Source organism: Onychomys torridus, chromosome 7, assembly GCF_903995425.1.
Source record: "Onychomys torridus chromosome 7, mOncTor1.1, whole genome shotgun sequence".
Taxonomy (NCBI): domain Eukaryota; kingdom Metazoa; phylum Chordata; class Mammalia; order Rodentia; family Cricetidae; genus Onychomys; species Onychomys torridus.
The window spans coordinates 80,342,711-80,486,889 of record NC_050449.1 but is presented as its reverse complement, the minus strand read 5'-3'; the positions used below and the strand labels follow the sequence as shown (position 1 = coordinate 80,486,889).

Genomic DNA, 144,179 nt, shown 5'->3' with positions numbered 1-144,179 from the left:
AATAGCCAACTGGCCACTGTATCCCCATATCTGCACTGTCCCAATTAGTACTTTGAAATAATAAGAGCGACTTGAATGGGAGAAGAATGAGTGAGACCGTCATTGCACAGGAACAGAAATGAAATCCCCAATGCTGAATCACAAAAGCTTTAGTAGAGATTCCTCACTCTCTGCATGATTTGGTAAACGTTTTTCCAGTTCTGACCATCTTTTAAGCTGCACTGGGACAAGGATGATATCTGAAACAGTCCCAACTGTCCTCCAAGACCCACCAGCACACAGTAGGTACTTGCAAAATACTAGTGATGGAAGAATAGATAGGTGAATAGACACAGCAGACGTGGCCTCCCTCCCATGATATTTTTGGTGAGAAACATGAGATAGACCAATATTTTCTGTGAATGTTGGCCACACTTCACTTTCCTCCTTGCTAATACGGCTTTCCAGTGTAAAATTTTGCAAGGGTTGAAACAGAAGTCTAAAGCCTTTTCCCTACAAACTGAATCCCTCTGTTACTGTATTGCCATTCCAGGCAGAATTTCGTTTGAAATGAAGAAAGGCTGAATAGATTAGGGAGGAGCAGGAAATCCCTTTGAAGAAGAAGAGCCTGAGGAACAAAAAGGCCACAAGTCACAAGGATTGACACTGGTTAAAAAACAAAAATGATCAATATCTCCATTTTCCTTCCTGCTCCAGTAGCTTTAGTGTTTCTTTTCATTCCAAAAGCTTCTTTTGCTAAAAGGAAAAGAAATACTTTAAAACATACAAATTTATCTCAAACCATGTTAGAAGTTTAAGGTATCAAAAGCATGAATATTTTTGTAAAAGTATTTTCATAGGTCTAGACTTGCTCACAGCATAGTGTACACATATATATGCTAATATGAAAATATTATTAATAATATATTGTTAGTTATAATATATTTAATTTTATATAATATAAATTATATGCTATTGCTAATAATATATTCATTGTTGATACATAGATAGCTATTATTTTATTTTATATAGCTCAAGTCACTTTGAAGTAGAATCCTGCATGCATTGAATATTTTGAATACGTAATCAGAATAAATGGAAGAAAGAATTCCCCAGACATATTAAACAATGTGACACATTAAAAATCTCCTTCTTTTGTATGCTTGTATGCATCTCTTGCATAAAACATCCTTTAACATATGCAGAAGTCTATCAGAGACAAGTGTGAACTAGGGTATCAGAGGAGGAAAAAGGATGTTTCACTGATGAGCACACGGAAGGAATTGATGGGCTATACTGAATGGTGTTGTTGGTTGTTTTTTGCTCTTTTGGGGAACCCACCTCTCAGCTCCCAAATAAATCACACATGGAGGCTTATTCTTAATTATAAATGTCTGGCCTTAGCTTGGCTTCTTTCTTGCCAGCTTTCCTTAACTTAAATTATCCCATCTACCTTTTGCCTCTGGGCTTTTCCCATTCTCTTATTTCTGTAAATCTTACTTTTACTCCATGGCTAGCTGTGTATCTAGATGGCTGGCCCCTGGAGTCCTCCTCCTCCTCTGGCTACTTCTTTTTTTCTCCCAGATTTCTCCTTCTATATATTTTCTCTGCCTGTCAGCCCCACCTATCCTTTCTCCTGCCTTGCTATTGGCCATTCATTTATTAGACCATCAGGTGTTTTAGACAGGCACAGTAACACAACTTCACATAGTTAAACAAATTCAAGATAAACAAAAAAACACAACTTAAAATAATATTCTACAACAGAATGGAGCTATGTGGGTCTGCTGGGTAGGTAGAGGATATTTTATACTTGGAATCTTAGACATTTTAGGAGGTGCTTAAGGGCTAACTAGGAGCCAAGGGTGAGATCAGCAGGTATATTCTGGGTTTCTATGCCTGTTTCTCTTTAAAGTTTCTTTATTTGTATGCATTAATTCTACATGTTGATGGGGTACAGTGTAGGGTTTTTGTGCATATATAAAGAAGTCTTCCTGTCCCAACAAAAGCACACTTATTTTCAAGTGTTTGATAATTCAGGGCTCCATGAAATGGGTCATTTGAAAAATTAATCAGCTGCTTAACAAAACTATAGTACATCTTCTTCCAGTTAAAATTGAGTTTCACAGGTTACACAAAATATTTTACAATGGATGAAAGAAATTTCAGAGTAGTTTTGAGAGTGATTGCTAACTGACAGTGTTGAGGGGTTCCTTAAGCTAAGATGCTCAAATTCAATTATCCATCTACATCTACACACTGAACATCTCCAACTACTCCTTACATCCAGCAACTCAGTGGATGTAAAACTTGCTGGATTATGTGCTCAGTGGCTATACTATCCATACATCCATCCATCTATCTACCCATTTATCCAAACTATAAATCTTCAAGTTTTCATCAACTTCTCTCTATACCATAGCCTACAGGTCACCACGACCTATACAGTTTCTTCTGGACAAGCTCATTAATTGACTTTTCCCTCTCTTTCTCAATACTCCATTCTTTTAAAACCTTGATACTTCTTGCTGGACCATCAAGGTTATCTCCAACATGGGTTCTTGTCATCATTCCCATCTACCTAACCAAGCTCAATTCAAGTACAAGAATTCTTAAGCACAAATATATTTTAAAGACTTCTATGTGGAGAATATTACCAAGGCATATGAGGCCTTTTACATTCTACCCTTGGCCCTTTTAACTCCAATATGAACATCTATTGATCCATATAATATTTTTAATTGAAAGAAATATTGTCAAAGGAGTAGGAAAATAATTTGTGACAAGATATACTTTAAGTAGCTCACAGAAATTTTGTTAAGGTTGAGAAACCAAACTGAAAAAATAGGTGTGGGGGAGGAGGACGGGAAGGGGTGTTATCCAGGAAGAAAAAAAAAAACAGCATCAAGGAAAACTAGTCAAAAACAGAGTGTGCAGCAAAGCTGGGTGAAGACACTATCTCTACCACCCTAGAACAATGATCCTGAGCTGCAGAGACAGCCTGTTGCCTAGTGTCATCCACCCTGCCATTATTGTCACCAGAAAGTGGTGCAAACCCTGTGGTGCCATGAAGATGATTCATCTTTCTGTTCAGTGTGATTTCCTTCTTTTTTGCCCCATTAATCTAGCAGAGCTAGCTATAGGTCCACACCTTGCCTAGGGAGGAGACTCAGGGTGTAGAAACAAGAAGGAGGCATTCCATCTTCATAAGAAGCTGGTTGTAGAAAGCAGACTCAGACGCTCAATGGTAACGCCATCACTGCCTCTACTACTCAAGCTAGGCAACTCCCCCCACCACCAAAAAAAAAAGACATGCTCATTTTGCCCTCTTTAAATGGAAAGACAGGTTCTATTTGATAGTAAGTGATGCCCACCCATCTGTGACCTAATGCCATCTTCTCTGTGGAAACACACTGATTGGTACTTCTGAGCAGAGCTGGCACCTCTTTTGGTTTTGGGTCATGGCACTCAAATGCAGCACTATTTGCATCATTTGTCACATGTCATTCCAAGTGTTTCACTTATCTTCAGCGAGTCCCTCTTCTAGGGATTATATGCTTCATCTCTGTACCATCAAAGATCAGCACAGTGCTTGGAGCTAAATATGCCCTCCATTATCTTTGGTGAGTAATTTGGGTGGCTGTCCTTAGGAAAATACATTGTACTCTGTGGTCCAGAGCTCTAAAATCACTGATCTTGATGTTCAGTAGCCAAGGAACCTCTTCTTTTACCCAGTGACAGAGACTAATGGTTCACAAGGCAACTGCAAAATGGAGGTGCTCTTGGTGTGGAATTGACCCTCAGCCTCTTAAACAGCAGTCCTCTACTCCATTCTCAGTCCTGCATCCATTACAGTATGTTGTTATAAGATATTTGATTACACTGTGTAAAGATATGTCACTGTGATTGGTTTAAACAAATCTAAATGGCCAATAGCTAGGCAGGAGGTACAGAAAGGACTTCTGGACAGAGAGAGCTCTGGGAGGAAGAAAGGCAGAGTTGCTAGCCAGACTTGGAGGAAGCAGGATGGGCAAAATGGAGATAAGGTAATAAGTGATGGAAGAGTGTAGATTTAAAAATTTGAGTTAATTTAAGTTATAAGAGCTAGTCAGAAACAAACCTATGGACTATAGAGATGGCTCAGAGGTTAAGAGCACTTGTAGCTCTTACATAGGTCCTGAGCTCAATTCCTAGAAACCACATGGTGGCTCACAACCACCTAGAATGAGATCTGGTGTCCTCTTCTGGTGTGCAGGCATACATGTAGGAAAAACACTGTATTCATAATAAACAAACTTCAAAAAAAAAAGAAGCCTAAGCTAAGGCTGAGCTTTCATACTTAATAAGCCTCTGCGATGTTTTGTGAGCTGGTGGCCCAAAGGAAAATCCGTTTACAAGTGGCATCCAATGTGGGGTTTCAAGTACCCAAAAGTAGGGCCTGAGAAAGCTAAGAAAAGCTTTGGACAAGGAGCCAGACGTGGCTTCCTAGTCCTGCAGTTGGGCCAGTGCTCAGCAGCCAGAGGCACCTCTACTGGCTGCTGCCTATGGGCTGGAGCTAGCTGCCAGAGCCATGTGCTAAGCTGAGCCATGTTGGTGGATAACATAGCAGTTTAAGATTTATCTCACACAATCAGAGAAAGCTGCAGATGCCCAGTCAAGATAGATCCAGATGGGAAAAACCACTAAACGGGTTACAGTGTGTTTAAAAAATGTGCATAAGCTTAAAAAAAAAGAAATTGGATATTGATAGTGATAGTAAAAGTAAACAGTTTACAAATGAGCTAAAGTCTTTAAAGAGAGAATAAAATAATATAAAAAGGATAAGCCATATAAAGATGGAAAATATACATAGTCTGTGTAAGTGAACTTTTTTGTCTTGCCAGCCAGTTCCCAAATAACCACATAAGGACATAACAATAATTATAACTGGTTGGCCGATAACTTAGGCTTGTTTTTAGCTAGCTCTTATAACTTAAATTAACCCATTTCTATTAATCTCTGTGCTGCCCCAAGGCTCATTTACCTCATGTACATACTTTCCATCCTGCTCACTCTGCATCTTATGGCATCTCCTCCTACTCTGTCCTCCTTCTTCCCAGCATTCTCTCTTCCCTGAAAATCTTTTATTAACAATGAGAGCAACACATCTTCACAGTGTACAAAAAGATTATTCCACAGCATTTCCCCCTTTTTATCTATTAAAAAGGAAGGTTTTAACTTTAACATAGTAAAACTATATATAACAAAAACAGTGATCAAGTAAGAATTACAGTTACAATATCCAGTCCATTTGTTTGGGTTTTTTTTTTTTTTAATTAGAGGAAATACTCTATTATCTATCTTATCTTTGTAAGTCTAAAGTTTTAAATCTAATTTATCTTTTATCAAAACTAAGAAAAACTGTAAGTTTAACTATTTAGTCTTTAACTCCATCAAAGACCCCATAAGGGTGTAAAGTTATCTAATGACAGGGATATCCAGCTGCCTGGTCAGTCACCCAAAGTTCTTCTATAACGTTGGAGGATCCATCTTCAGCCTAGAGACCTAGAATATCTGACAGACTTTTCTGTGAAGCAGAAATTTGGAAGGGCTGCCCCATCTTGTCTTGGCAAAGTTCAACAGTCGCTTTCTTTTGTGTCCTGCTGGTCCATTTTGAACAGTATGATGTCAGCAATTGAGGCAAGGGCAGTTTCTTTGCTGAAATTGCTAGATTTTGACACAAAGAAAGCAAACTCCATATGGAAGTTCTTTGATGTCCACCATCTTCTTTTTAAGTAAAGAGGTGCTATCAGGAGCAGACATGTCTCATTGTCATGAAAAGTCTTAGGTTATATATTAAATGCCATATTGTGTAGGTCTTTGAAGTGTTTGAAGACTATATACCTATGAAAATGTAGCTGTTTAACCTTGAAAACAAACCTAAGAAGACTACAAGTTTGATTATTATAGATGATTAACTATTAGCCTGTATTTTTAATTATACATTACATTTTTAAATGAGTTACATAAGCACAAAACCCCACACAAGAGTAGAAACATAATGCAGAAAAAATAACTGTAAATTTGTATCAATAAACCAAAATCCATGCCAATGTAAAATATTTTGAGATTCATAGTTGTTTTTTGGATTAAAGTAGATTCAATAATTGACCCTTTTTCCGATCATTTCTATATCATATCCCCCTTTTCCTTTAGAAGTTTCCTTTGAATTTAACTCTTTTGTTTAGCTTTTTTTTTTCTGACTATAACCAATAACAACTTGTAACCAACCCCCCTAAACAATGACAAATATCCATAATATATTGAATAACCAAAACCCAACCATACCCCATCCCTTGGGAATTTAGGTGTCATTTTTCTAGACCACTTCCTGTTGTCTATGGGTGCTGGTATCTTAATGGTTCAGTCTTGGCTGGAGTACTTTGTGAGGCTAGACCATCTCAGCCAGCCCCTTTGAAGCTGTTCTGGATGCAGCATTCTGAGGAGACTGTAACAGAGCCATTTTGAGATGCTGGATCACCTGGGCCATTCATTTTCATGGTTGTCTGCTCCCCTTGTTCTGAAAATACACAAACTTTGAAAGGTAACATACATGTCTGCATTATATAGACTGCATCTTGTACACAAGATGATTTTTTATTCTATGTTTGAACAGGTAAAATACACATTATGGGTTTTATAGTTTTTCTATGTTTATTTTTTTAATGTCTTTAGCCAGGGTCTTTTAAAAATATTTTTATTTTATACTTAATTTAATTTTACATATCAGCCACAGATTCCCCTGTCCTCTCTCCTCCCACTCCCCCAGTCTTCCCCCCAATCCACCCCCATTCCCACCTCCTCCAGGGAAAGGTCTCCCCTGGGGAGTCGACCCAGCCCAGTAGATTCAGTTGAGGCAGGTCCAGTACCCTCCTCCCTATACCAAGGCTGAGCAAAGTGTCTCAGCATAGGCCTTAGGTTCCAAAAGGCCAGCTAATGCACCAAGTACAGGTCCTGGTTCCACTGCCTGGAGGCCTCCTAAACAGTTCGAAGAGGGATTATATGAGCAAGAGATATTGAGATCATGATTGGAAAAAGCACAGGGACAAATAGCCAAACTAGTACAAACACATGAACTGTGAACCAATAGCTGAAGAGCCCCCATGGAACTGGACCAGGCCCTCTGCATAAGTGAGACAGTTGATTAGCTTGAACTGTGTAGTCAGGGTCTTCCCCAATCAAAACTGATCATCATCTTTAACTTTAAACAAATCCATAACCTTTTGTTTTCTGTGGGAAACCTCTTCCCCAAAGCAACATATCTTTTGATTTCCCTTTTGAAGTCAAGACAATATACGTATTTTATGTATCTGTGTGTGTGTTGATTTAATTTAGCAGCCTTCATAATCCACTGTGTCTTAACAGCTGTTGCTCATTCATCAGCAATCAAAAAATTCAAAGGTAATACATACAGAATCCAGTCTCTGGGTATTTCTCATCTTTATGTGGCTTATTATGTTTTTTTATTATTTTAGTCTTTTTTAAGGACTTTATTATTTTTAAACTATTTATGGCTGTCTATACTCTTTCTCTTTTCTCTTCCAGGCCATTGTATATTTTTTAACACCCTGTTACCTGTTTAGAAGATTTTCCCATCTGAATCTGTCTTTACTGCATGTCTGTAATCTTTTCTGTCTTCTTGAGCAAATCCTAGATCCTCCATGTGGATTAGTTCATGGCATACTGGTAGGGCTCATTCTGGTGGCTCAAGCCTGCAAGCACAGCTGGGAGACATATTTCTGTACTTCTGTCCACATGAGAGACTGTGGAACTAGGAAACTGTGTTTGGCTCTGTTTTTGTGTGTCTCAAACCTTTTCTTAGGCTTTTTTAGGTTTTATGTGGATATACATGGCCTCACGCCACATTGGAATGTCATTTGTAAGCAGACATTTTGGTCTCACCAGCCAGTTCCCAAATAACCACACAGAGACTTAATGTTAATTATAAATGCTCAGCTGATAACTTAGGCTTGTTTTTTCAACTAGCTCTTACAATTTAAATTAACCCATTTCTATTCATCTATGTGCTGCCCTAAGACTCATTTACCTCATCTACATACTTCCTATCATGCTCACTCTAAACCTCATGGTATTCCTCCAATTCTGCCCTCCTTCCCAGCATTCTCTCTACCCTGAAATTCATGCCTAGCTATTGGGTATTGAAGCAATCTTGTGAAATATTTTTCACCATTTCACAGATGATACTTAAAGCAATTTCCAAACTACTCAAATCCTGTTAGATACTATTCATGCATAGTAACATTTATATTGTTCTTCTGTCTGCTGTCTTTACCCATAATTCACAGGAAATTAAAGTTTCAAACTCTTTAAAACAACATTTCACTATACCAGTATAACAACATGAGCATGTAATTGTTTTCAGGATATATATGCCTTTCAAGATTCTGAAGATAATAAACTATATGGTAAATACTGAAAATTTTATCAATAACAGAGACCCAATCCCCTAGTCTCATCCCTATCTCTGTAACAGAATACCACTGCAGTCTTCCCTTATCCCTCCCTTCCCTTCCTGTGGATCCCACAGACCATCCTCTTCTACCTCCCTCCCAGTCCCCAGTTCCAGCAGGCACCCCTGGCTAACCAAAGGGCAACAAGTAGACTGAAGACAGACCCACACCTCTCCTGCTGCTCCTGATCTAAATCCCCAAGCCTCATTGTCATTTCTGTGGCTGGAAACCTGTTGTGGTCTCCCTTTCCTCTTTGATCCCATCCCTAATGAATCACAAAGGTATTCTCCAACTCATCCCAGTAACCCATATTCCAACATCAGTAGTCATTCCCTATGAACACACCAGCTGAACAGGCCAGAAAAACAGACAACACACAGCCATCACACTCTCCAAAAATCCAGAGATGAAACAGAAACCCAGGAACAAAACACCCACCCAACAAAGACAAATCCAGAAATCAGCTCATAGAACTTTAATCATCCAAATCCAGTTGCCAAGATGCCAGCATAAGAACACAATCAACCTCAGCCAGGGTAATATGTCTCCACTAGAACCCAATTATCCTACCACAGCAAGCACTTAGCCATCAGGACAATGCAAATCAAAACTACTTTGGGATTCCATCTGAAACCTGTCAGAATGGCTAAGGTCAATAACACAAATGACAGCTCATGCTGGAGGGGATATTGAGCAATGGGAACATTCCCCCATTGCTAATAGAAGTGCAAACTTGTACGGCTACTATGAAGATCAATACAGCAGTTCCCAGAAAGTTGGGAGTCAATCTACCCAAAACCTAGCTGTACCACTCGTGGGCATATACCCAAAGGATGCTCCATCCTACTACAAGGACACTTGCTCAACTGTGTTCATTGGGGGCTTTATTCATAACAGCTAGGAACTGGAAACAACCTAGATGTCTCTCAATAGAAGAATGGATTTTTGAAATGTGGTACATTTACACAATGGAGCATTGCTCAGCTGTTAAAAAAAATGACATCATGAAATTTGCAGGCAAATGGATGGAACTTGAAAAAAATCATCCTGAGTGAGGAAAGCCAGACCCAGAAAGATACACATGGCATGTATTCACTTATAAGGGGATATTACTTGCTAAGTAAGTGATAACCAAGCTACAATGTGTAGACCCAGAGAGTTTAGTTAAAGAGGAAGGGTCTAGAGAGGATGCAGGGATCTCCCTGAGAGAGGGAAATAAATTGATTTTATGGACAGACTGGGGGTGGGGTCAGGACATGGGGGAATCAGGTGAGAAGGGGAGATGAGGTGAAGGGAGAGAGTGCAGGGAAAGACAACTGGAATGGGGGGATGTGGGCATGGCATGGAAACCTAGTGCAGTGGAAGCTTCCTGGAATCTATAAAGGTGAGTCTAATGAGGACTCTTAGTAGTTCCGGATACCGAGTCTCAGCTGGACATCTCTTGTAGCCAGGCAAGGCTTCCTGTGGTGAGACTAAGATGCATTCAATTGAGTTGTTGGCTCAGAGAATCCTGCTGAAGAGGAAGTATAAAGATTATAAGAGTCAGAGAGAATGGAGGAAAACAGGAGAACAAGGTCCTCTGAATAAACTAAGCAAGGTGCATATGAACTCACAGACTGAAGCAGGAGGCACAGGGCCTACATGGGTCTGCACCAGGTCCTCTGTGTGTATATTATAGCTGTTATAGCTGTTAGATTAGTATTTTTATAGGATTCCTGACTTGTGAGAATGAGTGGGTCTCTGATGCTTTTGCCTTCTCTTGGGACTCTTTTCCTCCTGTTGGGTTGCTGTATCCAACTTTGATATGATAGTTTTTGCTTCATCTTATTATAATTTATTTTATCAGGTTTGGTTGTTATCTCTAAGAAGTCTGTTCTTTTCTAATGGGAGACAGAAAGGGAGTGGATCTAGAGAAGTAGAGGAGGAGAAACTATAATCAGGATATATTGTATGAGGAAAAATCTATTATTAATAAAAGGAAAAATTTTACAATAATAGATGAAATGCTAAATATATATTATGTTACTAATATCAACCAAGAGGTACAAGACCATATGTTCATTGGCCTTAGAGGCTAATTTTCTTGCCTTTAGAGTGTTTGGGTTTTGTATTTTGGAGACATAGTATTTCTGCATATCCCAGGCTGGGTTGGAACTTGCTGTGTGTTGTGGAATATTTTGATCACACTCTGACACTCCTGAGACTGACAATAAAGTTTACCTTGAATCAAGGACAGAGCTAGCTTCTAGCTGACCAGAATTAGCCAAGAGGTTTTAGAAGACTGAGGACATGTAGAGAAACACAGGAAGTAGTAAGCAGGGACTTATAAAGATTCAAGAGCCATTTTTGGATTGAGAAAAGAAAGAGGGGGTCACTGGTTGCTTCTCCACAGCTTTTCTAATCAATCAGGTCTTTATCCTGATATCTGACCCCTGAGTTTTATTTAATAATAGAACAATATAAGTATTTGCTTCAGCTGTGTGGCTTAGAGGGGTCTCAAACTCATCATCCCAAGTGCTGGCAGAGTTGCTCCACTGTGCCCGGATCCAATCATTGTTCTTAGGAGTAAGACTTCAGTGGTATGATTCTTCAACTAACAGGATTGTGAAGGTCGGTATCTCTTAGAAAGTTCTAGGCATCTAATAAATGGTGAACGTGGCACTTACTCTCCCTATAGGTTCCAAACTTGCTAAAATAAAATTGAACTGAAACAGCCGACATTGGGACAGAAATGATGTAACGGTTGAAATTGGAAAACTGTGTGAACAATAATTATGCCTAAATTCAGAGGAATGTGATTGTTCTATTGTGCAGCCCATGTTATCTCTCTTTTACACACACACACACACACACACACACACACACACACACACACACACACACTTTACTACTTGTACAAATTACAGCTTTCATCAGTGTGCCCGGAAAGCACTGGCAGCAAGGTCTAAAATTTATTACAGTATTTTTGAAGATGGTGTTCTGAGCACCTTTATATTGCACACGTTCTGAATCAGTTCTGTCCAACTGTGTCCTGCTGATGGAAGTACAGATAGTATTTCTATGAAACTATTAAAGTATGTTGTTTACTTTAGTGCATGGGGACCCCTTGAATTAGACCCAACACACTAAAATTAAAATTCTCAAGTTTCCACTTTATGACCTAGATAAAGAAACACTGGGAAGAATTTTGTTACAATCCTCAACTGATATCTTTACCATTCTCATCTTTGTATTTATTTCATTATAGTCTGTTATTACTTTAAATTCTTTCCACAACACGAAATCTTTATTACTAACATAACTTACTCTATCTTCATGTATCCTAAACTAGCTTTATAAATTACTTATAATTCCTTATTCTGACGTTTCAAAATGTAAAACTCTCACATTTATGATATATCCAAGGAGTAGGCATAAATCTGAGCAGCCCTATTGGTAATATCTCAGAAAATGTTGTCCTTCTCTTATGAATATGAGAGTAATTAAGTGGCTGAATAAATGGCTCAGCAGTTAAAACCATGTACTGCTCCTACAGAGGACCTGAGTTCTGTTCCTAGAATCCATCATCAAGTGCCTCCAGAGGATCCAATATCCTCTTCTGCCCTGTGTGGGCACCTGTACACATCAACACACAATCACACACATATACATAATTTTAAAATGAAACAAATATGTTTTAAATAAGTGTATTTAAGAGGAAATAAAATTAGAAAGTTTAATTTTTATCTATTTTCTTTAATTTTATCTCTAATAATCTATGCTTCCAAATTTCAATCTCAACTAAGAATAATACATTGTTAACTAATGGTTATCTATACACTGGTGATTTGTATTCTAGTCTAAGTATCTTCATTGTTCAAGCTTCATAAAAGGTTCCTTGTTCAATAGAGATAGCTAAAAAAAAATGATAAAATACAATCAATTAAATATGGTTTCCCAGCTCAGAGAGCCTTGATATACATCCCATGCATTTTTCCATGACATTCTACACACATACTTAACAAATTTTGAATTATAATTCTAAATTTAATATTTGAAATTCTGCCTCATTCTAATATTTCATTTCATAAAGCCTGGGGAACTTTTTGAAAGAGAAAAATAGCCTTTCTTCTCTTGAAAAGTTGCCATCACTAAATAACGTAAGATGAACACCAAATACTATATGTCAGTGTTATTATCCAGGCTTTAAAAGGCTGTTGATTTGAGCCAATACTATTTAGTCCTCTAACATTCAAGAAGCTACTGTTCCTGGTAGCCTGCTCTTAATTGGCTTGTGTTCCATTTCCTGAGAGCTCCTGCCAACTTGCCCCCTACCCGCATCATGTACCAGGCTGTGGCCTCTGCAGCAGGCAGTGCTGGGATCTCTCAGACCCTCCTGCATAATCTTCAGTGACAGTCCACATCAACTGGTGGCTTGTCTGTCACTACTGGTACCAAAACAAACCCACTAGATGTTTAGGTTCAAAAAAAAGCAGATTCATGATGGTGACATGTCCAAGCTCTATAAAATTACGTCTGTGTCTTATAGTTAAACCACAGCTGGCACCCTCTCCTACATGGCTTTCCCTCTGAATCCATCACAGAGTTACACAAAGAAGTGAGTTTCAAACCAGGGTTGAAGTTTGTAATGTTAATTAATGATTGTGTTTCTTTTTTCTCTTTTTGCAGTAGTTTTGTTACAGATTTTTTTAAATAGAAAATTCTGTTTAAGGATAAATAAAATAAAAAAGGTCGAGATTCTGAAATGACTTCTAAATATCAAAATCTCAGTGTTTTCTATTTTTTAAAGAAAAAAAAAGAGTCAAGTATTGACATCTCTCTTGCTTGAGTGGAGGGAAAGAGTGGAGCATAAACCTTGCATCTTTACCTAAAGTTTCCATAACTCAGATTCACAGCATACTGGTGGTATTATTAAGGACTTTAAAGGATGCTGATCTGAGCCAGAATTATACAATGTTTTTCTGACATCCAGATACTATGTTCCTGGTAGACTGGCCCTCATTTGTTTCTGTTCCACTTCCTATGAGCTCTTGCCAACTTGCCCCTTACTCTGCCAAGCTGTCTCCCACCCTGCCAGCCTGCCCTCACCCTGCCACCCCGCCCCTGACCTGTGGAATCCACCAGGTTGAAGCCCTACAGCAGACAGGAATGGGGGCTCTCTGGCCTTCCCACTTAATCCCCCATGTGCAAAACAGCTTTTCAGAACAGGTGCTTTGCCAAATTGTGCTTCCTGTAATGAGAGGGAAGAAATGAAGCTGATGAAGAAATCTGCCTTCCTTCAAGCTACATTCACTTATAAGAAAACCACAACACAACGAACCTTCTTCAAAGACACAAGGACCGTAGCTTGAAGGCCATCAGCTACAGTCATCCTTACTTGACCCCAAGGAACTCTCTTCAAGAATAGTAGAAAATTAGTAAGTTGTTTTTATTGTTTTTTAACTTATAACACATTCTTCAGAATTGAGGCCCAAAATGAAAGAACGTTACCATCGCTATAATATTGCTCAGAGTAAAAGAATCAACTTTATTCCTATACTAATTTGATCCTGGAAATCAAGAGACGTTGTGGATAGAGAGAGCTGAGCAACTGCTGAGCAGGTAAAATAGATTCTATGATTCCTTCATCTCTCATTGTTCTACCTTAGAGACAGTCATCACTGCTAGCATTGGAATTAGGGAGAGTGATACTAGATCGAAGCATCATCGGAGAGCTCAGACTCTCAAAGATTAAGGTCTCCATCTATACACAATGATGGTTGGCAAGTAGTAAAGGACAGAGGGAGAAAGGAAAGAATTCATCCGTAACAAGACATTTGATCAAGATGTAAGAATATTTTTAAAGTATCCATTTATAGCCTAATCTGTCAAATAATAAAAATTAGACCAACAGACAATAAAGTCAACAGTTCAATAAAATTCTTATACAAAACACTGGTGAGATACGAAAATTAATAGCACAATGCCACCCTGAAAGAGTTTATGATCTGATAAGAAAAAGAAATGGAGAAGAACAGAAGCTAAATAGATATGTAAATAAATTGGGGGGGGAGATAAATAATTTTTCTACCTGAGGTAGAAGCAATAAATTGTTGTCTCCAACTTTAAGTGTCAGAAGGTTCCTGAAGAGTGGTGTGAGTACAGAATGACTCCAAACTGAATAGTTCTCCTCATTATTTAATCTATGTAGATGCTCATGTATTATGAGTAAATTGTGGGTGCCATTCCTTGTGACCCGAGGCTCACCAGTTTAGCTAGCCTGACTGGCCATTGAGCCCTGGAGATCCTTTTGTCTCCACCTCCCCAGCACTGGGATTATAAGCACATGCTACTGCGCCTGGGTTTTTACATGAGTGCCAGGGTTTTGAACTCAGGTCCTTGTGCTTACACAGCAACTACCTTAGGGACTGGGCTATCTCCATGGGCCTCTGAGCTACTCTCCACCCTACTCGGAAACTTTCCCAGTGTCTGGATTCCTCTAACAGTCAGTGGTGTCGCACGGCCATTGCTGCTGTCATCATTCATGACTGTTGGATACGGAATATTGTGAGTGACGGATTATTCATTCATGACTTCTCTTCCTTTGTCACCCTGAGAACCATTCTGTTGCTCATTAAAACCTTCTGCTGCGGGCAAGGGAAGGATAGAGATGAAATTCACTTTGGAAATTGTTAGAAGCACTGATGAAAGGTTTGCTGGGATTGTGGAAACAAGTCTCTTTATATTTCCTTATTCTTTTAAATAAACCTTGTTTTCATCAGTGAGATTTATATGGTGGCTAGAGAACATATGTGTGCTTTGCCTTTCTGCTTAAAGCAGTTCCTCAAAAACTTCATGGAAAAAAATCAAATTTTCTCCCAATCCATATGAAATACTTATTTTTACTTTTTCTGTTAAAATTGACTGCATAACTACAAAAAATATCTGAGCAAAATGTTTTCAACCCACTGATAAGTCAATATTTGTGTAGGTAGAATCTGCTTTCATGTCTAAATAACATGCTTTTAATGTCAAAATTGATAGACTCTATACACACTAAAAATATCAAGCAAGTATGAGCCACACAGGTCTAAAACTATTTTATTAATAGTTTTAGAATTAAAGAATTAAGAACAGTTGTTACTATCAAGAAAAGGCCATGAATTAAAATGATGAGGTCTCCAGCCAGGATTTTTGATTCTAGATCTTGCCAGGAGTTTACTGTACCCATCTGAGGCAAAGAGAGTGACTCCAGATATGAGCAGGCTGTCCCTAGGAACAAGATGAAGGCTTCCCAGACCTGAGAATTGTGATCTTAGATAGCAAGCCCAGCAAGATAGAGATGGCTGGAGGAAGAGGATGGAACTCAGGGCCAGGAGATAACCACATGATGTTTGTGATGGCTAAGTTTTGATTGTTTAAGTAAATAGTCCATAAAAAAGAATTTCATCTGTTTAGTCAACAAGCTTGTTCCTGAGTTGTTATTAAGGCTTTTTGAAACACACTAAATTTCCTGGGATTCCAAGATACAAACATTAAAAAATCTTTTATAGCCCTTGTTAAAAGAAAATAGTAATAGTGGTAGTTATCAAATCATTGATTCTACATACACTAGGGGTGTGATTTTAAAAGAGTAACTTTATGTACAACATGTTATTAGGTACATGGTTTTGTTTGAAATTTCTATGTGTTTTACAGCATTTAGAGCTTGCAACAGTGTAGTGTAGAGGGTATTCTTTCCTGTTGAATCCATGAGGAGTTTGGAATAGCCTCAAATTTCAGTCTAAATATCTTATCTGGGTCAAACATAATTTCTTTCAACCAGACTTCAGTCCTTCAGGGCCACTGGTGGCTCATTAGGATGGGCTAAGCAGAACCAATGTTGTTGAGAAATGCAAGCAGATCACAGGTAGTAAAAACAATCTTACAACTCCAGACAAAGGATCTGGTTGCCCAATACCCACTCATAGGCCAAGCCACTCATTAGAGTTTGGTTTTTGTTGTTGTTGTTGTTGTTAGATTTATTTATTATTTTATGTGTATGAGTATTTTACCTGAGTGCATGTATATGTACTATATGTGTGTATGGTATCCAAGGAGGCCAAAAGAGGGCATCAGTTCTGTAGAACTAGAGCTATAGATAGGTAGTTATAAACTACCATATGGGTGCTAGGAACTAGACCAGATCCTCTGGAAGAACAAGTGCTCCTAATCATTAAGCCATCTCTCCAGGTCCTGTTTGGTCGGGTTTTTTTTGGTTTTTTTTAATGAATTAAATACATATCAGCTAGTGTTTGCCATATTGACTATTTTTGAGTTTACAGTTTAATAGCAAGTACATTCACACAGCTATGCAATTGGTGTTCAGAAACCATTTGATGTTGCAAAGCTGAGAGTCTACATTCTTTAACACCTCTATACTGTCCCCATTCCAGTTCCCAGCAATCACCACTCTGTTCTGTGTCTACTACATATCCTTCATGAAAGTGGAATCACACAGTAGGCTGTTTGTGACCTGCTCCATGTACCACAGTATCTTTGAATACAGTATCTTTTGAGGCACCAATAGACTATACCAATAATCATCTCATAAGGTTTTAAATTATAACTTATCTAATAACTTATCTAAAGCAAATTTAAAAAGCCTCAAACCAATATATGTTGCCCATAACTCAAACAAAATACTTATCAATAAAGGATCTTTGGGGCTGGAAGATGGCTCAGTGTTTAAGAGCACTGACTGCTCCTACAGAGGACCCGGGGTTCAATTCCCAGCACCCACATGGCAGCTCACAACTGTCTGTAACTCCAGATCTAGGGGATCCAACACCCTCACATAGACAAACCACCAATGCACATAAAATAAAAATAAATTATTAAAAAATGAAGGGTCTTTAAATTATAATTTATTGTAAATAAGATAATACATTTTACAACATCAGTTTTTCCAATGAAAAGTCTGAGGCACATTTTACCACTCCTCATGAAATACACTAAGAAATGTAGTCAAAGATACTCCCAAGCATAACTTTACTTGCTTGCTTATTTTCAAGAATATTTTTTGCCTATTATAGAATTATAATACCAACTGAAATTATAAATTTATGTTTCCAATCCAAGTGGTTACTGATAGTTTTTATTTTAAATGTTGTTCTTAAAAGTAAAATTGAGTACACTTGTCAAAAAAAAAAACAGCTGATGTTCTTATAACCCACCAGATAACCCCATTTCCTTAAAAAAGTTGTCTTTATTTACAAATGGTATTGTGTTATATGTTTTCTTTTCAAGTGTTCTAAAAAAAAATTACAGTTTTAGCTTTAGTTATTTCCCACAAAACTCCAACTTTCAACTCTGCCTTGTTCTTTCATGACCTCTGATGGTAAAAATGGAAAGTGACATTATAAATACTACCAACAAAAATACCCCGAATGCCATTCACCTCAGTAGAGTAAAACTGTATACCCTTTTTCATGTGCACATATCTTGACAAGGTGATATCCCTACTGATGTGGAAGTAACATTGGACAATTTCAAACTACTTTAAAGTATGGAAGAAGTCCTCCTATTTGAATCCTGTAGGTAACAGAAAGGACATTTTAGTAATACAGCAGCTTACAACCCACTATGACTACAAGCTATAAAGTATAAATTAAAATATAGATACATAGGATAAATAATCACTGCCTATATCTATGTGTGCATAAATAACAATAATGAAGCATGATTATACACTAAGAATTGAATTATTTGTTCAACTTAATAAGATTACTGTCAAAGCCTTGGTTTCTCTCCCCCGAAAAAAAGCTTCTCCTTAATCAATTTACCTGGGACTATAATCCCAGAGAATATAATCCCAGGAATAATGAAAAATCAGGAGTTAAATCAGAAAGGAAGAAAATACTAAGATAAGAAGCATGTTCCAATTACACTGAAGGGCACCTGGCCAAAGTTTGTGAGAACCAATTGTGGAAGTGATTGTTGCATGTGGCTGAGGGGACTTGTGATGGACAGAGTGACACTGGGGCAATAGGCCCTCTGCACGTCTCCAATCCACCTTCTCTGCTCCTCAAGTCCCATCTATCATAGAGACTCCTGTAAGGGGTTGGCCAGCCACAATCTCTGCAAGAGGTTTTGTGACATTAGCTAGCAGCCCTGCTGCTCTTGATGGTTCTAAGGCATTGTTGACACCATCATCTCTCTCTTCCACTTACTATCAGAATGTCTCTCCCCTTTGGCCAGCACTCTGCTGATCTTCCATTGCCTGACAGAGAGACCCAAACAACCCTTCTTGTCAGGTTATGGTTGCTGCAACTGCAACGGAGTCATCACCTGCCACAAAACAACTTCCCTTGCAGGATGACAGGGCATTGGGGGACCTACATTCACCCCTTCCCAAGACAATGGTTGTACAGATAATAGGATCCAAAGAGCTGTTCCAGTGAAAAAGTACACTTGTAAATTGTATACATCCCAGTTATTCACTTAAGGTCACAGGGTGAACCAAAGACCCATTGTGACCTTCATGAGACATATTTGAACTTGGGCTTGAACTTGAATCTTACATAACCTCCATATGGTTCTCACTCACATCAAAAGCCATGGTGATTTTTCTTGTCCTTGTCTTCAGTGTCAGCTCAGACTCCTTATCAGAGAGCCCTTCAAAGATCTAACTTCCTTTCTTCAGTGTGATATCATCTTGGTAAATGGCCATAGTGTGGCCTCCTTGTGGAAAGAAAGAGAGATCTTCTGATATTGGTCCTCACTCATAACCACTCATCTTTCTTTAACTGATGTGGTCTGAGTCTATAATATCAAACAGATCTATAAACTAGGCACCAGCCTGGATTTTTCATTGTGATAATGTTAATCTAGCCCCCCCCCCACCGTGCCTCTCTCTGATGTAAAATTTTAAATGTAGAAAGTTAAAGGAAATACAGTACTGCCAAACTAATTTTCTGGTTTACTTTTAATCACAAAATGAATTTACATCAAAGAAGGAGCTATATATTAGACATTTGAAATTTATCTTTAGTCTTCTATTGCTATATGAAACTTTATAGAAATTGGTAAATCCTTACACATAATCATCAAAGGCTAGTTTTGGTTGCACCAAAGAAACACATCCTTTCATGTGTGTGCTGGTTAGTTATTGTCAACTTGACATGAACCTAGACACACCTGGGAAGAGAGAATCTCAACTGAGGAATTGACTCCATCAGGTTTGCCTATGGCCATACCTGTGAAGCATTTTCTTAATTGCAGCAACCTCCTGTGGAAAGTGTTATCTCTAGGTAGGTTGGCCAGGACTATGCAAGAAAGGTAGCTGTGTGAGCCAGAGGAAGAAGCCCCTAAGGAATGTTTCTCCGTGGCCTCTGCTTTCGTTTCTGCCTCCAGGTTCCTGCTTAAGCTCTTGTGCTAACTTCCCTCAGTGATGGACTGTGACATGGAAATGTCAGTTATATAGAATTTAGTTTCCCCAACTTGCTTTAGCTCATGGCATTTATCACAGTAACAGAAATCAATCTAGAAAAACGTACTCATTAGCCAATCTCATATCCTCTTTCATGGAGTGCCTATTCCTGCTTTTACTCCATCTTTATATTTTTATTTTTACTATTGAGCCTGGAGAGTTCTCTATATATTCTAATATTCAAATATTTTCTCTGAGTCTTTAGCTTATCTTTTCATCCTCTTATAAGGGCTTTCATAAAATAACACTTTTTTTTAACTTGATGAAGCCCAATTTATCAACTTTGTAATTTTCCATTTATATAATGAATATAAAACCACATTAATTATCTTATTTAGAACTGTAGTCAAATTGTTATGGTTACTGGCACCCCCAGTGGCCATTTACAGAATTATTGGAGAATTATTTTTAAAAGTTTCATAACTGAATCATCATCCATGTTGTCACAATATAATTGTAAACTGGCAGCCCTGCATGCCCTAGGGAAAGAGCATCTGCCTGTATTTCAAAAACATTTAAATAATTACAAAGATGGCTGTACAATTTCTCAAAATTTTATTATGGATAATTATTTTTATTTTTCTTAGGGAAAATTATAGCATCAGCAAAACTTTGAACACTAGATTTCATATGTAAAAGAATTAAGAAAAATTTTAATTAGAACAAAAGCAATCAGGATATGGACAAATGAAGAAAAGTAAATAGTAACAATAAATAAATAAAACAGCACTATATGGTCTTTGAACTTAATTTTCTTGTGACCAGAATAACACAAAGCTTTCAGTGTCTTTCCTATTACCTTCCCAAGTAAAGGAAACCCACATCTTAAGAAGAGGTAAAGAAACAGTACTTTGTTAAATTTAACTATTGTATAACTAAATTTGCTACTCCTTAACTCAATCCCAGGATGCCCTTGGTCTGCATCCCTCTGATGTTTCAGGTCTCAATTGTAGCTGTGCTGTGGATGCTGACCACATTCTCACACTGTATAGTGTCGTTAGAAAATGAATTGAGGGCTATTTGTGAGGTATAGTTCTTATCCCTGAGAGACTCAACTTGGAGCTAAACAAACACATATATGTATCAAAGTTCACAGCAGTGCAGGAATCACTCACACAAAAAGCACATATGAAATCTGTGACAATTATAAAAACTATAAATGTAGAAATCTTTGATCTATCCAAAATGGTACTTCCAGGATTGCCTATCCACTTTTTTATTTCATAGAGATCTTAACTAAATGTATGCTTACCATGAGAGTTGGTATTATGCAGTATTTAAAATTAGGCACCTTTCAGTCAGTATGTCAGAGCTGAAATCTTGGATATGCTTCTTTTTAATTGTGTCAACTTCAGAAATGTATTATTTAAATTAGCTTCAATAAGGTGTAGTTAATACTACTTACTTTAAAATGTAGTCGGGAAAATTGAGTTACATGAAAATGTATGCAGCCATGCCTAGCACAAACTCTCAAAATATAACTAAAAAAAATAAATAAATAAAGTCTAACAATTAAACAGAACATCAAAAACTTAGTGAGTGATATACCATATAATTCAGTGTGACAAACATTTGAACCTTATAAAAGTGTTTTTGGGGTCAGAGCTTGGTTCAAAACAAGGCTATTCACTCTGTCAACACAATAATATTCATTATACATCCTTTACACCAAAGCTGTAATGATCACCTCTACAGAACTATTAGTAGACTATGAGTCTAACAAAAGGACTAACTGCCACAATTGAGCTTCAAATAATTGTGTCAGCCTTAGCAAGTGCAAGTGAGATGAGGCTATATGAATAGGTCACACCAAATGCATCATAGAAGGCCTTATAGATGTTCATAGAAGTTTAATGTAAGTTCAATGAGAAATCATTGAAGGATTCTGAATAATGAACTAACCTCATTCATGCTGTCAAACAATGAACTCTTAAATTATATAGACAATGGTCTAGAGGAGGGCAAGCGAGGAAGTAGGAGGCTAGGAAAGTAGTTCCGGAAATAATGTTGTGGGTCAAGACATCAGCACTTAAGTTTTAGAGAAGCAAATAGAAGGAAACATGTTTTGAAGGAATACTGACATTATCAATTGTGTATAGGGAAGAGAAAACTCCAAGAGTTCTGTCAAGTAATTACATGCTGCACCACACAGAAATAGAAGAAATAGGTATAGAAAGGGAATAAAAGCAAGGCTTCTGGGGCTGAGGGGACAGCTCAGTGTGTAAAGTGCTTGTGGTGCAAGCATGAGGACCAGAGTTCAGATCCCCAGCACCATGTAAAATGTGGAACATTTGTTTTAATGATGTAAAGAAGTGTTGCATTCTTTTATGTTACATTTGTTTAACTCTGTGAAGCTGTGTTACTGTGCCTGTCTAAAACACCTGGTGGTCTGATAAATAACTGATACTCAAACCACACAAAGATGCAACAAAGAAAGAGAATTACAGACCAATCTCCCTGATGAACATTGATGCAAAAATCCTCAATAATTACTGGCAAACTGAGTCCAAGAACAAATTTAAAAAAAAATCATCCATCATGATCAAGTAGGCTTCATCCCAGAGATGCAGGGATGGTTACACATATAAAAATCTCTCAATGTAATCCATTATATAAACAAACTGAAAGGAAAAAAAACACATGATCTCATTAGATGCTGAAAAAGCCTTTGACAAAGTCTAACACCCCTTCATGATAAAGGTCCTGGAAAGATCAGGAATACAAGGAACATACCTAAACATAATAAAGGCAATTTATAGCAAGCCAACAGCCAACATCAAATTATATGGAGGGAAATTCAAAGCAATTCCATTAAAATCAGGAACAAGACATATATAGTACTTGAAATTCTAGCTAGAGCAAGACAATAAAAGGAGATCAAGAGGATAAAATTGGAAGGGAAGAAGTCAAACTTTCATTATTTGCAGATGATATTGTGGTGATATTTTATGTGTGTGCCCCAATGAAGCTTATCTGAGGATCAGAGGGAAAAGACAGCCATTATAGTAAACATAGAAGTCAGGCAATGGTAGTACACACCTTTAATGCTAGCATTCGGGAGGCAGAGATCCATCCACATCTCTGTGAGTTCAAGGCCACACAGGGAACAGAGCCAGGCATGATGGCACACACCTTTAATTCCAATACTAGTTAACCATAAAGGTCTGGAGGTCTGTACAGACAGACAGGAAGTGACAGAGATGGGCAGAAAGAGGAAGTGATGTAGCTGGGCAGAGAGAGAAGTGAGATGGCAGGAACAGAAAGGCATATAGGTATGGGTATACAGGAAGTAGATCTCTTTGGAGGCTGAGGAGTCGGTAAGGTGAGGTTGGCTGTGGCTTGTCCTGTTCCTCTGATCTCTTGGTTTTCACCCCAATATCTAGCTCTGGTTTTTTTTTATTAATAAGATGATTAAGCAATTTATCTTACATGATATGATAGTCTACATAAGTGACCCCAAAACTCCTACAACTGGTAAACACCTTCAGTAATATGGCAGGATACAAGATTAACTTTTTAAAAAATCAGTAGCCCTCTTATACACAAATGGGAAATGGGCAGAGAAAGAAATTAGAGAAACATGACACTTTAAAATCGCCACAAATAATATAAAATACTTTGGTGTAACTAACCAAACAAGTGAAAGACTTGTATGACAAGAACTTTAAGTCCTTGAAGAAAAGAAATTGAAGAGGATATCAGAAAATGGAAGAATCTCCTATGCTCATGGATAGGTAGAACCAACATAATAAAAATGGCAATCTTATCAAAAGCAATCTACAGATTCAATGCAATCCCCATCAAAATCCCAACACAATTCTTCACAGACCTCAAAAGAAGAATACTCAACTTCATATGGAAAAACAGAAAAGCTAGGATATCTAAAACAACACTTTACAATAAAGCAACTTCTGGAGGCATCACCATCCCTTACTTCAAGCTCTACTATACAGCTATAGTAATAAAAAAAGCTTGGTATTGGCATTAAAAACTGACATGTGGACCAATGGAATTGAATGGAAGATCTTGACATTAATCCACACACCTATGAATACCTGATTTTTGGCAAAGAAGCCAAAAATGTACAGTGGAAAAAAGAAAGCATCTTCAACATATAGTGCTGGCATAACTGAATAATAACATGTAGAAGATTGCAAGTAGATTTATATCTTTCACCATGCACAAAACTCAAATCCAAGTGGATCAAAGACCTCAACATAAATCCAGCTACACTGAACCTGATAGAAGAGAAAGTGGGAAGTAGCCTTAAATGTACTAGCACAGAAGACCACTTCCTAAATATAACACCAGTAGCACAGACACTGAAAGTAACAATTAATAAATGGGACCTCCTAAAAATGAGAAGCTTTTGTAAGACAAATAAGACAAAATGACAGCCTACAGAATGGGAAAAGATCTTCACCAACCCCATATCTGACAGAGGGCTGATCTCCAAAATTTATGAAGAATTCAAGAAACTAGACAGCAAAATACTAAACAATCCAATTTAAAAAACAGCCTACAGATCTAAACAGAGAATTCTCAATAGAAGAATCTCAAATGGCCGAAAGACATTTAAGGAATTGCTCAACATCCTTAGACATCAGGGAAATGCAAATCAAAATGAATCTGAGATACCATCTTACACCTGTCAGGATGGCTAAGATCAAAAACACTGATGACAACTCATGTTAGAGAGGATGTGGAGCAAGGGGAACACTCCTCCACTGTTGGTGAAAGTGCAAACTTGTACAGCCACTTTAGAAATCAGAATTTTGGCACTTTCTCAGAAAATTGGCAATCAGTCTACCTCAAGACCCAATGATACCATTGTTGGGCATATACCCAAGGGATGCTCAATCATGCCACAAGGACACTTGCTCAACCATGTTCATAGCAGCATTATCCATAATAGCCAGAACCTGGAAGCAACCTAGATGCCTATCAACCAAAGAATGGATAAAAAAAAAAATGGGGCACATATACTCAATGGAATACTACTCAGCCTTAAAAAAAATGACATCATGAAATTTGTAGGCAAATGGATGGAACTAGAAACTATCATCCTGAGTGAGGTAACTCAGACTCAGAAAGATGAACATGGTATGTACTCACTCATAAGTGGATACTAGAGGTAAAGCAAAGGATAATCGGACTATAACCCACAGCTCCAGAGAGGAAAGGAAATGAGGAGGATACTAAGAGGCATGTATGGATCACCTTGGGAAGGGAAAACAAAGGAGATCCCAATGAAAAAACCGGGGAAGGGGAAGCAGCAATAGAGGGTAGGGGATGGGGGATGAGAACATGAGGGAATGGGATGGTCGAGCTGGGGGAGGGATGGAATGGGAGAGCAATGAAAGATATCTTGAAAGAGGGAGACATTGTGGGGTAAGGGAGAAACTTGGTGCTAAAGAAATACCCAGGAATCCATAAGGACAACCCCAGATTAGACTACTAGCAATAGTGGTGAGGATGCCTGAACTGGCCTACCCTGGTAATCAGACTTGTGAATACCCTAACTGCCATCATAGAGCCTTCATCCAATAACTGATGAAAGCAGATGCAGAGATCCACAACCAAACACCAGGCCGAGCTCCAAGAGTCCAATCGAAGAGAGTGAAGAGGGATTCTATGAGCAAGGGGAGGTCAAGATCATGATGGGGAAATCTACAGAGACAACTAAACCAAGCTCAAAGGAACTCATGAACTTTAGGCTGACGGCTATGGAACTTTCATGGGACCAGACTAGACCCTCTGCATTCAGGAGACAGTTGTGTAGCTGAGTCTGTTTGAGGGGCCCCTGGCAGTTTGATCAGGATCTATCCCTGGTATATGAGCTGGCTTTCTGGATCCCATTACCTATTGTTGGACAACTTGCCCACCCCTCATAAAGCAGGGGTGGGGGATAGAACTTGGTCCTGCCTCAAATGAATGTACCAGGCTTAGCTGTCCCCCCATGGGAGGACTTACCCTGTTAGAAGAAAAAATAGGGGAGGGGAAAGCAGGGGGAAGCGGGAAGAGGGATGAGAGGGGAATCTGTGGTTGGTATGTAAAATGAATAAAAAAAAATAAGCCTCCATGTGTGATTTATTTGGGAGCTGGGTGGCAGACCCCCAAAAGACCCAAAAGAGTAAAAAACAACCAACAACATTTTGTCATTTCAACATGGGTCCATAGAAAGCTGACCTACAAGGAAGGCACTCAATAAATAAACCCCTGTTCTCCAAATGCATGCACACACAGGTTCTCTCATGCACATGTGAACATGAGTACACACATACAAAAAAGGAAGGCTTCCATTACACTAGAGATGTTTGTAGGATATCATGTGAATATATATGAATTAGGTAAATTGTATATAGAACAATAGAGCTCAAAAGGAAATTAAGAACAAGATTTCAATATCAACTAAAGTTAAGTAGTAGAAAACTTTTTTCTTCAATCTAGCAACATTCTGTGATAAAATTAGGAATACCACCAAGAATTGTTTTAACAACTTGGTGTGGACGGAAGGTAAACAGGAAAATCTAACAAAGGAGGGACAAGGTGAAAATAATTCCCCAGAATAGAAAACACTCAACAACAGGTAAATATAGAATGAGGTGAGTATTTTGAAAGAGGCATTTAGAGAGAGGATCCCACAACATGTTTTAACTCTCACCAACAACTAGAGTGAGACATGAAAATAACTAATAAGTCTTAAGGTCAGTAACAATGGATGACGCTCCAAGTCATATGTCGGAAGATGGATAGTAGAGTCACTGGGACAGATAAGGCAGGTCAGGATGGTACAGACAAGACATGGCTTACAGATTTAGTGAGAAAGGAATGAAGAAATTACAGCCTCATGAACCCGATCCTGAGAGACAGACAAGGACATCTTCTCATAATGGTTGTGTGCTATCACAGGACGGATCGATAAAGGAAGAAACGAATGGGGTAGGCGAGTCATCTATGGATTTGCAATGGACTAAAGTTGCTCTTGTGACTCGGGGAGTGTCTTAGTTAGGCTTGTATTGCTATGAAGAGACACCATGGCCACAGCAACTCTAATAAAGGAAAACATTTCATTCAGAGGTTCAGGTCCATTATCATCATGGCAAGGAGCATGGTGGTGTGCAGGCAGACACAGTGCTGGAGAAGCAGCTGAGAATCACACATCTTGCAGGCATCAGGAAATGGACTGAGACACTGGGCAGTATCCTGTGCATAAGAAACCTCAAAGTCTGTCCCCGAAGTGACCCACTTTCTCCAAGGCCATACCCACTCCAACAAAGCCACACCTTCTAATAGTGTCACCTCCTGTGAGATTATGGGGCCAATTACATTCAAACTACCACATTGGGAGTTTCAGCGATCCAAACTGCAAAATGGTGAAGGCACAGGTGATAGAAGATGGTTTTCATATACAGCAGAAGCAGAATCTACTGGTACAAACAGTGAAATGACTAGTTGAATGCTCAGCTGATGGTAAGATTACTGTATGTTGAGCGAGACTGAAATTAGACCACAGATGGAGAAGTCCCCAAACCTTCTCCATTTGTCTTCATGAAGAATCACCATAGTTTGGTTTTGTTTTGTTTTGTTTTCACTGAGTTCTGGCAGTTGTCTGGGCCACTCCTCTGTTTTACAGTACCAATGTACACAGGGCAGGGACTGTGTTCACTCAATATGTGCTAAAAACAAAACCAAAAACTGAATTAAATTGACTTACAAATTGTAAGAATTTAATAATGCACAGAAAGCTTCCAGCAAGTGCTCAGTAAATGGTAGCTTAAAGCATTGTTAATATAATTCTTGCCTATGGTTATTGTACTTATTATATTTGGACAAAAAGGTGGAAATGTATGATATTTTGTTTGTGATCTGGCAAAAGAGCTTGCCTGGAGATCAGAGGGCAGAGCTTTATTTGTCGGAACACAAACAAAATATACAACACAGGTTTCTATTATATTTTTATCGAATGTTTCTGGCTTGTAAACACTCGGATGGCAATACGTATTGTTGAGTGAAAAGTTCAGAATTTTTTGAAATTTTTAAAAATACAAAGGAGGTACAGAATTGGGTCTACCAGAAGCAAGCCCCTCTACTGTTTGAAGATTTTACTTTGATTCCTGAATGGTGTCCTCTGAGATGCAGAACGTGTCTACGTGTATATGTATCTAGAGAGCGAAAGAAGGGAGATGGGGAGAGGGGATGGGAAAAAGAGAACGCAAAAACTCAAGCAAGTCACTGTAGAAGAGAACTTTGAAAAGTAGGTTACCAGAAAAACCAGAGCTGTGCAAGTGCATCCCTCTCACTGAGAATCTTGGTAGTGTGCATTTTCAAATGCTTGTCCACTAGGTGGCGGACTTCTCTTCTTCAAAAATTAGAATTATTTCTACCAGGTTTGTTTTTCTCTCACAGCACCCACATATGGACTTGTTACGTGAAGGAAATCCAACCTCATAAATAGTTTTGGAAACTTACAACGTAGAAAACAGCGTTCAAATGCACGGAGTGAGAACGACTGAAAAGAGGGAGGAGCAGCCCTCTGCGGAAGGAGAAGCACCGAGGATTAAACTACAACTCCCAGGAAGCCCTGCGCTGGCTCCGGATGGTGAGCTTGCGCCCGGTCCCCGCGTCAGGCTTGGTTGCACTCGGGTTTTTAGGGAGCGTAGGAAAAGCTGCTGCTGCACCGAGGTTCCTTACCGGCCTGCGGAGCCTGGTGGTTCCATTCTTCACTTGCAGAGTCACTGGAAAACTGACAGCTTGTCTGACGGCTCCCCATGTCACGTGACCCCACGTGACTCCCAGAGCCCGCCCGTTCGTGGAGGTCTGTTGCCCTGACAACAGCTGGCCTGCCGGGACTTTCCGGAAAGCGCGGGCTCCCGGTAGCAGGTAGGTCAGGCGCTGTCGCTGCATGCGACCCTGTTGATATTTCCAGGTTGTATCTCAGGCCGGGTCCTCAAACTTTTATTTGCGCGCTACTCCGCTCCTCTGACGGACTCCAGGTCGGATGCGTCTTTGCTTCGGGCCAGCTCCCAAAAATCTGCGCTTTCTGCAGCCTGGACACCACCAGACTGAGGGCCCTTTCGTGGGGTCCGCCTGTGACCAAGCTATTTGTGCAATGCCTTACCCAGACTCTTTGACCTCTCGGTCAAAAATGCAAATAAAGACATTATTATTTATTGTCCTGCAGGTAGGAGGGGATATTATACGCTCGAGTCCTTCCGCTCCTGTCCCTTAGAAAAAGCAAACAGGGTGTATGCTGCCCCAGGGAGTTAAATCCGAAAGCTACTGAAGATGGCCTCCACAGAGGGGAAAGAGTTGAGCTTTGAGCTACAACTAAGCTAGATCACACTCAAGATTCAAGATGTTCAGGGCATTCATTGTTTCTGTTAGCCTGCCTTTGCTTCAAGAGAAACAACGCACAAAGATTAGCGCATCTCATTAACTTTCAAAGGTATTTTGTACTTGTTTGGGGTGTTTTAAGACAGATGTTTAGCGCTGTTAGCTCAGGCTAACCTGGAACTCATGCTGTAGCCCAGGCTGGCCTCCATATAGATAGTCTTCTGTCTCCTTATTGTAGGGATTTCAGGTATGCACTACTAAATTCTTTATTGTATTGTCTTATAAATTCACTTTATATTTGGGGACATCCCTGCTTGTAGGAAGTGTGTTTTGCAAAACCATTAATTTGAAAATAACTGACTAAATCAGGCAGCACAAACTGTACTGTGCTTTACAAGAAAAAAGTGCTCTCTCCACTTCCTGCTTTTTTTTTTAAACGTTCTCTGTGGGGACTTGGCTTCTAAGAGGTATTAGCAGAGACAAATACATGTACAGTGGAAAATATCCTGAGGCCCACCTCTTAACAACTGGATGAAATGTAATTACAGACTTGAGTAGAAGATTAAACTTCACCAGCTACTTTCTCAAGTCGGTTTGCTCCAGTGAATTCAGACTCCACTAGCAGGTCATAATTGTGGTTTTACCCTGTCCTGAGGAGATTTTTCTGACTTTTAAGTAGTGTTGTTTTAATGGTGATTTCCTCAAGAGGTGTTTTGTTTCTTTTTTCTGTTTTTGTCGTTTAGTGTTTCCAGTGCCTTAAGTACTTTTAGGATGCTTTCTGTGTGAAGTGAAAATTACTCACTATGGCTCGCTATTCCAAAGAAGAACTTGATGAAGAATTTGAACAATTTATGAAGGAGGTAAGTTCAAGCTTTCTAAAGCTAGATTGTAAGTTTGTCTCATAAGACCCATCCTTGAGTGTTTTCATTTGAAAACATAACCACTGTGGAGGGCCCAGCTTGACCACACAGCTGCCATGACAGGCTTAGGGGCCCGGACACAGCTGCTGTGACTGGCTTACTGGTAGGCAACACCAGGATCCAGGAAAAGCCGTAAGCTTTACAACTCACCCATTTAAAATGTATATGACAGCCGTTTTAGAATTTCATAGCCTTCACCCAAGGAATGGGGAAGTATTTGTCATCCCAAATGTTCCAGCTGTTAGATAAGGTTAGATAAGAAGGCCAGATGTCCCTGAGCCTAGCATACACCTGTTTCTTCTTTTTGCTGAGATACCCCCAGACAGATATCAGCCAGTCAGGGTCCTGAACCCTGGAAATCCCCCCACCCTAATCTCTACCATGATAAAATCCTTATCCCACCTGGGCTTGGGGCTCTCTGCCCTCACCGTTGTGTGGTACAGACAGAGAGATGAAGCTTGGGCTCTTTGCTTTTACATACGGGATTCGGTCTCTGTAGTGGTCTTTTGGGGGTCCCTGCGAGATCTGGGCATAATACCACCCCACCAGCAAGCACATTCCTTCAACTCCCACCTACAGAAGATACCCAGCAGCCCTTGGTTCCTTCTCATTTCAAATGCTGGTACCTGTTAGCTCAATGCCATCATACCTAATCTACCCCTGCAGTTCCCAATGAATATAGCATTCCCTCCATAGTACGTGTGGTATACATACACACGCATGCATACACACACACACACACACACAAAACCATCGTTTTAAGAGGCATACTAACTCCCTTGATCATTTTGATAAATTGTTGAACAAACATTTTGCTCAAAGATACGATTCAATATCTGGTTTTAGGAGAGTAGTTAAACCCAGTTTTTTAAAGTTAGTTTTCCTCAGTTGTAATTCACAAACCATACAACTCACCCATTTAAAATGTGTGTGACAACCGTTTTAGAATTACATAGCCTTCACCATTGTAGTTGTAGAACGCATTCATCACTCCTGGGGAAAAAAAAAACCCTTATCCTTTAACTGTTATTCTCAACTCCTTGTCCTTCCCCCGGCTTAGGCGACCACTGATTGCTTTTTGTCCCCAAGTTTGGCTGTTACAGATATTCATAGAAATGGAATCATGCAATATGTGTGGTCTTTGGAGTCTGGCGTCCTTTACTTAATACAGTGTTTTCAAGGTTTATCTGTGTTACCGCATGTCTTGGTCTCATTTCCATTTAGTGAGTAGCTTGCCATTCTATGGCTGTACTGCATCTTGTTTATTAAGTTTTCAGTTGACAGACGTTTGAGATCCTTCTACTTGGGCTAGTTGTGAATAGTGCTGCTATGAATAATCATGCAGCTTTGAGTTGGATGGATGGATGTCATATGCTGTTATTCCTACTGACAGTGTACTCGTTTATGAAGGTTCCAGTTTCCATTGTCTTTCCTAATGTCGATACTATCCGTGGGCCAGCTTTTTGGTTCTGTGTGATGGTAATAACCTGAGAAGCCGTGTAGAAGATTTTGAAAGGCAGAACACCCACGGTGTACTGGGAGAGTAGGTACTCATCATCTGTCTTTCTGGTCTGTGCCACAGCTCTCAATGGGCATGCTTCTATCCCTGAATGTAGACAGAGAAACTGTGGGGCTGAGGGCAAGGAATGGAATGTGGGGTGGTAATGTTTAAAGACAAACTGGAGAGAGACAGAGATACCAGAAATTCAGATGGAAATCAAGTGAGATTTTTATGTTCCACCTTCTTTTTTCCTACCTGGAAGACAATGAATTCTTCTTAAGCATTTTAAAAATTGAAACTCCATCAAGCTGTTGAGATACCATTTTCTGTTTGGCAGATGAAAACATGTCATTTGGGAAGCTTGAATAGTCACCCTGGTATCATCCTACTTGGATGTCTGCATGCAGTAGTGGGACGCAGACAGTCCTCCGCGGAGTCCTTAGTTAACCTGGAGCAGTCATTTCCCTCTGGGTTTCAGTTTCTCATCAGTAATCTCTGCAAGATCGTTTAAAGATTAAGTGAGATAAACTGGGTGTGGATCCTGACACTGGGAAGGCATGTGATAAACATGATTTCTTCCTATGGAGTCAGGGGAGGCTGGAGAGGGGGTTGTGGAATGAGAATGGAGAAGGATGAAGAACATAGTCTGGGAGAAATCTTGTGTTGAAGGAGTGGGCTCAGGAGCCCCTAACTGCTAACTAGCGGTGTGTGAGGCCATAGAACTGAAGAGGAACCTAGTAGAAGGATGCTCTTCAATTCATAGGTACAGCATCCCAGAAGGTGTCAGTTCCTATAATGGGGTCATATTTTTGTTTTGGCAGGCATTTAAAAAGCCTTCTGGTCCCTGAGGGAAACCATTTTGGATGAAGCCACATTTTATGGGGCTGAGCAGTTAATTCAAGAATTGCTATGTAAAGGAAAAGCTAGGTTGAGTACAAGAGAGGTAGAGATGAAGAACTCATCCTGTATCCCCTACCCCAAAGTAAAGTAGACTCCAGTATTCCTCCCTTAATTCCACAGTTGTGTCAGGTACTGTTTGCTAGATACTGGAGACACGGTGCTGAGTGGGTTTATAATCTGAAGGAAGTGGGAGGAGAGGAAGCTGAGGAGGTGAAGATAGTGAGTCGACATACATTGCTAAGGAGCAAAGAAATGGAGAGGAGAGGTGACTCGCCCCTGCAGGTTCTCTTGAGAGCAGAGGGAAAGAATGGAATGTCTGAAGTGGGGAGGGGCCTCACAGAATGAGAGCTTAGAGGCAGGAGAAGGAGAAGGGTGATGTTTAGTTCTATTTTCTCAGAAGAGGGAGGCTACCTTATTGGCTAGAAGAGAGGGGTGTTGGGGTTAGAAAAAGGGATTCAGAATTGTTCTTTAAAAATAGCTAAGGAGTAGAAAGGGACAAATACATACATGTTGCTTGATATCTGGAACAAAATGTGTATTTCTGTGGTCACTACATCTTCACCCACTAAGACTCTAGAACTCTTAGAGTCATTGTAGTAGTTTGTTAAATTGCTGCTTGTTCTTAGACCCTAGAAAAGGTCTAGAATATTGGATTTTATCCTTTGTTTTCTAAGCAAATATGTCGATCATATTTTCTTACTTTGTTGTTATACCTGTCTTAGGGTTTCTATTGCTGTGAAGAGACACCATGACCATGGCAGCTCTTCTAAAGGAAAACCTTTCATTGGGGCTGGCTTGCAGTTCCGAGGTTCAGTCCATTATCATTGGGTCAGGAAGCATGGTGCCACTCAGGCAGACATGGTGCTGGAGAGGTAGCTGAGAGCAGGAAGAGAGAGGGACACAGGGCCTGGCTTGAGCATCTGAAACCTCAAAGCCCACCCCACTGACACTCTTCTTCAACAAGGCCACACCTAGTAGTGCCACTCCCTATAGGCCTGTGGGGGCCATTTTCTTTCAAACCACCATGGTACCTTACTTGTTTAATTCTAGATATGAAATCAGTAGTCGAAGACATATGTTCAATTTTGAAGTTTGGCCACTTATGTCTGGAGGTAGAATTTATACATTATTTCTTAGACTATGGTTCATGTGATAATTGAACTGTGAAAGAACTAAATGAAAAACATGCAGTTATAGCTGGGATTTTGTAATTTGAAATGTATTTTAAAATTTAACCATTTGTATCTAATTCAGCTTTCAGATGATTCTTTTGAAAATTCAAACCAAACACCTAGACAACCAAGAAAAGAAATGAAGGAGAAAGATACAGTGCCTTGGTGGATAACTGAAGATGATTTTGATGATGGTAAAGCCTAATTTTTCTTTGTTTTAAATTATATGACCACAAGAGGTCAGTCAAGACTTAGTTCTGCAGTTTCGGCATTCTTAAACTGTAAAGAAAAACTGAGGTTTGAGTTGATTTTTCATAGTATCCTACTTTGTTACACATTATGTAAATGAGAATGTCTTTGCATTAATTTGCATTGAGATCATTTAAATTAAGGAGATTAATCAAGTATATTTACATATTTATATATCTTGTCTATGATATAAATAGACGTTAGGTGGTTTAATACTCTGCCACTATATTCATGTAACCACGTAAACAAATAAGTAGAATTTGAAATCACAGTTTACTATTAAGTAATGAAAAGCAATAATTTACTGCCTCAACTGTAACACATGCATTTGCTTTCTCAGACATGTGTCTAGACTTTTCCCAGGATGTTCCTAGTCACATTGCATGAATGCAATGTGCCTTAAGTATTGCTTATATATGCAATAGGTGTACATCCTATGTAGTGCTGTCTTTGACTAGAAGCAAGTCACACTGTATGACATAGACTTGTGCTTATGCTGCTGCCACAGTTGTAAAGAATCATGTCTGCTACTATGTTCTCAGTACTCGTGAGTCAGGGTTAGGCACAATTATGTTGACTGGTAGTATTTCTGTTTCTCCTATCTAGGGGAAGATTTTACCTATGGCTTTTATTGTTGTCATTGTGGGTTTTGTTGTTGTTGTTGTTGTTGTTTCCATTTTCCCCCTACAAGATTGAGCCTGAATTCTCTCAAATGACAGTTGAGGTTCTACATCATCTGATGGTAACTCTCCTCTCTACGCTATGTGATCTAGCCACACTCAGTTACTCTGTCTTCTAGAAACACCTTTGGATCCCAGCCTCTGTGCCTCGCTCATTGCTTCCCTGTGTCACAGGCCTTCCTCTCAACCTCCTTGTCCAGGCCCGTCACTACTCTGCACAGTCCTGCAGTAGCCCTTCCATCTCCCTGTTAGCACAGGTGTTTTCTCCAACACCACAGGGCACCTCCACATTGTGTGGCACTCCTGGACTTGGGAGCTTTGGATGGGATGGAAAGAGCTTCTTTTCCTGTGTTAGCATGGATTTCACAGTGTTCCTTAGTTGTTATTGTTGGTGATGATGATGGTGATAGTGTGTGTTTGTTTGTTTTTAACACTGCAATACATTAAAAGAATTTCTCAGTGAAAACGTCAAGGTAATTTTTCATGAATTCCTCAAACCACACAACAATTAAGTATGCCTACATTCTTTACAAAGAATTTTTTTATAGAATCATTTTTCCCATTAGTATTCAAAAAAGATGTGATAGGATAAAAGTACTTTGGAAATTGTTGCCAAAGATTTGGGACTTAATTAGCATTGAAGCCTTTTTTTCTAGAAGGTACCAAATCAGAGCAGAAATATGCAAATATCCCAGAAGGAGAGAATGGCTCCTAGAACAAAACACTTGCCTGTAGCAACTAAAATAATTGGTTGTTTTTAAGACAGGTGTCAGTCCAAAGTAGGTGCAGTTAATGAAAGAAGCAGGCAAATCTGGGCAAAGCACAAACCTTCAGACTTGGCTAGCACAGAAGAGCTCCGCTACACTCCACCCAGACTGTAGCCTGCCCCATTCCCCATCACAAGCATTTAGTGAGTTCAAAGTGCATTCTGTGTACCAGATGGGAGTCCTGCCATGGATTGAAGAAGCTTCTGAGAGACCTGTACACCCATCCTAAGGAAAGGGATACATTCATTACCAGTCTTGAGTAGCTACCAGTAAACATTAAAACTGAGCAAATTCTCATAGAATGTTGGATTTTGATTTTTTTTTTCAGTTGTCTTAAGGCTAGAGGGTTCTGCCTAGTGAGTGAAACTAGTGTTCTCTTTTGTTCAGTAACTAAATTATCTGGGAGTTTCTGTTGTTGATCTAGGTCAAGCTGTTGGCTCCAACTTTAGAGCCAGAGTGAGGCATTGCCACAGCAACACCCCAGCTGTGGTTGGCACTCAGTCGTCTGCAGTGTCTGTGGAGAGATCGTGACTTTGTACAGTTGTGTGGAAGTTCTGTGCGATCTAGTAAGATCATTATTCACATCAAGCCAGAAAATAACTTGATTCTGGAGCCCAGGGGTTTTTTTGTTAGGTTGATAGCTGAGGCTTACTCAGACACAAATCAATCATGAAATACATGTAATATCGCCATTATAACTTAGTTTCAGAGAAAGTGTGACATTCAGAAATGTTAGAGACTGATAGCCTCGCCTCTCCAAAAAAATATTACACATACCCTGTGTGAGAGTTTCCTAGTGTTTGAGAAATGATGACTTCAGAGATGTCCTGGTGTTTTCTTGAAATGATATCTACAGGGAACTTGTTTAGCCCGAGTTATTTGTCCTTGAACCTACTCTCCCCGTCTTGAGTTTGGTGTGTTGGTTCACACTCTCTACAGTCTGTTTCAAGCAGCAGAACTGGATAAAGGAATCTTACTCAGACTTTTAAAGTGTTCTTTTTAAGACAAAGGGTAGTGTAATCAAACAGAATTAGAGTTTTTCTTTTGTAAATCCTAGGTCTAGTTGTTTTGTTTTTATTTAGTATGACAGATTTGTAGCCATTATGCACAAAATCAATAAGACAGTTTCCTTGTGTTGGCAAAGTGATCAGAACAGCTCCCTGAATACACTACCTGAATATAGATATAAATACCAACTCATCAAGTCTCGTTCCTAGGACTGCTTGGGACAAATGTGAGCTATTTGAAGACAAAGAAGACTTCTCAGCCTATTATGGACTCAGAAGAGGAGTCTGCTGAGAAAGCTCAATTTCTTAAGAGCAGTGGCACCTCCATCTTAAGTGTTGACAGCCTAGAAGCCAATGGTGAGAAGGGGGATGTGAGTTGGGAAGTCATTGTCACTGTACTTCAGAGACTTGTAGCAGTGGGCTCAGCCATCCCGAAGCTTCCATCGCAGATTGTACAGACAGATTATATGATCTTCCCAGAGAATCAGAATCACAACTTAGAGACAAAGTCTGCTTGATGGGGGCGGAGGAGGGGGTTCCTATACAATGTCAGCAGAAGCATCACTTAATTTTATCAAAGTCATCCGTGTTAACAAAGTACGTTTGTCATTCTTTCTATGTAGAATTAGTCGTATCTGAGCTCCATCATAGTACCCTGGGGTTGGGGTTGGACACATTAGAAGAACAAGAAGAGAAGGAGCAGTTCTTTGCCAGACTTGAAAAAGGCTTGACATCTTCTATTGATTATTCCAAATTAAATCAAGAACTGGATTCTGATGACTCCACACAATTCAGAGCTTTACATAGGTAAATACAATAAAAACATTAACTAATGTTTGTGCTTTTCTATATTTCTATATGTGCATGAATTCTAGTAGATAAATATATAACAGACAGATCCCATCCTTGTTTTTTAATGTGTGGAGGCCAGGGTTTGGTGCCAGGTATCTTCTTAATTACTCTCCATGGTTTCTGAAACCATGTCTTTAGTGAACCTGGTGATGGCCAGTTCAGCTGGAATGGCTCGCCAGCAAGCTTCAGGGATCACCAGTTTCCAGCTCCCCATTGTTGGGATTACAGGCATACAGCACTGGGCATGGCTTTTTATGTAGTTTCCAGGGACATGACTTCAAGTCATCTTGCTTTATCTTTTGAACTGTGTTCTATGTTAATTATAGTCAAGTTTTTCTAATGTATGGACAGAGTATGTGGATATATAGTTAAATCTCCATTCTTCCTTTAGAAACATGAAATTTTATACCTAAGTTACTATCGAAACTGATAGTACACTGTCAGGTCCTTACTAGGAAAAATATTGGCTTTCTATGGACAAAGGAAAATAAAAGTCCATATTATTATAAACTTGGATTTTTAAAAAAAAAAGAAGAAGAAGAAGAAGAAGCAGAGACAAGTCTGGTTTGTGTCTTACCTCTGTGCATGGTGAGTGGTGGTTATCAGAAACCTCATTTATCTAGAGATCCTAGTTGATGGAGCTGGCCACTCTCTCTAGAGCACAGTAGACAATTGCCATTCTCCAGTCTTTGTAAGGCCTTGAATTTTCTTAGTTTAGCTATCCATGTAGCTGTTTTTCCTCTCATAGATGAAAATCAGGCCATGGTCTTATCTAGGTTCTTAAGAACACAAAAGTAGAATTGAAAGAGTTGGAGAATCATGGCATGTGGATGACCAGAACCAAATCTCAGCAGATGAGTAGCACCTGGACCAGCATGAGCTGTGACAAGCTTCCAGCATTGTAGGTAGTGACAGTTAACAAGTCTTCAGTCAGAAGCAGCGGACTCTGGTTCTCACAACTGCACCAGTACCTGGTTGAAGGCTCTGTCCTGGTTACTTTCTCATGCTGTGATGGAAAACCACAACCGAGGCAGCTTATAAAAGGAAGGGTTTACATGGGCGGAACGATTTCAGAGGGCTAGAGCCTGTGATGGTGGAGCAAAGGCATGGCAGCCAGCAGCAGAGACGCCTCAAAGCTCACTCCTAGATCCACAAGCCCCAGGCAGGGAGAGCTAACTGGGAGCGATGGCTTTGGGGAACCTGAAAGACCACCCTACTGACACGTCTTTTCCAACAAGGCCACACCTTATCTCATCTACCAACTGAGGAACAAGTGTTCACATATATGAACCTGTCGGGGGCATTATCATCCAAACCACTGCAGGCCCCCTATTCAGCTTCCATTAAGAGTCAAATTGCTTATTGGCATACAAATGCTCATCTTATTTTGTGGAGTTTTATTGTTGTTTTGGCCTTTCTGTAAACTGCTTAATTCTCATAGCTCATAATTCCTAATCTCTAGTGAAGAAGAGGTACCTGGTTCATGGGATGATGTGTGTTCATATTAATGCACACACATGTAAAATTATATGTGTTTGTATCTAAAAAAAATGGCATTTTTATTATTTATGTAGCTACAAATTAGTTTTAGGCTTTAAGAATCTTTTGTTTTCAATCATTTTCCTTCTATCTCCCTAATTTTTAGCTTTGGTAAAACTTCGGTAGAACAATGGTACTTTAGAAAATTTGAAACAAATAATGCAATTGTCTGGATATATATTAACCTGTGGTATTGCATGTTAAATGTTTTTCCAGTTATCACACTAACACAGAACCAGCTGAAGATGGACATGAGAATGAATCAGAACATGAGGGACTGCCAGGTAACTTCACTGGAAAGATGAAATGGTATAGGCCAGACATTGATAAGAACGGTACTGAAAAGGTAAACCACACTCTCTTAGAAAGTGCTGTGAGCAGCAGTGTGAGTGCCTGTGCTCATATCTCAATACCTAAGAAATCGGTAAGAGGGAACCTCTGTCTCGTATGTCAAAGTTGGTGGTGAAGTTTGGTGTGAAGACAGTGGGGATCCAAAGGCAGAACCAAGACCCCCAGTGTGTGGTGCCAGAAAGTGGTACTTTTCCCTCCTTTGGACTTTTTTTTAAAGATAAAGTCTTGCTTTACATTGCTGGGTGGCCCTGAAGTTACTTTGTAAAGCAGGCTAGCCTTAAACTCACTGCATAGACTAGGCTATCCTTAATCTCGGAGATCCTCTTGTCTTTGCCTCCCAAGTACTAGTATTAAAGGTGTGTGTGGGTATCTGCTTTTACATTTAAAATGGTTTGCTTGACTGGGCTGCACTTTGCTTCTCTGACTAACATGGCTGCCTTTGGTGTATAATTGATGAACGTCTACCCTTTATAAGTGGTGTTTACTGTTTTTATTGTTTTTGTTCTGCATTCCCATGGTTTACTTACAGAATTCTTTTCTACTTCCTCTTTTGGCTTTTTAGATAAACCTTTTTGTTGTATTTTTGTCTTAAGTACTACAAACTATACATATTTTTATCTTATTTGAGGGTATTCAAATAACTTTCTACTTTATATGCATTTTAATAACATCAAAGCCCCCGCCCCAGGTGCCCATTTTTAGGTATTTTTTAGTTCTACTTCTCTTAAAATACCAGCATATGTTGTTGAAAATCTTTTAAGGAATGTCAGGTACATCCTCATAAAGATTTGTGTTGGTCCACTGCTCACTGTGGAGTCCTGTACTGTACTCCTGTGTATGGATTGTAGTTTCTACACAGACTGTTTTCTTCAGCATGAAGAATCTTCTTTAAACCATCTAGTTTAAGTTTTGTTATGAACAAAGTCTCTTAGCTTTTCTTGTTTGAAAATATGCTTTATCTGGTGGTATGGTGGATCACATCAAGGCTTGGGAAGCTGAGGCAAGAGGATTGAGAATTTAAGACCAGCTTGGACTTTGTAGTGAGACCCTATTGAAAGACAGAAATAACAGGACACTACTTTCTTGATGTAAGCTTTGGGTTTTGTTTTTGTTTTTGTTTTTTGATAGAATTGGATTTTATTTTCAATTTTCTTCTGACCACATTTCTCATGAAGTCACTCATAACTTTTTATAGTTACTCTGCCTGTACAGCCATCCCTAGGTATCTGGAGCTATTAGCTTTAGTCCCCTGCAGGTACTAGATGTCAGGTTCCTCTTACACTTGGCTTGTATTTACATATGGCCCATGCACATCCCTGTGTACCTTGTCATTTCTGGTTTACTTACTTTACACCTAGAAGTGCAGCGTAAACAAGTGTTACTCTGCATTGTTTGCAGAGTGATGACAAAGAGGGAAAGGTACGTGTCTAGTGTAGACAAGGTTTGTTTCCAGATATTTTTATTCAACCACAGTTGGTTGAATCCATGGATGTTGAACCTGTGGTTACCATAGGCATGCTGTGCAGCCTGCCTGTTTGTGTTAACAAGACTTTCCCTTTGCTGGTATATTTTATTTTAACATTCACATCGTGGCTGTCTAGGCTGCCTTTCTTGTTTGCATCCTGCTGGAAATTGTTCAGCATCTTCGCTCTGTCACTTGTGGTTGTCACCATATAGCGCTGTGGCCATCCCTGTTGCCCCTGCCCTGTGCTCCTCATCACAGGTGTAGGGCAGTGAGCTCCATCCCTTAGGCCACCGAGAGCCTTTTAACGACTTTCCACCCAGGGCTCCGGCTCTTGCTGCCAAGCCCTTCACTGGTCCTTTCTTCAGTCACTTGATGAACATCCATTTCCTTCTTTCTCCCTAACAGTTCCTTTGGGTTTAAGTTTCTTCATTCTCACCGGGCGTTGGTGGCACACGTCTTTAAATCCCAGCACTCGGAGGCAGAGCCAGGTGGATCTCTGTGAGTTCGAGGCCAGCCTGGGCTACAGAGTGAGATCCAGGAAAGGCGCAAAGCTACACAGAGAAACCCTGTCTCAAAAAACCAAAAAAAAAAAAAAAGTTTCTTCTCATCATGTTTATTTTGATCAGGTCTCTATAATATTCATCCTCCTACAGAGTACAGGATTTGTTCTAGTCTAGGTTTCTTGGCTGCTTGGTCTGAACATGGGATCATATTCTTTGCTTTCTTTTGTTGGATGTTGTGGATTTGATGAATCCTGGATTTCCTTTTCTTCTTTAAAAAAATGTCCATCCTGTTCTGGTAGACACTCTGTTTTCGGCCCTTCTTGTTTCACTTAGGGGTGTCTAGAGCAGCCCAGGGGATCATTTGTCTGCTCTACTATACCATTCCCTCCTGAGGTTTCTTCTAATAGTGCATAGCGATCAGTGAGGGCCTTCCACTCACATGGGCTGGGGTTGAAAATTCTCTCCCTGCCATGTGTCACCTGAGGGGACTGTCCAAGCTCTAGTTTCCAGGTCCTTGACACAACCTTCACATTAAGCGTTTAACTTAGTGATGACCCAGAAGGGCCCTCACCCCCAGGGGCCCATGCAGATTTCTCCTGGAACTCTTTCTGCCTTTATACGCCCATGCCTCATCACTGCCCCACGACCTCTGCGTGTCTTAGCCCTCAGAACTCTTATTTCCTCAGCTCATTGAGACTCCCCCACCTTCCCCGTACTCCAGAAATCCATTCTCCTTCAGTGATTGTGGAGCTCATGTCTCATTTGTTCATATTTCTTCAGAATTACATTTTTCCGTGCCAGTGATTTGGTCTCTAAAAACAAGTACTTCCTATAGTTTGTGCCAGAGTCCAGCTGCAGCAGGTCAGAGAACCTGGAGAGATGTGATGTTAGCAGCTCTGCAAACACACAGGACACTTATCTGAAGAGGCCAAAGTTAATTCTTTTCTCGTCTTTATTTTTCTCTTAATCCTTTTATACTATCTAAAACAAAAATCCCTGCTCAAAAAGGAAATCACCTCACAAACACAATTACATATTTTCCAAAAACAAATAAAATCTTTACATAGGAAGAGATCACATTATGATCACATTACATGTTTTTCTTAGAAGCCACATGTAGGTAAACATTTTTCTTTGTATTAATTTTCCCATTATAACATCTTCACCCCCAAACAATGATTTTTTTCATTGTTGGTTAACGAAGTTTTAAGCAGGCTGAGTGTATTTCAGCCAGGTCCTTTGTGTTGTCAGGCAGCTGTCTGCGGTTTCAGTATAGCAGATTCCTCTCCTATTTCTGCTCCACAAAACTTGACTCAAGTGGTCTAGCTAACCATCTATTTTTTTTTCTTTTTTCTTTACACACAATAGGGTCATTTAATTTCCTTTCACAACTTTGTTTTTTCAAGGTGTACACTGAAACTGTGATTAATTCTGTAAGCTACATGACCAGGAACTGAGCCCTAACTCTGGGTGCAGGGACATAATTGCCTTCTTTGATCATCAGCCCATTTTTCCACAGGCAGAATTCATGGGTCTATAATACATGAAACTTCCTTGTCTTCATCTCCATGCTCAGCAACTCTCACATCTCCATGCATTATTGCTCTATAAAAACCATCTCTATTATGATTTGCATGTAAATTGCCCAGTGCAGAGTGGGGATTTTCCCATCAAACAGTCACACTATACGAGATACAGTAGATTCTCTCACACAGTAATCACACATGCCAGATACAGTAATTGTATACTGACAGCAGCAAGCAGGAGAAGCAGCATTCTGGAGACCAACACAGCAGAAGCAAGGGGCATTGTGGAGACACACCCACGGGGCTTTGCCTCTCGGGAGTGTGTTCATCATAGCTGTGCTAATCGGAATGATGTGCTAAGCTGTACTCTGTAAATTCCATTGCTGACATGGCCACTGCCGATTTTGTCTGATTGTTCACAAGGGATCTTAAATCCAGTTCCTTCTATTCTAGCAGACAGGAGGTTTTTCCAGATTGCATCATACGCAGAGTTTACAGGTAAATTTGCCAATAAAGGATAGAAATATCTCCAAAAAGGAACATTTAGACTGTAATTGTCTATGGTTTACTTCGTCTGAATTTTAAGAACATAGTCTTCTTTTGAAAATTATAATTTTGAAGTTAAGTGTAGGGAATATTTTGAATGTATAATATACTGTAGTGTATATGGTTCTCAGTGTCGCTGTGGTTTGGCGAGGCTGGGGACTGACCACATGGTTCTCAGAGAATGAACACCTGTCTGGTTTGTTCCTTTGGGTTTATGTCAGTTTAATTCACTTTGATGTTTCTGAAAACTCTGACGTGTTTTCCTCTCATTCCCGTGTCCCTTCTAGTGACATTTCCTTCTTATTTCACACTGACTCTATTCATGGCAGATCCCAAGGAAGGAGGCTGGTCAGTCATATGTTAGATGGTAATATTTTCCTACAATTTGTTCAGCTACTAAGTGAAGACATTGAAGTGTAGTTGGGATAATGTACATTAGCAATTTTCCCACTTAGAAGGAGGGGCTGAGTACTTGCTCGGCATGTCCAAGTTCATTTCCATACTGCCAAGAGAAAAAAGAAAAAAAGTGATGTATGGCTTCATTAGATTTAATGTAGACTAAGCAAAACTAGCTATAATACTGCCCATCAGTCCTACTGCACATCGTATCTGACCCTCAGATCGTGCATGTTATGTATGAAATACTCCTTGAATATTGCTTAGCTCTCAGATCTCAGTGTCCCTTAAGGTCAGTGCTGTTGTCGTCTCTATGGGTGAGAAAAGTAAGGCCAGGGGTTTTGTGATGGACCATCATTCTGAAACTGATTTAGTGGGGTCAAGAATTGAGTCTAGGCCTTCCGGTTCCAGGTCACCCTCTTAAGCACTACTTTCACATACTGTCTCTGTACACCCACACTGTAACGCTTTGCATTCTGAAAAAGGGTTCCTCTCCTTTAGCCCACTGATCTCAATCAGTCTCTTGATTTAAAAATAATAATAGCTGGGCGGTGGTGGTGCACACCTTTAATTCCAGCACTTGGGAGGCAGAGGTAGGCAGCTCTCTATGACTTCGAGGCCAGCCTGGTCTACAGAGTGAGTTCCAGGGCAGTCTCCAAAGCTACACAGTGAAACCCTGTCTCAAAAAAACAAGATAATAATAATAATAATAATAACAATAACAATAATAAACAACTTAAATTGATGAAAGAGTTGTTGGCCATTGAACTCCTGCCCCACCTGCCCCCTGAATAGACTGATGGGATCAGTTAACTTGGAGATGCCTTTTTCTCACACTACAAAGACACTAAGACATAGTCAGGAGCTTTACACCAAGAATTATCCAGGAATGAAGAACAAAGGAAGTCATACAGGGCCAGGATTTATGTAAGGGACATGTCAAAAGTACAGAAAATAAAAAATAAACCTAAGATAGCCTTCATTTTAAATTGAACACATTCATTAAAAAAAAAAGAAGAAAAAAAAAAAAGAAAAAGATCCTGGGAGGTACCTTATTGCTAATACCTCAGTGGATTGATTATATTTAGAGGTACCCTCTTTGTAAGCCGGTAGTCCTTCCTTGAAACTTAACTTTGACAGTATGATCCTTCTATTTCTAACAATAATTTCCTTCAGAAACATACAGTGATGATTTTGAAGATGCAGAGGATGTTGATGCACATTTGATTACTAAAGATGAAGAGACCCATCCCAAGGAAAACTCAGAGTCAGGAAAAGCTAATGTTCCCACACAGGTATATATCAGTTGTCCTTCAGCAGTTCTGTGACTGCTTTTATCTCGCACGTGAAGACTTGAGATACAGAGTTCTTGATGGCCTTGCTCATTGCTAACTTAAAGTCTCAGGGTGTCAGTATAAATTAAACAATCATAATAGTTGATGCTTTTAGATAGGATGACCTTTGCTGTATTAAAACTTAAGGTAAGTTTTAGCAATTGAACACAATTAAATGTTGATACTGCTTTTCAGTTGGTCTGTGAACTGGCATCTTTGTATGACTTGACCGTGTGTAAGCTGTAAATAGGATTATTGGTAAGAGTGGCAGTGTTAGTGTCTGGAATTCCTGTGCTTAAGATGAGAGATCACACTGCTCTGCTCACACCCAGTCTGCTGTTCTCTTGGTCTGTCATCCCTCAGTTCTTACCAAGGTGTGTTTAGGACTACCATTAAATATTACCTGTGTACTATAATTTATCATTTAAGCTATGATAAGTTAACGGGATCATTGTTGTTTATTATTTTGGTCTTGATCTGGACAGTTTTTTGTGGGGACTGTTAGGACAAGATGGTTTAAGCTTATATAAAACCGTAGATTCTCTAAATAGAAACACTTGGAGGTTATACATAAATGGCTTTGGTTTTTTAATTTATATAATACATTTCCTCAATATCACTCAGTCTGCAGGAAGCAAGATGATTTTTAAATTAACAGCAAAATTAATGTGACCTCATGACATCTTTAGAAATACATGGTATTTATGTTTAAAATTTGGCAATCCCAACATTTTATGAAAAGTAATCAATAAAGAGCATGATATTACCATTTATCAAGAAAGTATACTCTGCATAATAATGTGGAACCCTCCCAGAGAGCTGAGTAAGAATCAAAATAATAAAAAAGTAAAGTTGTTACTGTAGGAGACCCTACACTCTGCCTAGCCAGGAAGGGAATTCAGGGCAATGCTACTTCAAAACCTTAGTATTCAAGGACTCTCTCTCCTGCCATTTGGTAGCAGCCAATCTGAAGTGATGTCCTTCAAACTGTTGACAAAATGGGGAATTGGATGCATATTTGGTAATTAATTTTTGAACAGTTAATTGATTGATAATGTTAGAATTGTAGGCTCCTGTGTAACATAGCCCTGTTACTTTGATATTATCTAAAAAAAAAAAAAAAAGACAGAATTTTTGAGCACAGTAGATGAGCTGGTGACCTCTCAGTACTTAGGCAAAATGTCTTAAGACCTAAAATAGTTTTGGTAATTGCCCAGGTTTAGAAGAGACCAGTAGACATTCCTACACAGCTGTGGCTCAGACAAGTGTTGGTGAAGGAACCTAGAAAACATGGTTCCTGATCTTCTTGTAGCTCCTGCTTCTCAGAACTGTGGTTGTTTTCGTGGTCATTCATATAATTTTGCTTTCACAACATGTAATTTTCTTCTTTTGACTTAGGAGGAAGAGAAAACTGGAATGCTGGCTAATGGTAAATATTAATTGGCAAGTAATTAAACTATTTAAAAATGTCATCTAAATAATTTTGAATAAAATTCTTTATTTTGAATATCTCTCTAAGGAATTAAAATTCATAACTTTCTCCTTCATTTATCCCTTATGCCTATCTTGACCCTAACCTGTTATGTTTGAAATATTTTGCTGTTTTTCTCGGGCCTTTTACCTTTTAAATAAATATACCAATATATAGAATCACTTGTGTTTGTTTTGATGTTAGCCTATTATCTGGTACATACTATTAAAGTCATGCATGTGGAAACGCACACAATTATACACTAACAACATGTATATGTAAATATTCACTGTTAACATTGCATGTGCCTGACTGTGTTGGACCAAAAGTCTCACAAAGTCCCCACACTCCCTATGCTTTGTTTATGTTCCTACAGTTGTGCTGCTCGATTCTTTAGACTCTGTTGAGGATGTCGATCTTCCTGATCAAAAGAAAGAAAGCCCTAAAGCAAAGGCCCTCCCAGAAATGACTGGTGGGGAGCTAGCGGGAACAGGTAACGTATGTGAAAATTTGATTCTCTTTTGACTATAGAATGCTCTGTGACTAACTGCCTTCATTTCTAGAAAAATCCACGAAATAACCATCTGGACATTAAAGGCATTCAATCTCATAGATTGAATATGCTGCCAATACAAGGGGAGTGTTCTAGGTGAGGATTAACTAGTTGTGGTGCCCTTCCGTGATTTTCTGTTAGTTCACCATGTATAGGAGAAATGAACATATGTCTCAGCTGTGTTTTACATAGTTCCCTCCTTAGGAAAAGACTGGGTCATGCCCTTAAATTCTGAACTATTTTCCTTAAAGCTTGGAACAATTTTGTAGTAATTCCCTTTCAGATTGTAAAACACCAGAACCATCATTGCCAATTGGCTCTCCCATGAAATTAGGATTGTTCCAGGCAGCATATTTTGTTTTGATGTAGACCATAATATATTCTTGATTTCCCACATGGGTAGTTGCAAATAGGAACTTTTTGACTGCCTTGCTTTGGGGGTTGGTCGAGTAAACTGAGGCACTTGGATAAAAACAGGAGAGATCACACACCTACTCTCAGCATCTTGTATTTATTTACACTGACTACTTTCTTGTTGTAGAAAGCTCATGTAACCCCAGCATTCAGTAGGCTGAGACAGGAGAATGGCAAACTTAAGGTCAATCTGGGCTATATAATAAGACCCAATCTTGGAGTTGGCAGTGTGGCTCAGCCAGTAAAGGTCTTTGTTGTCAAGCCTGCCTACCTGCCTACCTGAGTTCAATCCCCAGGACCCACATGATAGAAAGTGGGGGGTGGGGGACACCAGCAGGTTGTCCTCAGACCTTACAAGCACCATGGTATGTACATGTAATACACATAAATATTGTTTTTAATTTAAAAAAGACCAGGTCTCAAACAAATTAAAAGTTAGACATTTCATCAAGATATAGTTTTGATACACAAACCGAATATGATGACGTGTTTGCAGAGCACATCTTTTGGTCTTACTGCTATTGCCTTATGCAAGCATGTCACCTCCGTGCTAGCACGGTCTGTCTGTCTTCTCACGGTTTTTGGTAAGCAGTCATGAGCTCTTTTCAAAGATGAGGATAGAACTATAGCTGTCCTGCTCCGAGTGTCCTCTAGGTTTGTGTGTGGGAAATGGTCAGAGGAGTGTTGAAATGTGCAGGAAACCAGTAAAGAAGGCAAGAGTTACTACGTGATCTCTGCAGAACACTACAGAATTGTGGAGGTAGCACACTCGATTGTTTAAATTGGCTTTTGTTACAATTTTAATTTTCAAAGCAGGATTTCAGCCAAACATCTGGGGATTTATGATTTTTCTCTGAAACGCTGATGTTATAAATCAATAGGAAAACTACTGCCATGGGTTATAAAGAAAAACTCAGAAACCAAAAGTGCATTACTCAAAGTAATAATGTATGTGTAGTTCCTGTTTCAATGGTTTTGAATCTGTAGTGATTCTTTTAGGCAGTCACTGGTCGTGCATTGTGACTTCGGTATACAGATTTGGGTTCATGTTCCCAGCTTGGCTGCTTATGAGCTGTGACCTTGGACAACTAATGGTTTTATCCTATTTTCTCCTCTTTAAAATGAAGCCTTGTAATGGTAGCTACTGAGGATACAGCAAGTACATTGTTAAGAGTCAGTGATCATGGCTCAGTGGGACGGCTCAGAGGTAAAAGGTCCTGCCGTGCAAGCCTGAAAGCCTGGGTTCAGTCCTCAGAATCCATGTAAAGGTGGAAGGAGAGAACGGACCCTACAAAGTATCTGTTCAGTGCTCCTGTGCCACCCACTCAGAGTTCAGGTTGTTCTGTAATGTATTCAGCAGCTCATTCCGTGACCTCCTATTTTTATAGAAAAAAGAACGCACATTATACTTTTTCTTTTTTCATAAAAATTAATTATTCCCTCACTGTCCCCCTGTGTGTGTGACTAGTGGAGGAATAGGTTCACTTCTACGTAAAGGACAGCAGAATAGACCTTTCCCTCAGATCATCTTCAAAGGGCCTTGCTCTTTAACTGTTGGAAACTCTGTTGTAATAGTACCCTCCACTTTTAGGCTTTTTTAAAATTTAAGATGTTTGTTATTTAGTGTATGTGTCCAAAATAGTCTTGGTGACGGTAACTTGGAGCATTAAAAGTCTCACTGTAGAGCATCAATACACATGCCTCCATGACACTCATCCCCTCCTACATTTTGAAGTGTTTATCTAAATATTCTTTTATCAATAAAAACTCGGGAGTTAGATATCAGTGATTGATCAGAGAAGCAGTGTAAAAGCGACCAGTGACCTCCTCTCTCTCTCCTTCCTTAATCCAATAGCCAGAGAATCTTTATGAGCCCCTCCATACTACTTCCTGTGTCTCTATATGTCCCAGATCCTCCAAAACCTCTGTGGCTGATTTTGGTCATGTAGTAGTGAGCTCCGCCCTTTGAAGGAAAACTTTATTGTCAGTTTCAGGGAGTGTCAGAGTGCAATGAAAATATCCCACAACATTTAATGTGGAAAAAAATTCCTCAGGAGCTGTGTTCTGCACAGTTTCTGTTGTGTATAGAATATGAGGTTCTATAAACCATATAATTTATTTTATTATTTAAGCATTAATCATAGATGTCAAAAGAGGAGACTGGTTACCCTAATGATATTTTTTTCCCATTCTATGGCTTATTCTTTAATTTTGAAAAGTCCACTGTTAAAATGGTAAAACATTAAGAAAATATTGATAAAATTATTAGGTCATTGTTCCCATTAGTTTTTCCCAATATTTGTCAGCTGGAAGGGTACTGGGGCAGGAAGAATAAGGGGTGACATCAAGGTTTCTGGTTTGGGTGACTGTAAATGATGTTGTTGTTAGCTAAAAATAGAAAATTCTGGGAGCAAAACGAGTTTGGGTGAGGAATATAAGGAGTCTAGTTGGAAGTGTATTGTCTCTTTTAGAGAGTTTGGTGCTCAGAAAAGCGGTGACAGGTGTACACTTGGGACTACTGAAGCAGGCATATAGATAAGGCGAAGGGCTAGCTAAAACCAGCGAGGGGATACAGATACAGCTTGGTTTGTAAGAATGCTTGCTTGGTATTCACAAGGCCCTGGGTTCAGCCTCCAGTACTTTCTAAGACAAGCATGGTGATGCATGCCTTTAATTCTAACCCTTGATCAGAAATTCAAAGTCATCTTCAGCTGTATCGCAAGCTCGAGGCCAGCCTGGGCTACATGGGACCCAACAAGAAAGGGAAGAGTCTAGAGAGAGAGCTCAGTGGGCAAAGGTACTTGCCATGCAAGCCTGGTGAGCCAATCTCTAGAACCAACATAGGTAGACAGAGAGAACCAACTCCAGTGTTGATTTTTAACCTCCACTGTGTAATTTGTATTCGTATGTGCATACCATGTGCATCCAATAATAATAATAATAATAATAATAATAATAATAATAATAATAATAATGAAGTTTTAAAACAAAGGGAAGATGGAGGCAAGGAGAAAGGGAAGAATTAATTGGAAAAAAGTCTTCAGAGGGCTTTAAAAGAGGACTAGAGATAGACCACTCTTGGGCCATTGATAATAAAAACGGAGAGGCACTGACTGGAGCGGTAGGAATTACAGGTAGAAGAAAAGGTGTAAAAGAACCAACGAGCAGGTAAAGGGTAGTGTCAGATGCTCAGAAAGGACACATGACTGACTTGGCCATCAGGAAACAGCTGAGTCAGAGCAGCTTCAACAAGATGATGTAACCCTCGGAGTTCGCAGAGTTGGAGGAGCGAGCTGGAAGTAGGGCCAACACAGGCTGAGCTTACCACGCAGCAGCATGAGAATGGAGGTGCTGAGGCCCGGAGAGGACCCCTCAGAGGGTATCCACTTAGGACGTGTGAGAACAGTTGTGCCTGGCACAGGGAGGCTGGTTACGGACAGTGAGAAGGCCTTGACAATTACATCAGGACCGTCTTCACTTGCTGTGACTTCCTAACGATGGCCTACCAGGTTTCTGCTCGACCCTGCCTTTCTGATGTTGCTGTTGTCCTGCAGCCCTGTTCGCCATTCCTGAGAGACTAAGGGGTGACTGCGGTGCTTCACCTTCTCCTGTGCATGTCACCTTGTGATACCTAGGAATCCCATTTATCTCCACAGGCGCTTCTTATGGCCAGAGCAGTGGGGACACCGAAGCCCTGCACCAGGCTTACTGTCATATAGCTCATTCTCTGGGGGACACAGACGAACCAAGAATTGAGGCCAGCACTATGGGAAATGTCAAGAGCGCCGGAAAAGATCATCTTCAAGAAAATGAAGAGTCTTCAAAGAACATTTCTACCACAGAATCCGGTAAAGGCTGACAGCTTTAGCAGAAAGATGATGGGTGGATTATGAATGGACAGAACGCCTCTGCTGTTTGCCCTCTTCCAACAGCGTCCATTGACATATTTTACATATGTTTGCTATGGTGATGGCTACCTAGTGTTATATAAAGGGCATGATCAGATGACGCCTCACCTGGATTAACTCCAAAGTTACAACTAAACACGGAATGTAGCTCACCTTCTAATCAATGTGCCTTAAACAAACTAAGCAACAACCTTGGCATACATATATATGTGTATTAATGCTTTTTAATAGAAAATAGTATTTTGAGATTAAAAAAATTACATAGCAAGTGTGAATATGAGGTCTGGGTATAAATCATGGAGATGTATTTTATAAGTTCAAAAAAAGGGTTCCTGGTGCAGTTTTGTGACACAAACTTCATTTATTCTGCATGCTATTTTGTTAACTAAATGAAGTGGAGAAAATTTTGATTTTTGTGGTATTCAGTGTGTAATTTAGGTAATGTTTTGGTTTCTAATTTAACTTTTCTCCCCTTTTAGATCTGCCCACAGTAGAGGAGCTGATGAAACCCATCAGGATAGACTCCTATGGGGTCAGTGGCTTTGACTTGTCACCCATCAGGTACGAGGTTTGGACAGTGCCCTGTGCAGGGTGGTTGCTTAGCTGAGTGGTGGTCACTGTTTCTTGTGTTGTCATGGGGACCGTCAACCATCTGTTCTGTGTAACTGTTCCTAGTGGACGGTTAATCAAAAATACGGGCTTGCACGTGTCTGCCTGTGAGCCACTGATTTCTTTATGTCTATCCTTCATCCATCAAAATTCTCCCAGTACTAAAAGAAGAAGAGCTGCTGAGAAAGTTGGTACCATTAACCATATCTAATGTTTTCACCGAAAATATGATTTCCTCGTCTTTCAATGGCACATGGATAATTGATTCACCATCGGGAAAATTAATTGTATTTGTATATGAATCCTAGGTTTTCTGTTTTATGAATCAGTCAGTTCTGACGTAGTCACCAGCTGGCCATCATCTCACAGGGCTAGCTCTGAGGTCATGAGAGAAATTGGCTGTGGAAATCCTCCAGCTCCAGTGTTTAGTGCTCAGGGTTCCATTGTTATCAGCGCAGGAAGACAACCACAGTAACCTGTTGCAGACAACTTGGCATTCACATGGCACTTATAGTATCATATCTTCTCCCTCACGTCCTTATAAGGTTTAGTACAGGCATCTTCAGACTCCTCCCTCAAAGAGGACTCTGAAAGAACTGGATCTAACTAGAGCCTGCTGATGCTGATGCTGATGCTGATGCTGATGCTGATGCTGATGCTGATGCTGATGCTGATGTGGCACCTAACGTACTTTACATGACAATAGTAAACAAGAATGGCATGTTCTTGGTGTGCGCTGATTCAGCCCTCCAGCAGCTCTGAATGTAGCCCGCTGTTCCCTTAGTTCACAGACAAGAAACCGAGGCTAAGGTTAAAATAATTGTCCAAGGTCAGATGGCTGTAATCAGAGAACACAGTTAGCCCATGTGCTTAGCCACTTGCACAGTTCAGTCTGTGATTCCATGAACTGTTTTCATGAGACCATCCTGCCCCCACCTCCTTTGTGTTTTCAGATACATTTTTGAGCCCCGACCTTTACCGTGTTCTCCTGGGGTAAATCTGCTGTGGTCTCTTGGCCTTGTTCCACACTTACTGTAGTTGAAGGGGAAATGACACAGTGAAGCTCACACTAAAATCCCCACTCGAATACTAGGTCTGGTAGTCACACTGCTCTCTCCAGTGCTAGTCAGCATTTGTAACGGGGGTGTGGGGCATGGGGGGGGGGGGGGCACTCTCATCGTATGTTTGAGGGGATGTAAATGTTGCTGAAGGGTTTTCTTATATGTAAAACTATTTCAGCAATATGAATTCTAAAACATACATTTTTGTATTTGTTTAAAAGCTGAGAACAAACAGCTCTTGTAGAGTAGACCCGTTTTCAGTTATTCAAGGTGTATGCCCATAAAGGGGATTGCTGGATCACCCAAAAATCTGTTTTCACTCTTTGTGATGTACTGAAACTATTTTTAACAGCGGTCATACTTTCTGACATTCCCACCAGTAGCGCACAAGGATTGTAGACCCCCCCACTCCCCCCATCCCCCCCACCCCCCACTCCCCACCCCCACCCCTGTCCTCACCACCATCATTGTCTTCTGGTAGCCATTGTAATGGAACTTTGAAGACAGGAACCTGGAGGCAGGAGCTAATGCAGAGACCATGGAGGGGTGCTGCTTACTGACTTGCTCAGCCTGCCTTTTTTAGAACCACCAGCCCAGACATGGCCCCACCCATGGGCTGGGCCCTCCCCTGTGAATCATTGATTAAGAAAATGCCCTGTAGACTTGCCTGCAGCCCCATCTTATGGAGGCGTTTTCTCAGTTGAGGCTCCTCCTCTTAGATGACGTCAGCTTGTGTCAAGTTGACATGAAACTAGCCAGCAGACAGCTGTCGTGCTGAGGGAAGTTAGTCAGCCATGGAAAGACAAACACCAAATGCTGGTGCATGTTTGAAGTACATGAAATAGAAAAATCCTAGGACAGAAAGAAGAAAGGCAGGAGCTGCAGCGGGAGAATGGCGGGGGGCTGGTCTTTGATCCTTCTAGAGTTTCTTTTTTGGTTTTTCGAGACAAGGTTTCTCTGTGTAGCTTTGCGCTTTTCCTGGAACTTGCTTTGGAGACAAGGCTGGCCTCGAATTCAAAGAGATCCCGCCTGGCTCTGCCTCCCGAGTGCTGGGATTAAAGGCGAGCGCCACCACCGCCCAGCTTCAACTGCACAAATTCAACAGAGTGTGGGGATAGATGCAGTAAAGTTTGTTCATCGTTATGAACAGATTTTACCACTGAACCGCACACTTACAGTGGCTAAAATGGTAAATTTTATGTCAAATACATACTACACGAGAAAAATAAATAAACATAGCAAAAAAACCTGAAGGGACAATAATTTCAGAAATGTCAGTAGTGCACCATTAGAACATTTAAAACCTTGTAGTGAGCTGTAGGGTAAGTAACTTAGCTGCGATAGCGCATAGTCCTGGAAGTCCTAGCGGTGAACTCTCAGACGGTTATTTCTCACTCACTCCCGAGTCAGTGAGGCTGGGTGGCCTCTGCTCTACGTAGGCATTTAGTGCCCAGAGCCTCAGTCAACAGCTATAGTTGTGAGGCTGGCATGTTACCCAGCCCGTAAAGACATGGCATATCGCTTAGCTTGCATTCTGTCAGTCAGCACTAACACGCTTAGGAAACAAGTTGAAGGAAGGTGGGAAATGTGATTTGCTTGTGTGCCTAGAAAGAAAAGCGTATTAGTTTGGTAGTGTCACATGAGTACCTCCTAATGACCAGATGGCCGATAGCTGTCATTTTTCTTTACACAAAGTCCTACTCGGAGCTCTCGCCATCTGAAAGGCCATGACACCCTAGTGAAGCACAGCCCTCTCCAGTTTGGGTGTGACTCTTTACCAGTCAATGAGTGAAAAGACGGTAATGTGCTTCCTTACCCCCAGCCGGCATCTAAGAATGGAACTGGCTCTATTCAGAAAGTCTGCAGGAAACAGCAGGCAGTGTAACCACTTAAAAAAGACCAAAGGACCTTATGAAAATCATAAATAATGGGATTGCCAGATCAGGTCGTTGTACTTTTCCAGAACTTCTTATGAATATATTGCTCTGGACAGCTGCTGCTCCTGTTCCTTGGAGGATTTATCTCAGGTTATCAACACTGGCCAAGCAAAGTGGGTTTGTGAGGAGGACATGTCCTGTTGGATGACATGCTTTTTTCTCTGTCTCCTTCCTGCCTCTGGGGAGTTGTTCTGCTTTGCTTTGCTTTTGACCATGATTGGTGGCCTTCAGTGGCTTCTCGTCTGTGTTGCTCCAGTCAGCTCCATGTGCCAGTAACCAGATTCAAAGTTCTTTTGCTAGATGAAATTTTAGATCTACTTGAGGTGATTGGTTCTTGACCCTCTGGGAATAGTAACCCCATGTGAAGAGCACACGGGATGGCCCTGTGAGAAGCATTCAGCACTCTTTCAATTGAAAAATCTAATGAAATTCTATTTCTTAGACCATCTTTCCAGAGTGAGTCCTTTGCTGATGCCAATAGGTCTTACATTTCTAAGTGTGCCTTGTCAGTTCTCTGGAAGAGCCCATCTGTCCTGAGTTCGTCTGGTCTCTCATAAGATCTTGCTGAAAGCAGCCAGTAACAGCCAGCACGTAGTATCGTTATTCCTCTCCCGCCATTTACTCCTCTCACTGTTCCAGGTGTGGCATGTGGTCCCTCCTATGAAGTTAGAAGTGGTAGGTAGCAAATGTTTTGATTAAAATGACTCTCTCTAGCCTCTGCCATCAGTTTCAGGCACCTAAAGCCCATCCATGCTAGTGCCCACATCCTAATGGCAAGAATTAATAAATGTCTGAGAAATACGTCTGAATTGGTACCCAGCAAGAACAGGAAACGGTTTGGATTGGCATCTAGACAAAGAAGGGGCTGATGTATTTCTCACTGACTCCAAGTACTTTAGAATTTTCCACCATTTACTGAGTAGCCTGTCTATATAGTATAAAAATGGTAGCCTCTTAAACTGTTCTTCAATCACAAATCATAAGATATTTAGAGCTCTGTGGCTTACTGGTGTTTAACTAAATATAACACATTCTTTGGAAATATAGTTCCAAAATTTAAAAAAAAAAAAATTGATGTAGCCAGGTGTGGTGGTACATGCCTTTAATCCCAGCCCTAGGAGGCAAAGGTAGGCAGACCTCTGTGAGTTTGAGGCCAGCCTGGTCTACAGAGTGAGTTCCAGGAGGACTGTACATAGAGAAATTCTGTCTTGGGGGAAAAAAAAAAAAAAAAACTCTATCAGTGTTTGAGTGCATATATTTCAGTGTACCATATGCATCCCTGATGCCCATAAAATGCCAGAAGAGGACACTGAATCCTCTGGAACTGGAACTACAGGCAGTTATGGGTCACTCTGTGAGTGCTGGGAACTGAACCCAGGTCCTCTGCAAGAGCAACAGTGCACTTAACCACTGAGCCACCTCTCCAGCCCGTTTCTGACATTTTTAATACTTATCTAATTTGTTTCAGTTCATTAAATGGTAAATGGTCTAATTTTAAAATCCTGATGATTTTTATGTTTTTATTTTGAAATTTTCCTATGCTGTGGTTATTTCCATGCTTTTTTTAGTATACTCTGTGATTCTATAAATTATAGTCCTTTAGAGTCTTACAGAGATATATAAAAATTTCCCCTACTTCAAATACATGTTGATATAAGCCAGGCAGTGGTGGCACAGCACTCTGGAGGCAGAGGCAGGTGTTATCTCTGTGAGTTCAGGGCCAGCCTGGTCTAGAGAGGGAGTTCTAGGACAGCCAGGGCTGTTGTATGGTATTTTGTTTGTGTTCTGACAAATAAAGCTTGCCTGGAGATCAGAGGGCAGAGTTAGCCACTAGTTAACCATAGAGGCCAGGCAGTGGTGGCTCACTCCTTAAATTCCAGCACAAAAGAGTCTCAGGCCCTTTTGGTCTGAGGATTCAGAGAGGTAAGAAGTGATTGTGGCTGCTCCTTTGTTTCTCTGATCTTTCAGCTTTATCTCGACATCTGACTCCTGATTTTTATTGATAATACTAATTAGATCATGCTTCACAGGGCTGTTACACAGAGAAACCCTGTCTTGAAAAACAAAACAAAACAACAACAACAACAAAAAATGTTGATTTAATAAGAAGTTGTGGTAAAAGTTATTGTGCTGCATTAAAATTATCTGAAATTAGTCGGGCATAATGGCACATGCTTATAATCTCAGCACTCAGAGGTGGAGGCAGGAGGATCAGGAGTTACGCATCCCCTTCTAAAATGTGAGTTAGAAGCCAGCCTGGGCTCCATGAGACCCTGACTCAAAAGAACAGAAAAAAGTATAAACAGTTACAGGATAACCTGTGAGTGTCCCAGACTAACTGTATTGCATTGCATTGTATGACGTGTTTAACATTGTAACTTCATTTGAAGAGCTACAGCTCCTGTGTCTGTACAGATGTGGGTGGATAACCATGGAACTTGAGGAACTATGCTGCATGCAGTTTATCCTGTGCCCTCCCTTCGTCTGTAGCCTTAGGAAAGCAGCTGAGGGTAAAGAAGGGGGCTCTGTGAGCTCTTTACCCCTTAAGACGAACGCGAGCACTGTGACTGAAGACCTCACTCCCGCGAGCCCATTTCCCCACCACGACGACCAGAGTGCCGCTTCACACAGGACAGTGGGTGCCAGCGTGGGCGGCGGCTGTCTGGCAGCAACTGGCGTGGAAGAGCGTTTGGACAAAATGTACCTTGAGATTTTGAGGAAAAAAACAACCGTTAACCCTTCACTCTTACCTCAGGATGACAAAACGAGCCAGGTAAGAAGCTTATGCTTGAGCTAGTGGGGCTGACGACATCATCTGTGGGTAATCATCACTTATTACCACAACAGCCAGCCTCCAAATTCAAAGTGCCACCATAACATTCACTTTCTTTTTCTCCTTTATTCTTCTCTCATACATTGCATCCCAACCACAGGTTTCCCTCCCTCCACTCCTCCAACATCCCCTCTACATTCTCTCTCCCCAGATGCACTTTCTTTCATTACTTTTCAAAAAAAAGAGCGCCCCCCCCCCCCCCCCCGGAGGTAACAGATCCAGCATGACAAGTTACTGGAAGACTAGGCACAGACCTCATATCAAGGCTGGACAAGTAACCCAGTGGGAGGAAAAGGGTCCCACAAGCAGACAGACGAGTCAGAGACACCCCCAAATCTCACTGTTGGGAGTCCTACAAAAACACCCAGCTACACAACCATACCTATATGCAGAGGACCTAGCTCAGACCCGTACAGGGTCCATGATTGTCTCCTCATTCTCTGCTTAGGTGATTCTGTGGGCCATGTCCTTGTGGTGTCCTTGACCCCTCTGGCCCCTGCACCCTCCCCTCCCTCTGCCCTCCACAGGGTTCCCCTGGCTCAGTCTAGTGTTTGGCTCTGGGTCTCTGCATCTGCTCCTGTAGGTTGCTGGATGGCACCCCTGTGATGACCGTTGGGGCAGGCACTGATCTCTGAGTATAGCAATATCCGTTTCCTCTTGCCTTTTCTTTTCTTTCTCTTTCCTTTGAGTAACTAGTTTAAGACTTGGATAGTTTCGGAAACTAGTCTGCGCATCAGTGTGTGGCTCATGGCTCATCTTCCTCGTAATCTGCACCACAGGAGAGTTGGCGTGTTATAGGGTTGTGATTAGCAACTGTGACGAAAGGCACATTTCATTGTTTCTTTTCTCTGTTTTTATCTTTCTGCTTTATAGTTCCCATGGCTCCAGTGTTCTATTTTTACTTCCTAATTTTGTGTTTGCTATAAAGCATCTAGGCAATGTGCTGTAATTCTTTTTGTTAGTGTGATAAAATACTCTAGAAAAAAAGTGACTTGGGAAAGAACGGGCTTGTTGCCTCACAATTCCAGGTACAGCTCGTCATGGTGGGAAAGTCAAGGCAGCAGACATGAGAGAAGATGAGAGCAATGGACCCACATGGAGCACAGTGCCTTTCCCCCTTCAGTCAGGGAAAGGAGAGCCTTCTCACCACAGGCTCCCAAGCCATTTCCCAACCAGACACCGTCAGGCTGACAGTTCACTAGCCATCACAGATTTGATATTTTCAATGTCCCTTAAATCCAAACAAAATTGAAACGACAATTTTGGTTGTCATTTCAAAATCGCTTCCTCCTTGAGGTATTCATTATTCTAGTAACTTCACACACCTTACTTTCCTCCTTGATGTATTCTTTATTCTAGTAACTTCACACACCTTACCTTCCTCCTTGATGTATTCATTATTCTAGTAACTACACACACCTTACTTTCCTCCTTGATGTACTCTTTATTCTAGTAACTTCACACACCTTACTTTCCAGCAAGCTTATTTTGCTTTAAAGTACTTTGTCCTAATGCTAACTTTGAAGATGGGCTTCAACCCATTGAAATTCTAATAAATTAGAGAACCTGGCTGTACTAGTTTGCCCCTCACAATCCTCAATTATTTGCCAATCACAGTCTTGCCATGTGTTAAATTTTCATTAACGACAATAGTCGTTGAAGTTTATTCCCATACGAAGGAGTTTTTTTCTTGTTGTATACAGGCTTCCAGGACCCAGCTCAGTGCTGGGGAAGAGGGACCTGTAACTGGCAAACAGGTTCTGTACAAGAAGGTCAGAAGTGCACCTCCTCTGCTTAAGAGAAAGCCACAGAGTGGACTGTATGTTTCCACACGCAGCTCAGGCTACGGCAAACCCAGTTCACCGCTCCAGTTACTTTCTGCTCTTGAAAAGAAAACTTCAAAGGACAGTACAAAAAGTAAAAACGTGAGGGCCATTCCCACCTCACGTCAGTTTAGGAGAAAAGGTGAGAATACTTTTCAAGATAAGCAGATAGCATATTATTTCATTTTTGGTTTGTTGGTTTGTTGGTTTTTTGGAGCTGAGGATCGAACCCAGGGCCTTGTGCTTGCTAGGCAAGCGCTCTACCACTGAGCTAAATCCCCAACCCTCATTTTCTTTGTTTTTGTGGAAGAGAATATTAAAGAACTGGGTATTCCTTTTCGGGTAAGTGCAGTTTACAGCTTTTGACTAGGATGGCAGTGATGAAGACAGTGAAGTGGTTGATGAAAATATGTGTAACGGTAGAACTGATAATATAAAAATCTGGAGGGTAAATGCAAACAGCTCACCAACTAGCAGATCCCACAGGACAAAGGGGGTCTGCAAAGCTGGCAGAGTGGGGCAGGAGAACCCTGACAGAACCTTCTGTCTAGGGACGTTATATCTCTAGGGGGGTCTCTTCTGCCACTTGCTGCCCACAGAGGAAGAAACTGGCCTATTGAGAACTGCTCTTCAGTTATAGCCAGCTGGTGGTTCTCAGCAATACAGGTCAGTTCCCTTGCAGCGCTGACTGAAAGGCAGATTGAATGGGAGTGTAGGGGAGGGTGTGGATGGAATTAGTGCTTCAAGTGATAGAACGTTCTGGAGGAAAGTTCCTGTGAAAGATGGAAGATGGTGTAGCTGACTTGGAATTGGAGTTAAGAGATGCTTTGGGAGCCACCACAATAGCACTTGGGTAAAGATGTTTGCCACTGGAGCCTACTAACCTGAATTAATCCTAGAACCCACATGAAAGTGAAAGGTAGAACCAGCTCCTAGGGGTTGTCCTCTGGCCTCAACACCTCCACACACTTATATACGTATTATACACACAATAATAATTTTTCTCTCCTCTAAATGGATTTGCTGACCACAATGAAGTTCTATATACAAAGTGACCTGGACCTTGGTGACAAATGCCTATACAGGAGGCAGGAGTTGGAAGCAGGAAGACCATGGGTTGGAGGTCAGCCTGGGCTACACAGTTCTAGGCAAGGAGGGCCTGCAATATTGGACTGCAGTGACTGTCTCCAAAGAGCAAAATGACAAAAGCCCAAACAAAACACCTACAATCCTTTCCACTAACATCTTGTAACTGGCTGTCACATAGATAACAAAGTCCACATTTAGGTGAATGGCCTAACTTCTGGAACTTTCCCAGCCACACAAGTGAACGGATACAGGAGGACTGAATCCCTAGGCAGGCTGCCGGAGAAGTGACAGGAGGTGTCAGGAGGCCATTCTGTGCACTGCCACTGTGATGCCATCGTGTTTCTGGATCATAATGTTCCCATTATCTGGCTCTACACAGACCACAGGAATACCAGTGGGGTCAGAGGTTATATTAGCTGCTTGCTGGCCTAGAACAGATAGCACTCCAGCATGCTCATCTGACAGGGTACCACGACAGCCCAGATTAAGTCCTTGTGAATCTGTGCACAGGACTCCAACAATGGATGGATTCTTCATTGTGTCCTCCAAATGCTGCTCCAAAGTTGCTTCCATCCCACCCACTATCAGCCCCAGTCCTAGACCCCACAGCAAAATGCTTCCTGCCTCAATGAATCAATAATAATATTTTTAAATTTAAAAAAAAGGAGAGGCTGGGGAGATGGCTCAGCGGTTAAGAGCACTGGCTGCTCTTCCAGAAGTCCTGAGTTCAGTTCTCAGCACTCATATGGTGACTCACAGCTTCTATAATGGAATCCGCTGCCCCCTTCTGGTGTGCAGATGTACGTGTAGACAAAACACATACATAAAATACAAAAACGAATAAGTCTTTTAAAAATTTAAAAAAGAAACTTGTGGCTTTACTCTTAGTAACTGTAGTGACTATATGTGTGCCATTAAGAAAGATTGAATGGAAAGAAAAAGAACAGTCGGGGTAGTAGCTAGAAGGAAGCCAGGGCAGTGTCCTTGGCTTAGAAGACCTATAATGTGCACAGTTGGACTGCATCATCTAGGAACGTGGACAGTTGTGAGTTGTAGGTAATGTGGGGGCACAGGAAGAGAGCACAAGCTAGCAGTTGGCTAGATGTGGGCGGGAGGAAATCTGCATGTTCCTTCCGTTTGCTTCAGTCTTCCCGGAAATCAAACGCCGCGCCATTAGATAGCAGTGAAGAGGGAAGAAGGGAAGATGGGAAGTAGGCGTCTGAGATTACTAAGTTGGAGGTTAGAAGGTCATTGCATGGTTGGTGATGAGAACCTAGATCCTGCCAGTGTGAGTGAGCAGCTAAGAGGGAAGGAACATCAAGGACCCTGTTGCCAGGGCCTGAGGATGTTGAAATCGTTGCAAATGAAGACAGCAGTGTCACAGTGGTCGAGAAGAGATCGACGTAAATGATGAGTTGATAGATGAAGGCAACAATATTTTTATGAGTAAAGTTAACTAATATCCTAAACTTGTTTTTCCATATTTCAAAATCTTACAGTACTTGTGACTATCAGAATCTAAACACATTACTCATTTTTATACTAAAACATGCAGTGATGGACTGTACCAGGCTTTTTCTTTTGAACCACCGACCAGTTCCCAAATCATGGCATAGAGACTTCTTATACTTATGAATGCTCGGCCCAGCTTAGGCTCATTTCATGCTAGCTCTTATAACTTAACTTGTTTCTCTGTATCTACATTTTACCTTGGGGCTTTTTACCCTTCTTTCTGTATGTCTTATTCTGTGTCTCCTGGCTGGCAGCTGCCTGTCTGGCCCCGGGCATCTCCCTCTTTTTCTTTCTTGTTCTCTCTTCCTTCTTCTCCCCCAAGCCTAGATTTCTCCTTCTATTTTTCTCTGCCTGCAAGCCCCACCTATCCCTCTCCTGCCTAGCTATTGGCCATTCAGCTTTTTATTAGATCAATCATATCTTTACATAATTAAATAAATGCAGCAGAAACGAATGTAACACACCTTCACATAGTTAAAGTAACATTCCACAGCATAAAAAAATGTAACACATCTTTGCCTAGTTAAAATACTATTCCACAACAATGGACCTTGTCAGGCTGTTCTTTCACTGAACTTCTTTAATCTTTCTTTAGACTGTTAAGTATGGTTTTTGTATCTGTCTCTTTCTTGATACTCTGCCAAGAGTGGCTTTAGTTTTACTCAGAACTATAATTCTTTTGAAGTGATTGTTACAGGTTGGGTTCCTTGGGAAGCAAACTGATGTAGAAAATGCAATGCAGATCAACATTGGTTAGAATTTAAAAAATAAGCCCAGTTGCTTAACCAATTGAAAGTCTTTTCTCTTTGATATAACAGTGAGTTCAGAGATAGGGAGTTGAGAGATACAGCTGGGAAAGGAACCAGATCCCTTTCTCCCCATTGCAAAGTCCATACAGTGTGACTGCTGTCGTTTTTTGTAAGATTTATTAAGAGAGAGTGTGTCTATGTGGGGTTTTGTGCATGTAAGTACAGGTGCCCATGGAAGCCAGAGGTGTCAGATGCCCTGGAGTTGGAGTTACAGGTGGATTGTGAGCCCCCTGGTGTGGGTTTAGGGAAGCAAACTTAGGTTCTCTGCAAGAACAATGCATGCTCTTAACCATTGACACATTTCTGCAGTTCCCTCTGTCTCCATTCTTACGAAACGGTATCTGTCTCCACGTTCTGTCCATGAACCACAACAGAACGCCAAATCTTTAGCATTTTCTTAGAATCTCTTCCCTGAAACACCTGCCGAGGAGACTTGCTTCCAGCGTTTGACTAAAACATGTAGCCACCCTAGTTTTCATACTGTTTGGGGGGACTGTTATGTTGAGCTAAGCACATTGCTGCCTGTGACAAAATTAGGTGTCTGTTAGTGGAAAGTGGAGGTGAGTGGCTAGCAGACTTGCCATGTGGGGCTGCCTTTTTATTCCAGTTACCTTTTTTTTTTTTTTTTCAGAGCTGAGGACTGACCAAACCCAGGGCCTTGCACTTGTTAGGCAAGCGCTCTACCACTGAGCTAATCCCCAACCCTCCAGTTACCTTTTATTTAGCATTTCATGTTTATATTTTCATTTGTAAAGTAATGCTGTTATGAAAAGAAAACTTGCTGATGAGTTAAAATTAAAAAATAGGGGAAAATAAGAAAAAGGAAAGGTAACAAGGAATACTGTGCAGTGCTGAGTGCTTAAATGAGGGGAGAAAATGAGTGGGTGGGTGGGTGGGTGGATGGATAGATGGGTGGGTGGATGGGTGGATGGATGGATGGATGGGTGGATGGATGGATGGATGGATGGATGGATGGATGGATGGATTGGTGGGTGAGTGGGTAGAGAATAGAAGTAGATAAATGAACTAAATGTTTTCTAAGAGTAATACCTGAAAGTGCCAGATGAAACCTATTAGTTTATATACTTACCTAAAAATCAATTTATAAGAAATGATGAGATCACATTTTCTAAGTTCTTTTTATATTTTCAACTGTTTAACTCATTTTATGTATATGGGTGTTTTTGCCTGCCTGTGTGTGTGCGCGCGCCATTTGCATGCCTGGCACATTAGGGGCCCAGAAGAGGGCATTGGACCTCCCAGAACTGGAGTTACAGATGTCTGTATGCCACCAGGTGGGTCCTCTGAAAGACCCTTCTCCCCAGCCCTTACGAGTTCTCTTTAAATATGTTAGATGTAGGTTACTTCGATCTCCAAGGAGATGCACTTCATCCTTAAAAAATACATGTTCTAAGAGATCCCCTTAAAAAAATAGATTTTGATAACCTCTGAGAGATTGCCAAAGCCATATTGTTGTTTCCTGGCTTTATTTTCAATTTCATGTATTGCCAAAACCCTTCCTTCCCTTCTAGGAAATACATTCTCCTTCCCCTGCCACTCAACCAGTGGTTTTACTTTTCAAGGTACATTTTCTCTCATAACCATACCTCTCTCAGTTGGGAACTTTAGTTCTTGCTTCTGGTTATTAAGGGAACTTTGAATGTCTGTTACTGATAGTGGTGCCAATGTGGAATTATTTTGGTTCATTTCTTTTTGATTGAATGTTATTAATGCACTGTTTCTTCAAAGAGGGCTTCAGGGTTCTAATTCTGCAGTGTTTCTCTGTTTGAATTTCATATTAAGAATTTTTCTTTCTTAGTTAAGGGGTAGATGTCTTGCAGAGGATTTGGTTCTATTGCCAGCACCCCACATGATTGCTCCCAACTGTCTGGACCTCCAGTACCTGAGGATTCAGTGTCCCCTTCTGGCTCTTTGGGCACTAGACACAAACATGGTGCACAATGTACATTCCATAAACACTCATACATATGGAAAAAAAGATTCAGGAATGGAAATTCTGTTGTAAAAGGACTGGTAGGCTACACTTATACACACAAAACCACCTGGTTTTGGCTGTCTGGTCCTAACAGTCATGTGCTGGCAGGACACACCTAGCCCTTGGTCGTGGTATGACCTGCCAGTGATTGGAAGGGATCACATGTTTATCTGCAATGATTAGATCTTTTTATGAATGCTTTAAGAAACTTTACATGAAACACACTAAGTATGATGACTATAAGGAAAACCTTTATGTGCCTACAAAAGAGATAGAAATGAATCTTTCTATGAGGAACTATTGAATTACTTCTTCTTTTAGCTTATCTGTGTTTTCCAAATATATGGTACTTTTAATTTAAAAATTACACTTAAACCAATATTCAAGAAATCATTGTTAAAAAACAAAATAAAATTTGAAGTTACTTATTTACCTTTAAGGCATCTGGGTAATGTTTACGGAATGTACAGGCCTGCCACGTTTGAACGCGGGCTGTAAGATTTTACAAAAGCATCTCCCCTACAATGCTTATTGCTAACCGGGTAGCATGCTGGCCTCAGGATTTCTTCTCTCTTTAGAGTTTAAAAGTTACTGTAAAAGCAGAAAATTAGTCCAAATATATATTAGTCACACTCTTTTCTAATGCTTGATGATGCTGTTGAATTATAACAGTACTATTACCTTTGAAGTCAGACTTAAGTTAACTGCTCTGGTATCCTCCGCGATGTACATTGCTCCATTGATGCTGTGATACCCTGTCTCACATTGAGTATCAAAAGAGTGCTCAAACACTGACTCTGAACTAAAAGTCTTCATATTACCAGCTGCTCTTTCTGAATCATCATGTGGACATCCTTACTGTGACCCTCTTAAAGAATCATTTGTTTAAAAGTGGGAAAGTCTTGAAGTTACCTTGCTTCACAGTCCCCTCACATTTATTTATCCCCATCTGTAGATGTTGATTGTGGTGGTTACTGGGGTACAGTGTTGTGGTGTGGTGTCTCAGCCCGTGTAGCGATCTACATTTTTACCTCCACATTGCCACTGTCCTCATATTTATTGTCCATCATTGCTGAATGCACATTCAACTTCCTTTTTTGGTGCTTTCTTCTGTTATCTATATGATATTTAGAAATATTATCTGGAACAAAACTCATCAAGCCTGCAGCTTTGAATAAACCATCCCCTCAAAGTGAAGGTAGCCTAGCTACACCTAAGAGGCCTGAAGATGCCACAGCTGACTCCGCTGTCCAGTTTCAGACTGTAGGTATTGAAGTTTGTATCAATAATTTTCATATCTTAAAATCATTTTAAAACTAGATTATAAATAAAGAATATATTCATTGCACACTGTGAGAAAATAGGACAATTGAAGCTGATTAATGTGTACACATAAAATATGAGATTTCTTTCCCTTATTCGCATTGCTCTTATTGGTTCCTTTGTAATAGAGCATTATTAACCATGTTGTTCCCAGTCTCTGTTGTTTCAGTTTGTATTCTAGTCTTAACCATACAACTAGGGTAACGAAATCATGCTTCTTTTTGAAAGGAGCCTTCAGGGTCCTCTGGCGGGAACAGAGAGAAAGAATTGCTAATGTTGAAAAGAGCTCAGGATGCAGAGGAAAAATGGAGGGGTGCAGAAGCCCTAATTGAACAAATTAAAATCACATTCTCAGCAAAGGAGAAGGAGCTGGAGAACACACTGGAGAATCTGAAGAGACAGCAGGAAAGGGAGCTCTTCAAACTGAACCAAGAAAACTACATTCTTCAGGCCAAGGTACCAAACACACTGTTCCGTGATTTTCCTTCTTTTTTCTTTCTTTGGTTTTTCGAGACAGGGTTTCTCTGTGTAGTTTTGGTGCCTGTCCTGGATCAGCCTCTATTCGAGGCTGACCCCGAACTCATAGAGATCCACCTGGTTGTGTCTCGCGAGTGCTGGGATTAAAGGTGTGCACCGCCACCATCCAGCCTTATTTCTTAAGAAAACAAAAACAAAACAAAAAACCCAACTATGTTTCCTACTAAAATTCCTTGGTATCCTGGAGCCTGGACCTGTTCAACTTGATGTATGTGCCACATACAGTACAGACTTGGTTCTTGGTTCTCTCCAGAGTGAACTGAACCATGGAGAGGTCAAACTCAGCCCATTTTGATGATTTTCCTGGGTCAGCTGTTCTTTTAGACACAAGTCTGTGAGTTCATCTTGACCTTCAGAGAAATGAGAGTTTTAGCAAGAACTGCAGTGGAAGGTCTAGAACCAGAGTCACCATGTTTGTGAGTTCTTCTGTCAGCAGACAGCCACCATGCTGGCTTGACCGTGGTCACAGCACTTCCCAGGACAGTCAGTGATGGAGGTTATCTGGGCCTGAGAACCTCTTTATCGCCCTCACTTCTTTCTTCATATCCCTGCGCAAATAAAACAATTTCTTCATTTTCTTCAAGTTAAGTAGCCTTGAAGAAACAAGCAGGAAGCAGAGATGGCTGCAGCTTGGAGAAACCTCGGATCCCATCACTGGAGAAAAACTGAAACAAATCCAAAAAGAGATACAGGAACAAGAGACACTTCTTCAAGGATATCAGCAGGTGTGGAGTCCGTCAGCCTCTGACGACTTTGGTTTTGATCCTTTAACTATAAAAGTAAGGTATATTAAAATACTGCTGTGGTCATTTAACGTGCAGATATAGTAAGGTAATAATTTGACTAGTGTTCTTGCCCCCCAGCTTTTTCCCCCTCTCCTCCTCTTCCCTCCCACCCTCTCTCCTGTGCCCTGGAACTCACTGGTTAGCCCAGGTGGGCCTCAAGGTTGTGACCCACTTCCCAAGTGCTGGGTACAGCCATGCACTGTCTTGCCCAATTGGCCTGGACATTTCTTGTTAGCCAGAGTAAAGTAGCTAAGAGCATCAGTTCTGGATTCAGATAAAAACCTCGTTTTAAGTCTTAAGTCTAACTCCCGCTGTGGAGCCCTGTGCACCCTCTCACCCTCTGTCTTCATGAGTAGGGATATTAAGACAAGGGAATGGTGCAATTCAAAATAAAACAATACAAACCAGCCTCCTAACCTGGCACACAGTAGCCAATCAGAAACTGTTGCATGCTGTTTTAATAGCCATGTTCCTTAGAAATGAGCATGTTTCCTTAGCTTTCTACCAAGTTTATAACGGGTTTTGACTAGTTTGCTGTTATTTTCAGCATATCAGTCTGCACTCAGGTGCTGACGCCCCAAGGATGAACAGTTTTTCTCTAGCGTAAGCTGTTTGTTTAATAGCAGCAGGGACTTCCAGTGTGTATAAATAAGCCTGGACAAGTTATCCTCACAGACACACATGCAAACAAAACACCCGCGCATATAAACTAAAAATGGATAAACTTTATTTTTAAAAAAGATGTAGCTTCCTTCTCTGCCTCCCTTCTTGTCAAGTTCCTCCAGCTCCTTAAACTTCTCTTTACAACTATAATCTAAGCTTGGCGCCATTCTGTATCGCCCAGAGAAGATTGGGAGACAGCATTTTCACACCAGTTGCTCTGAATGTTTTGGCTCGTTGTAGTGAGAGCCGTTCAGATCCTTCATGCACTGTCTCATCTTACCTCACAGAAAGGGACTTTAAGATTTCACAGGCCCTAAGCATGTCAGCTGTCCCCTCAAAAGACAATATACCAGTTCTGTGTGTGTGTTGACATGCCGTCTGCCAGGCCCTAGTCCACACATGCTGAGATAATCCATAGTTTTTGTTAGCACCTCAGAAGCTTTTAGTTTTCAGCAAATTCTCAATATAAAGTGAGATCAGGAAGTCAGAGCACCTAATCACAGGTTCATTTGTTCCTTATCTAATTACCCCACTGTTAGAAGCCAGGCTCCTGGAATTGTCCTCTACTCCTGATTCTTTTTTTTTTTTAATTTATTTTATAATTTAATTTAATTTTACATATCAGCCATGGATTCCCTTGTCCTCCCTCCTCCAGTGCTCCCCCACCCTTCCCCCCCCCCCCCCCCATTCCCATCTCCTCCAGGGCAAGGACTCCCCTGGGGGATTCAGCTCAGCCTGGTAGATTCACCTGAGGCAGGTCCAGTCCCCTCCTCCCTTCGCCCAGGCTGAGCAAAGTGTCCCTGCATAGGCCCCAGGCTCCAAACAGCCAACTCATGCACTAAGGACAGGTCCCGGTCCCATTGCCTTCAAGTTAATCAACTGTCTCGCTTATCCAGAGGGCCTGATTCTTCTTACCACTGGGCTTCCTCACCCTCTCCCACCACATAGGTGATAGGATGTGTGGACTCCTTCCCACTCTGCATTTACACTGACATCAGACTCTTCAGTTTGGGGGAATTTTGTTAACTTTTTTTCAGAGAAGCATTTTTAGCAATTTAGAAAGAGTTGTGTCTAGGGAAGTTGACTTCTAAGATAATAAAAGATACGTGAAAAGGATATTAAGGAAATTTTAAAGACCATGTAAGTGATTTATCTGTTAGCATTCCATTTTATGTTACAAAGTACTTGGTAACTTTCAACTAAAAATAATTTTTCTGTTTTTAAAAGGAAAATGAAAGATTGTATAATCAAGTAAAAGATCTCCAGGAACAAAATAAGAAAAACGAAGAGCGAATGTTTAAGGAAAATCAGAATTTATTTAGTGAGTTAGCCTCTTTAAAGTAAGTTCTCTTGAATTTTCTGACACTTAAATATACTTAACTGTTTCTGAGCATATTGTTACCACATTAATACTGTGGTTTTTCTTAGAAATGGGAATACTTTTACGTGTATCTGTTTTCATTTATATACTGATCACCAGTCTTGTAACTTTACAGTGCATATCCAGAGGATTTTTCTCTTCGTGATTGATAGCTAGCATATACTCTAGAATTCCAATATATCCACATGTGATTTCCAGTCTTGTAACTTTATAGTGCATATCCAGAGGATTTTTCTCTTCGTGATTGATAGCTAGCATATACTCTAGAATTCCAATATATCCACATGTGAGTTTGACATTGCTTTCAAGAAAGTGAAAATAGAACACTTGTCCTTGTCAGTAGCTAACTATTCCCTAAACAAGGATGTGATTAATAGTACAAAAGTAAAAATAAAAACCACACTATCAGCTTGGCCTTAGGTTCTATAGAAACAGGATAACTCTAGAAGGAGAAAGGCAATCGTAATTCTAGAAAAAGATAAAAAGAAACAAGGTGAAGGAGGAGAGGGAGGGGGGCAAAGGGTGTGGCGGAACCTGGCTTCACACTAATGCCACCAGGGAGCTCCAGAGGACAGACCATGCCACAGTTTGTGCCACTAGGAGGGACCCAGAATGTCCCGGGGTCAAAGGCTGTGGTTTAGATGAAGTCACTTGTCCAAAGGGTGCGGGAAAACCACCTATGAGTTGTCCCCCTCCAGCACTCACCACAGAGCAGTGGACACCAGAGCCTGCTTTCTCAAGCCAGACCCTGCTCCATCACCCTACTGTTGGAAGAACAGACCCCAACCTACAAACCTGGACATGCCTTCCACTAGGAATGACTTCAGTGCGTCCTTCCACACAAATGCCCAGTCATTCAGGACGGGACCAGAAGTTTTGGTGACCAGGAATGCCAACCATATTTATTAACAGGCTCCCTTTTTTTGGATGGCTTATAACATGAAAAGTGTATCCATTAGCATGTGTATCCATGACCTTTCATGTAAAATAGAACAATATACACCCTGTAGTAGACAGAAGTAACAGCTGTACTGATTGGTGAACAGAGGGAAGGAGGGAGAGAGAGAGAGAGAAGGAGGGAGAGGGAGAGGAAGAGAAGGGGGGGGGAGAGATTGTTTTAATGTCCCTTTTTCCTGGTCAGTGTGGCCCCAAAGCCAGGTGCTGATAGGAGGCTTGAAAATACTTACATCTTCTTTCAAGATGCTTCTCATAGGGATTTCTGGCAAAGATCCTGTCTGAACTGGAGAGTAGCTCAGGTGATGAGGTCTGGGTTCAGTCCCCAGTACCACACACACTAGGCCTGGTGGGCATGCCTATTGTCGCAGTACTCTGGAAGGAGGCAGAAGGCTTGGAAGTTCAAGGTCAGCCTCAGCCATATAGCAACTTAGAGACCAGTTTGGGCTCTGTGTCAGTCATTAGCTAAATAAACATAACTTTAAAAATACTGCATTTTTACTACCTGACCTCTAGAAAGAGCTACTCCAAAATCCCAAACTAAGTGAACTTCCATGATTAAATAATTATCTAAATAATTTATCTAGAACATTAGGACTATATTATTTTATAGAAATTTCTTGACAAAAACATCTAAAATTTGAATCTGAGGTCTAGATATGTTTTTGGTTTTGTTGTGTATAAAGTTGGGATTTGTATTTGGCAGAAGAAAAGAATCAGCACCAGTAAGACCAGCAGTACACAGAAAGCTCTAGAAAACTAGTTCCACTTCATTTTCTCTGAGAATTAGAAGCAAGTGTTTTTAAATTTCATTAATTAAATACCAAAAATCTTAGTATTTCTGTACTTCTAAAGTGAAAAGTGTAAGCATTTCCCTCAAGTCTACTTTGCTTTAACATGTCTAGACTTTCATCTTTAGACTAATGTCTTTCCTCTAGTGATACATATAGTGTGAGTTCATTAGAATATTTTGTATTAAAGAGTATCTTATTTTTTAAAGTCTTCTCATTTTAATTTTCAAAATCAGAGAACAGATGCACAAGGATCGTTTCCTGTCTCAAGTAGTTGGAAATGCAGAACCCATCAAAAACCAGAGTTTTACAGATGTGCTAGCCGAATTACGGGTGGTACAGGTAAGTTGAATAAGATTTCAACTTTTGAGGTTGGTAAAGTTATCACAGAAATTCCAGTATGTGTAAGAAATTATGCTTGTAATAAATATGTAAATAAATTATATTTTAAAAGATGTTATTTGAAAATTAAGAAGTATCTAAGTGAGCATTTAGTATCCATGTGACTTTAATGTACAGAAACCTTGGGAGCTCATTGACATGGCCCCGCTCTGCAGTACAAACTCTGCTCAGGCATTTATCATATAGGGCCGCACCAGGGGCATTGCACTTGGGCCACATATATACATTATTTCAAACAGATTCCCAGGGCTGATGGGAATGGCCATCAGCTGTTGGTAAAGAACATGTGACTACCCTTTCAGAAAACCCAAGTTCAGTTCTCAGTACCCATTTCAGGCAGCTCACAACCACCTCTGACTCCAGTTCCAAGGGATCCAGTGTCTCTGCATCCAAGGGCACCATCACTCAAGTACACACACACTTACACACATAATTACAAATAATAAAAATAGGCCAGTACTTGGGAGGCAGAGGCAGGCGGATCTCTGTGAGTTCAAGGCCAGCCTGGTCTACCAAGTGAGTTCCAGGAAAGGCACAATGCTACACAGGGAAACCCTGTCTTGAAAAACCAAAAAATAATTAAAAAATAAAAATAAATCTTAAAAAAATCAAATTCTTCATTGTAGTACAAATACTATGCTAAAATAGGAAAACAGTATGGCAGTAACTGTTACTTTTAAAAGTAACTTTTCTCCTATCTCCCAAAGTGTTCAGTGCACATTTAGACAGCAGACTGTATTACAAATATTTATATCCCAGATATCCAGGATAAAAGTGGGGACCAGTTGGTGGTCTTAGTTCCTGGACAAACGATCTTATTCATGAAGTCCTTTCCTATGCCTGTATTTTGAAGGGCACGGCCTGTGTTTTCTTATAGCAGTTTCAGTGTTTGGGGTTTCATGTTGAGATCTTTGGTCCACTGAAGCTAAGTTTTGTGCAGGGTGATAGATAGCAATATGTTTTCATTCTACATGTGGACATCCAGTTTTCCCAGCATCATTTGTTGAAGACACTTTCTTCAGTGTGTACTTTTGACATCTTTGTCAAATACAAGAAGGCTCTAGTTATTTGTTTTCATATTTGGATCTTTTCTTTTGTACCATTGGTCTACCTGTCTGTCTGCTTTTGTACCAGTAACATGCTGTTTTATCACCGTGAATCTGTATATTCTGAAATCTGCAGTGGTAATCCCTCCAGTGTGCTCTCTTTGCTCAGGATCACTTTGGCTACCTGGGGTCTTTTGTGGTTCCATACGAATTTTAGAACTTTTTTCCTATTTCTGTAAAGATTGAGATGGAAATTTTTGTAGTTAGAGTTTTCCTGCCTGGCCCAGTCAGGACAAATCTCTCTTACCCGCCAGTCCCACAGTCGCTCAGACCCAACCAAGAAAGCACACTTAAACTTACATTGTTTACAAACTGTATGGCTGTGGCAGGCTTCTTGTTATCTACTTTTTCTATCTTAAATTAACCCATTTCTGTTAGTCTATACTTTGCCACATGGCTTGTGGCTTACCAGTGTCTTTACATGTCACTTCTCATGGCAGCAGCTGGAGGTGTCTCTCTCCAACCTTCTACTTCCCAGAATCCTCTTCTCTCTTGTCCCGCCTATACTTCCTGCCTAGCCACTGGCCAAACAACATTTTATTTGTACAGAGTGATATCCACAACAAATTTTGATTGGGATAACATTACATCTGTAAATAGCTTTCAGTAAAATGGCCATTTTCACAATATTAATGCTACCAACTCATGAGCAAGGGCTGTTTTTCCATTTTCTAGTGGCTATCTCTTGCTGTAGAGGTTTAAAGTTTTCAGTGTGTACACAGTGACTCCCAAGGGAGGCAAAGCCCTATTTGCCAGGTAGAACCCCCTCATACACCATACCGACACAAGGCAGGCTCTGTCTGTGTATCTACGTAAACCCAGAGCAGATTCATTATCTATTCAAGCATTGATTGTGTGGCTGAATTCAAGAATACCTTAAATTCTGTGATGAAGTAGGTACCTCTGGACAGCATTTCTTTTTTTTATTAAATTGTTTTCATTTATTTTACAACCACAGTTTCCCTCCCTCCTCTCTTCCTGTCCCCTCCCACACCTCCCGTCTACTCCTCCATCCTCTCCTCCGTTGAGAAAGGGGCAGGCCTCCCATGGGAGTCAAAGAAATTAGATGAACAGTATTTGTTGAAAGATACATGGATTTTGAAAATTTGAAGCTCATTTCTTTGAAAAGACATCCATGGATCACACAGATTAAACAATGAAATGAGTCTGAGATATCCATGAAATCTAAAATGACATGATGCTTTATGAACACATTTATTTTCTCTTGTCACACTTAACTTTAAGTCATAAGATAGTATAATACAGGATTTGTGAGAATTTGTAGTTTTATTACTGTGAGACATTCTTCAGCAATTTTAAGTCCAATGTATTTGTGTGTGTGTATTTATGTGTGTATGTGTGCATGTATATACAGAGAGTATGTGTGTGAATACCATGTGCTTATACCATAAAGTAAGCAGAAACTATAAACCAATTTCATAGAAAGTGAGAAGAATCCGTACACAGATCAGCATTGTATAAAACAGAGGTTCAAGTTTGTGTGGACATAGAAGGGATTACTAGGAATCTCTTCCCCAGCTACAGACTGAATTCTGAAGGGTAAGTATGAATTTTGCAAACCAGAGGAGTGGACATAGCCGAAGTATTGACAGTAGTATGGAGTATAGGATACTTGGGGATTCATTTAGCTTTTATTTTAATTTTTAAATCATTCTTATTTTATGTGCATGAGTGTTTTGCCTGCATGTATGTCTATGTACCACACACATGTCTGGTACCTATGGAGACCAGCAGAGGGCATCAGATCCCCCTGGACTTGTGAGCTGCCATGTGGGTGCTGGGAATCAAACCCGGGTCCTCTGGAAGAACAGCAAGTACTCTCAACCACTGAGCCATCTCTACAGCCCCTTAATCTTTATTTTAATGTCCAAACTTTTGTGTAATTATGATACAAGAGTTATCAAAATAAGCCAGGCATAGTGGCACGAAACTTTAATCTCAGCACCCAGGAGGCAGAGGCAGGTAAATAGATCTCTGTGAGTTGGAGACCAGCCTGATCTACCTAGTGAGTTCTAGGCCAGCCAGGGTTACATAGTGAGAATCCTCCCAAAATAAATAAATAACCTGCTTTTAGGTATATAGGCAGTAAGTCAGGTAATGATGGGAGTGCTAGTGAGGGAAAGTTTGCATTTTCAGAGAAAGTGGTCAGTCAAGTGCTTCCTGGGGCTTCTTTGAGTAGTTCTGACAGGAAGGAGCAAGCTACCTACCTGGCAGAGGGATACCTGGCAGACCCTTTGAGTAGGAGTACTCTTGGGTAGGGGGTATTCAGAGAACAGCAAAGAGGCTTCTCTGGCTAGAGTAAGAGATTCATAGTAGTGTGCTCAGTCATAGTCATGGCTGGGTTATGTGACATGCGAAGTACATACGGGATTGACCCTAAGAGGCTGGAGGGTATGGCTAATCCTGCTAACTGCTGTGAGAACAGGCCTAGGGCCTGAGAGGGAGAACACTTAGATGTAAGGTCATCACAGCGGTCCAGGCAAGGGGCTTCAGGAAGAACACATTAGGATGATAGAGCTCTCTAGTGTGATGCCCAGAAGACAGGAACCAGAGCTAGAGACTGCAGGAAGTTAATGGTTGAGGGTAGAGCACCCTCTGTCCCTTTTAGATAAAACGTGACCTGATGGAATGAGAGGAGAGACTCGCCCATGATTTGTTTATTGTGTTTGGAAGTAACCTACTTTTGTGTTCCATCAAATATCAAGAAAGAGAAAAGCCATCTGATGGAAGACATCAAGAGACTGAAGCAAGACAAACAAGCTCTGGAAGTGGACTTGGGAAAAGTGAAGAAAGAGAGGGACCAGGCCAAAGATCAGATTGCTTATGCCACAGGTAAGCACGGCTGAGACCATCTCTGCTCTCTGATAGTTCCGATTGTGAATTCAAGTAATAGAAACTGAATGGTACATTAAAATACTTACCCTGAAGGTAGCTTGTAATCTTTGATACTAGTGATAAAATGGGGGAATCAGGCATCAACTGAATCCGTAGCTTTGTGTCTGCAGTCTTAGCCTGGCTGAGAGCTTCCTGAAAGCAGGGCTGAAGTCTGCTCTGAAGGATTTGCCACATGAACACATAACCCTGCATTATTTTATAGGGCTGAAAAAAAGCATGGCATGGTACCCACCAGGGAAAACTGGGGAGAAAGATAAGAATGAAAGGAATTTAATATGGGGGTGGGGGTTAACACCAAGAGTTTTGGAGAATGGCACTGGAGCCAGGCCCAGACAGTGAGATTCGGAAGTGAAGGGCTAGAGGGCACACCCTCAGCACATTGCTGGGCAGATGCTCGGGGCACACCCTCAGCACATTGCTGGGCAGATGCTCGGGGCACACCCTCAGCACATTGCTGGGCAGATGCTCGGGGCACACCCTCAGCACATTGCTGGGCAGGTGCTCGGGGCACACCCTCAGCACATTGCTCGGCAGGTGCTCGGGGCACACCCTCAGCACATTGCTGGGTAGGTGCTCGGGGCACACCCTCAGCACATTGCTGGGCAGGTGGTCGGGGCACATCCTCAGCACATTGCTGGGCAGGTGCTGGGGCGGCAGAACACAGGCTGGGCAGGTCAGAGGAGTGCTTTGTGTCAGTCAGTCTTCTCTCTATGGTACCTTCGGCTTCAGTGTAAAAGCTCTTACTGCTTATAACAAAACCATGTTCCCTTTCCTGATCTCCAAAGTAGAAGAGTAAATGTTATTTTTGAAAACTATTTTTCAAATGTTCAAAAATGTCTTCCATATAAATTTGTTGTGTTAACTAAAATAAGCCACTTGTAAATGAATGCCATTTTTATTTAACTATAAACACTCCTTATTTTATTATTCCTTCCATCTATTTATTTTTCCCAGGGAAGCAACTTATTTTCATGTCAGTGGGAAACAATCACACATTTGTAGACAGCCATAGAAGATTTGGATTGTGAACACAATCTCTTGTCTCCATTACTAAAGGACTGAACTAGACACTGATGATCATTTGTACATGCCCCTCATTTCTCCATAATGTTTTCATTAGATAGACATAGGCTTTTTATTTAATATTGGAATTTTGTTCTTTTCATATTTTGAAAAGTTACTATCAGGTTATTGAATTATTTTATTATGTAGGTGAAAAATTATATGAAATAAAAATCTTAGAAGAAACACATAAACAAGAAGTCACTCGTCTGCAGAAGCGGTTACAGTGGTACGCCGAGAATCAGGAGCTTCTAGATAAAGATGCAGCTCGTCTCCGAGAGGCCAATGAAGAAGCTGAGAAGCTGAAACTCGAGGTACTTTTGTACGTGAGCCTCTGGCTGTGGTGCCACTCTGTGGGGCTTTGTCACTGGTCCCTTACCGTTTGTGTTTTGTCCCCTGAACTGGAGATGAGTTCAGGGACTTGTACCTGCTCCGCCATGGTCCTACATGCCTAGCTCCAAACTCTAAAGTCTGAACTTACAGCTAGTTTGGGTTTGGGTTTGAGTTTAGATGATTAGTCTTTTTAGATAGACTGTAGATAAACACCAGCTGCTTATCACAGCCTGTGGGGACCACATGGCCTGACCAGGAGGGGCCTGCCTCAGCACCTCCTCTGTGACACTCCATGCGTTGACTCCCTCCGGCCACACCCGCAGCTCCTCCAGACTCATCCCACTTGCTGCCTTGTCCGTGATTTTTCATTCCCTCCTCCTCAACAAAACTCAAGTTTCTATTCTTAGAACTTCCTCCCCACCCCCGACCCTGCTTTTCCTTTCACTCCATTCTGTTTTGCTGATAGCACCTGCCTCTCTGTAAAGTGATTTTTCTTTACTTGTTGGTGTACTTGGCTTATCAACCATCTGCCTCTACAAGCGCAAGGATCCAGATTCTCTTGTTTGCTGGCATCTTCTGCCCCCAGTGCTGCACCTTGGGGACACTTGGAACAAAGGGATAGCTCAATCCGTGTCTGTTACAGAGTTCATGAGTTAATATCATGTATCCCCCACCTTTGATGCTCTCCTGTCGTTGGAAATACACTTCTTGCCTCACCGCATCCTCCCTTTGTGGACAGATTGAAAAACTGAAAACTGAGTCTGGGAGCCCGACCACTCAGCAGAGGTTACGCTCGAAGGAAAGAGCTCTGGATGCCAAAAGAATTCAGGATCTGGAGCGGCAGGTAAGTGTGAAAGAGGAATTTTTATTGAAGCACTTTTAATACATACAGACTGAATTATTCAGGAAATCCTTAAAGTGTGTCACAGATTGCATAACCCAGGGCTCACATCTGCACAACATTAGGCTAATGCTCCCAGTCGGAAGACAGAGACCTATTGATGAGAGATCCCTTTGCCTCTCAGCTCTAGGAACCTTCTAGGGAGATGGAAGCAGATATTTAGGACATTGGGTATTGATTGTACTCCTGCTTCTTGGGAACCTGAGGCAGTAGGATCCCCCAAACCCAGGAATTCAGGGCAATCTTAGAAACATAGCAAAATGCTTTCGCTTCTTTCAGATTAGCCCATATCCTGATAAAAAATAGGTGGGAAGGGAGTACCGAAAGAAAGATCCTAGAATCTGGAAAATTGGCTAACACTCAGGAAGTGTTACAAAACAAACACGGTGCACAAAGAACGTTCAGTTTTCCGGCCCGCTGGCCATCGGCCACCGGGCATCACAAAGATTCATCTCAAGGTCACTGTAGCAAGAAGACTTCATTACACACTTCCTGAGGAACTTCTTAAGATGAAGAATCTTTTACTGAAGTAGCTTTGGAAGGATACAGACAATTTCCTTTTATTTTTAAAGATTCTCTGTAGCATTTATATTCGCAACTAAATATTAAAGTATGATGTTTCTAGCCTTTGGTGAGGGAAAGGACTTGTGTAGTCACCTCCTGGTACTTAAGCAGACGGCTATTATTTCATCACAAATCCAAGACTGTGAGGTCATCACGGAGCTGAGTGGTTTTAGGAGGAAGAAAACTAAGTAAAAATTCAGCTTTGTTACTTTCGCAGGACCTTTTCTGGTTTTAAGAGATACGGCTTAGTAATTTGGTGTCAGAGCCAAGAGAAGACCAGGACAAAAGTGTCTTGAAGAGTGAGAGGTACTTTAAAGTGAGTGTAGTGTGGGATTGTGCTCGGATTGTCTTTGGGGCATAGAGTTCCCATTGCCCCGTGTAGAAACAGCTGTCCAGAACTGGGAGAGGACAGAGACAAAGGAATAAGTCCATTAGATGACCTCCTAAGGAGAGACCATGCCCAGCTGGATGTGTAGGAGTAAAGAAATGGATGCTTAGCCTGTGTGTGAGACTTCCAGCGGTGGGGCTAGGGAGCTAGCTGCCTGGGTCATTAAAGTGTTTGCTATGCAAGCATGAAGAGGTGAGTTCAATCCTTAGGGCCTCCAGAGACAGCCGGGCACAGTAGCATACGGGTGTCATCCCAGCAAAGCAGGGAACAGAAACAGAGGAGCCCTGGGGTGTACTGTGCACCTAGCCAGCAAGCCCAGTACACAAGCCCCAGACACCAGGGAAAACTCCTATTAAGAACCTGTCTCCTAAGACTGCTCCTGAGGAACAGCACTCCAGGCTGACAGGCTTATGTCTGCCAGTGCAGGTGCATATCCACACTGTCTCCCCACCTCTCCCATCCCCGGGTGGGGCTCCATGTTGGCCAGAAATGCACTGTTTAAAAGTCACACTCTTTGATTAAACATTTGTCCATTATCCATCTTAGTGTATATCTTTGAAAATATTCTCTGATAATATTTTTAGTTAGGTTACTACATGTACATATCTGAATGCTTACTTATTCTGTGTCCTTGAGCACTTCTTTTTAAAGAGTTTATGCCTGAACATCTGCCTTATAGCCAGAGTATATCACAGTATAGTTAGAATCATTTCAAACCATGTTCTGAAATAGATACTTGTAAGTAATATGTATTTTCTATAGAACGTAAGTAAGAATTAGGCTAATTGGATGTACTTTATAAGAAAAATTTACATTATATCTATTCATACTTTTAATGGACTATTTCATAGTTTAACTGTCATGATATGACATTTTTATATTAATTTAAAATACTTTAATCTAGTTCTCTTTTTAATATTTGTGGCATGTATATCTAATTCACTCAGATAACTAATTTGTTAATACCAGAGGAAACAGATCTGAATGTTGTCCTGGTGAAATACATTTCTAATATGTGACTGGATAGCTCTCAGTTGATAGCATACCATGAGTGTAGGGCATTTAAAGAAACAGTAATGCGGGTTGGGAATTTAGCTCAGTGGTACAGCGCTTGCCTAGCAAGCACAAGGCCCTGGGTTCGATCCTCAGCTCAAAAAGAAAAAAAAAAAAAAGAGAAATAGCAGTGCTTACTGCTGGCTTTGCAGATGGCAGTCTAAAATTTCTACTATGAGTTGTGTTGTCTGCTAATAGGATTTTGCGCTCCAGCAATTAGGAAAGTTCGTCTTTTTTTAGATCAGTTCATACTAAAAGTCAGTATTTATCAGTGTTCACTGTATGCTGCCACTCTGCAAAGGCTTATCAAGAGGAAAGTGAGTTGATCCTCCTTGTGTGAATCCTGAGAGTTAATATTGTTGCTGTCTTTGTTTTACCCATAAAGCAAGAAATTTGGATTGAGGGGGCCGAGGTCCTCTTGTGAGGACCACGGTAACCAGACATGACCATAACCATTGTGCTGCATTGTACCTCAGATATGTATTATTGCATGCTCGTGGACTAGGGAAGTGTTCAAACAAAGACTGTTGGGTTTAATACATAGCTTACAGAATGTCATGGCCGCAATACCATTTTAAAGCAGGTGATACCAAGCTGCAGTTTCCATGCATTGGGGCACAGCACTCACTTACAGAAACGTCTTAAGTATGTCATTGGTTTTTAGGTGGAGTGAAGCAGTCTTTTATGAAGACATTAAGAAGGTCATTTTAGGAGAGGGAAAGATGGCTTCTGCAGTTCAGAGCACGCGCTGCTCTTGCACAGGACCCAGGTTTGATTCCCAGCACCCATGTGGCAGCTTACCACAGTCTGTAACTCTAGTCCCAAGAGGACTCAATGCCATCTTCTGACCCGCAGACAATGCATGTACCTGGTGCTCAGACAAAGCACCCATACATGTGTTTTTTTTTTTCTTTTAAAGGGTAATGTTGAGTCTCCTTGGCAGGGATGGCTGGCATCCTAGACAGGCAGGTACTCAGGCAGTTCTGTGTCTGCGGTAGTGTATCGCCTGCGCTGTGCAGATCAGTACTGGGAATGTTGTCACATGAAGTGGTCAGCAGGCAGACAAGAGCCATGCACTCCAGACGGCTATTACCAATAGAACAGAAAGGCCGAATGAAGGTGTGCTTTCAGTGACTGTAAGATCTCTGTAAGTTGAACAGGTTCATTAGCTGTTACAAGGTGATCTTTTGAAGTGACTGCATTCCTGTGCCTTTGACTCAGCATAGAGGATGTAAACATCCTCGACGTGAATGGTGTAGCATAATCTAAGCTTAGATATTAAACTGCTTCTTCATGTATATTTGTCAGCTTACATATGTTTAACATGTTTTCATAGGTTAAAGAAATGGAAGGAATTCTGAAGAGAAGGTACCCCAACTCTTTACCTGCTTTGATACTGGCTGCCTCGGCCGCTGGTGATTCAGTAGACAGAAATACAGTGGAGTTTATGGAAAGAAGGATAAAAAAGTTAGAAGCCGACCTGGAGGGCAAAGATGAAGAAGCCAAGAAAAGCCTCCGCACCATGGAACAGCAGTTTCAGAAGATGAAGGTAAGTGCAGGGTAGCGGAGATGGAGCACAGGAGCAGGTTGTTCCCAACCCCCACTTTAACCAACAGCTCTGAGCATCCCTGCCCACCAGTGTGGTTCCACAGAAAAGAAATCTAGGTCCACCGTGTCTTCTTGAGCTCTGTCAGCAGCTCCTTTCTATTACAGACAGAATAATCAAGCATAAGATATCTTTTTTAAATTAATTTGTTTTATTTATTTTATATCCAGGCCTCAGTTTTCCTTCTCCCAGTCTGTCCCTGCCACCCCCAGCCCTGTCTCCACCCCTCAGTCCACTCCTTGAGTTCTGTTTAGGAAGGGGCAAGCCTCCCATTAGTAGCAACAAAACATGGCATATCAAGTTGCAGTAAGACTAAGCACCTCCCCATGTGTTAAGACTGGGCAAGGTGACCCAGTATGAGGAGTAGAATCCCAAAAGCCAGTAAAAGAGTCGGAGACTACTCCTGTTCCCACTGTTAGGAATCCCACAAGAGGACCAAGCTACACAACTGTAACATACATGCAGAGTACCTAGGTCAGTCTCATGCAGGCTCCCATTGGTTCAGTCTCTGTGAGCCACTGTGAGCCCAGGTTAGTTGATTCTGTGAGTTTCTTGTGGTTTCCTTGACACCTCTGCCTCCTACAATCCTTTCTCCCCCTCTTCTGCAGGATTCCCCAAACTCCACGTAATATTTGACTGTGGGTCTGCATCTGATTCCATCAGTTGCTGGATGAAGCCTCTCTGATGACTATTGAGCTAGGTACCAATCTGGTCACAGGAGAGGGCTAGTTCAGGCTGTGTATCTTCTATTGCTTCAAGTCTTAGCTGTAGTCATCCTTGTAGATTCCTAGGAGATTCCCTTGCCTTAGGTTTTTACCTGACCCTGAAATGCCCACCACTTTCCAGTATCTTTCAGTACTCTCTCCCTCTGTCCCCTCCCCATAACCTGATCACTCATGTTCCCATCCCCACCCTCCTTCAGTCCACTCATAAAATCTCTTCTATTTCCCATCCCCGGGGAGATCCAGGCATCCCCCCATGAATGTTCCTTTTTCCCTTGTCTCTCTGTGTCTGTGGTTTGTAGCCTGGTTATCCTTTATTTTACAGCTAATATCCACTTAAGAGTGAGTACATGCCATGTTTGGTTTTTCTCTATCTGGGTGACATTTTTCTAGTTCCAAACAGCTGAGTAATACTTCATTGTATTGATGTACCACATTTTCTTTATCCATTCCTTGGTTGAGGGACATCGAGGTTGTTTCCAGGTTCTGGCTATTACAAATAAAGTTGCTATGAATATAGTTGAGCAAGTGTCCTTGTGGTATGACTGAGCATCCTTTGGGTATATGCCCAAGAGAGGTATAGCTGGTTTTTATGGTAGATTGATTCCCAGTTTTCTGAGAAACCACCACACTGACTTCCAAAGTGGCGGAACAAGTTTGCACTCCCACCAGCAGTGGAGGAGTGTTCCCCTTGCTCCACATCCTCTCCACCATGGGCTGTAGCTTGTGTTTTTGATCTTAGCCATTCTGACAGGTGTAAAATGGTATCTCGGAGTCATTTGGATTTACATTTCCCTGATGGCTAAAGATGTTGAACATCTTAAGTGTTTATTGGTCATTTGATATTCTTCTGTTGAGAATTTTCTGTTTAGATCTGTACCCCATTTTTAAATTGGATTATTTGGTTTGTTGATGTCTGGTTTCTTGATTTCTTTATATATTTTGGAAATCAGCCCCCTGTCAGATATGGGGTTGGTGAAGATTTTTTCCCATTCTGTAGGCTGCCATTTTGTCCTATTTACAGTATCCTTTGCCTTACGGAAACTTTTCAATTTCAGGAGATCCCATTTCTTAATTGTCAATCTTAGTGCCTGTGCTATTGGTGTTCTGTTCAGGAAGTTGTCTCCTGTGCCAATGTGTTCAAGGCTATTACCTACTTTCTCTTCTGTTAGGTTTAGTGTATCTGGATTTATGTTGAGGTCTTTGATCCACTTGGACTTAAGTTTTGTGCAGGGTGATAGATACAGATCTATTTGCATTCTTCCACATGCTGACATCCAGTTAGACCAGCACCATTTGTTGAAGATGCTTTATTTTTTTCCATTGTATAATTTTGGCTTCTTTGTCAAAAATCAGGTGTCCATGGGTATGTGGCTTTACATCTGGGTCTTCAATTCAATTCCATTAATCCACCTGTGTGTTTTTATGCCAATACCATGCAGTTTTTATTACTATAGCTCTGTAGTAGAGCTTGAAGTCAGGGATGGTGATACCTCCAGAAGTTCTTTTATTGTACAAGATAGTTTTAGATATCCTGGGTTTTTTGTTTTTCCACATGAAATTGAGTATTGTTCTTTCAAGGTCTGTAAAGAATTATGTTGAGATTTTACTGGGGATTGCATTGAATCTGTAGGTTACTTTTGGTAAGATAGCCATTTTTATTATGTTAATCCTACCGATCCATGAGCATGGGAAATCTTTCCATTTTCTGACATCTTCTTCAATATCTTTCTTCAATGACTTAAAGTTCTGCACAAGATATCCTTATGTACTCCTGTCAGTATTAGAGTCAGAGGAAAATAAGTCAGGAAAAATAGATTAAAACACCTCTGCTGTATGTTCAGAAGCAAAAGAGAGGACACACTGGTGTTGTCGAAATATTTCCACTAAAGTTAATCTAGTCGTGGGTGTGGGTAAAGAGATGAGGCAGAGGCACCCACCTCAGAGGTGGGATGGGTTACTGAAAGCATCCTTCCCCTGGAATTTAATTCCTAGATTCTCCATTCTTCTGTGGAACAGTAAATCAAAACCTAAGTGCCAAAACAGACCAAGAATGAAACAGGTCATGGTGTATCCACTATGCTCTTCTTCTGCAGCCCAGCTTGGCTAAGGCAGGTTTTCTACAAGTTGTAGCTGGAGTTCTTCTCTCCATCTCCTGCCAACCACGCCCCCCCCTGCAGTCCCACAACCCACGTGTAAAATAATCACCCACACGCTTCTGTTACTTACAAACTGTATGGCCGTGGCAGGCTTCTTGTTATCTACTTCTTCTATCTTAAATTAACCCATTTCTGTTAGTCTATACTTTGCCTCGTGGCTTGTGGTTTACCTGTACCTTACATCTCGCTTGTCATGGCGGCAAGTGTCTCTCTGCCCCAGCCTTCCACTTCCCAGAATTCTCTTCTCTCTTGTCCTGCCTGGCTACTGGCCAATCAGTGTTTTATTTATTAACCAATCAGAGCAACACAATCCACAGCAACAAGTACCGCTTTGTGAGAGTGGTGCACCCCGGGGCTGTGGGGTCCCCGTCTTTGTGAGAGAGAGTGGTGCACCCCGGGGCTGTGGGGCCCCATCTTTGTGAGAGTGAGTGGTGCACCCCGGGGCTGTGGGGTCCCATCTTGGTGAGAGTGTTGCACCCTGGGGCGGTGGGGCCCCGTCTTTAAAGTCTTTTAGTGCTGCTTTGCAAGCCTGTTGCACCCGGCTCTGATTAACTCCTTGATTTTTGTAAGTGTTCACTCCAGCTCCATCAGGCTCCTTCCTCTTGCCCTCGTTTAAGTGGTAGTTCTGGGGATAGACTCAGGGCTTTGTATATGCTAGTCGGGTGCTCTATCCACTGAGCTACAGCCCAGCCCCATGCATATCCATGTTTGTTGATAACCCTTGAACAGTTTCTGTGTGATCACATTAAATACTCAGACTAGATATTTAATAACTTTTAATCAATTAATCACTAATTAAAATACTAGGAGGATCAAGTGTCATCTTACCATATATACCTAGATACATACCTACTACCACACAAACATTCAACTAAATGATTATAATTATTCTTATTTTTTTTTTCCAGAGCTGAGGACCGAACCCAGGGCCTTGTACTTTGATAGGCAAGTGCTCTACCACTGAGCTAAATCCCCAACTCCAATTATAATTATTCTTAACAGTTCACTGAACAAGTAGGGACTCTCAAGTATGAGCTCTAACCTACTGCCCTGTTTCTGGGTATATAAGCCTACCTCCTCTAAGTTTCCTCCTCCTACAGTTCCCACCCCCATTCCATTCCTGCCCTTCTTCCTTTCATCTCTGATTTTCAGTAGACACTGACATTCAACATATCCCCTTCTGCTCCTAGGCAGCTCTGTATCTGCTTACCCCATGTTTACTCAGGACATCTCCATGCAGTCTCCCGCCTTCCTCCAGTCCCTGGTAGTCAGCGCTGCCTCCGCCACTGTACCGTGTAGCTTTCCTGCAAGTGTCATAAGACATGGCAGCTGTGCATTGCTTTCCTCCCCCAGACCATTATCTATTCGAAATCACAGCTGAAGGTCATTGGAACCAAGCACAGTGCCTGCTATAAAGTTGTAGCTCAGTAAATACTCATAAATGAGCAAACACTGGTACCTGACTCCAAATAGAATAAACTGTTTATTCTTTGTATTTCATTTTGCACTAAAGGTCCAGTATAAAAGTTCTCAGCTGTTGCATTCCCCGTTTTGATGATGTACTGTTCTCAGCAGGTAGAAGCCAGGAGATGGATCATAGGTTCAAGGCCAGCAAGACCCTCTCTCCAAACCCAAACCAAATGGAAAACGTACTATTTCTCAGACACTTCAGTACCTCCAGTTGCTTTACAAGTTTATACTCTGGATATGACAGCTTGCATGGAGAAGCGGCATCACAGGCTAACATTAATTGAATTAGTTTAACAGCATAAAGTATCAAAACCATCGCTTTACTAAGCCTCAACTGTTTTTTTCTTTTTGAGAGAGGGCCTCGGGTATCTCAGGCTGGCCTTGAACTCACTGTAACCCCAACAGATCTTAAACTCCTGACCCTCATACCACCACCTTTTCAAGTTCCAGGCCAGCGCCACTATGCACTGCTCTTAAACTTACTTTAAAATGCTAACTAAGCACCTGAGGGCTGCATAAGCACATGTGTTATCTGATATATATGAATCAATTTTTAAATGATATAGTTACACCCTTCAGAGAATAAGCACTCAATACATCCGATTTTCAAAGAAAGTTGAAGACATAAGACTGTTTGAGTGTTTGGGCAGAGGACTCTCGCAGGCTTTCTGTTAGTAATGATGTGTTTAACGGGGTTTTGATAGGACCTGATTCTTTCCTCAGATCCAGTACGAACAGCGGCTGGAGGAGCAGGAGCAGCTGCTTGCCCACAGACTGAAGGAAGCGCCACAGAACCAGCGCAACAGCTCATCCAGGCTTAAGGCCCTTGAGACAGAACTGGGGGAGGTAAAGGAAGCCCATCAGGTCACCGTAAAAAAGCTGGAAGCAGAAATCGATGTGCTTAAGCATCAGAACGCCGAGTTAGAACACAAGAAGGGTGACAAGGAGGATCAGGACCTCCAGTCCTTAGAATTGCAGGTAGAGCAGGCGCACGCGAAAGCACAGCTGGCGAGACTCAACGAAGAACTGGCCGCCAAAGGGAGAGAGATCCAAGACCTCTCGAGAACTGTGGAGAGGCTCCAGAAGGAGCGGAGGATGATGCTGTCCAGGCAGAGCCCCAGGAGCAGGGAGGAAACGTCCGCCAAAAGGCCAAAGAAAGAAGTTCTGCACCCAAACAGAGGGAATGCAAATTCCTTCCCTGAAACCCTAGATGCCAAACTGTACCACCCCCACACCTTTACTGACTCTGATGTTTCGGAGGTTCTACAAGAAAACTATAGATTGAAAACAGAGCTAGAGGGGTTGGTTTTAGAGAGAGATAAGCTGAAGATGGACTCGGAAGCAGCAGTGTACCAATTTGAAAACTCCATGAGAAGGTAAGAGGTTAAACTGTTCCTCAGTACATGGGAACACGGCTTTTTTAATTATAAGGCACATTTTCTCATTTTAGGAAACTGTGGTTGGTTGATTGCTAGAATGCTGGCCAAGCATTCATAGAACCCTGAGTTTGATCCCCACTACCACAGAAACAGGGTGTTGAGTGCACCCATGGCCTCCTAACACACAACACTTGGTAGAAGCTGGAGAATCGAAAGTCCAGAGTCATTCTTAACTACGTAACAAGTTAGAGGCCAGCTTGGGATACATGCGACTTGACTTAAAAAATAATTTATTATATTATGTGTATGTAGTGGTAGTAGTATGTGAAGGTAGAGGATTTTCAGTGTAGGATTCTCTACCTGATGAAACACCAGATTCTGATAAACTGAAACCTCCATGCCAATCCAAGCCATGTCTTTTGGGTGGCGGGCAAGTTTCTTCTTCACTCATAAACTAGTTCTTACCCCCCAGGCTCCCATGCCTGTCTATGATTGCTAACTATTAATTCCAACTGCCAGTCAGTTTTGTCTCCTTTATTGCTTGAGTTCATTGTTTATAGGATACTGCCTATAAATGTTCCCACCCGTACCACCCTCCTTTCTGTACTAAGAAGTACATCATACTTTCCTACCCTATCTTCATTTCTTTCTCTCCCAGTCATCTTGCTTTTAATATATATAAATATGTATATTAATAAATATGTGTGTGTATATGAAATGCTGTCATAGTCATCTGCTCAATGTGTCCTTCAGTAACTCCCCACTTCCTTAAATATCAATACTACATTTCTGTGCTTGGCATTTCAAATCCCATAGGCACGCTCATATTATCTCTGTGCCTAACTTGCCCAGTTTCCTTGTGCCTCTTGCTCAGTTGTTTGAAGTTTTGCTTCTTCCACAGAATGCTTCTTGTACATCTCATCAAATTGCCTGCTCCCACCCACAACTCCTACAGAAGCATTAGTTATCACCAGCCTTGTAGCTCCCAAAGAACAGAGAGAAAATTGTACTGCCCTTGCATGCCCATGCCTGCAACTACCTGCTTTCGCTCAGCAGGATAAGCAGGGGAGTAGCACCCACAATGCTTATTTTATTGATTGATTGACAGCAGTGTTAGCACCTAGGTCAACATGGCAGCACCATATTGAAACCAGTTTCTCCAGAACTGGAGAATATAGCTTCAGATGGAGGAGAGTAGAAGGCTCAAATTTTAAACTCCATTTGTGCTTAACTTGATCTCAGGCTAGACTGTTTATAGATTTGTACCCGTGGTATGACCTCTGTGTGTCACTTTTGTAAACCCATTACTCTTACAAAACGTAGAAAATGCTAGCCGATAAGTGATTGGAGGAGCTCAGAGCATGCTGTTGAACACACCTCACTTGCAGTCAGTAGTAATCCCCTTGACTGCCTTCTTTCCCTCTGTTTGGGCTTCCTGAGTTAGAGGTGTGAGAGCCACTCTGCATGTTATCTTGTGTTTGTTCCATAGGGTCAAGGACGACACTGCAGCACACATCGCGTCCCTCAAAGAGTCTCATCAGAGGGAAATAGAGAAACTCCTTTGCCAGAATGCAGTAGAAAACTCCTCTTCCAAAGTAGCTGAACTGACTCGAAAAATCACAACTCAAGAGGTAGCTGGTCCTTCTTAGACGTTAATAGTGTGTTTTTAAGACTATTGCTAGAGCATGATTTAATTTGGAAATGTTTTAACTTCATTTTTTCAACTTGATGATACAAATGGAAAATTATTGACTTTATTTTTACACATATAGAGGAGATACCATTACCATATTTTTAACATTTTACCTTAAAGTTACGCCCTATCAATAAGTGTCTATACAGACTTGTCCCTACATTTCTCAGCTCTTCCCTCTCCATAAGCTGTCACAGTTAGCTGAGGTATATGTCTAGCTGAGTGGAACCTTATCACTTGAACTTGCATGTTGACCTTCCTCCCTTCACCCCAAGTCCCAAATGAGAAGTGGCTGTCCTCACACATTCTTCCTGCTTCTTACCTTTCATCATGGAACAAATAATGGCCCCAATCACTGAGGCACTACTGCTAAAGAAGTGAACAGAGACATACAGCTCCAGCCCATGGGAAGCACAGCCTTCCAACATCTGTGATGGGGAGTGCTGACAACCCATCAGTGTTTCCTTCTTGCCTGATGGGCACATCATCTACTCAGACTGAAAAGAGCTGCCCTGTAGCCGTTTTTTGTACTATTAGGAGGAAAACAGAACTGTTTTTAAAAACAGGAAACATAAGCAGTAGTGAATGAGGCTGAGTGTTTATTTTGCTCCTCATCCTTCCTGGAGGTTTTTATCTTCATAAGACAAGCTTTAGGAGAGGCTTCAAGAAGTTACTGCCATCTCTCCCACCTGTAACCACTTCCCACCATTATAATTAGAAACAAATTGGGGAAATTTAAATAGGGACAGGTTATTGAGTATTTTTAAGTCATTATAAATTCTCAGATGTAAAAGTGTTGTTAAACCTTTTGAGAAATGCCCTATTACAGTGCATGTTGAAGCACTTGGGGGATGAAATGTAAGGAAGTTGGGACAGTCTCATAATGCAGTAAGAAGTATTTTAAATGCTTTTCTAAAGTATTCTTCAAAGTATCACCCAATGTAGCCCTGCAGATCCTGGCCAGGTGTCAGAGGCAGCTGCCATTGCACCAAAATGATTAGCAGGAATAGTCTGGGACAGTGAGAGAGCAGTATTGTTCTAATACCACAGTAACACAGATAACGTGTTTTCCTGATATGATAAATGTAGTATAATTCCATGGAATTCCAGGTTGCCACCTGCTCATTGGAACAGTGAAGGTGTAGTGTCACAGAGTAAAGAGCTAGACATTCCACACGTTCTTAGAATATCTGATGGAAATCTGTTCATGGATTCCAATTCCTTTGTCTAAAATTATGATCTGACATTTTTAGTTCAGAGATTATGACTATTATCTTTATTTAATAATCTAACATCCTTCTTAACCACAAAGTATGAAGATAATACTATCCACTTACAAACTCACACTGTACTGAGGTTTGCTTCTAAAGGCTTACTTCAGTCTTAGTTGGCTTATATTAACTACATAGTATTCAAGGGGGAGCCTTATGAACCAAATTCTTCTCCCAACCCTGCTCAGCTTCCAAGATCAGACAAGGTCATGAGCATTCCGGGATGTGTGGTGGTAGACTAACCTTACTTGTCCTATTTCCTAGGTACTTATAAAACATTTCCAAGGTCAAGTTAATGAGCTGCAGGGTAAACAAGAATCCCTTGCACTTTCTCAAGTTCGAGAAGAAATCCTACAGAAACAGGTAAGAAATAAAAATTATTGGACTAAATAAGTTTTTTTTAGGGATTTCAATCATGTTAATATATGTAGAGATTTTTTCAAACAATGCCCACACTAACATAACTTAGAAGTCTGTCAGTGTAGAAAAATCATTAGTAACTGCTTTCTAAAAGTAATCAGTCTAGATATGAAAACCCGAATCTGTTTTAATGTGACTTATACAATCAACCTTCGTGCATCTTTAACTAGGAAGTCTTGTAGCTTAACTTGTTTATAGTACAGGCTTCCTGAGCCTGCTAAAGAGGCAGCCTCCTCAAAATCCAAAGTTCCTCCCCTTGGCTGAAGACCTGTTACTACACAGGTGGTGAGAATTGTATTTCTGGAGAAATTGTTTCAAGTCACTGTGGAACGTAGGTGGACTCCAGCTGAACCTATAGATGCATTCACAACTATTCCTAGATGGGACTTTGGCAGCACCAACCAAGCAACAAAGACAGAGACGCCAACGGCCCCTAATGGACCTGAAGCCAGCAGAGAGAGGGGATAATGCTTGGTGGTCTATCCCCAGTCCCTCTTGTAGATGGAAATTTCTCTAGTCCTGCTTTGCCCAGCAGTCCAGATGAATGGTCCCGCAGCGCTTATAAAATAATCACTCAGAGTCTTATATTACAAACTGTGTGGCCTATGGCGTCAGCTTCTTGCTAGCTAGCTCTTTCATCTTAAATTAACCCATTTCTATAAATCTATATGTTGCCACACGGCTGTGACATTACTGGTCTGCTTTGCCACGGCGTTACCGGTCTGCAGGCATCTTGTTGGTCCTTCAGTGGCTTACATCTCTCCTGATTCCACCCTTCTTCCCTCTGTATCTCTGCTTGGATTTCCCACCTGGCTGTAAGCTTTCTTGCCATAGGTCAAAACAGCTTTATTTATCTTTAAATCAGAAATTAAAGAGAGACCAAAGGGTCGTTGCATGGTGATATAGCAGACTGATTTACCAGAAGACACAACAGTTGTAAAGGTGTAGCTACTCAGCACAGAACCACTGAAGTCCATAAAGCCAAAGGGACAGACTCCAGTGCTGACTAGTCATGTAGTCAGGACACCAGCAAAAAAACATGAACTGAAACACTATGGGGCAAACATTCTCCAAGGTAAGTCGTGCATTAGGCCACAAGTCAAGTCTCAGTATTTTCAAAAATTATACTCTTATTATATAGCCTTAGACCACACATAAAACTACATGTCAACAACAAAAACAAAAAAAAAAATACACAAAATGTGGAAAATGAACAAATAATGACGCATTGTAAAGCGAAGAAGTTAAAGAGAAATCAAAAACTCACTCCGGAAACATGAAGTGAAAGGACAACATGGAATTCTGCGCCGCAGCAAGAGCACTGAGAGCTTGTAGAGGGCAAATGTACACATCAGAGAGAAAGCGTGCAGAACCAAGACGAAAGAGTCCTCCAGTGCTTTCTTGACAAAACACAAAACTGACAAACCTTTAATTAGACTTGCCAAGAAAAAAAATCAAAGACCAAAAGGGGGAGATTTTTACTGATCTGACCCAGTTAAAAAGGACCATAAGGAAATGCTATGTATAATTATATGGAAAACTGGTAAGCCCAAAAGAAATGGATGAACTCCCACATGCAAACACACCAAAACTGAGTCAAGAAGTTTGGAATGTAAGTAGAACACGAAGAATAATTCAGGCGGAGCAGTAATTTAGTCTGCTGCCTAAAACTGAGAACCCAATGACCCAGGTTTCTACAAAAGGTTTATTTTAAAAATTCCTCCAGTTCCTTTGAAAATAATCCAAGAAACTGAAATGAAGAAACTCTGCTAACCTTGTTGTGAAGCCATTACAGTGATACCAAAACCAAACGACAAAATATGGGAACTGCAGCCCTGTATCTGCACTGAGTATAGATGCAGAAATTGTCAAGAAAATGCTGGCCAACTGAATTCAAGAGCACATCACAGTGCTCAGACACAGCAATGCTCAGACACAGTGATCACAGTGATCACAGTGCTCAGACACTGCAGTGCTCAGACACGGTGATCAGCTGAAACTCTGGCCAGAGATGCAAGAATGTTTTGGCTTGATACAAAACAGTAAACATGATAAAACACCCCATGGGATGAAAGTTTTTTCCTTAAAGTCTGGACCAAAACAAAAAGATAGCCACTGTCCCTGCTCTTACTTAGTAATATAATCCTGACAAAAGAAACAGAAGTCATCCAGCTTGAAAAGGAAGAAGTAGATTTGTATTTGCAAATGATGTGGCATTATATGTTGAAAGCCCTACATTCTCCATTAAAAAAAAAAAAAAACTGTTAAGTGATTTTAAAAAATTCAGAAAAATTACAGGACCCAAAAATCACCATACAGGGACTGGAAGGATGGCTGTGCACTTAAAAGCACTTGCTGCTCTTCCAGACCTGAGTTCAAATCCCAGCACCCACATGGTGGCTAACAACCATTTGTGACTCCACCTCCAGTGACAGGATCTGGGCAAAACACCCACTTACTGTATTAAAATAACTATTAACTATTAAAATAACTGAGGCTTCTATTGATACTATTTTATACCTACTGAGCATGGATTTAATATTCACTATATTATTTTATACTAATATTAGATGTTAGAAATTGGAAGCTATAAAATCAGCTATACTCCCACTTCCCCAAAATATATTTTGCTACACCTTTTTCTGGTTCACACAGGGGTTCAAACAGTGTAGAGGTACAGTCTTTTGTGTGTGTAGGTGCATAATTTTTAAAAGTCTTTTTTTCACCTAAGAATATATTTAAATAGATTTTTCTGTCAGTTATTTGGTCCGAATGGACAATGATAAGTACATGGATTGGTTTATTTGATTCTAATCATAACCAAGGAGTGGGTACTGTTTTTCCCATTATAAAGGTGAAATGTATACCAAGAAAATGAAATAACTTTACCATTGTTACCAGCCAGCATATAGGAAAAAATGCTAGCATTGGACCCATCAGTAGTAGAAAAATCTAGGTTCTAGAAATACTAAGGACAAAGTAGTCGGGAAAGTCCAGCTCTTGTGGCCCTTACATTCTGAGGCTGGTACCTAGAAAGTTCTTAGCACTAGCTCACTGAGGTTTGTCTATTAAGAGTTCTCCTTGACAAAGAACAATCAGACTGCAACCCACAGAACCATGGAGGCTATATATATAGCAGGGGGGGACCCTAGGAGGACTGTGGCTTATAATAAGTTTTGATTTTACTCAATTACTGGGCAAGCTCAATGAAACATTTCGCTATTAGGATAAGAATTTATACTGTATCAAGCTGATAATAGAAAAATTAACTAATTTTTAAAATAAAGAATTCTTCTTGAAGATTCAAGCAGTGGCATCTGCCTTAGGTAGGAATCCTGCCCCACCTTTTCGTCCTCCGCACCCTACAGATCCTTGGCCGTGTTAGAATTCTCATTAACGTGTTGGCTCTGAAAGACCAGGAATGTGCTACAGGTGTTGCACAAGACAGGAGTGACTTAGAATGACAGAATCATTTTCCAACCATGAAAAGTTTATGAGGAGCTGCTGATGTAGCCCAGAGGTACAGTATACGTTGGATACATGAAACCTGACTCATTCTTCAGGACTCACTCGCAAAAATAAGTTTCCAGAAATTGAAATGTTTGACCGTCCATTCTGTATATGATTATGACTCCATCAGCTTTTTGTTCAGTATTCATGCCTAGGTGTTTTTTCCTAAATAACTTAGTAATCGTTGTATAGTGTATACCATCTTCATGCCCAGCAATTAGGCTCCTCCCAAGCTTTCTGCAAAGCACCCCAGCTCAAGACCACATGTTTCTGTGGTGACTGTGATACCATCAGGATGTTCCTCATTTAAAATAGTTTGATTGCCTCTGATTTAATATGCTTTGGTATTCACTTTTTTCCCCTACTAATTTAGGTAAGTTTGAGGGAGGAGGAGGAGTATTATAAGATAGTGGGTATTCTATATAAAACATGACTGGATGTGTTAATTTATCCATCTTCATTTTCTTCTTATTGCCTTTGATACAGCAATGGTGGAATCAGATCTCTGATAGAATCTTTTATGTGGTAGAAAATGCAGTGATTGCTTCACTAAGGCTAATATAAAAGCTAGCCCCTCCATTTTATCCCTAGTGCTGTAAGAATAGCTCCATTTCTGTGTGGTGAGAAAACAGAGGTGCTTCAGTGACTAACCCCTTGAGGGCAGGACTGCTCCTTCCATCTCTCTGCATCTGGGGTCCCCAAGGAGCAGTCAATCCCACCTCCCCACCCTGCCTCCGCTCCATTCTCCTCTGACAAGCACCCTTTAGCTGTGGAGCAAATTACTAAGATTATAAAGTCGCCGAGCAGCGGTGGTGCACACATTTAGTCTCGGGAGGCAGAGACAGGCTGATTTCTGTGAGTTCAAGGCCAGCCTGGTCTACAGAGACAGATCCAGGACAGGCACCAAAACTACACAGAGAAACCTTGTCTTGAAAGAAAGAAAGAAAAAAAGTCGTGTAGGGGTCATCAGAGACTTACAAATAAAATTTGAATTCTTCCTATGCACTGAACAGTGCAGTGCTGCATGACTGAGCTGGACCCTCAGTCCTGAAAGCAGTCACTAGCTCCTGGAAGCCGAGGAAGCGCTGGACCCTCAGTCCTGAAAGCAGTCACTAGCTCCTGGAAGCCGAGGAAGCGCTGGACCCTCAGTCCTGAAAGCAGTCACTAGCTCCTGGAAGCCGAGGAAGCGCTGGACCCTCAGTCCTGAAAGCAGTCACTAGCTCCTGGAAGCCGAGGAAGCGCTGGACCCTCAGTCCTGAAAGCAGTCACTAGCTTCTGGAAGCCGAGGAAGAGCTGGACCCTCAGTCCTGAAAACAGTCACTAGCTCCTGGAAGCCGAGGAAGCGCCCACCCACTTGAACCCCGTTAACAGTCATGGGGAAGGTGGTCCAGACAACTGGAACCACAGAATGCAAGGGAGGTCAGACTGACACTTGACTTCTTGGACATGAGAGTGGCTGCTATTAATTTCTCGATGAATCCAAGGTGCCACTTGAGAATTTTATACAAATATTCTTGATTTTCCAGATTATCTCTTTGAAAACAATTGTTTCCTTGTGGTTGTGACTTTTCCATTCCCACTTCAATTGCAGATTACAAAACTCTTGGATGAATTGAAAGAAGCCAAAGAAAACCACACCCCAGAGATGAAACACTTCATGGGCTTAGAGAGGAAGATCAAGCAGATGGAGATGAGGCATAAGCAGAGGGAGCAGGAGCTCCAGCAGGTGAAAGGCAGGGGTGTGTGCAGCCTGCAGGTGAAAGGCAGGGGTGTGTGCAGCCTGCAGCACTTTACTAAGCACCTTCCCTTGCTGTGACTTTTACATCTCTACCAAACACTTCAAGTGTTCCCATTTCCGCTTATTTGTGTTTTATGTGTATGGATACTTTTTCTGCATGTGTGTCTGCACCCCAGAAAAGACATCACACCCCATGGGACTATATTTCTTGATGATTGTGAGCCGCCATGTGGGTGCTGGGAATTGAACTCAGGACCGCTTGAAGAGCAGACATTGTTCTTAACCACTGAGTCACCTCTCCAGCAACCCCACCCCCTTCATTGTCTTTTTAATTCCTTAAAAGTATAGCTTTGCAGAAAAAGTAAGACTTAAAGTCTCAAATACTTTAATATTGATGTGCCTTATATTTTGAGAGAGAAAACTTATGTCGTTAAGCACTGATGGATACCTAGTAAGTTTTACATTTATTACCCTGGGAACAATATTCCATATTCAAATCATTTCACATGCTTATAGAATTTTTATTGGAAGATGGTCATTGATGTATTACGTACCTAGCACTGGGAGCAGGCTTACTGCATTTACAGACAGAGAATGTGATGTTAGGACTGGCCTTGATGCCGACGCTCAGCTTTACCCTACAGCGGTTGGTCCACTCCAGCTGCCATGACTAAAGTCTCCTGGATTGGACTGTTGTAAAGCCTGGCCGGGTGGGTCTCTAATGAGGCTGTCTTCCTGGCTTGCAAGCTGCATTCTTGAATGACCTTTACTGGAGCAAGAAAACCCTTTGATGTGTGTCTCTTCTTATGAGGACACTAATCCTACCAGCTCAGGGCCCCATCAGTACAACCTAATTTAACCTCAATCCAAATATAGCCAAGGATTAGAGCTATGACGTGTGGTTTTGGGGGGTAATGGGACATTCAGTCTGTAAATGATAGTGAGAAACTTACATAAACCTTTGAGGTTGATCTGAGTTTCCCCCCAAGAAGCCCTTGGGTGTACCTTCAGCATCGCCCTGTTCTTTAAAACGGTTAATGTTCCTCATTTCCTCTATGAACTGGAATAACAATGTGAATTTCCGTGCTTTCAGATAATACAGCAAACACGCCAAGTAGTGGAAAGTGAGCAAAGCAAGGAGGTTGAGAAGTGGAAGAGACTGGCACAGCTGAAGAATCGGGAGCTGGACAAGTTCCGCGCAGAACTAGACTCCATGCTGGACGTCCTGCGGGAGCTGCACCGCCAGGGGGTGGTTGTGCCGGTTGCTCTTGCGGACGAAGTAAACACGGCGAAGTTTTAGTCGCAGCTTGGATCCGAGTGACCTCGTGGGAAGACAGATGAAAACGTGCCACTGTCGGGACAGCTTTTGAAAAATAAGGCTCTATTACACAGACTTGTGTGACAGCAGGAGTAGCAATGCTAGCCAGAATAAACTGCCCTGAACCCACAAGGAAAAGAACATATGTCAGTCGTGGTGTGGTTTACTGAAAACCCTTAACTGGTCACATTGGAGATGACTTACGAGCAGGTTCCATAATGTCGGAAGACCACAACTAGCAAGGTTTGTTACAGAAGGTCTCACTCCCAGGCTATAACGGAAGGAGAGCGGGGCTCGTCCTCAGCCACATTTTATAGATTAAATGTGTACTTCTCATTATCCATAGGACAAGAAAGCAGCTCTTTCTCATGAAATGGGAGAGGGATGTGAGCTGCATGCTGGGGACAGTCTCATCAACTACCAGCTGAGCTACAGAGATCTCAGTAATTTAAATGACAGTTGTGACTTCTATACAGGGAAACAGCAAGGTCTCTTGGGTGTTTTGGACCTAATATAAATTGACAACTATTGGCATGGTTTGATGTATCCATTACTAGGCCAGGTCTAGTAAATGACAGTCCTAGTTTTTGGCAGCTCTAAAATTATAAACAATATTAGAAGTTTTACCTTTTCTGTTGAAAAAGAAATACTATGTACATTAGAAAAAATAAAAATAGCTGTAGCTGATCTTTACAGTCCCATTTTTTAAAGCAGATCAGAAACGTGTGAGATGATGGTAAATCAAAGCTGCAGCCAGTTTGCCTTCAAGGATCTCTCCCAGTCTGTCGTATAGCCGCTTGCTATTCATGGAGACACACTTGGTGTCTGTCCTGGGTGCTCCTGGTCATCCCGTCCATGGAGACACACTTGGTGTCTGTCCTGGGCGCTCCTGGTCATCCCGTCCATGGAGACACACTTGGTGTCTGTCCTGGGCGCTCCTGGTCATCCAGAACACCTGGTTGCTCTTAGCCCCAGGGAGCATAAGAGCTGCATAGTAAATTTTAATTTTTAGTCACTTACAAGGAACCGTGAACTAAATCTTTAGAATATATTTTACATTAATAACACATTTTGATTTGGACTACTTTCTAGCTACATGTGCCAGTAAATGCAATTCTGAGGTAATACTTGCAAAATAGAACATTTCATAAGGGATAGATAGGTGAGTGAGTCTAGTGAAGTCATGAGCAAAGGCTGTGAAGTGTGTATATATATAGATATAGATATATAGCACCTGTTAAATACAAGTGTAATTACTGCCGTAATGCCAACATTCTGTAGTGTGTTTTCTTTCTTAGAAAGGAGTAAAAAAGCATTATCATTTTCAATTTTTTCTTGTACAACATTTCAAAGTTATAATACAAATAATTCATTTTATTATTTAGGTGTTGTGTGTTTATCAGTATACATGCCTATGAATATATAGCTTCCCACCCCACCCTGTCCTTTTGACTGATTCTGTATATGAGTCATTCAAAGTATAAAGCTGGTTCTAAAACACAAGGAAAACCTTGCAAGGTCGGTGTTGACTAGTAAGCCAAGTCCAAATACATTATTTCTGTCTGTACATGGATGCCCTTGAGGAATGGGGCTTAGCATATCCTGGAGCTGTTGCAATCTGCTGGTCCCATCCAGTCTAGACATCCTTGTCTCATAAGATGGGCTGCTGCAGTGGTCTAGAGAATGCACAGGAGAGGGTGGCATGCTTAACACCCAGTGGCTCTTCATGAAGTAATGGTGTTCAGAGGGCCCTATTTACTACTGCATGGTCCCTCAGAATCTAATTCTCTTGTTGAGCTTCATCTTGGAAACAGGTGGAGGCATCCTGCCTTTATTGGTGCAAATGTGTTTAGAGGCTAAGATGGCGTAACAGTGAGAGAGTAGTGAAGAGCATAGAACCCAATTTTTAATAGCAGTAGGATGGAGGCTATGACCCTACAGTTTGGGGTGACATGGTGTGAAGGCTCTGACAGAGCTCTGGATGTGGAGCTGCTAAATTCCAGTGCGATTTTCTTCCTTTTTGACAGTACGGGGAATCTGACCCAGAATGCCATAGATGCCAGGCAAGTGCCCTTTTTACTTTTGAGACAGTCTTGCTGTGTGTTCCAGGTTTAAGTCCGACTTGAAATCCTCCTGCCTTGTTCTCCTCAGTGCTAGGGCTACAAGTGTGTATCACCCAAGTGGGCTCCAATGAGAGCTTTTCTTTCTGATGGTGCTGCTGTTTTAGTTTTCAGACAGGATCTCATCTAGTTCAGTGCTGGGATTTGAATCCAGAGCTTTGTGCATGCAGACAAGCACTCTGAGCTACACATCCCCAGCCTGATGAACTCTATTAAGAAGTAGGCAATAGCAGCAGCTTTTCACCACAAGAGGGAATTAACCTTGCATTGACTCAAACATTAATGACCTTTTCTAAGGCAAGTGCCAAGCAAGATGATGCTGGTTTACTTTGGGGCAGAGAGCCACCAACCCTGGTTGCTTCTACACCTGTAAATGGGCTTAAATCCCAATAAGCTCCCAAAGGTGAAATACAAACTGTGACCCACAAAGAGGTGTGAGTTTTCTAATTTATACAAGTAGAACCCGAGGGATTAATGGGAAAATGCATATGAAGGAATATTAAGTTGGATCAGACCAAACATAGTGATAAGCATCCACAAAAGCAGAGATTCTGAATAAAGAACTCATCAAATTGGGGATGTAGCCCCATCAACAGAGTGCTTATCTAGTATGCACAAAGACCTGGATTCAAATCCCAGCACTGGAATAGATGAGATCCTGTCTCAAAACTAAATTTTGCATTTCAAGGACTTCTAACAGTTTGTTTGGCTGAAACATGGATCAAAAACAGCTGATAACAAACTGGAACTGTTTAGGGATAGAATGTTACCATGTAATTGTCACTTACATGTATTAATATGCTGCAAGGGTTGTGGGAGGCCAGCTCCCACCTTTTGAAGGGTTCTTATGAGAGAGGGATAAGAAAATATTACCTAGAAAGAGACCTGGAAGATAAGACAGACAAAAACACAGGACAGCTTCAGGAGGGCCTGGATCACTACCCAGTGGCCTCGAAGTGTAGTGGTATTTGCTCCACCCATGACCGAAAGAAAGGCAGAGGCAGAGAGATACGAGCAAGGCCACTGCTGAAGGAGCAACTGTCAGCAGACAGTAACACCATCGTCACTTGGTAACATAGAGATTTATAGAAATGGGTTGATTTACAATGAAAGAGCTAGCTGGCAAGTGGCTAAAGCCATAGGCCATAGAGTTTGTAAGTTATATAAGCCTCTGTGTGTTTACTTGGGTCCCAGCGGCTATGGGTGAGAGAGACTTGTCTGGACCATTGGGGGCAGGTGGGGACCGAAGAAACCTCTGGCTACATCTAAGGTTTATTCAAAAGGCTTTTTATAACATGCCAAAGGGAGAGGCAAGAGACCACCCCCTTGCAAGATTAAAGCACACAATACAGCCAAGTGTAGACTCTTCCAAACACCTGGTAAACACACCCGTGAACAAATCATCCCCTTATGCAGCCCTGCTGGGAAGTAAGCTCAGATTCTCAGACCCTGAGTAAGGTCTTACTAGGAAACCTCAGTGGGTCTCCACAAAGGGTCCAGAAGACCATTCTGCCAGCCTACTTGTTTAGGTGGACTTTCTATGATTTCTTGAAGTTTTTGTAGCAGCTTCTTGCAGGACATTTTTTCCATTCTGATGACTGATGGGCCCATTTGAATTAACTCCAAAGGAAGGGACAATGCACATCTTTGCTCTTTACCAGAAAACCTCCTGTTCGATAGTATTCTTATTATATATGATATAGTATAATCTATATATAATCTCCCTGGTGGTTCAGAAAGTCATTGTCTCCATTCAGGGCCTGAGAATCAATTCAGATCCTGTTCTTCTGACCATAAGCAATGTCAGCAGGGTATGTTAGAAAAGTATGTACAAATGGGTAAGAACAGCAATGCTTTGCCAGGAGGGAAGAACCTTCTACTGGGCCTCAGCAAAGCTTTGTTGCCTCCACCTTCCTTCCTCCTCTATGGTATCTTCTATTTTAAGAAGTGGCGGCTGGGCGGTGGTGGCACACACCTGTAATCCCAGCACTTGGGAGGCAGGGGCAGGTGGATCTCTGTGAGTTCCAGGCCAGCCTGGGCTACCAAGTGAGTTCCAGGAAAGGCACAAAACTACACAGAGAAACCCTGTCTCAAAAAGCAAAAAAAGAAAAAGAAAAAAAGTGGCATTATGATCCTTTTCTGTTCTTTGGCATTACAAATTCTAAGAGGAGGCAATTAGGCAATTATAGTTGGTGGCCCATCACTTGCAAAATTGGTGTGTTACCAGGGGCATGAGATAGGGTCCTGGCACTGATTAGATGCTTGACTAGGTCCATCCTGGATGACTTTCAAGCCTCCTAATTTCTAACTAGCTTCCTAATAGTTTCATGACTCTTACAAGAAAAACCACTGCAAAAGTACCACAGAAATCAGTGGCTTCAAGGCAGTGACTGACTACTCTGCTGTAGTGTTTTATAAACTTAAGTTTACTAAGAATTTTTTTTAGACAGCATCTTGCCATGTGATCCAGGGTGGCTTTGAACTCCTGGCATTTCTCCTGTCTCAGCCTCCTACATGCTGGGATTATAGGCATGCCATTCTGGATTTAAAACCAAAATGCTCTGAGTTTCCCAAATCATTATTTGAGATTCTATTTAGGACAAAATTCTGGGAGTGTTTTTCTCTTCTAATTATAAAGCAGCCTTTAAAATCATGATGCCTTTCTAAGGATTAATGGGTGATGCAAATAAATAGGATTCTCATAATATGACCAGAAGTAGAGAGTGGAAAGGAAGAAAAAACAAAATAGAAGCATTCATAAGTGCCCTTGGCATTACATTGCTCACGGGAGAAATCATCAGCCAGGTGAGTGTTACCTGGCATCCTGAGCATGGAGGGAAGGCTGACTCGCTCATGCGGTGATGCTAATGTCATGCAGTTGATTCCAGTCAGTAGGAGTTTAAGCTACACAAAAGGCAGTGGCTACACATCACTGAGAAAGACGTGACCAAAATTCCAGACAGCAGCAGGCCTGTACACGCAGGGACACACCAGTGACTGCTCCCAAAGGAGGGCCAGAACAGGGCTGGGCATACAGTAGCTCAAAGAAGGATCTGATTCCTCCAAGAATATGGTAATGAGGGGATGTCCCTGAGACACAGCCACACGTCATCATCACAAGCCATTTAGAGTTTGGGTCCTTTGGCAAGTCATTATCCCATTAGTCCTGAAAGTGAAGGCCCATAAACAAAGACAGAAAAGCTGGAGAAATTGAACAACAAGCTAAACAGTCCCAAGTATGTTAAGTGCCCCTAACATTATACAGAAAATTGTCTGAATAACATGGACAAGAGAGATCTCCCAAGGTAAAATTATTCATGAAGAAACAGGTTGATAATACTCAGCTAAGGCCACATTCTCCCCTCCAAAGACAAAGGACCATTCCAAAAGAGGTGTAGGCTCAGAATATAAGTTAAAGTCTACTGCTGTGCTATCATGAATGTGCCCCATCTCATCTTGGAAGCTCAGCATCAGGCTAGGTTAGTTCTTAGGTGAGAGGATATATAGTCACAAGCTACACTGAAACTTAGTGAAATTGTCTTGAGTTTTGAAATATATTGGGACCCGTGACCCATGAACAGGAATTTTATAATCTGTATCTTAGACTTTTCACACTAAGAAACCAAAAATATTTTCTAGTTCTATAGGTCTGTAGATGGAGATGACTTTTTACCCAGGACTAACACTGGCTGAGATGGTTAAAATAATGGCAATATGCAGCTTGGAGTTGATACTATGATGGATTGAAACTCTAGCATTTTGTAATAACTATATTTTACATGGAGGATGAACTGGGCCAAAGAAGACAGAAAGGGCTACCGGCTCTCAACACGGCCATGTCCTCATCTCTGGAAACCAGTCCTATGTTACTTTTCATGAGGAAAGTAACTTTAGCAGATGAGATCAAGAAGGCAAGACTTGGAGTGGTTCACTTTCCTTTGCTGTACAAAATACCTGAAAGAAGAGAAGGAAAAGTGTGTCTGGGTCATGGTTTTGGAGGCCTCAATCCATGGTCATTTGGTTCTGTCCTTCCGGGTGAAGAGAATGAAGCATGTGGTGAAGGAGGCTGCTCACCTCACTGTGGCCAGGGAACAGAGGGCCGGCAACAAGACCCAGCTTTCCAAAGTACACTAACAACTGGGTTCTCTACCTCCTAAGTTTCTATCACCTCCGTTAGTCCATTAAACTAGGAGCCCATCCACCTATTAATGAGCTCATAAGCCTCATGATCCAATCTCCTCCCAGAATCCCACCTCTCGTCATTGCTGTGCTGGGGACCAAGTGCTCAACATCTGAGCCCTTGGAGGACATTCTAAGTCCAAACTACAACTTTTCTAGATGAAACATGGCACTGTTAATATTTTGTTTTTAGTTGTCTGGGGCTGGTTTTAGCCTTGTATACTGTGATAATAAAAATCCAAGTTTGTGTTGCCTTAAGCCACTGTCTGTCTGAATTGATTATAAAAGCAGTTGAAAATTAACTCAGAAACCAACATCTACGTGAGTCACCTGCAGTCTGCTGGGCTGAAATGAAGTTCTTGGTCTTGCTCAGAAATCTTGTTTCTGTGGAAGTATCCATGAGGCTGAGAGCACCTAGCCTGCTAATTTGTAAGAGGTTATAAAGTATTAGGCTTTTCAAGGTTCTTAAAATTTAGTACTTAAAATTGTGATGCACTCAGGATTGTTTAGTCCTCCAAGTCCTCTTCTGGCTAATTAACCTCATAATATGGTCTCAAACACCTTTCAACCATTATTAAGAAGTAGCCCATCATTTATATTTAATTATATATATAATATATATAATGTAATAAATTGTTACTACTCTTGCAAGTTAATAAGGTCAATCTTGTGTTGCATAAAAATATACATGAAGGTAGCATGTATCTATTTGTAAGGATTCATTAAAATGGCTTTAATTATATTATACTAAATAGTCCTTGATCTACTACTTTATGTTGGTCTCTTAAAGAATTGAACTTTGAGCCAGGCGGTGGTGGCACACGCCTTTAATCCCAGCACTCGGGAGGCAGAGCCAGGCGGATCTCTGTGAGTTCGAGGCCAGCCTGGGTTACCAAGTTCCAGGAAAGGTGCAAAGCTACACAGGGAAACCCTGTCTCGAAAAACAAAAACAAAAAAAAAAAAAAAGAATTGAACTTTGGGGTGGTGATGGCACATGCATTTAATCCCAGCACTCAAGAGGCAGAGCCAGGCAGATCTCTGTGAGTTTGAGGCCAGCCTGGTCTACAGAGTGAGATCCAGGACAGGCACCAAAGCTACAGAGAGAAAAAAAAAAAAAAAAAGAGTTGAGCTTTGCTTCAAAGACATTTTGGGAAAGGAACTTCCTTGGATGGAGTCATTCCCAAACCAAGCTCCTGTGTAGCTGAGTCTACACTCTCAGAAACCAAGAGACATTGCAGACATGGGATGGATGGCTTTTTAGAGAGATGACAACCTGCCTGTGTTAAAATCAAACCAGAGAAAATTCCTGTGCGAGAAATGCATTTATTATGCAACTTAAGCAAGACAGATGACAAATCACAAAGACAATGCTCCCCAGAGACGAGCAGCTGGTCGTGCATACAACTCACCATGTGCAAGACTGAGTTGTTTCTGACGCCAGCAAAGTAGGGTGGATTCCTTTGTGAAACAAACAACATGTTGCTCATGTTAACATCACCCCATCCTGAACACGTTACTGTGGTACACACAACCCACTGACCATCTCAGCACCCTTTGTGAAACAAACAACATGTTGCTCATGTTAACATCACCCCATCCTGAACACGTTACTGTGGTACACACAACCCACTGACCATCTCGGCTCCAAGCCAGGCAGTCAACATCTATACACTCGCCAAAGCAGACAGACAGCATGGCAAACAGTATCTTCTTGTGAAGCCAAACAGTTCAGCAGTGTGACCACAGGGATGCCCAGAAGGGTCCCAATCAGCCAGATGACAATCTGCCCTACCATTTTCTGAGAGCTCAAATGCTTGTGAGGTACTTTAGGCTGGCACTCACTGGGGTCAGAGCTGTCCCAGGTTTAAAACACAGATGGATGGAGTTCCTCAGATCAACTGCCAAAGCGCGACTCAGCAGAAGCACTGTCACAGTGTGTGAGTCTCCTGGACTCCTGCTAAAGGTTCCCCTAAGCAACATACGACTTAATGCAGGGCTGATTGGATGGAGGGTACCAAGACCTTGAGAGCCTGCAATCAGAGCCAGGATGCCATGATCTATTTTCTATTGCTTCTATATACATTAGCTCGTCTTAGATGCTAAGTCTGAAAGTCACAAAATACTTGAGCTGGGATGGGTCGTCTACTCCAGATGTGCCACCTTTCCTTTAAAGCCATGCAGTCCAGAGAGGTAAAGCAGCTGTTATAGGCAAAGAATGGTGGCAATGGGCTGGATCAGAATGCAGTGACCTAACCCTCTCCCAGGGGAGCTCAACTGTATATGTAGTCAATTTTTTTCAATAAGGAAGCTTTAATACTGTAAGTGTGTTTTTAATCCAAAAAGGAAAAGAAACAAAACTCATCACTCCCCCCCCCAACAAAAAAAAAAAAAAAAAGACAACAAAATGGTGCCTTCCATCTCCAAACTCCACACCTCTATCACTAAGTCCCAGCCCTGGCCTACATCTTAAACTTTAAACATCATTCATTCTCCCTCCCTCCCTCTCTCTCTCTCTCTCTCTCTCTCTCTCTCTCTCTCTACACACACACACACACACACACACACACACACACACACACACACACCCCAAGGGGACAGGGGAGGTTTCTGGCTATACAGAGACAGAATGCATCCTCAGGAAGATGCCCACAAGCATTTCTCAGTCCAGGTCTATACGTGAAGTCTGGGAAACTGGCTTATTTTCTAGAAGAACAGGTGGTTCCGAAATCAGAAGATCATCCTCCCCAAAGGAGTTCTGGTCTGTGTTTACGAAGTTAGGGATGTCAAACTTCATAAACCTGCTCAGCTCCTCCTCGGGCCTCCCACTGCTTCTGACGGCTTCCTGGAGCTGGACATCACTGTCGATGGCTGTTGTCTGGTGGCAGACTTTGACCCTGTCCAAGTGTTCCACTTCATTGATGTAACAGTGGAAGAGAGACCGGGACTCCTCGTTACCCTGACGAGAGAACACCTGATCTGACTCCAGTGGTTTCCCAAAGCCTGACACGAAGCTGTTCATTCTGAACCTCTTCTCTGGCGGCTCTGCATTGCTGCCAAGACAAGAAAGAGAGGTCACAGACCTGCTGCTCACTCGCCTACGGGCTCATGGTATCCTGCGTGGAGAGATTCCCATGAAGCACCTACTGGGTGTCCCTTAAGGTTATGCAGACCAGCACCAGCAGGGAAACACATCACTTCTAAACATAGGACTCCAAGGCAAAAACCTCAGGATGAAAGCTGCTGGATTTTCCCGAGGGCAGATAGGGTGCAGGACCCCACCCCACCCCCATCCTGTAAGCACTCCAGGGATCTCCAAGGATTCTTAGATCTCCTGAATCGATATCAAGTTTTAATCTTTACTTTTGTTCTTTTGTTTATGTGATGTTTGTGTGTGTATATGTGTTTGTGTGCGAGTATGTGTACAGGTGCACGTGGAAACATGAAGTCGATATCCAGTTTCAATTGTTTCTACACCTGTGTTTATTTTGCTTTGTTTTTACTTTTATGAGGCAGGGTTTTGCTGTGGATATCACTCTGTATAAATAAAATGCTGATTGGCCAGTAGCCAGGCAGGAAATATAGGCAGGACAAGCAGAGAAGAGAATTGTGGGAGGTAGAAGGCTGGGAAGGAGAGACACTACCAGCCGCTGCCACGAGAAACAACATGTAAAGACACCGGTAAGCCACAAGCCATGTGGCAAAGTATAGACTAACAGAAATGGGCTAAATATAAGAGTAAGAGCTAGACAATGGTAGGCCTGAGCTAATGGCCAAGCAGTTTAAATAATATAAGTGTCTGTATGATTATTTTATACATGGGTTGTGGGACCGCGGGGGCTTGGTGGAACCTGGAGAGAAGCTCTCCAACTACAGGGTTTCTCACTGAATTTGTAACTCACTGATTCAGCTTAGGCTGGCTAGCCAGCAAGAACCAGGGAATCCCCCTGCCTCCACCTTCCCAGTGCTGGGATTACAGTCACTCACTGGTTTTTATGTGGGCTTTGGGGATCCAAAATCAGGTCCTCATGGCTATCACTTTAGCAACTAGGTTATCTCCCAGCCTTGCATCAAAGTCAATTTAGGTGCTTCTAAAGAAACAGAGTCCTGCCTTACAAACCTCTAGGATCTCTGGAGGTACTCAGTAATCAGCATTTTCATAGAATTCCCAATCATCGTTGCCATAGTGATGTTCAAACTCACAGGCCTTTGCATACAGCATGGGCCTCTAGCAGTCAGCACAGGCCGACAGCACTTCCTGGTAGGAGCCCTGTCAGTATCTGACAAGTTCTCCCAGCCCCTCCTGAGTCATCTAGGAGCCATCTCTGCAAGAAACCTTTTCCAATTCTTATGACCTGGGGTGGTGCTCTACGGGAACACGGGGTGCTTCTCCTCATCCATCTTCCTCTGTGTTGTGCCTATTTCTCCACTTCTCTGTCACCTCCTTTAGGTTCTAAGCTCTCCAGGGAAGGCACTGCATGCTTCTTGCCTACTGCATCCCCAGTTCCAAGAACAGCAGTAAGTATATACTAATTGCCCAGCATGTTTTTGTTGGATCAGTGAATGAATGCATCAGTCATAAAGAGATCTGAAATTAAAGCAAATCTTGGCTTGGCAAGATGCCTCTTCTACAGATCCTTCAGGCTGGAAATAAAGTCAAAGGCATGCTCAGCTAAGGCCTAAAACCGGAAGCAGATGAACCTGAACGGAAAGATGATTGACACTGAGTGTAGATTCCAGAGCCAGTAATATAGGAGGTCCAACAATCAATCCCACATGGGTCTCTCCTCTGTCTATCTGTATTTGGCTACAGGAAACCACCTTGTATTTGCCTACCACATCTCCAAGAGCTGCTCATGGGTCTGCCATGGCACCTCCTCCCCAGGGTACTTGGCAAGCACCAACCATCTGTCCACAACTGGCCAGCCTGGGTGCTTGTACAGGCCCAGATACCATGGCAGTGGTATCTTCCAGCTCTTTATTAGTGAGAATGGCCCTCAAGAAAGGTGGTGAAAACCCTGCAGTCATGTTCAATGTTTAATACAGCATGGCTGTTTACAAAGTTCACCTTCAAGGACCTTGGGTTACAGGTTAGAGAGATGGTGTAGCAGCCAAGAGCCAAGCACTGACTATTCTTCCACAGAACCTGAGTGCTTAGTAACTACCTGTTACTCTAGATTCAAGGATCTGACACCCTCTTCTGGCCTCTGTAGCTACCTACACATATAGGGCATACAGATACACACACATACACATAGATTTTTAATTTTAAACCTTAAGTTACAAAAACAATTATATTTTAAGTAATTTTATGATCTTGTGGGCCACGTACATAGGTATCCTCAGCAACATACAGCCTGCAGGACTCGATTTCTTAGCCCTTGTTGATTCATACCTATGAATACTCTTAGGTGATGGCCACAGCGACTGTCAAAAGATGCTCTCTAACAGGCAGTGGGAAGCTTGCAGCTGTACTCTGCCTTCAGTCCTCAGGAATGAAATACACGCATTATTGCTAGATTTATAAAATATGTGGCCTGGGTACCACTCCATAGGTTATATGTTCTTCTGATAGAGGAGAACCAGCTGCAGTTGCAGCTGCAGCCTCTCAAACTTGGGAGGTCCTGGGGGGAAACTAAAGCTCACAACATCTACAATAGCAGTTAAAAAGAAGTTTAAAATTGCCCACAACTCCGGCTACCTCTGTGAAAATAGAAAATTACAAGGCCCAAACATCTTAAATTCCACCTTAGCTAAAATGACATCTGAAACCAGAAGCCTCAAGATTCAAGACCTGGAACCTTGGAAGGATGGGCTGATACCATCATGAAGACTGAGCACTCAAAGAATGCTGCCAGAAAAGACTATCCCCAGGAGTCCCAGTTCCTCATCTGCAACAGTTCATACCCAAGTCTACGCTGTCGTTTTGCAGCCGAGATCTAGCTAGAGTGTTTAGAAGTCTTCCCACGTCATCCTAAGGTTTGAGAAATAAAGACTTTATTTTGCTAGAAACCTGGACCTGTTTTCTCACTGTTTTGAGAATGTGTATTCTCTATTTTTAATTTGGATTTCACTAATCATCTCCAAAACCCATCTGTTTCCTTGGCTAGACCTGACTGTTCCAAGCCCTGGCATTTTCTCACTATAGGCTGCAACCAATATTCTCCAGGCCTGTGGGGTTATCAGCACCAGAATAGGCAGCATCTCCCAGAAGGGCCCGTCCAGTTCTCTAACCCATGCAGTGACTGTCCTTACTTGCCATGCCCCGCCCCATCTACTTACCTACTTTCAAGTCCCCACCACCCTCTGCCTGATATTCCTAACCCTGCTCCTCATATCCTCATCCCTTCCCACATCCTCTCTCTCACCAATCCCCTCACTCAGTCTACAGTATAGCTACAGTGGACCTTATCGGCCCTCTTTATGCCTCTGTTTGTGATGTCCAGCAGGCCTGTATCCTGATGTGGTCACTGCCTCCATGGCAAGACAGTGATCTGGTAACAGGAAGGCATCTGTCCACCCACCCATCTCCTGCTACCTTTTTCTGGTTTCTCTGACAGGTCATGCTTTTCTGCCTTCTGAGGGAGCCATTTGCCTCTGGTCTTTCCGTACATTGGTAAATATTTGTATCCTTCAAAGGGCTTTGTAAAACATGGCCTCAGTGGGTGCCATATGAAACACTGAACACAAGATGGTATCTACAGGCTTGTCCCGAACCCTGACTTCTATGAGACACACAGCCATCCCAGATTTGTCTTTTCGTGACAGTGATCCAAATCAAGTCAGGAGGATAGACCACACACACACCCCTCCAGCTGCAGAGGACAACACAGGTTATGGTCTGAGTCAGTCCCAAAGAGTTTCCCTGGTTCCCTACAAACGCTTGCTACCGGGCTGAGTCACCACACACCAATTACCCTCCTCATCTACTCAGGCATGGAAGCGGGCTGAGCAGAATGGTGGTGCCTGCCATTTTCAACAGTCACTTCCACAGGGACTCTTACAACCTGAGACACGCCCTCCTAAGAGTGACATTCTGTGAGAAAATAACCACCACCACTTATGGAGACACAGCCTGTGCCAAGAGTTTATACACGGTATAAAATCAGCCTGACAGGGGTGCCAAGCACACACTCCAGTGAAAGCCCTTCTATGTACACCTTTTGGTGACTAGCAGGGAGATGTCAGGCTATGTGGGCAGGGAAAAGTCTACCCTTAAAATTCTTCTCAGTATGGCCCTGGACAGGCAGCAACTACGCACTTAGTAAAACCTCCTAACTGATGGGGATACAAAGGCAAAGGTTTCTGGGATGGACCCAACATAGCTCCTCCACCTGTTGACAGTGATCATTGGCATCTTGCGATCCCAGGGTTCCTTAGCAACCACTCACCATGTCTGCACCCTGCCCGCTCGCCTAGGGCTGTGGTCAGCACCAATGACTCCCAGTGCTGACATTTTCGAGATGTCTGCTCTTGTTACACACCCCCATCCTGCAGTGGGCGCCATCTTCTGCTAACTTACACTTTGAGAGAAAATGTCATCCCCAGTTTTATAAGATCACGAGCAAGCCTGTATTCGCCCTTAAATAAAAGCTACATCTACCAGGACATGAGTCATTTAGCAAAGGCTACAAAAGAAGGCCATTTGTGGTGGATGTCTGAGGCTTGGAATTTTTTGTTTTTTTTAAGAAGTCCAAAATATCCAACCTAAAAATGAATCCAAGACCTCTCTTACCCTAACCCTTCCCCTCTCTCTGACAGATGTGTGCTAATGGACTATAATGCTCCAAGATATCACTCAGGCTCCCCCACTGACAAGTGAGACAGAATGGCTCTCCTCCAACATCCAGGTAAGAGCTTCCCCGCCGTACACAAACAATACTCCACGGGAAAAATTATCACCATCAAAGCTGTTTCTGAGGCCTAAAAGCTTTTAATAAAGAGGAACCAGCTTCCTACCTGGATCTCTCCCTCGCCTTTCCTTCCTCATGCCCACAGGCACCTGGCTCCCCTCCTCCAAACAGGAAGCCCACCACCGGTCCCCATCCTGAGTCAGCAGGAGAGCACAGCTGGTTCTGACCAGTGACTGGCAGCAGGAAAGGATGTGTACTACTTCCCAGCTACAGGACAGGAAGGTCAGAATCCCCATGCATGCTGTCCCAACAGCTGAGGGACTGCAATGCCCTACAGCAATGGTCCTCAACCTTCCTTCCTAGTGCTGTGACCCTGAATACAGTTTCTCATGTTGTCGTGACCTTCTCGACCATGAGATTATTTCATTGCTACTTCATAATTGTAATTTTTTTATTTGTAATTGTATTTTTAATTGTAATTGCGACCTCTGGGAAATGGGGTCGTGACCCACAGGTTGAGAACCACTGCTCTAATGGAAGACGCCTCTGTCTGTCCTTTGCCCAATGTGTCATGTCAACTTGAGGAAGAGTCGGCCTCTGCTGTGCTCTACTGACATCCCAGCAGCATTAATGTCCCATAACCCAGGTTAGACCAAATAGTCCCTCCCAGTGCCACATCTCAACATGGTCCCAGCCTTGGTGAAGTAGTTAAGCTATAGCTCTGTGCTGATCCACTGTTTCCTGAGAGTGAAGACCCCTTCACTTTGTTAGAAGCATGCAGGGTCCTGGTGAGTCCTGGGTCTGTGGCTGAGCACAGTTCAGAATGACTCCTTAAGGAAGTAGGCTAGACAGGGTTCTAGAGAAACAACAGAATTGTTTCTGGCCCCTCTCTCTGCCTCCATCTCTCCCTCTCCTTTTCCCCCTCTCCTCTTTCCCTCTTTCTTCCCAGTCTCTCCCCATTGCCTCTACTCTGTGCGTGCATGTGGGCATGCATGTGTGTCTAGAGAAATTTCATTCCAGAATTGGCTCATTCATATTCTGCAAGCTCTACAGGCTGTAAACTCGGGGAAGAATTCTTGTCTTGGGTGTCAAGGTTATTCTAGAAATTCACTCAGCTGAGTGAATGAGGCCCGCCCACCTTCCAGAGGGTAATCTGCCCAGCCCTAGCTTAAAGTATGCAGATTTAGGTATTAACTTCATTTTTAAAAAAATACCTGTACAGAAACACTAAGAGTAGTGTTTGGCCAAATAGCTAGATAGCATGGCCTAGCTAGGTATATGTATGTATAATGTTTTGGCTGCTTGTATGTACACCACGTGCATGCCTGGTGCCAAATGAGGCCAGAAGATCAGAATCCCTGGAAGTAGTTACAGATACTCATGAGCTGCCATGTAGGTACTGGGAATCAAACCAGGGTCCTCTGGAAGAGCAGTCGATGCTCTTAACCACTGAGCCATCTCTCTGATGTGTTTTGTCTGTTTTAACCTTGTCTATTACAAACCACATCACGTGTTTGGATTTCCTAGAACAATAATATGAAAAGCAAAAGTGTACGAGTTTTTGTTTTTGTTTGCTTTTTTGTGGGGGAAAAGAGGATGAAGAAAAGGGAGAGGGGAAGGAGGAGAGAGGGAAAATGAGAATATTTCTAGAGGCATTTAAACGGATTCTCCAGCATATGTAAGCATATACTTAAACATGACCGCATTTGCCCGTCATTTAGAATGTTTATGTTTAAAGGATTTCTCTAGCTCCCAAAGTCTCAAGCAAACTATGTGATGGGCTGAATAGTTCCCTTTCACTGGGATTTTTCACTATAGTTGAAGTATAGACAAAGACTCCACCACAACAAGCAGGAGGGATCACGTGGGGAGCCACAGGCAGGGGAGTGCTGCTGCCCGGCTCAATTCTGTAAACACATCAGCATTTGTAGCCAATGTCTCCCAGAGAAATCCTTCTCAGAAACCGGAGAAAGTGCATCTTAACTTCAGTATAAAACTCAGATCTGGGGTCAGCATGAACATGGCAGGGGAGGACCAAGAAGCCTGATTTGATAAGGGCAGCAAGAGGCAAAAGGCGGGGAGAAAGTGGTTTCTCCTGGACAGCACCTGGATCTGGGTAGCAATCCATGCCCGACCCACCTCCCCATCCTGGGTTGGCCTAACCCTGGCTCCTGGTCTAGTTCTATGTGAAGTGCAGAGTAGCCCAGACTTACTCTTGATGTGGGGCACCTGTCTTCGTCAGCAAAGTCAGCACAAAAAACATGAAAATCACAAAGACCGCAAGACCAACCCAGAATCCAATCACAATGGAATCTGCAAGACAGGTAAGGTGAGATTAGTGTTCCGAGGGATTTGAACTAGCTTAGAAACATTTCAGGACTCTGAGCTTTCTGGAGATTCCAGGGTGCAGAGCAATCAGTCCACCATCACAATGGGGGTGTGAAGACAGGTCACAGGTTATCCCAAGCTCCAATCTTCTACTTTGCTGCCTTGGATTAGATTGGTTTTTTTCCGAGATATTTAAAATGAGTTGACTCTACTCCTCGTTCATGTTCATGCACTTCAGGTATTGATCACTTTTTGGAATGAACGTATAGCTGGCCTCCTGACCACGACAAACAAATGAATACCTTCTGCTTTCCCTGCCTCGGTCCTTTGCTGCACAAACTGCTTTAAGCCAGCTCTGAGGCTGAGGCTGGCCTACACTGGCTGGTTCAAAGTGCCTTTCAGAGCACTTTGCTCAGCGCCAGCTGCTGAGAAGGTATCCCGCAGGGCTGGCTTTTATCATTCCAATGGCCATCCTTGCATCCTAATTTACTCCTGCTTTAAATCCCATTTGGACTGGGGACATTGTGTCCCTGTGTTTGCTTTAGCACCTGGCTACAGCTTCCTCACACCAGCACTTGAACAGAAATCCTCACCACTTCGGAGCTGGTCAAAGTCTGCCCTGCAGGGTCTGTCCTGTATATTTAGCACTCTGGATAAAAAGTAATGTCACACTCCTAGTATCTTAAACGCAAATGCTAAAGAAACAGCAATTTCTCTAGACCCTGCCTTTTACTATAACGGAAATAAGACACAACGGTAAAGGGGGGCGTGGAGAGGTGTCTTCAGGATGGTTCAGCAGGAAAAGCACTTGTGGGGAAATCCTGACATTCTGAGTTTGTGTCCCAGAACCCATGAAAGCTGGGATGAGAGAACCAACTCCACAAGGTTGTCCTCTACATGAATACCAAGGCAAGTGTGTGCACCCACCCACACCACACACACACACACACACACACACACACACACACACACATACAATAATAAATGAGAAGACATAAAGCAAATCACGAAAAACGCATGTATTCAAATTATAAATCTCAGTGATTTGGGCACATGCTGTGATAACATGGTGTACGGTTATCTTCAATTCTACACATCGTATTTCAGCAACTGCTTCATAGAAAGAGCTAACCCTAAACCTGTAACAGGCTTTTTTACTTTTGGGCCACCAACCAGCTCCCAAATCATGACCCGGAGACTTGGTAGTTAGGAATGCTAGGCCTTATCTTAGCTATTGTTTTAATCTGTTCTCTTTATCTACATTTTGTCTTGGGGGCTTTTTACTTTTCTTTCATTCTGTACATCTTACTTTCCTGTGTCCTCGGTGTCTGGCTGGCCGCTGCCTAGCTTCTGGCCCGGGGCATCTCCTTTCCTTTCTCCCTCCTTCTCTCTTCTCTGGAGCCTAGGTTTCTCTTCCCACTTATTCTCTCAGCCCACCAGCCCCGCCTACCCCTCTACTACCTAGCTATTGGCTGTTCAGCTTTTTACTAGACCAATCAGGTGCCTTAGGCAGGCACGGTGAAACAGCAACACATCTTTACATAATGAAATAATTATAACACACCTTTACATAGTTAAAGTCATATTCCACAACATAAACAAATGTAACACATCTTTGCCTAGTTAAAGTCATATTCCACAACAAACCCTAAAACTACATGCCAGTGTCATGTTTCAGGCCCAGAATTAAAATGCCATCCCACCAAATCTGTTTACTGAGAAGGTCTCTCCTAAGGACAGTATGGCAGGGGTCCCTGAGCCAGTGTCATGTTTCAGGCCCAGAATTAAAATGCCATCCCACCAAATCTGTTTACTGAGAAGGTCTCTCCTAAGGACAGTATGGCAGGGGTCCCTGAGAGCCAGGAAAAGAAAAAAAAATAGCCTTGTGGGCTGAGCAATGTCCTTAACTATACATAAACTTGACCATCTCTCTCCTTCAAGCCCCTCCTTGCTTAATAAGCCTTCCCAAAGCCTTTAAAGAAGAGAAGAGCGGCTGCCCTGAGCTTTCTTCTCTACTAAAATGCTTAATGCGAGATCCTGGTCTGTCTTGGAGCAGCTCTCTCTTCTACATTCAGGCATCTTTAGACTCTCACCTTAAGGATTTAAAATGGCCAATAAAATTATATGTTAGCATACATGAGCGACAAAACAAAAGTCATATAAAAGGCCCCATTTTACTGTATTGGTTGCTCTGGGCTTTTATTTTTCTGTAATAAGAGTTTCACCAGGATTGCTACCATAATTAAAAGCTGCTTTCCCAGGGAAGCCTCACCACCCAGTCTCTTTGTTCAGAACTCATAATAGCAGCTTCCGTAGGGAACAGCAGACCGGCCCACACTTCCCCTTTCCTAAGCAAGGAGTGGGCAGAGGAGAAGGGAAGGGATGCTAAGACTAACTCTATGACACAGGCGCTGAAACTGCACTGCCCTCTGTGGCCATGCCCCACCCACCCCCAGGTACTGGCATCCCTAAAACCCTGGAGTCACCACTGCTTCCAAGGCCACACCTTCACCAGCGGCCTCTCCTGGGCTCTCTCTGGGGAGACTCCGACTCTACCCCACAGTGCCAAGTCTCAGCCCATTTCCTTGATCCCTTCATGCTTTCAAAACCAGCACCATGGGGGAGACTTACACATTATCAAGTTCAGCTGCCAACTTGGAACTCGGCCTTGGGTCCCCTGGACCACAGCTTCTGTGGGCTGACCCTGAGGAAATACTTAACAGAAGATTTTACCTTGGCCAGGCAGTGGTGGCACACGCCTTTAATCCCAGCACTCGGGAGGCAGAGCCAGGCGGATGTCTGTGAGTTCGAGGCCAGCCTGGGCTACAGAGTGGGTTTCAGGAACCCTGTCTTGAAAAGGAGGAGGAGGAGGAGGAGGAGGAGGAGGAGGAGGAGGAGGAGGAGGAGGAGGAGGGGAAGAAGATTTTATCTCGAGGAAGCCAGTCTCAATCACAGCTGATGTCTCAGCTCCAGCTAATCTTCATCCATTTCCCCAGTAAAACAAAGGTTTCACTTCTCTAGTCAGACATAATTCAGATATAGCTCACAAACAGCCCAATGGAGTCTTTGCTTCCCTCTGAAACTTCATGGTCCAGACCTGTGTCATCTGCACTGTGCTCAGCATGACCTTCTGAGTTCCCATAGTAGCTCATTGACCTCTCTAGGCACTCAATGACTCAATCTTACAGGTGCAAAACTAAGCTCTGATGCTCCTCCCTGACACCTGTCTCTCCCTTACACTTCTTCGTCCAAGTTCACGGCCATTTCTTTCTACCAATTACTCCAGTCACAAATCTTCAAAGCAACCTTGCCTGTTCTCTTAAGCCCAGGTCAAGCCGCTGACAATTCTGGAGAGATCCCGCATTTACAAACATCTGAAGGAAGACCTCACTGGTCCTTGCTTCTAACCTTGCTCACTTCAATCTCAGGCACAGTGATCCCAGTAGAACCCAAGGCCAGATGTTCCTGTTTCAAACCCTTATCTGACTTCTTCGAGAAAAGCCAGTCTTAGCCCAATCTCTATGTCTCTACCCCTGTCCTGCTCTCCTTGACCAAGCTACACTTGGGTTCTACCTCTCTGTGTGGAATTCACTCCTCTGGACCGGGATGACCTAACTTTTCCTTACATATTCCAGTTCATTCTGGCCCTGGAGCACTTTCTGACATGTTCTTCCCTCAGACATGGCTCAATCTCACAATTCCTTCTCATCTTTCCCTCAGATTTCTCCCTTTCAGCGAGGCCTTCCATGGCATGCCACAAATCCAAGCTTTGAAAGAAGGTGCTTTTGGATTTTTGGCTCACTGCTGTCTAACTCCGGTGTCTAACATGATTCCATTCATATTAGGCACTCAGGAAATATGCTGAAGTCATAAATGAGTAATTTCCACTCTAAGTAGCAACCATGACTTCGGTAGGCTGAACAAGTTCATCTGAGGATGCACCTGCTCTTGCCAAATGTGGTACATGTAAAGGGAGTTGACCATAACGGCCACTCTTGTCCACAATGTACACTTTCTATGAAAATATTTGGGGGGCCTGGAGAGATGGCTCAGATGTTAAGAGCACTGACTGCTCTTCCAGAGGTCCTGAGTTCAATTCCCAGCAACCACATGGTGGCTCACAACCATCTGTAATGAGATCTAGTGCCCTCTTCTGGCCTGCAGTATACGTGCTGTATACATAATAAATAAATCTTTGGGGTTGGGGATTTAGCTCAGTGGTAGAGCGCTTGCCTAGCAAGCACAAGGCCCTGGGTTCGATCCTCAGCTCAAAAAAAAAAAAAAAAAAAAAAAAAAAAAGCCGGGCAGTGGTGGCACATACCTTTAATCCCAGCACTCAGGAGGCAGAGGCAGGTGGATCTCTGTGAGTTCGAGGCCAGCCTGGACTACAAAGCGAGTTCCAGGACAGACTCCAAAGCTACAGAGAAACCTTGTCTCAAAAAAACAAAAAACAAAAAAAAGAAAATATTTTATTGCCATTCTGTTTGCCAAAGTAGCTTTATAAATCACCCAGTAAAACAGAATGTCATATTAAAGGTAAGGGTTACTGCTTAAAAAAAAAAAAGGGGGGGGGGGAGTCCAGGAGCTGGAGAAATAGCTCAGCAGTTAGGAGCTCATGTTATTCCTCAGAGGACCAGGTTTCTTTTCCCAGCACCCACATGATGGCTCACAATTGTCTATAACCCCAGTCCCAGATGACCTGATGCCCTTTTCTGGTCTCTGTGGACACTAGGCACACATGGTGTACAGACATACATGCAGACAAAACACTAATATACATAAAAGAGATAAAATAAAAATAATAAAATGAAAGAATGTATAGATGTTCACATTCCCATGGTCGACATTCCTGGGGCTTTTACTTCCCTGTATATTAAAGGGTCGTATCTGTTTATGTTCCACTCTCCTCTCAGCCTCATATGCTATCAGATACCTGTGCCAAGAGCCCTCCACTGTGGTCAGATTTCTTACATCACAGCAGTGAGTGCTCATCTGAACATTTTGTATTTTCATGATGTTAGTGTTGAAACAAAAAGCTTTCTCATTAATAGTATGCAACGTGCCACAGCTCTACCTTTTTTTTTTTAAAGGAAATTCTTTTTTCAAACAATAATCATTTCTATAACCAAAAAGAATGTGCTCAAAGGAGAGCTGCCTCCGTTGTCTCTAGAAATGTGTCAATGAAAATTATAACCGCAGAGCTGTCTGTGGAGCCCCTTAGACCAAGGCAAAGAGACAGGGGCAGGCAGAAACGGCACTGATGCAAAGGTTCACGTGACAGGGAAGACGGCGGCACTCCACCAGTCTTTCCAATTTCCACCAAAATTCATCAAAACCTCTAGGCAAGGTTATCCCATTAAAAACAACAGACTAAAGAACTTAGTAAGTTTAAGAGGATGATTTCATACTCACACCACAAGGCTCTTATTCAGATAATTAATGAGAGCATATCCTAAGAGGTTCATGCACTTTCTTTTCATCCCCATAAATACTGGGCAGATGTCAACAAAGAAACAAGAAAAGCAATCCATTATTACTGTAAGTGTGAAGGATATGTGATTTTGCTGGTGGCTTTGCTTAAGGAAGAAAAGGAGAGATCCCTCCTTGCAGTGAATGGGCAATGGGCCCTGCTAGTGGGTACAAGTATCACTGCTGCGGAAAGGGAGGAGGGAGGGAGGGGAGGAGGGAGGGAGGGTAAGAGGGAGGGAGGGAGGGAGGGAGGGAGGGAAGCCTACCTGCTATTCCTATCTCTCACATTTCCTAATGTGCCACTTGGTCCGGACCAGTTAAGAGCCTAAAATGGAGGGCTGGAAAGATGGCTCAGCAGTTAAGAGCACACACTGTCCTTGCATCAAACCCAAGTTCATTTCCGAGCACCCAGATCAGGTGACACACAACCATCTGTAACCCCAGCTACAGGGGAACTGACCTCCTCTTCTGGCCTCTGAAGGAAATAGACACACACACACACACACACACACACACACACACACAGAGAGAGAGAGAGAGAGAGAGAGAGAGAGAGAGATGATAGATAGATAGATAGATAGATAGATAACTAGATAGATGATAAAATAAATCTTTAACACTGCGTCTAAAGTGTGTACAGTATTTATGTATACATTTCAAAACAACTGGACGTCACAGGACAGTTACAGCATGACCCAGAGTGGTTGGCAGTGCTTGCCTATAATATGAACTCTGCCTGTCAAAATAAGGATGCTTCATGTAAGTCAGAAAGCATTGACTCTGAGAAGACTACAGCAGTAACCTTTTATAGAGTTGCATTGCTTTGTGGTGGATCACTAACCACACCAATTCCCGGAAGCGCCACTGATGCCTGCACCTCCATGGTATATGATGGGAGGCTGTTCTCATCTGTCTCTGTGAACACTGCTCTTCAGGAGTCCAGAAGTCCAATGGGATTTTGAAATGTTTTAAAATATTTATTTATTTTATGTGTATTGGTGTTTAGCCTGCATGCACATGTGTACCACTGTGTACAGTGCCCACAAAGGCCAGAACAGGGCACTGTATCCCTTTGAACTGGTGTTACAGGTGGTTGTGAGCACCCCTGTGGGTGCTGGGAATAAAACCTGGGATCTCTGGAAGAGCAGCCCGTGCTCTAAACCGCTGAGCCATCTCTTCATCCTTCCAATGGGTTTCTAAATAATATTACTGGCTATTACAAAAGAAGAGTCGTCATGCAATCGCTCTGAATTCTATTTCTATACACATTTTTGTTGTTGTTATTCAAACACTGATGCTTTGAGGGAGCTGGAATAGTTAACACTTTTTTTTTTTTTTAACAAAAAAGCTCTTTCTAAGGCTAAAACACTAATCCATACTCTTCCACCAAGAGGGTGTTGTTTTATATCCTTTGTAAACCAGAATTACCAATGTCCCCATATCATACCACTCCAGAGCAATCAGCCTATTGGTACTTAGAGATACAAGACCATTCTGTAAGAAGATGGAAATCAGGAAAAAGCAGTCACAGGGATTTCACAGGTTAATACAAACATATGACAGTTAACCCGGGGAGCAGCACAGGACTTACACTTATGAGCCTTTAGTCCCTCGAAGGACACGGGTCCAATCTCATAGTACTCATACTCCCAGGTATAATCAGAATTAGATGCTGGCTGCAGGGATGTTCTGTTAGAAGTCAGCCTCTGGGCAGACATCTCCACCCTGCACACATGGAGAAAGGCAAGAACAAAACCCATCAGTCCATTCACAGATGTACAGTTACCCCAATTGATCTTGGATACACTCCAGAGTTCGGGTTCAAAAGCCCCTAGTTCTTGACCACTAGGTGGTTACCGGCTGCCTATACCTCACGCCACACAGTCATTATTTCCTTTCATTCCCCACTAGTCTAGAGTATATATGAAATCACTGTGTGTGTGTGTGTGTGTGTGTGTGTGTGTGTACTGTACCGAATACTTGGCATGCAATCAATGTGAACTTCTGGGAGATGACGGGGAGAGGGAAAGCGGAGACTATGGCAACACCTCAGAGATTTTGCAGCAGCCTCATCAATGGACCGGTGAGGAGTTGGTAACATCGCGTCAGAAGCGAACTGGCAGCGTGTCTGACTTGAACATCTACTGTGTAGCAAGGCAGACGTGCATCCCATGCAGATGTACCACAGGGATGTGGACGACAGCAACTGCACAGTGGGGGAAGGGTCTCATCTCAGGAGAGGCCCACAGCTCACCTTTGCTTATTCCTAAAGCAGGCTACACTTCCAGGATTTCCCAAATACCTTTTTTTTTTTTTTTTTCTGATTGGAATTATTTTTTAAAGTATCTTCTTTGGGAAATGTTAGAATGTGTATATGGGAAGAACAAGGTCAGTGCAGACTATGTGTAATTACTGTGAAGTGTCTAATGTAAGAGAGATTGCCTGGCAGAGTCACAGGAGGTACAGGCCAGGACCCCACAGACAAATGGAGAAACCAAAGTCATTTAGGGGAAATTTTGGATAAAACACCAATCCAAATCAAGATTCCCTGAGCAATCCCCACTATTGCATTTTTGTCTGTAAAAGAACTTTCTCAAACTTGCCTTTTTCTGCCTGCCAGGGGCTCAGAGCCACCACAGCCAACTTCAGCCACAGCATTACCACCACTCTGCCCCAAGGCACACTCTTTTCACACTCCTCTCTCCCTGTACCTAGACCTGGGACCCACAGAGTACCCCAAACCACAATGTCCTAAGCGTAAGGTGCTGGAGCCCACAGACACCCGCCAGTGTTAGGAATTAGGAATTAGGTCACTCCCGTAAAGGTAGAAAGGCAGAAACAGAGATGTCAACCCCTTATGTGGGGAAGGCGGGTCCAGACAGGAAAAGGGAAGCTAAACTTTACCTATGTTCAATTACCCATCCCACGCCAGTTCAAAATCACGTAAAACCACTACATGTGCTGGTTAATCTTATCAACTGGACTGGATTTAGCATCACCATGGAAACACAACTCTGGGTATATCTATGAAGAGGTTTTCAGACAGGCTGAACTGAGGAGAGAAAGACCAATCCATGATGCAGTTGACGATGGGGTCCCGGGTGGGGTCCCAGACTGAGCAAAAATGAGACAGAGAGCAGCACCAGCGTGGGTCTGCCTCTGCTCCCCGACTGTGGGAGCAGTGTGCACAGCTGCTTCCCACTCCTGCCACCCTGTCTTTCCCACATTGTCCTCAGCTTGTTTTTGTCAGGCATTTGTTCCAGCACCAAGAAAAGCAACTGATCAGGAAAGTTGGTACTGCAGAGTGGGGCCTGCTTCCCTACATCATCTGGTGCCTTCTACCTCCTCTGCCCGCTACATCTTTAGCTGATACCAGCTGCCTTTCAGCTGACTGACTCCACAGCAAGAGGCCAGACTTTCAGAGGCCTGATTCTTTGGGATGGGAAATTACCCCTTTCCACTGTTTCCTGCCTCAGGAGCTGGGTGCTACCCTGACTGGCTCAGGCTCTGGTCAGCCAACCCCACAGTTCCCTGTCACCAGGCCAACCATGTATGCTTACCAACAGATCTTTCAAACTTCTTATTTTTTTAAAACATATTTTACATATTTTTGTGCCTCCCAACTGGTTTTTGTACATGTAAATCCAAACTCACATTCTGTGTTTTGATTTAATGTAACATTTTTTTATTCAAAAAACTAGTTTTCAGAATTTCAAAAATGACCAACCTGCTTTTCTGTTCATAACAAAGTTTCGTGTGATTCAAGGCTGATTAACATCAGTCTTATAGCTCATGCTACAAACCAATTAATTTGGGAGAAAAAAATATTTTTTACTAGATTTTTAAGTTGTTAGTACTACTAAGTCTCATGATATTAACAAACAAATAAGCTGGGGGAAAAAAAAGAAGAAATAATGTTCCAAGGATGTAACAAGATGTTTTGTAAAGGGCTTCTGTGAGCTAGGGATTTGCTCTAAGTTAAGATGGCTGGAGACAAAGCTAAAACCCTGACTGACCCAGGCCCCAGCCACCCAGGCCTCCAGTTCCCAGATACCAAGCCAACCATGTATATTTACAAACATTTCAAACTTCCCATTTTTTCCTAAGATCTGAGTAAGTCATGTAGGTATGTGAAAGATGAAAGAGAGCAGCAGATCTGTGTTCAATGATGGACAGTTATTTTGATTTGCTCCTGTAACATTGACAAACACTGACTCAAAGGGCTGTACAGGGTCAATCAAAATGACTGCTTGGGAAACTCACAGACTGGGATGTATTTGGAACTGTTTTGAGTTTTGTGCCTACGCTATATCTAGATGTCAAAAAAGTTATTGATTTTTATAAATAGTGGCCTTCTCATCCTAATATTTATAACATATTTTCTACGTTTTCCTATTGGGTGGAGCCACATGCTAGATAGCCCCTACCTCAATGACAGTCTTTAAACTCCAAGTACCCATTTCCTCCACCCACCACCTTTACTTCTTTAAAATACACTATGTTATTAATTATTTTAATTTCAAAAACTCACACATGAAAGTGTTACTTTAAATACAAAGGACAAAACCAAAAGATTCAGACTGGATCATAGTGGCTAATAGATCCATACAACCCAGAAATTTCTCTCGAGTGTCTGGTAGTTATTTCTCTGTCTAGAAGGCCTGTCTTCCTGATTATCCAACCTCATCATCAGCCAGAAATTAAGCTCTTAGCCACTGGCTTCCAAGATCTCCTCCTGTGCTGGAACTTCAACAAGCTACACCTGTGCCCTTCAACCACAGACTTGGTAAGTGTGGAGAGGAAAGACAGTATAGGTCCCAAGCCAAAATTATCGTGGGCTATCTAGCTTTTTAATAGCCAATCCATTACCTCCTCTTTTTGTGACTTGACATTATTGTTCTAAAACTGCATAATGGAATTAACTCCAGCCAGGCGGTGGTGGCACATGCCTTTAATCCCAGCATTCCAGAGGCAGAGCCAGTCGGATCTCTGTGAGTTCGAGACCAGCCTGGTCTATAGAGCGAGATCCAGGACAGGCTCCAAAACTACACAGAGAAACCCTGTCTTGAAAAACCAAAATAAATGAATGAATGGATGGATGGATGGATGGATGGATGGATAGATAGATAGATAGATAGATAAAAAAATGAAATTAACTCCAGGGGCATTTATAAAAATCCCATTTTATTAAGGCCTGTCTTCACACTCAGAGGACTTTCCCACAGCCTCCCTGAACTTACCTTCACACATCAAAAACACACTCTTCCATCTACTTCATTTGCTCTTCTTAATAAATTCAAAATTTTCAAAATTCTTCCCGGGTCTCTAGGATACACCAGGTCATTCCTTAAATACATTCTTATTCTCATATCTACAGCCTCTCCTTCTGTACTGCATGGTGATCCACCCAGAACACTGTCAAGCATGCTACTTGGACTGGTGAACATAGATACTGAACTATATAACCCAGAGACTGACAACCAAATACACATAGGATGAAAGCTGGAGAGAGCCCAACCCAAGCTCCCCTATCTATGTCCCTGTTCAGCTCAAACACCTCAGACTTGAGGCAGCACCTCAGTCCCATGAGCCCCAAACCCCCCAACCCCTCAGGTCCTATCCGGTCATTTTGTATATCTATAAACAAAAAATCTGGAAATGTTAGATCATGGCCTGTTCCTTTAAGACACTGGTCATTCTAAGAAGCCAGATCTCCTGAAGAAATCAGGTATTGTCTGTCCCCTTCTGAGAGCATTGAAACATACAGGTCCTCAGCAAGGAAAACCCATGGAGGAGAATGCACCTCCCCTGAATCCCTGGTCCCTAATAGACTTGTAGCTATGACAGGGCAGTGTAACCAAACGCTTCTTCCACCTCTGCAGTCCTTGGCCTTGAGTTAGACCAGGTTCCTGATGCCTTTACGCCATGTAGTCCCCTGTGAAATGTTACAAAAGTAAGCCATTCTTTTTGTTCCCAAAGACGTGGGCCTTCCTGATGGCTCGCTCTAGGAACTGGATGCCTTCCTAGAGACACAAGCAAATGAAGCACCTCTGTTTTCTCAGAAATTTGATTCAGAATGTGTCCACTGAAGCAGCTCCCTCTCACACACACCCACTGCTTCTGTTATTACCACTACTTGTCTATTTAACAAGGAAGATAGGAAAATGTGCGGTTGGGCCAGGGAAGGCCAGGGAAGGGAGACAAACTGTGGGTGGACAGCGTGGGTGCATTCCTAAGCAGGGCACTGCAACTAAAGAGAAGTCAGACAAAATCTGGAGTTGGCAGGACATGGCAGCCTCATCTATGTGATGGTTTGACAAGCATACAAAATACAAGACTAAGAGTCATGGAGGCTTGCACCAAGATTCCGGGAAGCCACTGAGCCAGGCAGTATATAGCAGGCTCAGATTCCTTGTAAAGAGATCCTTGAGATACAATGGTATGAAGCAATGGAGACACCCACACATACACACAATGGTGAGATGCCAGGACTTTAGGCTATCTATGGTGCAAAGCACCTATGGTGCACAAAATTCAACTGGCTCAAGAGAGGGTATGCACTACAGACAACAGACCTGGAGAACTGGAGCTACCCAAGGCTGTTGGAGTCCACCAATTGCCACCAAGAGCCCCAGATGCTGGGCATGGAGCTGTAGATTTGGTGTTTGTCTTGCTGGATTTCAGTCCTTTGGTCTAACTGTGCCCTACTGTGTCTCCCTTCTTCCTTTGTAGAGTGGGAATGTTTACTTCACTCCTTTGTATATTGTAAAAAAGTGACTTGGATTTGGTTTTCCAGGAGCTCACAGTTCGGAGGCTACCTTGAGTCTCCCAAGACACCTTGATCTTAGCTTCTGAACAATGCTGGAACTTTTAAGATTGGGGGAACTCTTGAAGATAGACTAACAGCTTTTCGGAGGCAGGGCTGGTAGAGGAGCAGTCATGGGGGCTTTTGTCTAAGTAAGCTAAGGAGATCTCGGCCCCTCCTCCTCTTTTTACTTCTGGGCCACCAAGATAAGCAGCATTGCTCTGCTCTGTGCTCCTCAGTACGGTGTCATGCCTCCTCAGTGGCCCCCCAAAATGGGCAAAGAAACTGTGGATTGAAACCCTGAGTGAGAGCTTTTCACCCTCCTAAGTTGATTGTGACAAAAAGCCATTGCAAAGGGCATGACATGGGTCTCACCATCTCCTCTTACTTGGAGCTAATCTGTCTCATAACTTGTCACTTTGGAAACTGCATTTTTTTAATAGTCCTTCAAATGCTTTATGTTCTGTGCCATCTGCACACAGGACAGCCCCTATGACGTGAGTGCTTTCCACCCAAACCCCTCCCTTCCCAGCACAGACATCCATGTCATGAGTTAGCAAACTCAGCCCAATGGCTCCATTCTTACGCTGCTTGCCAGGGAAGAATGCCTATATTTCCAAACGACTGAAGAAAATCTAAAGAACGATCCCTGTGACATAAAACAATGTGAAGTTCAAATACAAGTATCAATTTTTAACAAAGTTTTAGTGTAACCCAGCCATCTGTTTCTGTGCTTTCTCTGGCTCCCTTAGCATTCTGACTGCAACAGAGATAGCCAAAAGGCCTCTGGCAGAAAACACCTGCCGATCTGTGCTACAGAGACATTAGAAAATTACCTGGGCCTTGGTTTCCCTCCTAGATAACTAAAGATGACAACAATGCCTGCTTTCCAGAGTGGCTGTAAAGAATGCAATGGCAGATGCAAGAGGAACAGGCAAGGAGCTGGAGAGATGGCTCAGCTTGTATGCAAGCATAAGGACTTGAGCTCGGATCCCCAGCATCTCTGCAAAAGCCAGGATCAGGGGCTCAAGCCTGAACCATGAGGCTTGCTGGACAGGTAGTCTAGCTGAACTGGTGAGATCCAGCCAAGATCTTGTCTCAAACATTAAGGTGGAGAGCAACTGAGTAAGACACTGATGTCAACCTCTAGTGTCCAGGTGGACGGCATACACAGACATACACATGTACACACACATGAGCATGCACATGCACATACATAAACACGCAAAAATGAACAGTGATGATTCAGGGTAAGATAAGAAATAGTAGCCTACACTGATACTAAGAACTAATCCGGGGCAGAAAAGCCTGTGTTTATTCTTCATACACCTCCAACTGCTTGGCCAGCCGGTTCCTATCAGACCAACCCTGAAGATAATGGATCTATGTAGCCTAAGCAAATGAAGAAAATTAAAAATAACATCCAGGTTGGGGATTTAGCCCAGTGGTAGAGTGCTTGCCTAGCAAGCGCAAGGCCCTGGGTTCGGTCCTCAGCTCCAGGGTGGGGGTAGGTGAGGGGGTGGGGGATGGGGGTGGGGGTGGGGTGGGACGGGACTCATTAGCCCCGCGGTGGTGGTGCACGCCTTTAATCCCAGCACTCGGAAGGCAGGGGCAGGTGGATCTCTGTGAGTTCAAGGCCAGCCTGGTCTCCAAAGCGAGCTCCAGGAAAGGCACAAAGCTACACAAAGAAACCCTGTCTCGAAAAACCAAACCAAACAAACAAACAAACAAACAAAATCCATGGGATGCCATTGAGTGCTTGTCTATCATGTGTGGTAGCCCTGGACTGAATCCCCAGAATCACAATAAGGGAGAGAAGGAAGAAGAGATGGAGAGAAATTATAATAAAAATAACTCAAGTGATAGCCATTCGGATGTTTAAAAGCTGTAATTATCAGCATTTACAGCTCAGCGGTCCTGCTACTTGGCTGACTTACCGACTTAGAAATATAATAATAACTATTTCTTTCTAAGGACACTAAGGTGAGGTCTCCTTTGATATTGCAAGTTGACACTGCAGCCAACAAAATAAACAGAGCAGGAGGAGGTAAGAGGATAATGGTAAGGACATGGATGCAAAGAAAATAAAAGTGTACAACGTTGTTTTTCCTCTCTAAGCATCACCCACACACACAGCTGCTCTCCCCACAGCTCCAGAGCACTACACAGCCTGGACCACCAGGATTGGAAGTAGCTGCCTGGCATCCTCACAGGGCCCCCAGCTCTAAACACAGCCTGTGCTAGTGTGGTGTGTGGAAGCCCCCTGGAGACAACATATGTGCACCAATACGTCTTCTCTCCTGCACACTATTCCCTCTCACCTTATTAGTTCCATGTGCCATGGTCCCAAAAGAAAGAATTCATGATAGGAGAATCATGATAGGAAAATTCAGAGCAGTGACCTGACAAACATGGCAGCGAATGATACTGGAACCAGCCTCAAGGTACTGCAGCAAGGCAAAAAGAAAAGCCAGATGCATCTTCCCATCCATCCAGCTGCAGCTTCAGTAGCCTTCAGGAAAAAAATGAGGGGCTTCTTCTCACTGTCTATCTCCTCTTTGCTCTTGACTCCCAAAGGTAAGCCTGAGGACAGAACCTGTGGTCACTCCTTTAAATGGCCATCAGTGCCCTTGGAAAGGTCCAGCAGGCAATGCTTTTCATCCAAGCCCTGGGCAGATGCTTGGGCCTTGGGGCACATGAGGACGAACAAGTAGAAAGCTGTGGCAAGCAGCATTTTAACCGCCCCCATGTTGCAGACACCCAGGGCTGTCTCTGAGCTTGGCTGAAAGGAAGGCTGGGCCTGCTGGCTGTTTGGAAATTGCCATCACATCTGTCAGGGAAGCCCACCCTATAGAGACTGTCTTGGATGCTGAGTGGCTCAGAGGTAGTGATACCCTGACACCAGGACTCACACCAGGGAGCTAAAACCTGGCAGTGGCCCTCTGCATATATATAGACAGGGAACAGGGGGTGCTCTCCTGCACCCCAAGGCCCTGCTACTCTAAGTATCTAATGTAGGTCAGATTGCCCCATACCGATAGAGTACTTAAAAATAACCTTGCCGACAGGAAACACATCCTAAACAAGCTTCTTGGAGTGACAGAGAGAAATTATTCTTTTTGGGCAACTGAACGTGCTGTTGCCAATGAATGCATAACAAACATTAGCACTACACCTTAAAACTATGTGGTGAAGGGGTTACCTTTTTCAGGTGTGCATAGGCAGTTACAGAAGAACCCATAGTGGGAAAGCGTGATTAGCCGGCTCCAGACACCTTTCCCTATCATTCACCTCTTCTCCCTCCCACATTCCAACACTTCCATTAGCTCCCCAACTCTTCCATCCTCTAAACCAGCTCCCCTTGAAGGGACACTAGCCTACTCAAAAATGTGGCTCTGGCAGGCCATGACTTTTCCTCCCATTCCTTCTGCCTTGCTAAAACCCATTAGATTATATCCCTAAAGCTAGCCACCAAGGTCTATTCCCTTATTTGGCCACTTCCTCCTCCTGGGGCTATCAAAGTCCAACAATCAAAAGCTCCCTTTGGTTCATCTAATTAACATGTCCAATACAAATTAAACACCTCTTTCTAACACAGTTTCCCCCTTTATCTTTATTAAACCTCCATTTGCCTATGGGCCACGTCTGTCTCCCCACTATTCAGAGGCAGGCCTTTGGCCCTCCAAGACAAACAGCCTTTCCCCTTTCCCTTGTCCCCTTCCTGTTGTGGAATATTATCTTAACTGGGCAAAGATGCACTACATTTGTTTATGCTGCATTTGTTTAATGATGAAAAGATGTGTTGCTGTTTCATCTTGCCTGTCTCAGGCACCTGATTGGTCTAATAAAAAGTGGAATGGCCAATCGCTACTAGGCAGGAAAAGGATAGGTGGGGCTGACAAGCAGAGAGAATAAATCCAGAGAGAAATGCAAGCTCAAGAAAAATGAAAGGAAGAAGAAGAAAGAAGAGAATGCGGGAGAAAGAGAGGAAGACACCTGGAGGCAGCCACCGGCAGACACAGAGGAGGACATGCAGAAAGAAAGGTGGAAAGCCCCGAGGCAAAACATAGATAAAGAGAAACAGATTAAAATAAGAGCTAAAATAAGGCCATGCACTCATCACTAATAAGTCTCTGCGTAATGATTTGGGAGCTGGTTGGTGTCCCAAAAGAGAAAGCCTGGTACACCTCCCCCTTCTCCCTCACCCCTACCCCTTTACCACCGCATCCTAGCCCATCCTAACACAGACCTCCCTTTTCCCTCTTCTTAAAGATTACACCTGCAAGGTCATTTGCTGCTATTTTCTGCCTGAGTCAGGAAGCAACCACTTTAACTTCTCTTCCCCACTTAATAAAGGAGCTCTCTGTGAAAACAGGTGTTTGGGTTGTGGTTTGTGCCTAATCCAGAGTCTGGGACGAAGGCCCCACTGTCTGGGAGGTCTCCTTCACTCTTGGACATCCCTCTTTCTTAAGAACAAGCATTTCTCCCCATCTCCTGAACATACAGCTCCCCTGATGGACCAAACAAAGAAAAAGGCTCATTATTTCCACCTTCTGCCAGGATGATGCTCATGCCAAAAGGCTGGTCAGAAACCTTCCTTTCCACGTGAAGCGTAAACAGAAATACAGGCCTTGGCCAAGGGAGTACTGACACAGAATTCCATATGGAGGCATCCTCCAGGAAAACTCCAATTTAATTAATTTCTGTGTATCCATTTCTTTCAGGGACTACAGGGTCTTCGGCTCTGACTTGTGTAAGTTTCTCACTTTTGAAGTCACACTAGCATTAGCAGTTACCCCAATTGATCTTGGATACACTCCAGAGTTCGGGTTCAAAAGCCCCTAGTTCTTGACCACTAGGTGGTTACTGGCTGCCTATACCTCACACCACACAGTCATTATTTCCTTTCATTCCCCACTAGTCTAGAGTATATATGAAATCACTGTGTGTGCACAATGGATTCATTCTTTCTCAAGAGAACCCCCCCAACACACACACACATTTATCTACGCCATGAAGCTTTACGCCATCTCTTGCTGTTTCATACGAAATACTCGACGATGTGATTGATAGCTAACATAATTTCAGGATGTATCTTCAGCTCTGTCCCTATTTGCCCAAGATACAGCTGTGACTTGTTTCAGAGCACACCACAGAAAAATCATGTCCCCAAGACTGATATGCCCCCCTTAAAATCAACATTAGGACCAATAACTTGCAAATAACAAACAGAGCTTAATATTGTACCCAGATAGATACTAAGCCACCATATTAAATAAACTTAATCAATTAACACATGGACATCTTTTCTCTAACACCCGATGCCTCAAAGAGAATTTCCTCCACCAATTAGTGCACCTTTATAGTAGCAAACAGGCCAGAGAGTAATGTCTTGAGTTAGTGTTTTCTACCTCTGTAGTTCCTAGTTCAGTCCAGAAAATGATTTTCAACTAAACTCTAGGTGCTGGGACATGACAGGTGTCCTTGACCTTTGGAGATGGCACCAGATCTTTCCTGAACATCACAGGAAAGGTTATGATGCCACTGAGCTAGTCTAGCCTCCACTGGCCTTCTCTCTCCCTCTGGCTCCTTTGTAAGCCATAAGACAAGGGTCTCTTCTACTTCGTTCACTGCTAGAGTTCCAGTTGCCTATGAGTCAGGTTCTGAGCGTTCGTTCCTCCTTTTTGGTCACAAGTGCTCAATCCTCATGAATGGGATTAGTCCCCTATGAGAAGCAGCTCCAATGCACTGCCTGTCCACATCATATGAACACACACACAGCAACAAAGCATCATCTACAAGGCTCAGAGTCCCTGCTGGACACCAAGTGTGCTGGTACCTTCATAATGGACTCCCATCCTCCAGAGTTGTGAGCAATAAATGTTTGTTGTTTATAAGCCTAAGGTATTTTGTCCTAGCATCAAGAAGAGACAAAGCATGGGTGAGATGGCTCAGTGGGTAAAGTACTTTGTGAACAAGGCTGATGACCTAAGCTCAATTCCCAGAACCCACGTAAAGGTGAAAGGAGAGAGCCAACTTCACCAAGTTGTCCTCTGACCTACACACACTACACACACACACACACACACACACACACACACACACGTGTGTGAGTTCACACAATAGTAATAAAGTTAAAATAAAAAAAGAACAGACTGAGATAGTGCACAGGCCGAGAACATCGCAGACATGCTCTATGTACTGTGGAATCTCATGATGTCAACGCATTACAAATTTAGTCTCTGCTCCTTTCAACCCTGAACATGAGAGTAAATAAGAAGTACTTCCTAGTCTGTGCTCTGTGGGAGGGGAGTTGAGAGCTCTCCAAGGCATGGTAGACAATGCTGAGGAAACTGGTACCTTGCATATTCTCATAGCCATGAGCACACAGCCTTGCTTCTTTCCCAAGCTTGGGTTTCCAGAGTCTCTTTGGGAGACTTTCTCCATCTGGGAGAGTCTTGGACAGCCGGGGAGTATCTGTGCTCAGCCTAAACCAGTTCTGAAAATACACATGTAGTCTCAAAGTCTTCATTTTTAAGCTTCCACCGCATTTGTGTGAAAGCCCCCTATGGCATAAGTACTCACCTCCATGGAGAGCAAATGTGAAGGGTTGAAAAGGATTTGGTGAAATTCCTTCCAGGAATATTCTGTGACAAAATACTAACTTGCTTTTCACTTATGCCATTAACTCTATATGGGTACCTATTTTCAAAAGTTATGATTATGTCAGTAAGCATATGCACGATTATTGTGTATATCTACATAGTAGATACAGGATAGATTGATGATAGTGATAAATAGTAAATTGACAGATGATGATAGTCGATAGATGATCAACAGATAGACTGAGAAAAAAAATTAGAGATACATTTTACAATTGCAAATTGCTGACTTTGCTTCTGTAAACTTGCTTACGTTAGACACTGACCCATCCCCTCCCTGGAAATAAGTAAAAGGTTTCAGAGTCCAGACGCTGGCCTTGGGACAAGGTCTGTAATTATAGGTAAAAAAAAATTTATAATAATAAGTCTCTGTTTAAAAATTCCTCAAAGGGGACCCAAGTAAGGACCATCTGGCGAGTCCAGCAAACTAGGTCAAATGTCAGCCAATCACAAGCCTGTAACTATGCGAACTCCCCTGCAGAGTAACCGCTCCCCTAGATCTTCCCTGAGCCAACCAGTTTACGACGAGTGTTACAAAATTTCCCACGTAACAAAATGATTTCTGAAATATATGGTGATTTTTAAATTGGGCCAAACCCGGGGCACCTGGTATCTTATGCTAATTTTGTAGTTTCTGCCTTTAAAAATGCTTGTAACCGCTGCTCGGGGCTCTCTGACTGATTGGGGCAGAGAGCCCGCTTGCGCCAGCGCTAAATGCATTTCTCTTGCTTGTTGCATCTACTGGTTTGGAGTCTTGGTTTCTGGGGTGCCCTCCCGCAGACGAAAGTATCCCAGGGGTCTGGGGTCTTTCAAGATGAAAGAGACAGACACGGGTACATCGATGAATAATAAATAGATATGACATGCACAGCCTGAAGTTTGACCATCTTATAATTTTTATGTCCAAGCCCTTAACCCCTAATACTCTGGAATGTGACTATATTTGGAAAGAGGACTTCTAAATTAGTTGAACAGAGGCCATCAGATGGATATCCTGAGAGAGATGGGAACACACGGAGGAATCACATGTGACCAGGCAGCAAAAGCGCAGCCATCAGTGAGCCAAGGCCAGAAGCCAGTGACAGGGCCTTTCCTTATGGCCCTCAGTGAAGACCACTCATGTCTGTTGTTTAAGCGTCTCTGCCTGGGGTATCTTGAATTCAAGCAAACTTATGTAAGTGCTGAATAAATTTAAGGAAAACACTGTTCTCTTGGATGAATTAAACTTTCATTAGAAACAAAACTGTCATTTAATCTGAATTTGAAAGTCCATTATATCCAACTTATTTTATCTAATCATTCTTACAGTAATGAAACAATAAATATACCTTTGAAAAGAAAGCTATTTCCAAACTGTCATTAATCCACCCTCTTCTGTACCACCTTCAACAGGTACATAAAGTCCCCACAAGAATGTTCCATAAGGATAAGGAGGAGTGATTGTTCTAGACAAGTTAGAATTAGGAGGAGAAAGTTCAGATCAAACACTGAGTGTAACCATGAGAGATTTAGTGCAGATAAAAAATTTCAGGCCTGTACAGGCTTATATATAGAATCAATCTTACCCCTGCTGACCTTCACCTCCCAAACACACACACACACACACACACACACACACACACACACACACGGTAAAGGCAGCATGACAGCATGATGACATAGACAGCAGATAAAAAAGCATCTTTAAGAAAAGAGTCTCAGTTTAGCACAGGAACTCAGGCTTGGCACAAACGAAGATGGTCCTCAGTTTCTACCCATCCTCTTCTGCCTTCTAAGTTGGACTTAGATCTTCCACTTCCCAGACTCCCACTTTCCCTTCCCTTGAGGGCCGGTTGTCATGAAACAGTTTCCTCCTCTCAGATTGAAACATTCCATCCTGCAAGGAAGCTCCTTAAACAGGAACGTAAACAACTCAAAAATAGCTTCAGGAAGTCCCTGAAACTGACCAGATTCACTAGGCCCCTCCCTGCCAGAGTAAACAATAAAAGCTGGGAGTCAACCCTCAGACCCTGGAAAGACTCTGAGATCATACCAGCTACCTGGAAGAAGCAGAAATACCTGAGCTGTCTGGAAGAGGTTTAGAACAGTCATGTGGAAAGGGTCACTCTCCAACCTGTTGAGCCTCCTGCAGGCTGTGTAGTGTGTTCCAGGTTCCTATGAACTGTCATTCATGCTGGAGTAGGTCTTGGTGATGCAGCTGTCTTTGAGTCATTTCTGCTCACCCAAACTCCTATAAGTAACCCTAATAAAACTCATTGGCTCACCAAGCTAGACTTTGGTAGTATCTGTACTGTGGGCTTATGGGTTTCCTACCTTTGGTGAGTAGATGTGTATGTTGCATCTCCCCAAGAAGAGTTTTGTCACATTATAGGGGTTCAGTGCCAGCTCTGCTCTACTGTGCTATCTACCTCATCCAACTACTTAGCACACGAGGACTCTTTTCTTCTCTCAGATTCCATGGCATGAATGACTTGAATTTCTTACTTAGGAGAGGGTATGGTAGTTTGAATGAGGAATGTCCACCATCGAATTGAACATTTGAATACTTGGTTTCCAGTTCATCGTCCTGTTGGGGAGATTTAGGAGGTGTGGCCTTCTGGAAGAAGTATGTCACTGGGTTATGCTACCTCATCCAACTTCCAGTTTGTTCTCTCTACTTTGTGTCTGCCTTTAAGGATGGAACTCCTGCCACCATGCCTGCCACTTGCTGCCATGTCTTCCTGCCATGATGGACTCTTATCCCTCCGGAACTGTAAGCCCAAATAAACTCTCTTCCTTAAATTGCTTTTGGTCATAGTATTTTATTACAGCAACATAAAAGTAGCTAATACAAACAGCATGAATCCAACTCCCAATAGGTCAGCCTGTTGCTCACAAAGTACTCATGCTGATTTATATAGCTGTGGTTCCAAAACATTGGAGCCAGGTGAAATAAAACTTTAAAGCCAGGCCTTTGTATGGCCCTAGAGAACTACTCTGTATAAGTTTTAATTATCAGAGCTTTGGAAACATTTGGCACGGATTACAGTAAGTGGAATAGGCAATATCTTAAATCATTTGGGAAGTGATCTTACGTTATTTCTCTTCAGTGGTAGCCATCCCCAAGCAGCACACACCATTCCCACAAGCCCTGAGCTAAATAGTTCTGTTGGCAGGCAAGTACAAAGGGGAGGGGTCAATCAGATCTTGTAAATGTAGGAGGCTGAGATAGTACATCAGAAAAGCTTAAACACAAGGATCAGCCTCTTGGTCTGGAGTTCTGACCTAAGGGGTGGGCACTGTTTATTCTCTCCATTTGTCTAGCCCTCAGCCACCTTAGCAGAACTGCCGACAAAAAGCACAGGGACAAATAGCCAAACTAGTGGAAACACATGAACTATGAACCAATACCTGAGGAGCCCCCAGCTGGATGAGGTCCTCTGGATAAGTGAGACAGTTGATTAGCTTGAACTGTTTGGGAGGCACCCAGGCAGTGGGACCCGGACCTGTCCTTAGTGCATGAGCTGGCTGTTTGGAACCTGGGGCTTACACAGGGACACTTTGCTCAGCCTGGGAGGAGGGGACTGGACCTGCCTGGATTGAATCTACCAGGTTGAGCTGAATCCCCAGCGGAGTCCTTGCCCTGGAGGAGATGGGAATGGGGGATGGGCTGGAGGGAAGGCGAGGGGGGACAGGAGGAGGGAGGGCAGGAGAATCTGTGGCTGATATGTAAAATTAAATTAAATTATAAAATAAAAAAAGATTTTAATATAAAAAAAGCAAGCCAGTGTGTTGGAGAAAGGCATTGATGACTTCCAGCAGCCTACAGTTTCGCCTGGCAGAAAAGCCTTGGCAAGAACAGAGCAAGGAGGGGCCTTGCAAAAGCAGGTTGGAAAGTGGAGTCTGCCCCTTGCCTGAGGGTCCCCAAGTTTCCTAGGTACCTAGCTTCTCTTCCCTTGGTATCACTTTGAGTCAGATTTGGCAGGCTGCTTTCTATGCAAGTAAGTAACTGCCCATAGTAAGAGTAACTCTAAATATGAAGTGACTACCCATGGTAGCTATAATCTTGCTTCTGGCACCCTGAGCTCGGCCTCAGACTCCCAGGAATACAAGTTAACGCTCTCTGCACCATTAGTCTGTGTGGAAATTTTAAAACATTGCAGTGAATAGGACACAGGCTCGTATAATGCTATCCAGAGCTTCATCTTGAATGCTTGCTTCTATGTGTTAATGTGGGTGGTGGGGTGGGGGTGGGGCAAGATGGAGAGATGTACACTTACCTCCTCTCACTCACCTCCTGTGTCTCTCTCTTGATCCTCCAGGCACCTGTGGGAAACAGCACCCTCAGCCAGTCCTGCTTCCCCACCACAGCTGTTTTGCTGTGACAAGGACATGTGTGAGGGAAGCAAATGCATCTTTTGAAGGGATGATTATTTGAAGCATGTAAATCATTTTCACTTGAAGAGCTATGACATTTTGGTAATGTTCTCTAGTCAGGGAAGTAATTATGTAGGTCTTGGTGGCAGAGGCAGAAGCAGCCACATTTTCCCTTCAACAGGTTTAGCATTTCATAAAGAGATTGTCACATCCAAGCAACATTCTCATGGGCTGGACAAACATGTTTGCAAGGAAGGAGAAGCAAAAATTAATGTCTCACATTCTTTCTCCATCTTTCTAATCAGAATAAGTTCTTTTCATACTCTAGTAGAGAAAGGAAAAAAATCACTTTGTACCTTGGCATAAGCCTAAAATAACAGTGTTGAGAGCTGAGGAGTGAGATGGATGCCCTGTCAGGCAGTCAGACTGGGAGCAAGCAGGGCCCTGGCTAGGTAAGGACGGTGGTGCATTTCCTCAAACTCCTGACTTGAGACAGAAGCATGGCAGCTGTTGTCTCCAGCCAGCAGGTCCCCCACCGATGGACTGACTCAACAAGTTCAAGGCCCCATCAGGACCTGTCACGCAACAGTTGGGGACTGTCAACTACCTTATCTGTCTTCAAACTCCCCATCCCAACCCCAGAAGGGGACTGACGCTTCAGAGGTTTAATAAACCCCCCAGCCCTAGAGAAGAGAATAGAGTTTTGGCTCACCCCTCTCTGCTTTGCAGAGGGTCTTTTTCTCAGTGTGTCTGTAGCATATCTGTGTCTTCATCCCAATAAATGCCTTCCTTCACCTGCTAATTCTGACTGCCATATCTGAGATTTCTCTGCTGCTATCTGTTATGCCTCAGATTTTGCCTGGCAGAGAAAATGAATTTAATCCCCAGGTTCCTAGACTGTATTAGCATCATCTTAAATGGACCCTAATTCTCCCCAAACAAAGAAACCTTAAGGAACCTCCTAAACACTCTAAGGAAAATACATCTCCCCACCTGCCCCACCCCAGTTGTTTGCTATGCTGATGTCTGAAGAAAAGTCAAATTTTAGGAAAATGAAATGTATGTGAAAGTCATTTTCAACCACAAACAACAGACAAATGCACATTTGGTAGTGTCAGTAATTTTACAGGGCACTTCTCTTCAAGTGTTTATTGTGGTGTTCTCTCTCCCGTTCCTCCCCCCCCCCCCCCCCCCTCTCTCTCTCTCTCTCTCTCTCTCTCTCTCTCTCTCTCTCTCTCTCTCTCTCTCTCACTCACACACACACACACACACACACACACACACACACACACGCACATTCTGATGAGCCTCTCTTTCCAACTGGGAGTCTCTGGAATGCTGGCTAAGTAAACATTTTCTCTTCTAACTGCTCCTACTTCTAAATCTTCCTCCATCAGAAGTAAATGTGGAATCAAGCAGACAGTTTGCTACTCTTTCCTATTTTAATCTAAGCATAACAAGCCCATACTCGGAGCAGCATGATTTGTGGGACCTGCCCTAGTATTTGCTTATTTTTGCTTTCCAACACCCTTTGAAATGGATTCTTCTTCCCTGCCTTAGCACTGCATTCCATAACTCCTCTACCACACGACCATATCAGAGACCCACAAGAACGGTAATGTCCAGCCCTTGGACACAAACGCACCTCTGACCTCTCACCATGCTCCCATCTGGGATCAGGGGAACTTCTTTTCTCCTTCTCCGTTGTCTGCTGAGTTGCTGGCCAGTTTCTCACCCATCCAAGCTCAAAGCAGGAAGTTAGGACTGCACTGTCCTTTTCTCTGTGCATGCTCAGTGACACCAGTCTTCTTTCTGGTGGCTCTTCATCGCCTTCTCTACTCAAAACAGCTCCTGTGCCCTCACTCTCCAGCTGGCTATCTCTCCTAGGTGGTCCCTCTTGGTCCTAGGAAATGGCCCAGCGCCGCTTTCCTCACCAGGTTGATTCGGTTACCCAGGACCCCTCATGAAGCACCTATGCAGCTCAATTCCTGTTCCCATGAAGGCCCAGGCACTAGGCTTAGCATAGAGGAAGTACAACGGATCTCTCTGAAGATGTTTCTTCCACAGCCTCTTCTCTCAACCCTTGCAGTATTATCCATCTTCTATGTCTTGGTGGTGCTGGGGATGTAACACAGGGTCCTACTCATGGTAGGCAAGTGCTCCATCACTGAGCTATGCCATAAATCTAGCACATGTATTCATTGACTCCCTCTCTCCCTCTCTCCCTCCCTCCCTCCCTCCCTCCCTCCCTCCCTCCCTCCCTCCCTCCCTGTGTGTTTGTGCACATGCATGTGCACATATTCTGCAGGTGCTTCTGCATATATATGTCTACATGTGTGGAGGCCAGAGGTCAATGTCATGTGTCTTCCTCTGTTCTTCTCCACATTTTATTTTTTGAGACCTGGTCTTTCATTGAGCCTGAAGCCCTCTGATTGAGCTGGACTGGCTCATCAATGAATGCCAGGGATCCACCTGGCTCTGCTCTACCCTGACCCAGAGAACTAGGGCTATAGGCAGGCATCATTGCATCTAGCCTTTCCCCTGGATTCTGGTGATCCAAACTCAGGTCCTCATGTTGGCAAGGCAGGCACCTTGCCAACTGAGCCATCTCCCCAGCACAACCATCACATTCTTCAAGTGGCTGGTAGGTATACAGTTTACTGAAATGTCTTCAGATAGCGACCTTGAACGTTCTACTTGGCAGCTGAGTGCTTTCATCTGGAAGTTCTCAGAACTTGAAAGTGGGTGCCTTAGTAAGAAAGTGGTGCCCTTACTTTAACCATATTAACTTTTTTTTTTGATTGAGTGTTTATTTCCAATTATTTTTCTTCTTCTTCTCTAACAGTTGAATGTGAGCATTGGAAAATAAAATGCAGCGCCCTCTAATCCTGTGGGGGAACCCCTCTTCTGAACAGTCCTGACCACTGACCTTAGGAATGAAGCCACATCCTGCTGGTCAATGATCTCAGGACGGACTCAAGTGCTGGCCATGCCTCTTCTCTGCCAGGTTGGTGTTGTCTGTTGGTCTACAGATCCTTGTTTCAAGCCACCTTCCTCCTGGCTCTTTGAAGTGGCCCCTGTTCTCTAAATAGGTGCTGCTCAGGATTGAACATGGAGTGCAGTGGCCCCTGGGCTCCTCCGATCCTAACACCACACAGAGGGAGCAGGTGACGATGGTTATATGCCTGGCTCCACTCTCATCTCTCCTGTCTATTGGCGATGGAACCATGGACAAGCACCTCATTCCTCTGTGCTTCTGTCTCTCATTTCCTAAATGGACGTAGTGGTGAACACAGTCCCACCTCATGGGCTTGTTCCAGGTATTGCAGTAAAGATAACACTCCTATTATCCCGACATGTAACAAGCTCCATGCAAATGTGGGTGAGGAATGGCATGCCTTTACCAAGGAAATGCAAGTCTCCTTGCTAGGCCTCACTTAGCTAGATGACAGAAACCCCAGGATGTCTTTCACATGAATGCAGCTCACCATGGAGGCACTATCCCACCATCTCATCTCTTCCTATCCCCCCCCCCCCCCCCCCACACACACACCTCTTTGAGACAAGGTCTCACTGGCTGACCTCAAACATATCCTCTTACTTCAGTTCCCCATACAATGGAAATTAAAATCATGTGCCACTCATCTGGCTGCCCATGGTGGGTGGCACACATGCATGTGTGTGTGTGCTTGTGTGGGGAAGGAAGAGATTGGCGTCAGGCACCTTCCTCTATTCCTCTCCACCCTGCTTTCTGACACAGGATCTTCTCTCAAGTCTGAAACTCATTGATTCAGAAAGACTAGCTGGCCAGCCAGTCCCAAGGACTCTCCTGTCCCCACCTTTGTAACACCAGGATTATGGCCACTACACCTGACATTTTAAAATGTGGGTGTTGGGGATCCAAATTCAGTTCTCATGCTTGTCTGCCAAGCATTTTACTAACCGTCTGTGTGCAGTGCCCAGGGAGACCAGAAGTGTCAGATCCCCTACGACAGACGTTATGGACAGTGTGGGTGCCAGGAATTGACCCAGGCAGGCCCTCTGGAAGAGCATCCAGTGCTCTTAAGCACCTAGACAGCTCCCCAGTCCCCTGTCCTCTATTTTAAAACTGTCTCGGAATTTCAGCGCAGAGCTAGAGCTTGAACCTGAGTGTGAGCCTGAAATTCTGGGATGATTATCTTTTTCAGATATGTTTCCCCTCAGATCTGTAGTTATTGCAACTTTAATCAGTGCCTCCCACCACCGTATATTTCTGTCCTAGTAACTGGCACCAAGGAGAAGGCACACATAAAAAGCCCTATTCATTTTAAATACTCCCCATGCTCCATCCTTTGGTATAGCAGGAGACTGCTTTCCATTCCTCTGCAAAGCCAGGTGCACTTTTATATTGTCCATATATATATATATATATATATATATATATATATATATATATATATATACACATATATCCTTGTATACACACACACATATATATATATATACATACATACATAAAAACAGATAGACACACACACATATGTTTTAGGGGTCAGTGACTCCAACGTATCTGTATGTTCTTTGACATAAAATGGAAACAACAGTTACCATGGCCCCAAGGATTAAAGGAAACATATATGAGGAGGCACCTCAGCAAGTTACTGTCACCCTGCAGACCTTACAAACCCAACAGAAAGGAATTCAGAAGGGGATTCTGAGTGGTAAAACGTCCCAGCATCTGCCAGCCAACAGAAACCAGGAGAATGTGAAGATGATGTCATTTGCAAAGTAAAAGACCGCCCTGGGTAAGCAGAGGCGGTTCAGCCCAGGGGCAGGCGTGGAGCAGCCAGGGCTAAGAAGGTAGCAACAGCAGGATACACAACAGAAATACATCTACAAGAATATACATCAACTCCGGCTCTCACAATAAGTGCTGATGTCTTCTCTTCCCTTCTATTGAGTTTCATGATTTCAAAATGCTGCTTCCACCTGCTAGGCTAGCATCATTACCCTAATGAGTCATAACTCACATCTGTAGAAGCTTGGCAATGGCACACCCCCATCCACAGCCCAGCTTTGTCATAAATGACCTCTGGGAATGCTTTCCTGGGTGGTCTTGCGCTGTCTTTTAGAAGAACTTGTTCTGGGAGGCGATGTTTCCATCTTTTGAAAAGTCACCTGGCTCTATTCTCATGCCTCACGCCTGTGCAAAAGCGACTTCAATAAGCTTTCACTGCTCCAGGGTGCCAGCCAGGCAAGCTTCAAGCTGTCCCTTTGGGGCTTCAAGACCTCCCCAGGCAGTCTGAGCTGGCCTCTGCCTTCCCTCCCTAAGGAGCGTCTTAACCCTGCCCCACCCCCACGCCATCGATAGCACCTGCTTGCTATAACACACTGCAACAACACCGATCGACAGTGCCTCCACCTTCCCTGGATCCTTGCAGCCTAGGCCGTCCTTGTACCTGGTTTTGCTGCTGTACTCCAAACCAGGAATCACAGCTTTAGTTTCCAGATCTCCCTCCGCCCCGACTAGTAACTGGTGGAATCAGATTGGAAATTGTACTTAGCTCTCTCATCTCATTTTTACCTGCGCGCTGGAAATACTGCTACTTACTTGCGGGAGGGGGCAGTTCTTAAGGATTAATTCCTCTGTCTTCCCTGGAGCTACAGGGGCACTTTCTTCCAAGCTTCGTTTGCTCTCAAAACATTCCCGATTGCTTCATCGTTGCCAGGTTAAATTGAGTACAATATCCGGTGCTTCATGTCATCTAAAGCGCTGTGGAAACCGAAGCTTCAGAACAGTTTTCTGTCGCACTTGGTCTCAGAAGGCCTTCCTCAGTTCACTACATAGAACAGGACAGAGAAGAACGCAGGAGGAAGTTGTTAATTTCGGTCTCACCAGTAAGGTGAGTCAAGACCTGCTCCCTAGTCTGAACAAACCTGTCAACTGCAGGGTTAGTCCTAACAAAAACAGATTCACTGCAGGGGGTGCGCATCTGGGGACCACGCCCTTGGTCTGGAGGCGCAGGTCTCCAGCCTCCAGGCTTTGTAGGTGTGATGCGCTACCGGGGGCTGCAGACCCGGCAGCAGGAAAGTTTCTCACCTGCGGGAGAGGGTGTGGCCAGGTCGTGGTGCCCAGCCCGCCCACCGGATGCTCAGCGTAGCACTAGGAGCTGTTTCTGTGACCCACTAGGGCTAGAAGGGCTGTCCTCAGCAGCAGGGCAGGCTTCGAACTTGGTAGCCCTTCAGGAGGCCCTCAAGCTGCCCTCAGTACGGTCCCAACCCGAATCGCACTTCCCCGCCCTCCCCATCCTCACCCACTCTGATCTCGATCCCGGGGCATACTGAAAGGCACCCGGACCCCAGGCTAGCCCCGCGCCCCGTCCTGCCCCGGGTTACCGCAGGCTCTGCAGTGTCCGGCTCTTCCAGTGCCCAAGCCTCACCACCGCCGCTAGCCCGAGCTGTGCGAGTCGCTCCCTGCGCCGCGGTGCGGTGGAGACGCGCGCTCGCGACCTAGCGGCGGAGGCGGCGGCGAGGCTGGGGCTGATCTCCCGAAATGCTGAGGACTCTGTTGAGTGTGGGTAAAAACCTGCACTGAGCAAAGGAAAAAGAAAAAAGATGTTCAGGGATACTTTGCCCTCTCCAGCTCTGTTGTGGTGGGTCTCTTAGGCCAACTTTGGGTACCAGGCTCTCATGAGCTGAACAATAGGAAATGGGGCCTCATAAACAGGCTTGCCAGTTATTCTCAGCCTAGGGAGCAAGAGTTCAGCGAGGCTAGACTCCTCCATAACGCATTGCTTAAATTACTGTCTCCGTTTTTGAGTGCCTTCTACAACCTAAAGGTATAGATGCCAAGGGATCAGGCATCCTCCAGACTGATCCTGAAGAGTTACCGGTGGACTGGGAGCTGGCTCCAGTTAGCAGCCGACTCTCTTCTGCACGCATTTGTGTTCGGTCATCTGATCTGTATCAGGTGCCAGACACCAACTTTG

General features: G+C 42.5%; 3 protein-coding genes across 4 annotated transcripts; 1 reads left to right on the top strand and 2 right to left on the bottom strand.

The window, feature by feature from the left end:
- Positions 1-28,598: 28,598 nt before the first annotated feature.
- Positions 28,599-100,493, top strand: Cep162 (centrosomal protein 162). Of its 2 annotated transcripts, none has more exons than XM_036192831.1 (27): positions 28,599-28,821; positions 30,018-30,134; positions 33,850-33,961; positions 36,681-36,827; positions 37,094-37,277; positions 39,078-39,145; positions 44,825-44,943; positions 46,381-46,411; positions 46,830-46,946; positions 51,077-51,268; positions 51,808-51,889; positions 57,426-57,708; positions 59,472-59,733; positions 66,130-66,260; positions 66,549-66,776; positions 67,442-67,582; positions 69,533-69,645; positions 71,668-71,773; positions 75,666-75,792; positions 77,068-77,231; positions 77,990-78,094; positions 81,493-81,705; positions 86,837-87,489; positions 88,982-89,123; positions 90,721-90,819; positions 95,978-96,112; positions 97,218-100,493. In XM_036192831.1, the coding sequence occupies exons 2-27, from the start codon at positions 30,078-30,080 to the stop codon at positions 97,422-97,424; spliced, it is 4,218 nt and encodes a 1,405-aa protein (XP_036048724.1). In that variant the 5' UTR covers positions 28,599-28,821; positions 30,018-30,077; the 3' UTR covers positions 97,425-100,493. The 2 variants fall into 2 exon arrangements, with proteins under 2 accessions (XP_036048724.1, XP_036048726.1); XM_036192833.1 differs by having other exon boundaries at positions 95,978-96,125; positions 97,218-97,329.
- LOC118587129 (ragulator complex protein LAMTOR5) lies at positions 60,973-61,268 on the bottom strand. Its single transcript, XM_036192834.1, has one exon. It carries the CDS (start codon positions 61,251-61,253, stop codon positions 60,978-60,980), a length of 276 nt encoding a protein of 91 aa, XP_036048727.1. The 5' UTR covers positions 61,254-61,268; the 3' UTR covers positions 60,973-60,977.
- Positions 100,494-106,280: 5,787 nt separating the features above from the next.
- On the bottom strand, positions 106,281-143,743 carry Mrap2 (melanocortin 2 receptor accessory protein 2). The gene is made up of 5 exons (XM_036192910.1): positions 143,587-143,743; positions 142,802-143,030; positions 120,980-121,113; positions 113,805-113,904; positions 106,281-106,791 (listed from the first exon to the last, which is right to left on the bottom strand). Exons 3-5 carry the CDS (start codon positions 121,104-121,106, stop codon positions 106,401-106,403), a joined length of 618 nt encoding a protein of 205 aa, XP_036048803.1. The 5' UTR covers positions 121,107-121,113; positions 142,802-143,030; positions 143,587-143,743; the 3' UTR covers positions 106,281-106,400.
- Between the last annotated feature and the right edge of the window lie 436 nt (positions 143,744-144,179).

What these genes read in the sequence shown, in the direction of transcription:
- Cep162 (XM_036192831.1), top strand. Translation starts at nt 30,078, where the DNA reads ATGGCTCGCTATTCCAAAGAAGAACTTGATGAAGAATTTGAACAATTT. An exon ending in ACTACATTCTTCAGGCCAAG is followed by an intron (nt 66,777 to 67,441) that starts GTACCAAACACA and finishes ATTTTCTTCAAG; the next exon opens with TTAAGTAGCCTTGAAGAAAC. An exon ending in AGTGAGTTAGCCTCTTTAAA is followed by an intron (nt 69,646 to 71,667) that starts GTAAGTTCTCTT and finishes TTTCAAAATCAG; the next exon opens with AGAACAGATGCACAAGGATC.
- LOC118587129 (XM_036192834.1), bottom strand. Translation starts at nt 61,253, where the DNA reads ATGGAAGCAACTTTGGAGCAGCATTTGGAGGACACAATGAAGAATCCA.
- Mrap2 (XM_036192910.1), bottom strand. Translation starts at nt 121,106, where the DNA reads ATGTCTGCCCAGAGGCTGACTTCTAACAGAACATCCCTGCAGCCAGCA. An exon ending in GGGACTAAAGGCTCATAAGT is followed by an intron (nt 113,905 to 120,979) that starts GTAAGTCCTGTG and finishes CCTGTCTTGCAG; the next exon opens with ATTCCATTGTGATTGGATTC. An exon ending in ACAGGTGCCCCACATCAAGA is followed by an intron (nt 106,792 to 113,804) that starts GTAAGTCTGGGC and finishes TTGTCTTGGCAG; the next exon opens with CAATGCAGAGCCGCCAGAGA.